Raw genomic sequence first — 121,896 nt, forward strand, 5'->3', positions numbered from 1 at the left:
GTGTGTGTGTATGTGTGTGTGTGTGTGTGTGTGGACTGTGTTTTGACCTAAATTCAATCATATCGAGTGATAATGAAGCAAAACATTCTTGCTGCGTTCAAAGTTAAGAACTATCAATAATTAATAATAATATCATTATAATAACATCTGTTATACAGTATGCACATAACACTTATCGTATTAAAAGGGAGGCTAGATGTATAATGAACATTGTACAACACACACGTGATCGCCATTTGTCCTTGATATGGATTAGGAGACAGACATGTAGTTCTATTTTTGGTAATCCGTTTCCAGCCGCAAAATATGCTCTCGAAAGCGATTGTGAAATGTGCGCTAATGATATTTTCAGCGTTGAAATCAAGTGATCAATGATTGTTTTTTCACATTCTCTACCTTAACCCTCAACCGTAAATCACATGGAATTATCCTGATTCACAAATATTATAAACATATATAATATGCAAACAGAAACTGCATTTGAACGTTCAGCCAAACATCTATATTGCACTCTAAGCAGTGAACGGGATTATCGCTTCCGAAACAGATGACACCTTTTTATCTGTCTAAATAAGAGAAACTAATAACTGAACTCAACATCTTGTGTTCTTCTATCCTTTAAACCTGAAATTCTCAAAATATGTTCTACCCATAGTCACAGAAAACATGTATACAATGCCACTATGGCCCATGTAAGAACAGGTGTACCCATTGTAAAAGAAACAGGTCGTTCTTTGAAATTTATACCCAGTTTCCTATGTCAACTTTTGACAGCTGTGTACTTGTACCAGTGTTTTTTTCAGGTGGACAACTGACTTGCCTTTGCATGTGTATATGACTAGCGCCGCCGCCGGGGCAGGATACGCTCTTCTTAAGCAAATACCTGGAATCATCATTATTTGACAGCGATTCATAAATATGTCAGGCTCATGACATGGTCGGAATCGTGCAAAAGATACAAGAAATTCGTAAAATTATGGACAGGGTTTGTCACTATTATTGTGTAACGTTCTTTACCTTGAGAATCAGACTTTGAAAGATTTATGACATTTTGTAAGGTTAAACAATTATCGTATATCCAGTTTCACTGAACTTTAACTGGCATGACACGTTATCGTCCCCAGTGACAGAACAAGGTAATCCGTATCAGTAACAATTGTAAACATGGTGCATAGCAAACGCACTTTTTCATACAGTGAGGCAGTTTTATGTGTTTTGTCTGTTGATCCTCTGGAGAGGATATGTTGTCCTAAGGCTTCAACTCCACATCACAATGGGTTTTGGCATGAGATAATGCGACTGGAGTGGGAAGATGCCAACCCCATTTATGTAAAACCAAGTAATACAGAGAAGACATTCGTCGTCAATCCCAGACTTACCTTTTAACAACCAATTTGGGAAACACGAGTATTTAGGTTACTCTATACGGGGGCGTACATGAAGGTCATGAATTGGATTATGTAAAATCATACTTACACAAACACAGTACCAACCAAAATACATTAATGTGAGAGTGATGATGGACAAAGATACATGGCTTTTTAGGCACCCTTTCGGGCTGGCCCAATTACGGCTTGTTTCCTTAATAGCAACATTAAGTAAAATCCGCTAAAGTTGCAAACTAGGTTATCAGGTTCATCTGAGTGAACACACATCACCGCATGGTATTTTCTAAAAGCAAGCTTAGCAACACAGGCGTTATACATATTACAAGCATATCCGTATGCTTTCGCAGCTTCCGGACTAACAACTTTATCACATCTCACTCTAGAAATGTCTGCATTGTTAACAATGTGTCAATTTGTAATGAAATTGTTGCAGTGTGTAATATGACCCTAATGTTGCTATATTACATCAGCCTAAAGTTAAGGGGTTGGCTAAATCTGTCGTGGTCATGAACCATCTGTTCCATAGATAGCAAATTTGAAAGTGACCTCATGTCCAAATCCTTCCAATAGCTTTGCTGGGGATAACGTTCTGTACGATAAGTCGTTATAATTTCAGGATGACCCAGTTGTCTGAGAGTTGCAGAGTTGTTTCCCTTAGACGTGTCGGAAACCCACGACCATGTGTTTGAATCGGCATGATTATGTTTGCACCAATACTCATAATCGTGGCACCATTACTCATACTCGTGGGTTGCATAAAGTGGTGATGGCGTGCCGTGTTATAACAATTGTTACCTGTTAGTTCCAAAGTTAAAACGCAAAGAATAACCCAGACATCATTACTTAAATAACTAAATAGTGAAATCAGAAAATAACCCTAGAAGATCAATAAATAATTAACAAATTCTACTGAAACACATATGATTGCGTTAACATTAATAAAAGCAATAAAATGGGACAAATATGTTGTTTGTGTGTTTGTTGTTTAACGCAGCATATCGATCTACGCAATTGTGATGCGATGACATGCATCAACCAAGTCAGCGAGCATGACCACCCGATCCCGTTGGCCTCCTCAAAAGTCCACATCAAAATGTTTCTCAGACCTTCATCTACATAAATAAATATGGATGTTACACTACACTTACTCCACATGGGAATAAAATAACCTTACAATGTTGTACCCCTAGACGTCAGTGAGCAAAGGTACCTGAAAATGAAAGAAAATCCTACCAGAAATCGATCATCTTTGATGACAGGTGCCACAGCCTTAAGGAAGTTGTTTGTTGTACCACGTTGAGTGTTCAGACATTTGGCAATGGTGATATTAGAAGATGGCATACAGGCACAGTATCCAAGCACAAACACTAAACTGAATCTATTGTGTTGGAAAGGAATGATTTAATTTCTTTTGGAGGATTCATTTTCCAGGTTCGTTTTCCATTCAAAGCAAACTCCGTTCATCTCGCCTTCGCTCATAGTATAACTTTTGCAACATGTCGTGATTAAATGTAGCGGTCGACGTTTTTGTGGAAAACTTTGATCATTAGAAGGTTTCAATGGTTTCTTCACAGGTATCGGCCATCCCGACAAGAAAATAAATGACACAAAAACATTTTCATCTTTGACAGACCCTTGATAATACATACCCTTTATGCATTATCAACTTCCTTCTCTCTCTGATGGCAGTGATCATTGAGGCCATCCAATATTTTTTTTATCAAGGTTGATTGATGGCTGCTTGTGTTCGACATGTCCCTAGGCCTTAAGGCAAGTATGTAGGGTGTTTGGGTTTGGTCGGTTACAGCACATATCTCTTTTGTATTTCCGTACTTCGGTACTGGAAGATGTGTCGTGAATGTGCTTCTACTGCATGGACGTTTCTCCTGTCGTTGAACAACTTGTCTTTTGTAGCTGATCAACTTTCAAGTCGAATTCATTTCACGAATAACGGCAATGGTATGATGCGTTTTATACTGTAAGGTTGCTAGATAGAACGCACTTTTTCATACAGTGAGGCAGTTTTATGTGTTTTGTCTGTTGATCCTCTGGAGAGGATATATGTTGTCCTTCAACTCCACATCACAATGGGTTTTGGCATGAGATAATGCGACTGGAGTGGTAAGATGCCAACCCCATTTATGTAAAACCAAGTAATACAGAGAAGACATTCGTCGTCAATCCCAGATTTACCTTTTAACAACCAATTTGGGAAACACGAGTATTTAGGTTACTCTATACGGGGGCGTACATGAAGGTCATGAATTGGATTATGTAAAATCATACTTACACAAACACAGTACCAACCAAAATACATTAATGTGAGAGTGATGATGGCCAAAGATACATGGCTTTTTAGGCACCCTTTCGGGTTGTTGTTAAACGCAGCATATCGATCTACGCAATTGTGATGCGATGACATGCATCAACCAAGTCAGCGAGCATGACCACCCGATCCCGTTGGTCTCCTCAAAAGTCCATATCACAATGTTTCTAAGACCTTCTAGACTGAACACACTTGTGAGGAAGTTTCTCGTGCCTTGTATCTTTTTTCCTTTCAGTGGATTTAGTGCTTGTTAAATCTTTGAGATAACAGCAGCCCTCTTTATAGTCTGCACATTTATGCCACAGAGCCTTGGAATGATTATAATAGCAGTGAATGACCACCTTTAACTCCTTGGCTAAATTTAAAAGATCTTAAAACACACAATTTGTTAGTGTATTTCTGCTATTGTTGGTGGTGATAATAAGGTGGTTTCAGCAGCGAGGTAAGTGAAGCCTTCGTCCAACTCCCCATGGTGGGGACAAAGCATGTCTAAGTATAAAGTCTGGTTTAAATACTGTGCTAATGGCCAGTCTTGAGCGGATTTTGTTGACCCATGACTTTTAACTTTCTGATGAAAGTATACGTAAAAGGACAAACATTTAACCCATCATTATATCAGATTAAATTTATGTCAATCACTAAAAATAAATACAATTTCCTTTATTGTTTTATTCTAAATTGTCAACTTTAAACATGTTAAATTCAATTGGTGAATTATGGATGTTTCATTTGTGCAAGTTGTGGATAGGATCATATATATAATATACACTACATGTACATTCAAACTTAACAACTGGAATGGATTTGTTCTCAGATGAAACAGAAATACAATGTACGTAAAACGTAGAACGTAGAAAATTGTCATGATGGCCACATATTTCGTTTTCTGACAAAGGACTTGCTGTCATTGCTTGTCGGATTAGTAGGTCTAGTCCATTAGTGGCAAAGACAGTTTACAAATGAAAGTGATGTTGTGACGCTTTGTCAGTTGGAACAATGACAATTTCCACATGCAATTCGTCAGGACGTGTATAAAATGAATTGTCTGTGGTCTTTTGAGCTCATAGGAATTCCGAGGGGGTCTCTGAATCCTTCCAATAACCATCATAAATCATTACGCATGAATTTAGATCAAGTCGCAAAGAAGAGGTAAAACCGGTTCTTTCTCTCGTCTTGTCCACTTTTTGGCTTACGCTTCAACAGAATCCATGATTAATTTGAAATTCTAGTCCCAGTTGAGTGTGCACTGTTCACATATGTGTTCACATATATCGAGATATCACCAGTAATGACATGTCCAGCTGAAGCACAGTAAAACCGGGAGTGTTGGCAATCACACTTGATGGATGTGCCGTCGAACAGATCATGCTGTACGCGTTGCAAGGCTTCTTTGTAGTTAAATAACTTGGACACAATAGTGTGGGTATAGGAGTTTGATAAATTGGTGTATTTTGATTTTGCAAAAAGTGGTACTTGTACTTGAAACACATTATGTTTCTGAGATGAAAATCCTACGTTTCGTCATTGCTCTTAAAATCGAACAAGATCCGATCCATAAAGTGTGATTTGGTAATGTATATGTGTTATGACATCAGCGTGTTGCTCCAACTGCTGTGCTGCGTCTATATGTGTATGGGTGGCTGAAAGCAAAGTTATTTAATCGAATGACCATGATCGAGATAACAATCATCCACATGTAACAATGTGGCTCAGTGAATTTAACATTGTGTATTGCTGACGCGCCGAAAGATCTTCGAATAGATAGATATCAGATGAAACAGTTTCGAGGAACATAGGTGCTTAACGGTGTGACATAATGAACAGACACGTTCTCGCTAAGTAACGGCCAATGTGACAAGCATGCCACGTTTTCAGACCATACTGTTAAACACTGCATAATAACCCGACATCAAAACAGCAAGCGAAGTCGTTTGTGATCAATAGATATTTAAAGCAAGTTTTAATCACTTCTTAACTTTAAATTGCTGGTAGGCGACTTCATGATAAGAACGATAGTGTTTCTCTTCGGAAGTGGGCAAAGATTAAGTTTGTATGAGAAACAAGCATAAAAAAAGTCAAACATTTGAAACATTGAAACTTAAAGAAACTTTACAGACGTGTCTGTTTTGTGTGTGTTTTATTGATAAAAGGGAAACGTTATCAACCTGTTAGAAACCTCCGTTGATGTAGATTTTCTGTCGTGTTTTGCCGGACCGTGACAGACACACATCGTGTATCTAACATTACTGATCTAAGAAGACAGTTTTGCAGATGTTTAGTACATAGCCAGCAGACAGAGATTCCTCTCTGGGGCACAGTTGGTTTAGAGAATGGTTTATCCGTCGTCTAACTCTGTTTATGGTCAGCATCAAATGTCAGTTACTTCTTGCATGTAGGTATCCGGGCAGATCAAACCCTTCAACCAATGCATTTAGCATATAACACAATTTCGTCTGCTAACATAACGGCTGCCATCACGCCTCAATGTATCAGTGTTACAGGTTTGGGAATAAAAACACTCACTTAGCGACGATGTGTTGAGAGCCCACGCCACGTTATGATTTCAAATATTTGATATAGTCTCTGCGTCTTGTAAATCTATTTTATGAGGTTATAGTTATGTATTTGCAATGTCAAATTTTATCTGCAGTTGATATTGATAACAGAACAATCAATTCATAATATATGTGAAGGGGTAATTTTGTTGTAAGATATTGTAGTAACTTTATTGTACATAAAAGCGTCGGACCCTTCCCATAATCATACTAGGAATGTATAATTACTAAAAGCAGAGTCCACTGTTCGTTTCCGACTATTTTAGATGCATGTGTTTATGGATCACTATCAATTAATGATGATGCCAGGTGTTCGCGAAAAGGGAAGCTTATGATCCTGTCACCTGTCACAAACAGATGCAACACGATAAGCCAATTGTTTAGCTGACAAAGACATACAAGGGAACATATGGTACAAGTCAAAATAGGGATACGCATCAAACACATTTGCTTCGTCTAAATTGGAATTGATCTCCACATGTCTACCATAAAATTGTTTTGAAAGCTTTACTAAGGCATTGAATGTTGTAACCCAAACAACCTTTGAGCAAGAGTCTTATGACGATCTTTGAAATCTTGGTAGGGATAGTTCTTTTCTGTCTGAATGTTTATGCACAGATCTAGATAAGAAACAGATGAGGCGGTTTTACTGGTCTCTTTTATTTCTGGCTCAGGTGGGGAAATCAGAGGAGGGGAATGCATCGTTGCTATTTAATTGTTATTGAAGTGGATGCTCCATCAAATTACATTATTTACACAGACAAGGTCCAATGTATTTCTCAGCAGAAAGGGTTGATTATTCGTTTGTTTTCAAAGCTGGTTATATTCATATCCGAATTGCAAAACTATTCAGTTCAATGCCATACACCAGAACACATTCATGTACCAATCCAAACTGTTACGTGAAAAAGGATGTTACGAGTAGAATTGCGGTATTCCACGTTTTGGTGTTACGCCTATATTAGCAAGTACTTGAGTAATACAAAGTAGATAATTGCAAGTACTTGAGTAATACAAAGTAGATATAATTTTATTGATAACAACTTCTGTATTTACTGTAAAGACGACATGTCGGTATCGATCCTTATACCGTTGTCAAGCATAATGTTATTGAATAACGAAGTTGTTATCCATGAATTATCTCTACTTTGTCATCCGTCAACTTCTTAGTAATGTCTATCAAACAATTAACGTGAGTATTGCGTTCCTCAAGTTTGTCCATTTTCCAAAGGTGACAGAATCCTGTTTGTTTTACTATGACAGCAAACAATATTGCTCAAATGACTCAGGATTGTGTGGATATACCTCTTTAACATAATGTAACGTCCACAACAATAGATTTCCTTATTACATAGTTCCTTCTACTTATATATTTCCCCCTCAGCCTAATTCCCCTTTTAACCCTGTGTCGTATCTTAAGTTTGTTTTGTGGTTTAAAAAATCCATGTACATGTTTTGTCTCAGTTCACTATTACATCATTCCATTTTAACATCACCGACAATTGTCTGTGCTTTATTTAAGCAGCCTCGCTGGATTCAATAATATTCGTGCAGTGTTCAGTAATCATAGTCACTGTTTGGACAGCCTGCGTACCAATTGGGATAACAAATTATTATTATAGATGCTGTCATGCAATAAAATCGGCGAATAGAGAAGGTGAACTTGTTGAATGTCTTTCAGGGTGAGTAAAGTCAGTGCGTGATGTTGTCATTGGTATAAGGCACAAAGTGAATAAGAGGAAGCAGAACCCATTTTGTGAGAGAGAGAGAGAGAGAGAGAGAGAGAGAGAGAGAGAGAGAGAGAGAGAGAGAGAGAGAGAGAGAGAGAATGAATTTCTGGGTCTATCAGATTTACCCCCGAATCTCTCAATGTCGCGTTCAGGATTATTGCACGCGTATGTACGTGCCGCTGCTGGTACTGGAACACACTACTACCAGGTTTATAGTAATAGCCAATTGAAAAAAACATGCAGCAGTTTTAACATAAATATGACTGACCAGTCCTTGTTTCATCCCCGAGCCTCCTGTAGTATAATAAGTACAGCATTCGCACGTGTTTGGGTATAACGCTGTAGTGGAACGAACCACCGACCTTCAGCTCCCCGGTAATCAAAACAAATTTAATATTCACAGAACGTATTTGAGACAAGTGGAAATAATGCCATGTGGACCCTCAAATACTCAAAGGATTTGCGGGAATGTTCACAATCTAAATAAAGGACCAAGTTTAATTTTGTACAAAACTATCCCACACGACAAACTTAAGGACGCACTTCATTCCTTTATCCTTGGCACATTTGTCACTAAACGTGTTGACCATAGATATAATTACATCTCAGTCTTCAAGTTCAGGACATTGAAAATTGAAAACATTAAATGAAATGCTGGACTTCCTCACATTTGACATTTATGTGTAATTTGGGGATGAGGCATTCAGGCAACAAGTAGTCATCCCCACGGGCAGGAACTGTGGTTCCCTACTTGCCGATCTATTTTTGGAGCTTGGCGACTTTAGCTTTATGCATATGGATAACCTTGTAATGTTTATAAATGGTCATATAGCCAGTTCGCTTCCACGGATGTATCCACCTGAGCTAGAAATAAACGACACCATTGAAACCTGCTGATCTGTTTCATTGTTAGATCTATTCATAAAAATTCATACTTACAAAAAGCTATCCACATGACTACAAGACAAGAGGGGTGACTTCATCTTTCCAATGGTCAACTTTCTCTCAATGTAAAGTAATATTCCAACAGCTGCAACCTACATTTCACATTTAGTTTGAGGTACCATAATGTTGTTCTTGACATTTCTGTCGAAAACGCTGCGCCTATAAAAGTGAAAAAGCAGAGAGATTCACATTGTTAAGTGAAAAGATTTGCATGAGTTATCAACAGGTTTAATGACTTATACGTGGAGAGTTATTTCACAGTGATGGGTTCATGATCATTTTAAAACGGCTGCCATACTGAAAAGTGGAAGAGACAACAGAAGTCCATGTCACTGAAATGAGTGGGGTTTGAAGGTTTTAATATGGTAACATTACCACACATGTTTTAGAAACATTACAGTTTCAAAAAATCTTAAATAACACTATCGAGAAAGGTAAAATTATGTAGAGTACATAACTGACTGTTCACGTTAAATTCCTAATATATTCAACACATAATAATAACTATTAAATTATTCGATACTCTTTAGACTTTAAAATTCCCCAAGTGAGTGCAATATGGGAAACACAACCCAGGTGCACGCAGCCGTGACCATTGTTAAATCGAGGTAACGCGCTCACTCACTCATGCATTTCAGAGACGATATGTCAACCACTTGAGGGTCATTGCAAAGAGACATTGAAGCTTCTGTCATAAGTGGGGCAATGGGGTAGCCTATGGTTAAAGCGTTCCCTTGTCACGCCAAAGACCCGGGTTTGATTCCCAACATGGGTACAATGTGTGAATTTTATTTCTGGTGTCCCCCGCCGTGATGTTTCTGGAATATTGCTAAAAGCGGCGTTAAACCATACACACTCACTCACTCACTCTATCATAAATATTACCAGAACGACAGATTCAAATGTGATATTATCATCAGAATTCAGAATGCAGCCCATCGAGGTAATTGTGAAGATATCTTATGAAAACAGTTATCGTAGCATTCATACAGTTTACTAATTATAAGGTGCCTTGAGTTCACTATAGATGTTTGCGTCAGCTCGTTCATTGATGGTAGGGGAATATATTATCCAGCAGCTGTTATATATCCCGCTACAAATTTGTACATGATTACCCAGCCTAGATCAAGGTTCGCATAGATATACGTCCGTTAGCTGAGAGGAATTTCCTTCAGGCTTAGGTAACGGTTATTGACTTTCACCCTTTTTACAGAGCATAAGAAGGGGAGACTCGCTCGATTGCGACGCCATTTATTAAGTGGACAATCTACGGAAATGTCAGGCGCCCACATACATGGCGCTTTCTTCAGGCAAGCGAAAGCGAAAGACGGCAATATTGGAGTGAAGATGCTTTGCAAAATGTCACCGTTGCTGATAAGTATGTTTTTAGAAACCATGCTTTATGATCATATACATAAAAACTGTTTGCGAGATCTTTGATACATTTCAGAGGGTCTATTTTAAAATAAAATACTCTTTTCAGGTTCGAATATTGTAAGTATATGTAGTGCACAGAGGGCACACTAATTCATTATTATTTCAATAGCTTGAATCGGCTTTGAGTGACTAATAATTGATAATTTCCGATAGGGTTATAAATAGCCGAGTTCATAATAATCGTGTGTGCCAAAGTCACTTCACGGGCACCAGTGTATTGTTTATCCATCATCTCGACGGCATTGTAGACGTCATTCGAATCATATTTGACGTAAGGTGGGATGGCATTTTTCTGAAGGGGAGCTCAAAATGATTACGAAATGTAGGCCAATAAAGAAGTTATTACACTCCCATGTGTGTCATACAGATGTTACGGTAAATACAAGAATTCGCTCCTTTCGCATGTCACACATGCTCGTATAATAATAATATTTTTATATAGTTAGTTTCCAAATAACTCCGGAATTTCAAATATGTTCTCATGTCTGTAACATACAAGACTTTTGGTGAAACCTCAACTAGAAAAAGCAAGAATTCATTTGTGATATGAAGATGAACTAATTCTACTGAAGTCATCATTTCATCTGATTAAAATAAAGAAAGGTTGCATTGTTTCATTTGTCATTGACATTGAGTGTATTATCATGTTTCTTCTTAGAATTCATCAGAATTCATTCTCAATTGACATGTTCATTAAGGTAAAGTTTAATTCAGTGACCGTTATTCACTTGCCTACCCATAAGTTAAAATGATCCTGATCATTTTACTATTAACGCTGTAGAAACTAGGAGTTTCACCGTTTTCGTATGAACATAATTTATATTGAGTAACAATCATATCTAATACCATGTGATGCAATATATGTAATGAGAGACATCTTACATTAATTTTGGACGACATTGAACAGATACAGCAGTGAGAAGAAACTTTGGTGTCGTCAAGCAATGTACCGTCAGCTCCAGCTTATGAGTGAGTGAGTGAGTGAGTGAGTGAGTGAGTGAGTGAGTTAGGTGTAACGCCGCTTTTAACTGTAATCCAGTTATATCGCGGCGTGTCAGCTTAATATGGGAGGAAAGCCCGAAGTGATGCAGGTTACAGACGTTTACAACCTCGGTGAAACCAGCGAACACGGGTATGGTGCTGACAAACCTAGAAACATAATCGTGGCGAACCGGGATTCGAACCCACAATCATAGGTTTCTGGGTGCCCAAGAGACGAAACTCTGCACAGCGAATCGCGGGGCCTTAGACGACTGGGCCACCCGTGCCCCCGCTCCAGCTTATGACGTCCACATTTCCCAGTTGATTCGGTACAAACATGGAATATTATTTAAATTTTATGGAAAGACACATTTTGCTTACAGCTAAGCTTTCACCACCAAAGGCCCGGTCAAGTCATTACTGAAATATTTTGGTTAAAACCTCAGAGGAATTTACTAAATCTGACACGTTAGTCGACATGATGCGCGATGATATCCCGTACTAATACCTTTAGTTGAGTTGGTAGTATTGCTGGCTGAGGCCTTAGGCAACAAACACTTGGCTTTTTATGATCGGTAGAGTCGGACATGTTTACCCCTTTTCAATGATCTATTCATATAATCTTCATGGCTACTATTTGCCTTTAACTTTCCATGGAAACTGTATCGGCATATATTTGAGACTGATTATTCTCTAGCGTTGACGCTTACATTTACATACAATCAGGTTTATGTATGTACTACACAATCAGGTTAATGTACTATACACAGGCCACAGCTGTTTTGTTCAGAGAGATCACCTAGATTTTCGCCATGAACATATACATAGCTGGCTGAGGTTGAACGCAGTAGACATGTGTAAATTCTGCATTGCCCATCGTGACAACTGGTCATAGAGACAGAGCTGCACCACAGACACCCGGGGCTGAATGAAAGGTTCAATATCAGTAACTCATCTGTACTGTCACAGAAATTGCAGATTTAGTCATAAACCTTGCTTTAATTCGGTGTATTCAGTTCTAAGGTTCGACGCTATCACTTAATAAGATCCAGATCTGCCCGACTCTGATATTGATTGGTTGAGACAAATGGCAAAGTAGTCATGTAGTAAAATATTTTCCTGCTATGTCTTGAATCCAGAATGACTTAAGACTTATTCTGGGCCGTTGATATTCTCCGTTCACCCAAATTGTCATCAACTAGGAGACATCGCATGGATGGTTCGTGTATACAATGTATTGAAAAATACTGATACATAATGTAGCTTAGATTATATTATCTCATTGACACTATGAAAGACACTACTGCATGTCTACCTGTATGTAATTTATGTAATGAACTTGCACTGCATCATAACGCATTTACATGTAGATTTAAATTTGAAGCATAGACTACATCTATGAGAATAAAATAAGATTTCGGATAATCCATCAACTGAAAGGTTAACCACGTCATCAATTAAACATCAACTAGATACAGAATCTATTTCAAGCAAAACAAGTGGTATCAGTGTTGCAATATCTACCCAGGATGAAAGATGTAATTGAACAATCTCTGAATCATTGACGCCCTCATCAGTTAACTATCAAATGATGCTCTTTTCTGCAAAAATCCAAACCCAACAAGAATGAAATACGGTCACCAGCGAATATGCACTCCCAGAGCTACAACCTACTATCCCAAAAGTGTCAGTGTACAAGAAGGCCGGATGCAGATGGATGATCGAAGCTACAATGTAGTATAATATGCAATCATATATTTTAAAGCATGTAGAATTACAAAAGTAATGACCACGTTATCGACTAACATGATAGTGAAATTATTGATTGACACCGCTTTTAGTGAGAGGTTTCCACGGGCAACATCAGAAATGGTTTCACACATTGTATCCATGAAGGAAGCGGACCTGGACCTTTGGCGTGATGTGCGAACGCTTTAACAACTACGCAAACTTTTATGTTGGGCTGCCCGGCTCTGTATGACAGCTGGCTGGAAAGGTATATTTCAATTAAAAATTTTGCATTTTGTTAAGGGTGTGCATTCTACCAGCGACAAATCGCGCAACGAATTAACCCACAATAAACCCATTGAACTCTATTCGGCCGTTACATTTAACACACTTCGAAAGCACTTTCAGTATTTTATAACTGTTGTCCAAAATGATAGCAGGCTGTTCACGATAGTTTGGCATCTCTTGAATAACTGAGGAAAGTAGTTATTGTCAACAATAGAGAAATCACATGTGATTATACGAACAGGTTAGTAGCAGCAGGAAGTGTGCGAGTGAGTATGGTTTTACACCGCTTTTAGCAATATTCCAGCAATATCACGGCGGGGGACACCAGAAATGGGCTCCACACATCGTACCCATGTCGGGAATCGAACCCGGGTTTTCGGCGTGACGAGCGAACGCTTTAACCTATAGGCTACCCGACCGCCCCAGCAGCATGAAAAGTCTTGGCATCCACAAGTAGCGGAATTTACATCATGAGCTCGTTTATCGCGTAGTGCAAGACGTTCCATTATATTGACTTCTTATATGTACGTAATGTACATCAGAGGAAATGAATCACACGAAAAGAGTTGTATTTTCGTGTCATGAATTTTGAATGAAACACAGTTATTACTTTCAACAATATATACACAATATATATACAAATGTAACATCTGACCAGTGCTACTTAAATATATGTCAGTTTTTATCTGACACATTTGGGTTATGTCCAATTATTAGTTTTATACCCTTACATGAGTGGGTGGTTATTGATTGACACCGCTTTTCGTGAGACTTTTCCAACGGCAACACCAGAAATGGTTTCACACATTGTATCAATGATGGAAAGCGGACCTGGGCTTTTGGTGCGATGTGCGAACGCTTTAACCACAAGGTTGTCCCACCAAATAAATGACATCCTTGATTTGTAATGAAGATGGTCTGACACAATCGCAACCATTATTTGAACAATATCACGTTTAACTGGATGTGTATTATTACGTAAAGAACCTCTACAGACATGTGGTTATTAATATACAAATCAATCCAATTCATTTAGTCATAAATAGAGAGAGATTGTTAAACGTCCCAAAATGGCAACTTAACACGCACATATATTATACATCACTGACATCAAAGTGATCACACCATGGCTTGAACATACTCCTCAGTATCTACAACCAAAGAGTAAATGACACAGAATTACCCAGATTCCCATATCTGTTATTATATTAAGGGAACCGACATATTAATGACCTCTCATTGATGGTGGAAACAAATACTCCAGACAAATATATACAGACAGAAAATGCATTTGATTATCTGGGTTATCATCTTTATTCTTCCACATGCAATGAAACGTAATTTGGCTGCCGGACCGGTCCGAGCGCAGGGGACAGATTCCTATTGGTATTCATACAAAATACCAGTAATTGAGAAGACAGATTTTATGTTTTTCTGTCCATTAATTGGACATTAAAAGAATGTTGCTGTCTGGTCAAACGATATCAAATGATGCAGCCATTATATATTAAGATAATGGGCCCCTGAAAAAACACTTGAAAATGATGATATATAGTTACAGTAACCCTTGTTACATACAAGTAAAAACGACAGAACCCTTTCCACAGGAAATATCCATTGTTTTTTGCGATTATGGTTAGCATAAAACGTTTGGGAAGCTGGGTCGATGTTTCTGCTGGTGGACTGAAGTCCGCGAGTTTCGTCGTGAGATCAATATCATTTTTCACTTATGATGAGTCAACTACAATATTAATGTTTGCGCCTAGACATTAAAACTGCTCCCCTCCCCCATGCTGCAAAACGAACATATTACTTAAACGTTTCTCTATAGCAGCAGCAGCAGTCGTTTTAAAATTAAAAAAATCAGTTTATTAAAGCGCTATCGTGTCAGTGCAGTGCCTGGTCATAACTTGATGGTGTACAGGGATACTGCTGTGCAGTGTCAGGCATTAAACGCTAACTTTTTAATTCAAATTGTGAGTGGCGGGTACTATCGGTAGGGCAAGACATGCCTACCCTTCTCGCGAACACCTGGTGTCATCAGTGATCCATTAATATAATTTTCACCGCTATTTCGCCTTTTACGCACAATGGAATCTGTTTCGGCACATATTCGACACTGGTTATTCTCAGGCGTTGACGTATTATATCTGAGACAAGGATTTATGGCCCAGCAATGCTTCCACGGATGTTCATGGGGCTTTGGAATCCATTAAAAAAAAAGGAATGGCCATAACTTCAGGTTTTGGAGTCAAGTCAAAAGTTGATACAAGTAGACTTGATGCGTTGTTTGGTCAGATTACTTCCTCGGTTAACATACATGTCTTATCAGTAGCGTTATTTCCTATGTCACTTGTACCGAGTTCTTTGATCCAACAATTATATATTATGGTTACATATAATAGTTATGTTTTTTAAGGTCTTGTCAGTGGAAACAACAACAAACTTTCAAGAAGGGCTGCCCGGCTTTGTATGACAGCTGGCCGGGACGGAAAGGGTTTATTCCAATTTGCTTTTTTTTCAGCGTGTGTATTCTACCAACGACTCGTCACGCCCTGACGTAACCCACAATAAAAACCATTCAACTATAGTCGGCTATTACATTGCTCACACTTGGAAATCCCCTATAAGTATTTTATAATTGTGGTCCCAAATGACAGCAGGCTGTTCAAGATATTTTGGGCATCATTTGAATAACTAAGGGAGGTTGAAATTGTCAACAACAGAGAAGTCACCTCTATTTCTGAACCATGACAAATGGCAAAAGTCATTGCATGGGATGACTGACCACAGGACCTGGGCGATACCAATGTCATCGGACCGAACAAACATTTGACAACACATAAAGAAGATATTGGTGAGTTGTGGTTGAAATTTACTGACAAAAACATCACGGTAACACAGGTACTGTTTGGCCTTAGACAATACCTAAGAAAGTATGGAGCTGCAGGATTTAGTAAACGAGTTACGTTTGATGTTTCATGTGAAAATGTTCCGTAAAGTCTCCACTTGACATGACACGTGAAACAGATCAGTAGCGAGTACAACCGCCACGTGTGCGGATGACGCATTCCACCCTACGTCTCATGCCCCCAGTCAGACGTTGGATCTGTTGATGGGCCAACAACAACCACTCCTGATGCAATGCTGCTTCCAATGGCGTCAATCTTGTACAGGAGCATCTCGTGCCTGTATGCGCCGCCCCAGAATATCTCAAACATAATCAAGGGGGTTCAAATCTAGGCTCATTTCTGGCCAGGGTAGAGTCGTTATTGCATTGGCCCTCATGTAATCCACGACTGAATGCGAACGATGAGGCATGGCATTGTCATCCATGTACTGAGATCGAGTAGCAAGAGGGTGGTTGTCAAAATGAGGAACGACGCCTGGCCTCAAAACGTCCCTGTTAAGTTATCCCTTATGGTGACCAAATCCAACCTGCAATCATGAGAGATAAACCCCAAACCATTACCGAGCCCCTGCTGTATGCAACAGTCGGTTTAATGTTCCTGGGGGTGTAGGTCGTGTTTCGGTGCCTCCAAACTCTCGTTCTTCCATCTGTGACGTGGAGCAGAAAGCGACTTTCGTCTGACCAATGGATCTGTCTCCAAGTTCTCAGATTCCAGTTCTGTCGCGCTCTCAACAATGAACGCTTTATGACTCGTCCAGCCCTTAGTCCCGTTGCTTTCAGTCGGTTCCTGGCGGTCCTGGTGCTGAAACGACGATTGGGCAACCACAGCTGTTTCAGACGAGTATTTGTTAAAAAGGGTTCTCGGCGTATGAGACGAAGAAGGTCCCTGTCTTCGCGATGTGTCGTCACATGAGGTCTTCCGGATCTGGGACGGTCCTGTACATTTCCGGTCTGAGCATGTTTCTCGAATAAACGGCTTACGACAATGTGATGATACCCCAAATTCATGCGTTATACATGCCGATCTTGTGGCGTTTGATAATCGCCGACGTGCCATGGTCACACAATGTCATGGAATAACTGTTCAAAACCGAGCTTAAAGCAATTCTAACGTTTGGATATACTGCTTTTAGAGATACTCGAGGGTAGCATGCTGCACAGGCATACCATGCATGGCACGTGAGCTTTCGTCACCCATGACTGATTACGTCATCTCCAGAAAACATAATTCTTCCCGTAATTATATCTTTCATGACTGTTGCAAATATTGGGAAACAATAATGAGTGAGTGAGTGAGTTGGGTTTAACGCCGCTTTTAACAGTATTACAGTTATATCACGGCGTGTCAGCTTAATGTGGTAGGAAAGCCCGAAGTGATGCAGGTCTCGGACGTTTATCACTTCGGTGAAACCCACGAGCACGGGTATGGTGCTGACAAACCTAGAAACATAATCGGGGCTTATCACAGTTAGCATAATTACATAATTAAGCCTCTCGTAATAAAAAAGATGTTTTCTATTTTATAATAAACATGTTTATTATTTTGTAATGCATGCATGTACATGGACAGTTTGTTGTTTTTGTCTCCGGTATACTCCCCAAACCCACGAATTCAGATCGCCATAGAGAAAGAAACTAATCGTCAGCTACCCTACTTTGATGTACTAGTACAGAAAGACAATAAATAAAAACTCCAGACCACTGTTGACCACAAACCAACCCATACAGATCAATATCTTCACTATGCCTCCAACCATCCACCTCAAGTCAAGAAAAGAATTATCTCAACCCTAGCGAGACGAGCTCACAGGGTCTGTTCTTCGAAGCAACATCCTACCACTGAACTAAGCCACCTCAAACAGGTATTCTCACAGTACAACGACTACCCTTAGCAGGAACTAAACAGACAACACAGAACATCGCCAAGAAATCTCAGAAATCTCCCCGTCAACAATCTGCACCCTTTGTGATAATCTCCCCTACTTTGGAACAGTTAGCCAAAAAATCCAGAGACTCTTAAAGTGAGCGAGTGAGTGAGTTGGGTTTAACGCCATTTTAACAGTATTCCAGTTAGATCACGACTTAATGTGGGAGGAAAGCCATAAGTGATGCATCTCACAGACGTTTACCACTTCGGTGAAACCCACGAGCACCGGTATGGTGCTGACAAACCTAGAAACATAATCGGGGCGAACCGGGATTCGAACCCACAATCATAGATTTCTGGAGTGCCCAAGGGACGCAACTCTGCACAGCGAATCGCGGCGCCTTAGACGACTGGGCCACCCGTGCCCCCAGAGACTCTTAGAGAAACAAGCCAACATTGATGTAGTTTTCAAGAGGAATCACACTATTTAGAACACAATTTAAGCCACAGGAAAACCACCATCCAGCCACAAACTAGAACCATCAGGAGCAATGTACCACATTCCGTGCAATTGTGGACAAGCTTATATTGGAGAAACATCTAGGCCCCTCAAAACCCGCATTAAAGCTTAGTCTTAAAATCGGACTCTAAATCCGCTCTGTCAGACCATGTCCGTTACAACCCAAGCCAAAGCATCCAGTGGGAGAAAATCAAAGCCCTAACCACCAACTTCAAAACCAGAAAACTGGAAGAAGCCATCAACATCAAAAGACTCTAACCGTCAATCAACCGTGACCAAGGCTTTACATACCCCCTGTGTACCATCAACTCATCAAGACCCCAATCAGTCACAATCATTCTGTTTATATTACTGGCTTGATTCTTTTGTTTTTATTAATGACTTCGCCGTTCAAAATGTTTACTACCCTTTTGTGTACATAACACTCTTCTCCACTCCAGTGTAACTACATCTGATATCTACTCTACTGTATAAACACTGCCTCCTACCTATATATATATATACTTGTCAACCATAATCTGTACATCATTTGCTTGATAACGGTGTTAGAACCTGCATCGAAACGTCGCTCCTAATGGAAATAAAGAGGTTGTTCATTTATAAATCTTATCCTTACTTAGAATTGTCTAGTGTTTGTTTCACAACTACATGTAAGCGATTTCAGAAATGGGAGTCTCCTGCTCGTTAGGGAGCAAGTCGTCCTTACGACTCCCCAGATAATTCCCCGAAAATCATAGTACACAATCATTATGAACGTTCATTGACTGACATTAACTGCTCGATATGTATGCATTGAAAGGTCATTCTTAAATAGAAAAAAATAGTTTTTTATGACAAAATGTGAGTGTACATTTACACGTAATAAGTAATAGAATGTGCTTTTACTGAAGACTTAAATGCATACCCGAGACCATACACACTACTGAAACAAGAATAACATGTAGGTGTTACCAGCAAAAATATGTAGCATTGAACTTCCGTCCCATAGACGAATATCATCTAACAACGTTCAGTAATGTCGCCCCTCGGCCAGATTAAAACCAAATTGGTTTCAAAAGCACTTCTTAATTTACCAAGACATTCACGTTACTTTGAGGTAGGATAGATGATGGCTAATAAAATAAGTCAATGTTGTAAAATTATATATTTTATGTAAACAATGCAAGATATGTGATTGGTATTTAATCAAACTGGACACTATATCGTTCTAAAACACCTGAAGTTGAGATGTTATATGACGGGGAATCGAAATACTTTGCGCAGATACATACAACGTGGCGTATGATCTGTCATTTATGTAAACTTGTCGCACACCGTATGAACTATCTCTGAGCAGAATGTTTTACGTTGATCAAAAACTGAAAATACATTCAAAGTTAACGTCAGCAGGAGATGATATGGTTTGGAAGGGAAGACAGCATTGCCATTAGAGTGAAGAATAAAAATAATAGTGTCTAGTTACAACATTCCTGACTTTTTGTCATCAACATAGCACTGCAATTGATTACTGGCATTTATCCTCAATTTTGTAACACGAGTAATCATTATATACCGAGACGTATCTCAACAATCGAATTACACACAGACAGTAAATTACACATCATCTAACACATGTACAGTTGTATCCACTAGACATACACTTGGAGGAACGATGGCATAAAACACGTCAATTTACAGACATACCCAATTACAGCCTGCTTCCGAAATAACATCATTGACTTATATTCGCTAATGTTCCAGACCAGGTCAACAGATCTGATAAAACACTCCTCCTGCGTGGTATCAGCTAACATACAGCTAGGGGAACACAGGGATAACACACACTACATCCATTCGCTCCTTCCTGACAAACATGATATCGCATGTCACCCTTGAGAACCATTCAATGGTTAACATGAAATGTGTCACTGGAGATAATTACACATTTCTTGTGATGTGATATCTGACAGTCAGTGGACCGGGGGTTTCGCTTATGTCGGGGACTTACATTGTCAATTGTACATAATTGAAAAAGTAAATATTTCATACATAGAAGTCAGGATCTTCCACAACCTGTCTCCTTTCGATAGTTGTTCTATGTGATGACATTTTTTTACGACCTAATGAGCAAAACGGGCTTACTCTTTCGTCGACTACTTTCCGATCAGATAAAATAATTGCATCCGACGTTTCAGACGACGGGTCTACACCTTTAATATAAATTGTGTCAAATGACATTGTGACAAATCGACTGAGATCCATTATTGAGCCCTGTTGAGTACCATTGCGCCTCATCAATCAAGTATCACTTCCACAGAGTGTAGGCTTATTTTGTAAGCCTATATGTTTCATTTGTAGAAGAGTCACTTCCAAAGAATTGAGGCTTGAAAGTGACGAATTCGACACGTCGATATATGATGTGATAATAGAAGAAATACTTCAGATCGTTCTGAAGTGGTTTAAGAACATGTGTCAGCGACGGTTTGGAAGGGTTATGCATCAAGTTTACGAATGTTGTACAAAGTGGAATCTGTGCCTTTGTTCGAAGAACCAGACATATGCTACACTTTTGGTGAAGTATGGACGAAAATGAACTACAATAAATGTTGTAAAAATAACCACGAACCACATACGGCGGCCAGACAATCCAGTGGTTAATCGCATGAGTGACACTACTACTGCTGCTGCTGCTACTACTACTACGTATACTATTAATACTGATATTTATGCTGTACGCGTGCTGTCGTATTCTTTTAGTGTTGTTGATTGGACTAAACAAGAAATTCAGGGTATTCATATTGACACCCTCACACGTAGAATCATGTCAGACAATAGTTCCCTACACCCTCACTCTTCCTCAATTGCTTATATTTACCATTTACAATGGGAGTACGTACTTGATTAACTGGAGCCTCTTTGTAATAGAATTGTATTGTGCACTTTTGCACACATTTTTTTGTCTGATGATCCTCTTGTGAAAGCATGGCGAGACTCGTGATGAAAACAAAGCATTCCACAGTGTCATTAAACGAGCCAAGGATGTAGGACATAATCTCAATGTCAAGGTTGATTTTGTTGATAGTTCTGTAGTGCTTGACGGCGTCAACCAAGCGAAATGCCATATCATTTCGGCACAGACTTAGGTTATCAAGGAGATGGTATCTGAACGACCACTGCATCGAGTTTATATGCAGCGTGGTGCAAGGGGTGAAAAGGAACCCAGAAGAGGCCTCCTCTTGGATGACGTCGACTGGCCTGAAAAGTGAAAGAGAAGGCTTTCTGTTTGCTGCTCAGGACCAGTCACTTCCCACTCGAAACCCTCAATGTGTGACTATGCATCAAAATGTGAAAATGAACTGGAGATAAATGTAATGAGACTGGTAGTGGATGCCCAGCTTTGGCACAAACACAATATCATTCTGTCCCAGCCACCTGTCATCCCAAGTTTGGGTGCCCTATATGAAAAGTTTGTAGTTGTTCCCACTGACAAGGCCTGAAATAACATAACCATAATATGCAAGCATCACTACATTAATTATTTGATCAAAGAACACAGTATAAGTTCTATGTTAACCTAGGAAGAAAACTGCCCGAACCATGCATCAGTGCTATTAATTGTTGACTCTAAAATATGAAGACATGTCCATTTGTCCATCTTTTGTACTGGATTCCATAGCTCCATAAAAAGAGATATATATATATAAAAGAGGCTAGCAAATGTACCACCAAATCCTTGTCTCAAAGATTAGCTATAATCCTTAATGCAAACAAGGAATGACTTTTTATATTCACAGACAGATTTTGAGACAAGTGGAATTAATACCATGTGGATTCTCTAAAACTCAAAGAATTTGATTGACTTTTTACAGTCACAGAAAAGAACCAGGTTCAAATCAGTTAAAACATTTGATTTTTCAACTTTGTACATTACTATTCCACGTGTCAAACTTAAGGAAAACCTTCATTCCTTGGCCCATGGGGCTTTTCTAACAAAACGTTGTGACCATAGATCTTTTAACATATCTATGTTCAGCGGTTTAGGTCAATTAGTCAAACATGAAAGCAAATGCCATCTGCCATTTACTGGGAAAACAACATGTGAAACGCTGGACTTCCTCATTGACATTTAGGCAAGAAGTAGGCATCCCCTTGGGCACCAACTGCGCTACCCTTTTTGCTGATCTGATTCTTTATGATTATATATCAGAATTTCTGTTCTAATTAGCAAAGTCAAAACAAGATAATCTGGCCAAGAATTTAAACTTATGCTTCAGGTATATCGATGATCTCATAACGTTCAATAAACATCAATTGGCCATTTCATTCCACTGATTTACCAACCCGAACTAGAAATAAAGGACACCAGTGAGGCCGCTTCATCTGTTTCATATTTAGATCTATGCATCGTGTGTGTTTGGTGACGAGTGCCAGAAGGATACGCATTCCTTTTTCGCGAACACCTGGTGTCATCACTTTTTGATAGTGATTCATGAACACATGCTTGTGGTAGTCGTAATCGTACAATCGACACTGTTTTTTACAGAGATTTCTTATGAATATGGAGAGGGTTTTGTAATTTGTTACCACGAAAGCAGGTACTACGACAATCTGTCAGGTAATTTACATTGCATTGTTGATATACAGGAAATGTTTGTATATTCCAGTTCACACTTAATGGAATCTGTGGAATCTATATAATGGTGTTCATGGATCATACGCATGAGACACTCTTATTTAATTAGTTCCATGAACAAGTATAAATTCTACAGTATTACATCATTGTGCCATTTAGTCTATATCATTAATCAAGTTACAGCTACAAATTGAACCTAAGGATTTGAACATATGGTAATTTTTAATTACTTTAAAGAAGGATATTAATATAAACCGATTTTGTCCATTCCTCAAGATATTTTATTAAATATGGAAAGGGTTTTGTCGCTTTATTTACTAATAGTTAAATTTTCATTGTGTTCATTGAAATTCATGCATTCTCGCATTTCTGAATTGGTCGCGCGTTATTGCATTCATTTCCCAATGAATGTAAAAAATTAAGCCATGCTCACCGAAGCGGACAACTTTTATAACTACGGAATGTCAGGGAATATTACAGTCGAGGGATTTCCCTTTCTGCTCATGTGTATCGTCATGCACAGGACATTTAGCGAAATTCGTGCATATTCATTGTCCAAAGAACTCTTTAAGATCGAAAGCCGAGAAGGTATGAAACAGCAAACGTCCAGGCTCGCTCGACTGTTTTTCCCCCGCTCGCCTCGGTTCCACAACTTTCATTTCTAACTAGTATTTTTCAAACTGTATCTTCCAATTCTCAGGGAATTAATGTTCGAATCTGGCGGCAACTGATCATGTCATTTGAAACAGCCGCCTTCTCCCGGACATATTTGTTCCGGTTCGTGACAGTCTGACTGTTGCAGTTCTTCTCGCCTCTGGCCTCTGACAGGTCCAATGAATTGTCTTTTGATTCTACTCTCCGTTGATTGGCTACTGACTTTGTGGGCGTGTCAATCGGTTTTTCGATTCATACCTCAATGAACCGAAACAAATACACAATCAATCCTCAATTATCAAAAGTATTAATGCGTATAATACGTTCGATATGTATTTTGCACATACAGGTGTAACAGTAAACTGTGTTAAATAGATCCTTCTTGATCATTTATGAAAGTGTTGCGTGTTTATTGTTAACACCTTTACCTTCAGAATGTCAAATCAAATAAGTGAAACTAGATTTCCTTAGACGTTCAAAGGACACTCGAGTTCTTGTCGAATATAGTTTTTGTTTAACGACGCTAAGGAAAAGATACTAAAATGCCTTAAGGGTCTGTATTGGCAGACCTGAACGTCTTAAAAATCGAAAATAGGGAAATTAAAAAATATTGTGATCAAATTAACGGAAGTATTCTTGTGGCTGGATAAATAGGGTTTTCGATAAGATCTGCAAAAAAACTAAAGGGTTTTTAAATTTTACCCATTTAATTTGAAGTTCTTGAACCATAAAAATGGCAACACCAAAAGATTGGGTAAAGTTGCTCCTAAGCAGCAGAGCTGATCATAGTGTACTAAAGTGTTTTTTTTTTCACTTTAATTATTTACACATATGTTTGCCATACTGCCATTATTAAGTTGATGTTAAAAAAGTTGCTTTTGTATTTATTTTAATTATACATAAATAACAGTTTTTATACTCAGTATGCTGGATCTTATACATCAAATATATTAAACTTTGTGACGACTTCTCCTTTCACTTTGCTAGAGGGACCCTTAAACTATTTCCTTGTCATTCAACTTGGACTTCATGTCTGTGTTAAGACTCAAAAAATATTCATAGCAGTACGGCCTTTTGTGTATGATTGGTCGCATTAGGTCCCTAGTAGCTCATGATCTGAATACACTGAGATAGGGTAATCAGGCTTTCTAACTTGACTAATTGGTTGTCATTGTAACCTGATGTCACGTTAATAATGTCTTGGTAAGTGGTTTACTTGGTCCAAACAGGATTCTGTACAGGCCACCGTGCTCTTAATATTCATGGCCTTGGTCCTCGAAACTAATAATTACATGTAATTTGTTGAGTGTACACAGAGCTCTTTAATAACTCGAACTTTGGACATTCACAAAGTCACCTTACCAAAAAGTTATTTAATCCACCGGATTTGAGTGACACAGATAAGAATGCTTCCATTTACTCATCCTTTGGATATCGTTTCACTGTGGTGGTATATAACGCTCTCATAATCCAGACATATCACCAAGATGGGGCTCCGCAGTGCTGAAATATAGTGAAACGTTTTTATTTTGTGTAACGTTTACACGGATGTCATGCGTATACAGTTTCTGCAGTGTATGGCATATTGTGGTGCGACTCAATACTAGTATGTATCATGTACAGTTAAAAAATCTATAGTATTGATTTAAAAAAAGGTTTTATCAATCCTGCTTCACTAGGTTTTTAATTTGATGGCAAGAGTAATGTACACCACGGTATGACATATACACAGGTGCCTTAAAAGCTTTATTCTTAAGTCAATCTGAAACCGTTATCCATTTATTATATCTGATGGCAGTTATGTGTCTTCACAATTATCCAGAAATCGGTTGTATCAATATTACTGATATTAGAAGAATATATATGTATTCTTTGGGATTGATGCCGAATCATTTTGATCGATGATATTAGTGTTGAAACATATTTCCAAAGTAGGCGGCATGTCATGAAAGCAACACTCATTCAATTTTGTAAACAAAATGACTGTCCCACGTGATATAGACATAAAACATCTTATCCGTCTAAGTACAATGAAATAGGTTGAAAACATGTCTTATTCCCAGTTGACTATTCCTGTCTGTCTTGATGCTCAAATACAATAATTGAAACTGCACATTGACTGTGCTGAGAATCATCAACGCTAATTTCTGTCAATGGTTTCTGTCTGGATCGACAAAAGCTCTAATGGAATCTCTACGCTCCCGACCTTTTACGAAAATTAACACTGAGAGACTTATTACGTGAAAAAGGTTTCAGAGCGCAAAGAATTCATTGTATCAACAGCGATTGATAGTAAGGTCTTCCACCTCTTGTGTTTTCACATTTAACGCTTATACGTTTGAGCTCCCAAATGCTATGTAATGATCAGGATGATCATTTTTCAGATATAGGGGGGAATGCTTTATTGGTGAAGGGAACTAGTAGTAGTAAAGGCAGTAGCAAACACGATATTACGATCTCAGATGAAGCTGTGACCCATGGTGGAGAAGTAGTTTCAAATGCTTACAAGTAGTGCAGTATATCCACTTATCCATGTTGTTATTGGACCAAGACACGCCATAAATCAGGCAACACACTACAGGACCCCAAATAACAAATTCACTTCCTACAACACTGGGGCCGACCATTCGTTTTAGTAAATACTTTCCAACGCACAGCTTTATCATATTATTCCAAACACTACGGACGGCATTGTAATTTTTTTCTTAACATCTCAAACATAATTAAATGTTTTTGCACACTTTTCAAGAAAAAGTAACCCGTTCGTGACAATGCTACAGCTTTTTGTTGGAGACAGAAGATATCTTTTCAGCATGATCAGCAATTTGTTTTATGTATGAAGCAGATTTATGTTGTGCGAGTACATGTATTTTCTTTCCTTTGGATAAATATAGGGTGCGTGGGCTATTTGATGGAAGTGTTTGTTTGCTTTTTAACTCATACTTGTATATGCGTGTATCCAAACTCTGCCGTATTGCCCATGAGAATAAACCCGTATTTAATTGCAGTGTTGAAACCTTTTCACTTGGTCTTATATGAGAAAAACATCTTGATTGTCTAAATCCTGATTAGAGGTGCGTTCATATTATAGGAAAGACTGTTTTCACAATGTTATTGCCTTACGTTCAAACGTCCAATGACAGTCATCTCAGTCATCTGGTGCTTCTGTCGTAGAATAATGATGAGTGTGTAACACCCAATCCTCTCCAATACGGGCCAGAAAGGGAAGGTCGTTTACACTTCCAGTCATCCTAATGGGCATTGTGCACTAAGCTTGTATTTATCATTGTGGCCTTGTGATGACATGAGAGACATGTCCAGGGTTTTTGAGATCAAGAAATCAGAAAAAAGACAAAAATGTTGGCATTTACAACTTGTCACAGTGTGATATATGAAATTCGACTCCTTCTCGGTGTATTTTATTTATTAAGTTTGTGTTGTGTTAAGATGGTGTCGTATAACAGTCATTAGTTCCTTTCGTATCTGAATATTCATCTGATGTTAGTTTCGTATCTTAATAGGTTACTTTTGTATCCGTAACTTCAGTTTGTTTCGTGTTATAAGTATATATCAAATCTTAAATTTGTTTCATCTTTTAGTTTGTGTTGTATCAAACTTGTGTGTGCTTTGCTTGCTTGTTTATTTGCAAATGACCCATCAACATTGGTAAAATGAAATGTAAATGCAAAAACAATCTAACTTCATAGTGTTAATTGGTAAATATTCTCTTTCATTGGTATTGAAATCACTGTTTCCATTGTATAAGTAAACAATGAATCGTTGTCAGGTCAAGAACGATTACTTTGAAATCGGAGGAGGTTTTTCATGTATCGACAGTGCGGACTTTGCGTTTCAGGATAGTCTTTTGTGGTGAATTTGAATTATTACTTAATAGAAGCGCAGAAATGTTTTTAAATGTCAGCATGACATGGACATATGTTGTACATATATATCAAATCTGCAGGTTGGGTTAAACAGCGGAAAATGGACTGGTAACCACGTTTTGCAGCAGTGAATGGAAAACTGAAAACAAACAGCCAGCTTCATGTGTATACACAATAGGGTGATGAGAATGTCATCTGTACGCTGTACCGTACACTGATCCGTTAACCGGGAAATAATGGAAAATACCATGAACATGCAATACGTGAAATTAACAGTATTATATACAGTAAAACGTAATTAATATTCAACAGTCTTCACGCCCTTTAATGAATAAAGCATGGATCAGTTTCTTCGAACATCATTTGTTAATTTTAGAATTATGTTATTAGAAGACACGGATACACACGTCAGGAACCAGGTGAAGTGACGCTGTTGCATGTAGATTTAACAATCGTACTTGATCAGGTCTATATTTGTCTTTTGGCATCAATTTTTTTATCTTTATGTGATCTTCGGGAAGTTACACTGCCCTGTATGAATATTATCATGGTAACTGTCTCTAACAAAATTCCATTCATCGTAATGACGTAATGAGACGTTTGAGAAACATTTGAAATCATCTTGCACCCAGCTCCGTCAGACTGCATCGTAGCGAAACGTTTTATATCAGTTACATTACGTAAACTACATTGTCTGGGGACAGGTGGCATCAGTGGATACCAGAGGAGCCCACCGGTGGCATCCGTCACAAACAAATGCAACGGCAAGTCAATTGTTCACCTGAATAATGCATGGGAACATAAGTATCATGATACAAGTCCAAACAGGAAATTGATATTTGTTACTGATGCCAAAATTTGGAGTGAGTGAGTTGGGTTTAACGCCGCTTTGTACAGTGTTCCAGTTATATCACGGCGTGTCAGCTTAATGTGGGAGGAAAGCCCGAGGTGATGCAGGTCTCAGACGTTTACCACAAGCACGGGTATTGTGCAGACAAACCTAGAAACATAATCGGGGTGGACCGGGATTCAAACCCACAATCAATGCAGGTTTCTGGCCTGCACAAGGGACGCAATTCTGCATAGCTGTACGAGTGAGTGAGTGAGTGAGTGAGTGAGTGAGTGAGTGAATATTTAACGTCACGACGGCAATATTTCAGCCATATCGGAAAGCTTTACTTGGGCCTTGAATGTTGAAACCCTGATCAACAACGTTTGAGCAAGAATAATATGACGCTCTATGAAAGTTTGGTGGAAAGGGCATGCTCGATTGTAAATCAAACGTTAACTCAAATGTGGACACCAAAGGTGCTGCAGGAATAAAGGGAAAGTAGCCTATTGATCATCCCTCTTGTTATACACACTCTTGTGGAAAATTCTTTTTTGTCACTTTGATTTTCATGCACAGATTTAAATATGTAACAAATGTGATCGTTGAGTGTGTATTTGATTTAGAGAAAGGTTTTCAATAAGCCAACATAATGATGACCAAGAATTTCTTCCCTGTAGGACTTTTCTTTCCTTTGTACCGAACTTCAATAGTGTAGACTCACTCGATACAGCTGGCAGTTCATCTAGTTGACCATCTTCGTAAATGTCAGACGCTCATGTACATGTACATGGGCCTCAGGCACGATGTTGGCAGCACAAGTGCATCAGATGTGAAGTAAATATCTGCGTAAAGTATTCCTGCAGGTGGCAAATCTGTTTGAGAAGCCGGACATATTGATAATATGCATCAAAACACTTTTCACATCATTAAAAACGTATGTTTCAAACCACTGTTTCACTGTTCAAACGGTATGTACTCTTAAAAGATATAAATTGAATGTTCACATTCACAAAGCCATATGCATTGAATCACGTCAGTCAGTGAAAAACATTAAGGGAGATCTTTTGCAATAGAATCCTCAAAATATTTAACAATCATTTCAATTCTTTAGGACATATTTTAGCACAAGACATTGAGATTGAATCTTAAAGAGATGAGCTAGTTTTATGTAGTTAAAGGCAGGTCATATACGAGTTCTGTCTTTGATATAATGCTCAGTGCATACAATTATGAAGTTTGAACGTAGCCGACCTTTGATCTGCTTACATCGCAAAAAAGGTCATATTACCAGAACGTTCTACTTATACGTGTACACATCTAATGTTGCTATTAGACAAATTATGGGGCGGTCGGGTAGCCTAGTGGTTAAAGCGTTCGCTCGTCACGCCGAAGACCCGGGTTCGAATCCAGGCATGGGTATAATGCGTGAAGCCCATTTCTGGTGTCCCCCGCCGTGATATTGCTTGAATATTGCTAAAAGCGTCGTAAAACCAATCTCACTCACTCACTCATTAGACTAATTATAGTGGACAAGTAAGTGAAGAAATAAGACGTATCATCAACATGGTTCTGTGGCAACATGTTACATACTCCATACATATACCTCTCATTCAATTCCTTTATCTCTAGTGTTTCTCGATCTTGCAAATGTACCACCATATATCATGATTATCAATAAGTCTTAACACAATCAGGGTAGGGACTTTCTGTATATTCAATTTGGGGGTAAGGCGATTAGGCAAGAAGTGGGTACCAATTGTGCTCCTCTCCTTGCTGGTCTGTTACGATGTGCTTACAAGTCAAAATGTCTGCTCGAATTGGCAAAATCAGAAGAAGGATATCTGGCGAACTGACACTTACGTATATCGGTGAACTGATACTGTTCAATATTTGTCAAATAGGCAGTTCCCTTGGATGATATTTCATGTTTCAATCGATGCAATGTCTTCAAAAAGATTCGAATAGTTGTGTATCGGTACTTTCTTTTCCATTTATTCCTTGCACGCAATAAAGTATACAACAGCAATTAAATTGGGAATATATTTGCTTGTGAAAATTCCTGTGTTTGATAAGGCATTATGATATTCATAGAAGGAAAATCCTGCTTGACACAAATGATTATCGAAATTAATATTAATTCATTTTGTAAGTTTCCAGATTGTACCTAAAGATAGCATCATTTAGCTATAATAGAACAGTAAGTAACACACAAAAAAGATGTTTGAAAGAAGCTTCATACTACTTAACACTTAATAACAAAATTCCCTTACTCACTATTCATCACTCAAATAAGTCCTACATGGAGCTTTAATTTTGTAAAGAGAAACATACAAAAAATGGGCATTGCGTGTTTGTTTCACAAGAAAACAAATATCGACTAAAAAGAACTCCTTTCAGAAAGACAACAAAGTGATGATGCTGATTTATGATTTGGGCACAAATGTTATCTTACTTTTTTGTGAAGATGTACATCTGCTTCGTTAAAATGTAATGCAACGCCAGCTGAAGTAGACATAGTAGCTGTAGACATGAAAATTACGCGAAAATTCATATCGGTGGTAGTGGAGTTCAACATTTATGTCCTGTTTTTGTGCATTTATGTGAAGTTTATCGTTGATAAACATGTACATTTGGACACATACTCACAACATGCCATCTGCATATTTCGCCATAAATGGAATCGTAGGGTAACATTGTGATGTATGCGACATTCAGCAGTACTCAATTTGAATCAAAGAATGGCCCATAGTTTGGTAATAAATTCTGGATTTTCAGAAAGACGAAAACAAGTTTTAACTTGTAAAAAATAAACACCCTGTTTGCTAGTCGTGAATGTAAACATGGCTGATGTTTTCTCTTTGAAATATGGAAACCTGATACACCTTAAATGTGACAACATTTGTCGTTTTACAATTTGCCTATTGGTTAATACATTGTTTTGAAAGCTACTGGATAGTTTTTCATAAACGTTTCCGATATGATGTATCAGGACAAATGCATTTCCTTAGGAATATATTTCCAAAAACATGGCCATGCCTAGCAATATCCAGTTAAGACACTCAAATCCGCAGTTGGAAATCATGTTAGACCTATTGCGTTGCAGGGACGTGGACATACTTAATCAAAATGTATCAGCCATTCCGTACAGAACAAACACCTGAATAAATTGCAGTGAAGCTCCAGATTCAATGAACAGTTGGTGGATAGTCAGTGGGCGGATAATTTCCTTTCAAGTGAAACATGCACTAGCAGTTTATAGTAGGCGATATTACGATCAAGTATTCCTACTGTAGCATTGTGAGAGAAGACTCCTTGAAGGAATACAGTCAAATGGTAGTGTCTACTGCGTAGGGTTTGGGATAAAGAGCTGAATGATTAACAAGCTTATCAGATACGTTAAGTTAAAAGGAAAAGTGTGCTGATATGGATATTTGTACACCCAATTATCACTGCAATCAGGGCCAGTGAAAGATATAAAATGTGTTTAGTATAGCAAGGTGACACCCTGTGTAATGTGTTGATAAGATTGCCTTCACGCAATAGTCCGATAAATAGCTGGGGCGTATCACTTTCGAACGATCAGACATCGGGAAGGTAGCCCTTTTAGTATTGTGTATAATTCACGATTTGATGTGAAAATTCCATCTCGGATATGATGTGATATATGACAACAGCTATAATATACATTAGAACAATCCATACAGCGCACGGCAACGTAACGATTTTCAGTTGGGGCATATTCTCTAAAATAATATACTGTATGTTCAACAGACTAGAAAGTTTCACGTCATAAGCAGATTTCCTCAGGGATGAGCCACTCCAATTGTGAATGATATATCCATAAATGTCTAACATTCATTAATCAAATAATGTACAGACATATTTATTAGGATTACATGGGATTTAGGGCTTTGGGGGGATATATCTTTCAGATTCAGCTAATCACATTAAGTAATCCCACTGACGTTGTGTAATGTCTCATAGTAAATCAAATGGCAGATAATTTGATGGAATCATCTCTTCACTGTTGCATTGTGCACCTTGGCAAAAGCAATCTACGACACCACTTGTTCATCGTTTATACACAAACATGCTGGTCATGCGTCCAGATGAAGCTAATATAGAGTTGCGGCTCAGTAATTAGATTTCTTGGTGGGGTATTAAAAGTTCTAAATTAAAAGGTCTTGTACTTGAATTCACGCGAAAGTTCTATTCCAATGTGACAGCTTTACAAGTACATGCCCGTAATGTATCGATAGGTATAAATAAATATTTAATTCCTGGACAAGCTCTTGCGAATCTATTTATCATGTTCATAACCCTGAGGCATACGATTCTAGAGAGATGTCACTTTGCATAAAACATTCTTTCAAAACATTGATTCTTTATCATTGCAGGAACATTATTATTTCTTGTTCATATAACATGTCTTGGAATGTCATATATATTACACACGAATAATCATTCATTGTCATTGTTCAAGTAATAAGGGTCGTTAGATGTCTGTAAAGGACACTCATACAAGGCAAATGGTTAAACAACTTTTCGAAATATGTGAAGTTTTCCGTTGTTCGAGTGTGGTAGTATTTTACATTACTCTTGATCATACCTGGAACCACTTGTACAAAGCGACCTTAACACTAAGACTATCTCCAATCTCAATTATACGACCGGAGCGCTATGCTGATGGTCGCTTTGTCCTAGTGGGCCTTAACGTCAATCTGTTTATCGAGTTTATACAGGAAATGAGATAATGCCTTTCCAAAGTATCTTCTTGAGTAAAATGTTGAACAAGATATAGACGAACCAAACATGACACAATGACTCTATTGTGTTGTGCAATCCCAACTGACGTGTGACATTGAAGTAATTTACGCTTAGATTAATATGCCCATTCAGGGGTTCCACTTATAGAGCAGAGACAAGGACATGATGAACCTTCATTTATACGAAACTGTATTTATTTACTACAAGCATGTTCGCTGAAGAGGGATCATCTGGTAGATCTATAGCTAGTCGATATCGGAGAACTGTACTTTGTCACGAAGACGCTGTTGTGCTACTGCCAAACAGGGCAAAATGAGAATAGCACTATCAGTAACGTACTGTAATAGAAACGGCAGTTTTAATCACTTACAGTGCTTCACTTGTGTATGGTTTGAATCTATCGATTCATTTATATCAAATTTGCTTGAAATTTGTCATTGATCCAGTGTGTCGTAATTGAATAAATACATCTTTTCCAAATATACATATATAAATAAAGAAAATAACTTAAATATATAATGGTAACGTCTCTCTTGAGTATCTGCCGAAATACATTCCACTAGGTGTAAAATGCAAAATAGGTGTGAAAATAATACAAATTATTTTTTCTCTCGTTTCCACAAAGTGTTAAAACATGTCTTATCAAAATATAACCAGAAGACCTTTGTGTAGGTGTTTGTTTGGAGACATAATACACCAGCTAACAGCCTCATGTCGCGATATCCCCAGTAATGCGAAAGGCCATATGTCAGGAAACAAAATGTTACGAATCAAAATTAGCCTGACATTTTGGTAAGTGGGACACTTTCTAATTGGAAACTGTTCCTACAGACCTATCCCAGAAGTCCCTAAGTAGACATCTATCTTCCCACCAGTATATCAATACTTTAGTTTGACAAATAGGTGACTGATTAAATACCATTATCTATCACAACTGGATGACAGGATGTCTAGTTACAATGACCCTTGAGTTTTTCGACACGAGTATGATGATATTTCTCTGTAATATAATTATTTATTTTTAATTGGGCCTTCGACTGTAGTAAAAATTCATGATGTTGAAGTTAAAAAAAGTTATTTTTTTCCACTGCTGGAAAGAAACAGTGCAATTACTGTTTCTGCTATGTATCACTCACGGAAGAATGACGTAATCAAGGTTTCCTAAGATCTTAGGTTACATTCACCTATCCCTATGATAGACATTATACTATACCGTAGAGGTATTATCTGATGAAGACAGTGACGGTTTAATAAGAAGAAGCAACACTGGTGTAAGAAATTGCATCATTCTGACTCTTTCAAAAGCTAGGAAAATTGAAAACTGACATTGTCGAAAGATGAGACACATTTGTACATAAAAGGGTAAAAAATACCACATTGTAATATTATTCGTTTTATACTCAATCTAATCTAAAATGATTTGCCTGGAATACAGTAATATAATAATGAAATATTTACCCCAGTACTTTGTAATTAGGCCCCCTCATGAAAAGTTCCTGATCCCAATACAAACTGATGGTGATGATAATCTCCTATTCAAGCGATCTCTATTATTGTATCATATATTTCAGAAGAGAACAATTCGTTGCACTCATTGCAACCTGTATGACAATTTGATGTACACTCGGCCTTTAGCCACACACACGCATACTTTCTCTCTCACTTTAATTTAAAAGTGAAGGGTATCATTCGCTATATTTTCTTTGCTAACATTTGCTGAACCAGTTTGAATATTGTTGAAGCAGATTGGCTGATTCATTATAATGTGAAATCGTACCAGTTGATTCCAGTCACCGCAGGTGATTGTCTCCGTGTACATATATACCGAGGCGCAAAAGAAACGTCGCCCCAAGTAACATTGCATGAAAAGTTGTCATTTGAATATCTGGTTAATTTTTGTCAAAGTTTCTAAAATTTAACATTACCTTGTCCGGAAAAATGAAATTTGATGATAAAAAACCCCAAAGCAGATGACAATAGAACCGATCGCCTAAACGCATCACGGCAACGGCCATGGTAACCCGATGCACGTGAGTTCCGTGCAAATTGAAATGCACATGCGTTCCTCCACTTCTTGCCCTATAAAAATCCACCCAGATCGGATAACATTCATTCGTTATTGAATTGCTTCCACATGTCAAAATTGACAAGAAATCAGCGACACCAAGTCCTTGGACGATTGCAAGCTGGACAAACCGCCCGGCAAGTAGCCAATGCATTTCAAGTCCACGTAAGGACCATATACAGGCTCCAGCAACGGTACCAGACCACCAACACTACAGATGACCGCCCAAGTAGTGGAAGACCAAGGGTCACCACCGGACGTCAGGATCGTCAGATTGTGCGACAGCATCTTCAAGATCGCTTTGTTACTGCTGCGGAAACTGCTCGACAGACCATGGGGACACAGCAGTGACACATTAGTGCGGACACCGTGCGTCGACGATTGACGAGCAGGCACCTCCACTGCCAAAGGACCACACCGAGGACCCATTCTGACACCACGTCATCGCCGTAAACGTCTTCAGTGGGCAACACAGCCCAAGCATTGGCGCGACCAGCAGTGGAGAAGAGACCTCTTCTCAGACGAGAGCCGTAAGTGTATCTCAACAGCAGATGGAAGAGGGAGAGTCTGGCGACGCCGTGAGGAACGTTATTCGAATGCTTGTGTTGTTGAGAGAGACTCGTGGGGTGGTCCGAGCATCATGGTGTGGGTGTGTAATTGGTCTTGCACAGAGGGTCGGCCATGTGGTCTTTCAGAACATCGGTCCAGGGAGATGCAATCATGTCACAGCAGCTCGGTACATTGATCAAGTCTGGGGACCACACGCCATACCTCATTTTGCACGTCGCCGCAACCACGATTTTCAGCAAGATAACGCCCGTACCCACACTGCGAGAGCAGCAAGAGACTTCCTCCAGCAGAATGGCATCAGATCCATGCAATGGCCTGTCCTCAGTCCCGATTTAGATACACCTGTAGGACAAGATTCAAAGACGGCTGAATGACGTTCGACCAAGGCCGACAACTGCAGCTGAACCGCGTCAGGCGTACCTCAGAGTGTGGGCTCAAGTGCCTATGGCCTTCATCAACCGCCTCAACATTTGACACTTTAATTTCAAACTTTATGATCACTTTTGCCAAGTTTGATCTTTTTGATATGTCTCAAAGTATGTTTACAGTGTTTGGACAAATAAGGTTTCTCATATATCTATCCGTAGTGACGTTTCTTTTGCGGTTCAGTATAGTATAGGAATAGGAAATTGACGAGTTACCTTTGCTTTAATTTAGATAAAATTACAATCAATTCATGTTTGCGTCTGTTATTGAGTATTTGATACCTACAGCGTTCATTAAATGTATGTATGTATGTATGTACACCATTTGAAGTTACTTTGCTAATCAGTTGCTTCAAAGATTCGCCCCCAAAACCTTCCTAACGTGAAGTAAAATCAGCATTTTTAGAACGGGCTCTTCAACAGGATTCTCTGATTATTAGAGTAAGCAAAACGATCTTCAGCGATCCCAGTATGGGACGAGAAATGACTTTTTGACACGTGGCTTTAATTTTAGTTTTATTTCAACCCGATGGTTTTGAATGGATGTCCAAATAATTAGTTGATGCCACTGGCATGAGAGTGGCCATTCAGAGGATAGCTATGAGAGAGTTACAACACGCTTAGGAAACATGTTAAGGGCACCGTGTCCTAAGAGATCGATGGTGAAGGCGGTGTCCACAGACTGATATTTCGTGTTAATGATGTTGCAAATACATGACGTTGTGTGCGGTCTAGTGTACACACTATTAATGCAAATACGTCGTTTAAGGTCGATTATGTGCGACATATAGATAACATTAAGTAACTCAACAGGAAGAATAGTCTTGAAAGGGAAACACCAGTAAATTATAACAAATAGGGCGGTGTCACATTTCCAATTATTGGAATTTCTAGCTATTTTAACCTTTGAAGTTCCAAATGAATGTGTCCCTTCGTAGTAAACCCTTATGAAATGGGCATATGTTGCGTGTTTCCCCACTAATCACATTCAGTTATCACAATAACTCGCATGCTTAAGTTTGTACTGTTGCATGAGACGATTCCCTGGGCAAGAAGGAAATGCGTGACAATTTCGCGAACTCCTGTTGTCATCATCTTAACTATTACCTGGTCATACGTGAGAGTGGGGTCCTGAATATGTTATTTTGTGTTTGATTATTGTCAGCTATATAACGGCGTCATGTACTACTCAAAACAAACCAGTGGTTGATATGATACGCATCGTCCCATGTCGTAAGGCCACAATGACGCACAGTCAGACAAGTCACGAATCACGAGCCTGATAACCAGATAATTTTATTGTGTTTTGTGACGAAGAGAAGCTATTCTAAGCCGCGTCCGCTTAGCGGGAGGCGGAGTTGTACCGTACAGATGGATGATATCCCTTCACACAGTACATCTTGCAATCTCATCCCCTGAACACCACTTGACGTTTTAATTCATTTTGTTATTGAGTGTCTATGTAATCCATAAGGCATTGCCATTCTACTGCAAACAATGACAGCTTATAAGAACTGCTGCCACTTAACGTTAAGACAATGAACATGTATGTGACGAAGGTTCCAATACTCCCGATAATGTAACAATGTGGCGTCTGGGGCATGTAAATGTTGAACAAATAGTGTGGATTTCAGTCAACTTTTGTTTGTGGAGAGTTCTATAACAAAGCAAATAGTGTTAACATTTACGAGGTCAAATATGAGATCACATGATAATCACGCCTAAGGAACGTGTTTCCGGACAATAACTTCGACACATGTTGCGAATTGAAGGAAAGTCATATATTTACATGTTATCACAGGTCCATTCGATAACTCAATAACACTGAGAAAAAGGTCATACATGTATGCCCATGACCGACGATGGTTTCCTGTTGATAAATGGTTACTTTTAAAATACCACACTGCAATATGACACGATGTAAGTTATCCATCCTGCACAAAAATGTAACTGATTTAACACAATGGCAAAATGATCCATAATTTAAAGGTCAACATAAAAACAGTCAGTTAATATTGTGTAATGCCGCTTTCGGATGTATTAAAGCACAACGGCGAGGAAACCAAGATTGGTTTACACATCACACTAGTGGGGAAATCAAACTCATGCAAACGATTGAACCAAGTAGCTACCATATCGACCCTCATTTTCTGCATCTTCTCGATTGGGGATATCATAAAAGTGTAACAGTTTCGGGTATCGAACCCAGGCCAAGCGAACGCTTTAACCACTTGGATACTCCAACGTCCAATATACCTAAACATGTGCCCTCGAGGAAATGTCAATGAAACAAAATTGCATAGTCAGCAAACCCCCGGTGTATCGTTACGACTTAGATTTATGCATAAGGCATGAACATGTGATCTGATTAGGAACCTAGCTATAAAGTCGCTCAGTCATGCAAAGCACTGACATCTCTCTCAAAGCCATACCATTAGTGAGGAGACATACTTTCTGTACATTCATTTGTAACATATTGCACTGGGGAGGAATGTCAACATTTGCAAAACAGATTTGATTTGATTTCATTGTAGGGGGACAGGTTACACGAATTGCGTTTGTAACACAAAAATGAATCAACGATTTAAACATTTGGTTGAGTCGTTTTCTATTGAAATGCATTACGTTACTGACAAATAATGTGTCTGACATAATGTTCTGTAAATTGAAGAAAGCACGGGGGCTGCAAACGAGTGAACGAATGTCCAATAGGGCAGTGAGTTATATGACCTCGTGTTTCAAGTTACCTCTTCCAAATATATATAAATTGTCAGTTCAAGAGAATATGTTACCTTTGACTTCTTATATATTGACGAATCAAACATGGCCGTAGTGTGAGGAATGGCGATCTCTATTGACTTTGTGGGTTGTGTTGGTGACCTCTAACCCTTAATTTGCACTGACCGATCAAAACTGACCTGTAGCTCCATATGACGAATTAATTCCCATTGGCATTTGTCGATTCACTTCTGTCCGGACCTCTATGACCAGATGCGCTATTACATACTCTGTGCATATATATCTTGTGTGTTATGCGATACCTTCACGCAATATCTATTGCGATGATATATATGTTCTTCACAAAAAGAAACGCAATACGGATATTTTTGGCCATAAAAGCAAAATTAGCGGACCAAGAGGTGCAAAATGAAAAGAGTTAATGTATTATAGTGCCAGTGACAAATTTCCCGGATCAAAATGATCACAACAAGGACATGCAAACCATTAGTCGGGAAACACGTACGATTCTGAAAAACCCCGCACCCAGTGCATTAACAAAAGGGTCATGGAGCTGCACGTACTCCACATGCAGCAGCACTATGAACCGTATAAATGAGCAGGGTTTTTGATTGCCTGACATCTGCGTTAATCGAACAGTGACAGTTCAACAACATGCCAAGATTAACAGAAGTGCAAAGAAACAACGTCATAGGCCGCTTGCAGGTAGGGGAATCCCGATCAGCTGTGGCCAGGGTTTACAATGTAGCGCCCAGCAGCACCACAAGACCATGGAATCGGTTTCAACAGCATGGGTCAATACGTGATCGGCCAAGAGTAACCACCCCCGCCCACGATCCCTACATCCGACTGCACTACTTACGTGACAGGACGGCCACAGCCACCTCAATCGCATCCCAATTACCCGGACTGCGCAGAATCTCCGACCAGTCCGTATGAAACCGTTTAAGAGCAGCAAGTCTACGTCCTGTTCGACGCGTCATATTGAGTCGGCAACATCGTCAATAACGATTGCATTAGTGTCATCAACGCAGTGTATGGCCTCAACTGCGATGGAAAGATGTCTGGTTCAGCGATGAATCATGATTTCTCCTCCGTCGAGGGGATGGAAGAGCACGGGTCTACAGACGTTGGTGAGAACGTTACGCCGGAAACTGCGTACAGGAAGTGGACAGGTTTGTGGGGGTAGCGATATCATGTGGGAGGCTATCTGTCATCATGGCAGGACAGGTTTCGTCCATATCCAGGGCAATCCTACGGCTGAATGAACGATACATCAACGAAATTCTCCTAGTACACGTCCTCCCAATTGCAGCCAATAGCAACGGTGTATTCCAGCAGGGCAACGCTCGACTGCATACAGCACGGTTCGAAATAACCGTATGTTATCGGGTGGTCCTACTGTGTCTATTTCATTGAGTGAGTAAGTGAGTGAGTGAATATGGATTTACGCCGCTTTTAGCAATATTCAAGCAATATCACGGCGGGGGACATCAGAAATGGGCTTCACACATTGTATCCATGTGGGCATCGAAACCGGGTCTTCGGTGTGACGAGCGAACTCTTTAACCACCAGCCTACCCCACCGCCCCCTGGATTTCATTGAGATCAGGTCCCCAGTACAGTTTGCTTGTAGCAAGAGCCGACTAATGGGGATCGAATGTTTACAATGTGTGACCAGGCTGATTTTGTGTCATCGTAGCCCGACGGCATGTAAGGTTGCTCGTGCTATAACCTCCGGCTGAAGTTTGTACAGGCCATAGTGCACCGTTGAATTCACTCTGTTAAGCGTAAACTCCTTTCTCTGGTAAGTACGTCTCCGTGATCTAGTGGATAGAGCGTCTGCCCGAGAGCGGAAGGTCGTGGGTTCGCTTCAGTCAGTATACTGTATCTGAGTGGGTCATTCATGATAAAACTGAGGCATATATAAGTGCAATAATCTTGAATCTTGAATTCGACGCTAAACCCCATTTTACCTCACCCTTCGAGGTGTAGAAGTTAGTAGTCGGTTATCGTATATCCTCCATTAAAACACATGTATGACGAGAAGGTACATTACGGTTTGACAGCATTAGGTGGGTTGTTCATTTTTAACATTTACGGTACATACACCATGAGCGTACTTAAATGATGAGGCGTTAAGCCCACCGGTTTATTTGCGACGGAGAGGAGCCTGCTGTACTCTACGAGGACACTACTAATGGAACTACCATCAACTAGAACCAAATTAATTTTACCGAGTGCCATTTCTTCTGTATTCTATTTTGCCTAGGAGTCCGACTGTCTGCAACGTAATCAAAACTAATGCAATTTTGATACGTCACGAATTAAAAGATCATCTGGTATCGTTATTGATCTATTTACCATGATACCGTTATATATATGTACATCGAATAAAATGGGAAGAAAAATATGAAAAGTCGAATTCTACATGTGCAACATGTTACCTTTTATTAGATTTCATAAATATGTTTTCGAAACGTCTCGTGGAAATGTATTGTTTTTTTTTTCTTATTTGCTGTGAATACCGCTACATTCTAGCCATGTGACTTCAGTATGTAAATACTTGTTGATTGCGTGACAACGTACATGTACCCGACGGCGTGGGATTTTGCAAGATTAATCAATCACTGGTGTGTCTGGTATAGCTGGACTCGATTATTTACATGCCGCCGCCATACAAAAACATCATTCAATTGTTGATACACGATGCTACGTACAAAAATGTACGTCACTGCATGTAACAGCGATTTTCTGTCATATGTGTTTGATTTAACCAATGTTATCAGCGTACATGTACCAAAGCAGCATTGTTGTGGTTAGTGTAAACTAACTTATATTCATAGACATGGTCCATGAGTTCGAACAAATGTAGATACAACATAGTGTCAAATTATCTTTTACGTGCGGTTCTCATAATTTAAGAGACACATATCATCGCTCATTGGGAACTGGGGACGGGATGGTCGAGTGGTCTGCGCGCAATGTGGCAAGCAGAGTAGCTTTCCTTAGCCAATCACGATCCGCTGTTATGGGTTCGAATCCCATCAGAACCATAACCGTGATATGCATTACATTAGACTTTCCTATCATTTAAGTTGAAACGACGTCGTATAACTGAAATACTGACAGTGTACATTGTGGCGTTGAATTCGCTTTCTGTTGACATGTGAAACTAGGGATCGACGGAAATTACATTAACATAACCTAGGGGATAGTATCCAAAATACGTTTCTCTCTGACCCAAGACAAACTTGTCAGTTCGCCATGATCTAAACATGTGTATTGAAATGTGTATTATAGACTATATAAGCGTCATGTTATATTACATTTGTACATGTAAAAGTTGATATCATGCATAATGCAACTGACATAAAATGTGAGTACAAGTAAGAAAATTAACGTTAACGACTAATCATTAATCATTAATGAACGTGCTTTGAGAAAAAAGCTGCAATGCAAGAATCACGAAACTCCAGCGAGTTTGTATTTTGTCTGCATGAATATTTGTCATGTAGAGATCATTGATTAATATTCACAAACAAGGACATATATCGCCTGAGGACACAGAGTGACATACCTGCAAGATCAAATACTGTTACAGTGCTCTGTCGTATATTTTAGGGCCTGTTGCATAATTCTGTTCAAACTTTCTTGCCCCATTGTTTTGCAAATTGTGTTGGTAAACCTGAAACTGTGTCACTTCTTTCAGTGGCATTTAGAAGTTGGTGTGATGAAGTAAGACAAAATCGATGGATGAACAACTTCTTTATTCCATTTTATTACAATATACTTGCTTGATAAAGGTGTTAGGATCTACACCGAAACGTCGCACTAATTGTAATAAAGAAGTTGTTCATCCATAGAACTTGTCTTACTGAAACTGTGTATTGAATATTTTTTGTTAATTACTCATTCGTGTTGTGTGGTCATTTACTAATTTTTACAGTTTAGTTCTGTACGAACCGATTTCTTGGTTGTTTCTTCAGTTTGGAAATCACCTTGTTACAACAACCTTGGTCGTTTTTTTTGTGGTAATGTTCCTATCCCACATCACGTAAAACGCTATTCAATGCACACGAGAGAGAGAGACGATGGAGATAATATCCCCAGACTTGCCTCGAATTAACTGTATGAGTATTCCAAGCATTATGCACATGATTGTTGCAACAGCGTGTCAAATTTAAGGGTGGGAGTGCATCGTCAGAGATAGAAAGGCTATTATATGTTGGAGGAGGGATGTTGTCGTTGGCATCTGTTGCAGTTCCTTGGCTAACAGCAACCGTTGGTGCAGTTGGTGGTAACCTCTCTGAAACAGAACCGTGTTGATCCCTTGACGACAAAGATCTCTTGTGTCCCGTATAAATGTCTTCACACCTTGCACTTATAAGGGGCGTGTGGGTGTGGCCGTCTTCTGGTTCCTCAGGTGTAGCACCCGCCATTATATAACTGGACACATTCGTTGTGGCCACTTGGGTAACGAACTCCCTGTATTTTCTATCCTGGTGAGGACCCGTGGGTCTGTAGTACATGGTGCTTCTTCTTTGTGTCACCCGTGTTTCACAAAATACTTTAGACCAACTATCAAGACTATAACGAGTGCGGAATCGGCAACACCGGAAGCGCTCGTTAAATCTACATCATCATCATCATCATCATCATCATCATCATATAACTATTACTATTCCTCCCACGACTCCACCGATAACTGCCACGCTGGACGCTGAAAAGAAGAAATTAATGATGACAACAACAACGCATTTATAGAGTGCCGACATTCATACACAACAGCATGTTATGTGGGCTCAAAACAAATATATTTAACAGGAAAGACATTAGTTCGTTAATCGGCAAAAGAAACCAACAAAAAACAAAAGCGGGATGAAGGGAAACTGCAAAGTCACCCTGAACATGAGAAGTATAGTTTTATAAGTATAGTATTGATCTATGTCCCTTATAATGTTCTAGGAAATGTTTATTACAATAGTCGTGGTGGGTGGCCTTAAAAACTATGTATTTCCCTGATTGTCTTCGTGATCATAATATTGTTATTTTTGTTCATAAGTCCAACCTTATGTAAACATATGAGCACGCATATATATCAACTCAATGCGGGTCATCTGATGATGCGACCCTGAAACGTCGATACAAAGCAGAAAGAGTTTGTCATATTTCGTTTCAAAAGTACGCGCCCTCCCAAATTCTCTCCCTAAACAGCATTGAGTTAGTTGTATGTACATGGTATATACATGTGTTAATATCTATATGACATTGTCGTACTTGTGTGCACATTATATGAACAATCTGATAGTGGTCCATATAATTGGATAATGTACTGCTGGATATTGATGGCGATATGATAATTATCGATGGCGATATGTACTCCATTCGTTATATATAAACTGTACAGGAAATTGAACTGTGGATTACTTCAATGGATGATGTATTGGCCTGCATGACATGAAGGCCAAAAGATGCCATTCATTTGGAAGATATATTGCCCCTTCCCCAGGAACCATTGCACAAAGTAAGAACAAGACTCTACTCTGTGTCACTGAAAGAAATTAAACGACTCCAGCCACTTTTACTAATGGATGAATCTACAAACAGTCAGAGACCACAGTATCAACTAGAGAGTTCTTGATATCGCTTTGAACGTTTGGCCAAACCAGAAACAGACTTCACTACATCAGACAAAGGCCGCAATTTCTCGAATTTCAAATTTGCAAACAAGGAAATTGATGCATTCAATTTAAGTAACATTCTCAGACAAAGATCAGTTTCCCAAAATGTCCCACAACATTTCAAATTTCAGGAACCACCAACAATTTCATGTTCCTACACGAACACAATTTCATCGTCTCATCAATTATATGAACGTGTTGCAGAATATGGACTTGGCAGCTCATGATGTAACTTCCACTACTTGTGGCTGCATGGATACTGCTATAAACCTGCAGGTCCTGTAATCACAGGTGACTTCTCTATTGTTGACAATAACAACCTTCGACAGTTATTCAAATATGGACCAAAATTACCGTGACAACTTCCTTCACGATTGAATGACAAGAGGGATGACTTCACTTTTCCAATAATCAGCTTTCACTTCATGTCGAGCAATATTCCAGCAGCTCCAGCTTTTGGTGTTTACATTTCACAACTTTTGAGATACAATCGAGCATGCTCTTATGGTCAGAAGTTGTTTGATCAAAATTACAACATTCAAGACCTCAGTAAAGCTTTCAAAAGGTTTTGCGTTAGACATGTGGAGGACATTTCCAGAGTTGACGCATCAGTGACAAAAATGTTGTCCGATGCAATTCTCTATTGCGACTTGGACCATATGTTCCCGTTTTTTTTGTTCAAGTGAACAATTGACTTCCCTTTTCATGTCTTTGTGGCGGATGCCAGCGGAGGGGCAGGATACGCTCACCTTTTAGCGAACTCCTGGTATCATTACTAATTGATAATGATTCATAAATACATGCTCATGATAAAGTGGGAATTGTGCAATCGACTCTGCTATATGCAGAGATTTCTACTGGATATGGAAAGGGTTTTGTCGCTTTATTTATTTGATACCAGAACCTGATATGCATGCAAGTAGGTGTCTACATGTAGTATATGCATGCAAATGTATATGACATTGTCTTACTTGTGTGCACGTGTACTGTATGAACAATTTGACTATAGTCCATATGTTTGGAAGATGTACTGCTTGATATTAATGATGCATATGACATGATTATGTAATTTTAGTTACTGACTTTGTTCACAAATATACATGATGTACAAGCAACTTAGGAAATGAAAAAACAAGATGACACATTACAATGTTAATAGCTGTATGTCATGTTATATTTGAAAATCAGTAGCTATAATCATGTGGTAAATGTATGTCTTCGGTGCAGTATGGGCGGTCGGGTAGCCTTGTGGTCAAAGCGTTCGCTCGTCACGCCAAAGACCCGGGTTCGATTCCCGACATGGGTATAATGTGTGAAGCCCATTTCTGGTGTCCCCCGCCATGATATTGCTTGAATATTGCTAAAAGCGGCGTAAAACAATACTCACTCACTCACTCACTCGGTGCAGTATGTATGTGCATACCAAGTCCATGCTGTTAACATAATACAAATTTATTTGGAATATTGGGCATTAGTCATGTTAATTTCCTCATCAAATGTTCAGATAAAAGAAAACTGGTGCCCCCAACATGCCAAGCATATTTTACCAATTTGTTCTTGCTTAAACATGTCTAACAGTGAATGTATTTAAACAAATATATGTATTGTTCTCAATTTAGATTCTATTTAGTTTCTATTCAATATTGTACATCATGAAGTCACGGAGTGCTGCCGTTGTACATTGTCGGCACGTTTTAGCCCTATGCACCTGAAATGAAGCCATTTGAATGGGCAGTTCTGGTTGTGAAATCCATCAACACTCCCGTCATCGTCATCATATGGCACCTTCTTTTGATGGCGCTTTGATGGTTGATTTTTGCTTTTGTATAGGGATATATCTGCAAGGCACCTCCTACTTATCTGTTGTCCAGTTGGTGGCATTGGCGTATATGTTACACCCAATCTATGCAACTGCCCATCAAGTTATATGATAGTTTCCCACATGTGTTGGTCCAGATTATGAACAAATTCTGTTTCAGCCCCAGATAAGAATGATACTCGTAACATATCTTTTTCGTCTTGCATTTAGAAATCAACATATTTTTGAACGTCAGGTAAGTCAATGAGAGAAGAAGAAACCGCATTTCTTTCTGATATAAGCACTTCACAAAGTAAAATAATGTGGCTGTCATAGAATAAATCCCTTATACCCCGCTTCAAAGCATGGGGTTATATGCGTCCCTCTTTAGGTTTTATACCACTCGGGGTACATGGGGTTATATGTGTCCCTCTTTAGGTTTTATACTACTCGGTGTACATGGGGTTATATGTGTCCCTCTTTAGGTTTTATACCACTCTGGGTACATGGGGTTATATGTGTCCCTCTTTAGGTTTTATACCACTCGGGGTACATGGGGTTATATGCGTCCCTCTTTAGGTTTTATACCACTCGGGGTACATGGGGTTATATGTGTCCCTCTTTAGGTTTTATACCACTCGGGGTACATGGGGTTATATGCGTCCCTCTTTAGGTTTTATACCACTCGGGGTACATGGGGTTATATGCGTCCCTCTTTAGGTTTTATACCACTCGGGGTACATGGTTTTTTTTGCGTCCCGTGTTAGGTTTTATACCACGAGTCGGAGGGCCCCCACGTGCCCCTTGTGATCCTGCTACAACTTATATTATATCAGCAGTATTATTATTATAGCTATCACAACAAAAAAAGGCATAGCATATGTACAATTCCACACAGCTTATCAAATTCAAATATCTATACGAAGACAGATATCCACTAAGAGATATATATCAAAAGATGCTTTAGTTCGTACAGATACGATGCGAATTGTTAAATGATAGTTTCCCACATGTGTTGATCCAGATTATGAACAAATTCTGTTTCAGCCCCAGATGAGAATGATACTCGTATCATATCTTTTTCGTCTTGCATTTAGAATTCAACCTATTTTTGAACGTCAGGTAAGTCAATGAGAGAAGAAGAAACCTCATTTCTTTCTAAAATATAAGCACTTCACAAAGTAAAATAATGTGGCTGTCATAGTCGAAAGCATGCCAATTACAGAGCATGTACTCTTTCGAAAGTTTACTGCATGATGAGACTTTCACACAAAGTTGTAAAGCAGGTCGATATTCCGGGTACAGAACAGCTCATTGCCAAAGTACATGTTATGTTAATTTCATATGAATTCTCTTATATCGGGACATGCTTGCGTTATTTGATACATTTGTGAGCCATAATTGTTCTACGTATTTGCATATTGTTCAACATGATTTCTCCATTTTAATTTTGGAGGGAATTCAAATTCAAATTCAAATTACGCATTTATATAGCGCTACCTATCCAGACATACTGCCTGCTATAGAGCGCTCGGTCGTACGCTCTTTTGAAGAGGATGGTCTTGAGATTTGATCTTCAGATCCCCTGACATCACTGGGCAGTGCATTTCATAGAGTTGCACCTGCTTTTCGGAAGGTTCTGTCGCCATATGTTGTTCTGCTGGCTGGTGGAACAACAAGCTGTAGTTTGTTTGTAGATCTCAGTGTTCGGCCAGGTTGGTAAAGGGCAGTGAGTTCCTGGAGGTATACTGGGGATAGCTCATGGATCGATTTGTAGACAAACATGATCAGCTTGAACACGATCCTGAGTCTCACAGGTAGCCAGTGCAGCTCTTTCATGACGGGTGTAATGTGTTCACGCATTGACTTCCGTGTGATGAGTCTCGCAGCAGTGTTTTGCACACGCTGTAGTCAATCCAGATGCTGCTGGAAGGTACCGTACTGAGTATGATGAAACTCCATCACATTAAACATATTGCGTGCCTATATATTAATATAATTACCATAATGCTAATTGTGAAAACTACACCTGGAACTAGGCTAAATGTAAATTCAACTTACTATTGCTGATATTAGACAGAGGTCATTATGTTGAATGCATCCTGTGACCTTCGCCCATCCATACGTGGACGCGTGAATTGGTTAACATCATCAAAGTCATGTGTGAGCGCTTTCCTTGATAACAAAATAGTCTATAATGTTGTTTGTTGGTACCTTCAGCCAACGTGTTGACATCGGGTGAGCAATCACTCTTAGGCGCTTCGTATGGATTAACATCACCAACTAAACAAATCGCGACGGAGCATCTATCAATAAGAACCATGTGAGATAGAGGTTTGATTGGCTGGTTGAAAGGTTATGTCTCGCTTTGATGAGCTAAATTACCGCTTCTCAAGACTATACAGGTTACTAGAAGTCATCTGCTATTTAAGCGACAGACAAATCATGTGTATGGTGTTTTGTTCACGGATGTGTGAAAAGTGTTATTATGGAGTTCTCTCCCTTACATCATACGCCTGGAGTTTCTTAAGCCTGTTCAAATATGAGGTCTGATCAGCGTCGGTCGGCTTTAACGCGGGAAATGCAGAAAACAGCATTTCATATGCACACTGCCACAGCAACAAAAGCAGGTTTTCAAACACCCGGAAATCAAATGAAAACTGGGTGTGGTAGGGTTGGACATGCTTCACCTTTTTGCGATCTCTGATGATGATTCATATAATTTTAACACTGTCAGCTATTTTGCGTTTTACGCCCAATAGAATCATCTGTTTCGGCAGATAATCGAGTATGGTTATTCTCTGGCGCTGATGTTTGTAATGTTTCTTTATTATCAACACTTTGTCATGAGTTGCAGTGAGGTGTCTCTGAAGTAGGAAATCGTGTTGAGAAACTAACAGTGTCAGCGTGACATCAACAATTATAGACTGTGATAACGGTGATCATATCTGGGGGCGTAAGATCAGTGCTATACGCGTGCTTCGCGAGGATTACCTGGCTGAGCCTGAGACATGGGGTTGATGAAGGTTGGTTGGTTGGTTTGTTGTTTAACGCCGCACTCAGCAATATTACAGCTATATGACGGCGGTCTGTAAATAATCGAGTCTGGACCAGACAATCCAGTGATTAATGTCATGAGCATCGATCCACGCAATTGGGATCGATGACATGCATCAACCAAGGCAGCGAGCCTGACCACCCGATCCCGTTAGTCGCCTTTTACGACAGGTTGATGAAGGGAGTGAAATGGCAGTCAGCATCCGAGAACCCAGAGAGGGATGCAGATGTGCACTAGGGCCTCATAACAAATCCGACAAATTGCTTCGACATGTTTGCGTTCACATAGCGCTTGTCCATTGCCTTGCTATTACAAATGTACTATCCTTCACCTTAAAGCTGTACCCACTGTGCATGGATAATAAAGCCACCTGACACACAAGATCAAATCACTCTTTCTTTCCTGATAATCCAAAAGAACCATACAAATTCGCACTGCGTGCATACATTCACTTTACCTAGCTTGATTTTACATCCTTATAATAGGACAAGACCCTTTCCATAATCATAAGAAATCTCTTTTGAACGATTCCGATTATCTCACGAGCATGTGTTTATGAATCACTATCGAATAGCGATGCTACTAGGTGTTCGCCAAAAGGTAGCCACGTAAGTGTCCATATAAATCCATCATTCTCGAATAAATGGATATTTCACTAGTCCATGTAACGGGTACTCCGTACTAGTTCAATGTCTACATTTTTTCTCAGAAAGGGGAGAACATTTCGGTTAACATCAGTCAGCAATATTCCAGCTTCTTTGATAGGCATTTAGAAGTTGGAGTACTAAGTGAGGATAAGAATGTATAGATGAACAACTGTGTTGTTACAATTAAGAGCGACGTGTCGGTGTAGGTTCTAACACCGTTATCAAGCGATCACTAATTAATTGTAATAAAGATGTTGCTTGATAACGGTGTTAGAACCTACGCCGAAACGTCGCTCTTAATTGTAATAAAGAAGTTTACTATATATTCCAGCACCTGTCAATGACCTAGCTTAGGATAAGCAAACCAGTGGTAAAAAGCATGAATAACATCCACTCTGTCGGGCTGACACACAGTCACCCTGATCACACACTGCGTTCCTCACTAGTCACCTCTCACGATCAGCAGGAACTACCGAAGACATGTTCTGTTACGGAATCCCTACAGGAACTGTATCCAATTAGGACAGAAACGTGTGCGTGGAATGACGTGTATCATATAGCCCGAACGCAACCATTCAAGTTGACCTCATCAACCTGATTGCCAACATACCGAGATTAGCCGTGAATGTTGCAATACGTGTAGGCGTACCTTGATCTGGCGGGTATCACGTTGCTAGGTGTTCCAGGTATGTGTGGACGGTCGTATACGTTTCCCACCCGACGGGCTCATATGATATAGCCTCGTCCTAGTCTCTTACAGTGATCCTACGGACATTTGAGCAACCATGCTTTCTTTGGATCCTATTATTGGGCTGCTAATACTGTTCTGCTCATCAAACATTTCCGGTAGGTTTCCCGCCATTCTCTACTGTGAAAGATGTAGAGGATATTCCGTGTGTTGAGTGATACATGTATATCATGGTTTTCTCATCGAGTGAAGACAAGGGGGTAAGGGAGACAATTTGAGGGGAGTTCACTCTTGTATAACAATAGTTCCGTCATAGTGTTATTTTCACTGCAGTGAAATATCAATTGTTATCTTTACTGCAATGAAAATGTCACTTTTCACATCTAAAACTCAGTCTCTAACACTTAAGAATATGATAAAGTTTGTTGTAACTGTAATAACTTGATCGGGCGGTGCGGTGCGGTGCGGTGCGGTGCGGTGCGGTGCGGTGCGGTGCGGTGCGGGTTACATGTATGTGTGGCATTCGGGTGTTGATCAGTAAGGGGAATTTTATTGTGTTAGGTCATTGCTTTAAAACACACAATTGTCCTCTGTGAACTTGGTTTCACAATACATGTTTTACAGTTTTTTAGTACTTTTTAAAGAAAGGTGAATCAAGTTTTTGTCAACATTGCAGATGCTGTGTCTTCATGCGGTAACTCTAATCTGACGGCAACATCCAACCATAGCTATCTTGAATCTCCCGGGCACCCAGCGATGTTATCCAGGTAAATATCGATCTGGTATCCTAACGCCTGCTACATGTGGTCGTGGCAATATTTGTAACTGTTATGTTTAGAAACCGTAATGCTACAGTTTGTTATGCATGTAGAAATATACTGTCAGTATTTGTCTTAATTTCTCACCGACTTCAAAGTAACTAGAAATGAAATACGTGTACTTGTAGTTTCTCTTATGATACATACGTGATTTGCAAGTAAATACATACCTTCCAGTGCAGTTATAGAATTGGCTAATCGTTAAAGCCATGCGGTTCATATTAATATAATCAGTGTATGTTGTCAGTTGCCAATAAATGTATATTATAATACTTAATTTGTCTTCATTGTGTGCACAGTGTTGGTATTGGCTGTCATTGGATTTCCTCATGTTGTATATTCAGTGATGAATCCTGTACATGGTTAATCTCAAAGTCGTCAAACTCTGACATGATCCATGTACGTATTGAAGTGATCGATATGAACATGACTGTTTCATTAACTGCCTGCACGGAGGATTACATTGAAGTATTTGATGGTACGAATTTCTCTATATAATAGAAGAAATACATATATGTACACATCAAAACATATCGTTACGATTTCTTTTGAAAATAACCAAAAGGAATTATAAGTGTGTATAATTTATCCTGGTAACATAATAGGAATGATACGTATATATCAAATATTCGCATATCATAAGATATACGATATTTTGTAGTTCAAATAAAATAAAAGTGACACAACCCTTTCCATGATCATAAGAAATCTCTTAAGAATTGATTTAGAAAGTAATAAATTTTGAATGCAGTTGCTAAATGTTTTACCTCAGGACCTACAACATCTTCACATAGCTTGGGGAAATGGTGCGGAAAGCAAAGGCCAAAAGTACAGAGTACTTGGAATTCCCTTACTGTGTACTATAAGAGCAGCAACACTAGCACATCCAACAGGGGATTCAAGCTCGAGTATTTCGAAACTAAAGGTAACCTTGGCGTGTACATACGGTATACATGCAGTTTAAATTAATTTTATTGCTTGCTTAATTAATGATATTCTCCTTTCAAAGGTTTTGATATATAAATGGGGAGAAGGTAAGCTGATTCAGAAATCACATAAGACAATGGCAGTTTGGTACCTTGAAACGTCAGTCAACGAAACTGACAATGACACATGCCTTCTAACTTCAACGAACATTTTGCAGAAGATGTAGTGAAGATTATCACTTAATAACACATTGTATACTAATAGCCACCGTATCGATGCAAATTTCCATGACGTGATACATATTTTCATGTACTGGTGATACGTTAAGCCTGGTTAACGTGCTGCAGCTGAGTCTAAACTCAGGAAGTATATTAGATTTGAGAAACTCATTTACCAATAGTTCAAAACATATTGTATCGTACACAATGCATGCTATTGAATACCTTTCTAGTAGATCCACGAAAACCCGAGTTAGAAATTGTCTTCAGCAACCCATGCTTGTCGTAGGAGGCGACTAACGGGATCGGTTCGCAGGGCTTGCTGACTTGGTTGATGTATGTCATCATATCCCAAATGCGTAGATCTATGTTCATGCTATCAATCACTGGATTTTCTGGTCCAGACCCGATTATCTGCAGACCACCGTCATATAACTGTGGAGTTAACAACTGGAATAATGCTGTGTGCGGCGATAAACAACAAATAAACAAACAACAACCCTTTCCAGTAAGTTAGATTTCAAATGTTGATTTTCACACCTGCTGTCACTCTTCGTCACGTATGATAATGTGATACTTCTGATCGAACATAAAAACCTACGGTTACATTTTATGATAAATATGCACATAATATGACTTACGATTTATGTTTCGAATATTGTTTGTATTTAAAGAATTGTTGTCCTGTGGAGGGTTTTACAATTTTACCGGCTCCTTCCTGCAAGCCCCAGGTTATCCTACATCATACAGAACGTAAGTTGTCATAATTATATTTGTTTTGCATCATTTAAAAGGTAAACGCTCTTATCTGTCCCACAGGAGAGTTCAACTAAAAAGCAAACTTCTATACAATCTCATATTGCCAAAAATCTGTGTAATGACAAAGGCTGTAAAGACACATGTTAAGTACATAATTATATTTGCATGTTCGTAAATAAATCTTTAGTGTTTTTGTTTGACAATGCCATAAAGTGATTAGTGAAGTTCATCATTATATTTCAGTGACACGAACTGTATCTGGCTGATAGAAGTTCCAAATGATTATAATATACGTATCATCGTTGAAGACTATGACATACTGGCGTCTAAAGATTGCAGTGTTGATGACCTTCGTTTTGTGGACGGTAAGCTTAACAAAGCTTAGCTGAAAAAGTCCATTCACCTAAAATTAGTATTCGTTGTATATTAATAATAGAAAATATCACAACAAGGCGTTGTATATATTACGGGCCTTATATTAGGTGTGCCAGAATCTGCTGATGGTTTCCTATCCCATATTCTTTCTGTGTATGATCCTTGATCTCTCAGCAGCATAAATGTATGCGTGTACTTTTCCAAAATAATAAACAATCTACGTCTACCAATCTACCAATCAGCCCCTCATATGACTTACAGAAATGACTCTATTCGTATTTGGAGTTTGCAAACAACATGTGCACTTTGATTTTTATGAATGTTCTTGTTTTTTTAATGATGGATTGTCTGCGACAGATAGTTGAGGCCTTAACTATTGATAGATTGTTTTTGTTTTTTAATTCCACACACGGAGTTCGGTTTAGCGTTGACTGATATCTTTATGTGATATTAATCATTTCACTACTCCGTTTTAGGAATGAGCCCCCATTCGCCGGAAATTGGAGTATTATGTGGCACGTTACCTCCGCGCAGCGGCGTTCTGCAGTATACGTCATCTGGTCAAGTACTGCGGGTCGAATTCTCTGCAGATCCCTATCGTGCAGTAGTGAGACCCAGAGGCTTTAAACTGGCATATTTGAAAGGAAAATTTGACCGTAAGTGTTAAATAAAGTTTAATTTCGTAAAGGTGTACTGTGTACCTTGAATATGACATTTCAAAACTAAAATTATTTTCCAGTATCGTGATCATGACGAAACTGTCGTTTGGAATATCTTATACTTCCAGCATGCACAGATACACACCTATTGGCATCTAAGGCGCAACAGTTCATTACGTCGCCGAATTATCCTGATAACTACACAAGGTAACCTCCGTCATTTCTGACAACTGCATGTTATCCGCTGAAGGTGGAAGGAGCAATTCCAACATCCACTGTTCATTTAATAATCGACTCACAATATCACGTATGTATGTGTAATTCATACCTCCGGATGCAGTTACCACCACATCTCACAAACATGACTCTCACTACATGTACAGATGCGGTTGATTGCCATATCTCACTGACATGACTATCATCACATGTTCAGATGCAGTTAACCGCCACATCTCACTGACATGACTCTCACTACATGTTCAGATGCAGTTAACCGCCATATTTCACTGACATGACTCTCACTACATGTTCAGATGCAGTTAACCGCCACATTTCACTGACATGACTCTCACTACATGTTCAGAAGCAGTTTACCGCGACATCTCACAAACATGACTCTCAATACATGTACGGATGCGCTTAATTGCCACATCTCATTGACATAACTCGCACTACATGTTCAGATGCAGTTAACCGCCACATCTCACAAACATGACTCTCACTACATGTTCAGATGCAGTTAACCACCACATTTCACTGACATGACTCTCACTACATGTTCAGATGCAGTTAACCACAACATTTCACTGACATGACTCTCACTACATGTTCAGATGCAGTTAACCACCACATTTCACTGACATGACTCTCACTACATGTTCAGATGCAGTTAACCGCCACATCTCACAAACATGACTCTCTCTACATGTTCAGATGTAGTTAACCACCACATTTCACTGACATGACTCTCACTACATGTTCAGAAGCAGTTAACCACAACATTTCACTGACATGACTCTCACTACATGTTCAGATGTAGTTAACCACCACATTTCACTGACATGACTCTCACTACATGTACGGATGCGGTTATCCACCACATTTCACTGACATGACTCTCACTACATGTACAGATGCCGTTAACCGCCACATCGCACTGACATGACTCTCACTACATGTAAGGATGCGGTTAACCGCCACATCGCACTGACATAACTCTTACTACATGTACTCTCCACAACAGTATCAGAGCAAAGTGTAAATTCCTACGTGTATGAAACACATGTACGTGCTCACGCATGACGTGAATATTTAATTCTCTAAACTATATGTTCCTTTCTTTAACAGTAACAGTAACTGTTTGTGGCGAATACAGTCCACCAGACCAGGATATCTGGTACAACTGACCCCACTTCACTTCTCGCTGCAGCAATCTCCGAACTGCAGTTCTGATTACGTATCTGTGTATGACGGTGAGCATGACATTGTTGTGTCTGAGAGGCGAATATATATATATATATATATATATATATATATATATATATATATATATATCTGTGTGTGTGTGTCATTTCTGACAACTGCATGTTATCCGCTGAAGGTGGAAGGAGCAATTCCAACATCCACTGTTCATTTAATAATCGACTCACAATATCACGTATGTATGTGTAATTCATACCTCCGGATGCAGTTACCACCACATCTCACAAACATGACTCTCACTACATGTACAGATGCGGTTGATTGCCATATCTCACTGACATGACTATCATCACATGTTCAGATGCAGTTAACCGCCACATCTCACTAACATGACTCTCACTACATGTTCAGATGCAGTTAACCGCCATATTTCACTGACATGACTCTCACTACATGTTCAGATGCAGTTAACCGCCACATTTCACTGACATGACTCTCACTACATGTTCAGATGCAGTTAACCACCACATTTCACTGACATGACTCTCACTACATGTACGGATGCGGTTATCCACCACATTTCACTGACATGACTCTCACTACATGTACAGATGCCGTTAACCGCCACATCGCACTGACATGACTCTCACTACATGTAAGGATGCGGTTAACCGCCACATCGCACTGACATAACTCTTACTACATGTACTCTCCACAACAGTATCAGAGCAAAGTGTAAATTCCTACGTGTATGAAACACATGTACGTGCTCACGCATGACGTGAATATTTAATTCTCTAAACTATATGTTCCTTTCTTTAACAGTAACAGTAACTGTTTGTGGCGAATACAGTCCACCAGACCAGGATATCTGGTACAACTGACCCCACTTCACTTCTCGCTGCAGCAATCTCCGAACTGCAGTTCTGATTACGTATCTGTGTATGACGGTGAGCATGACATTGTTGTGTCTGAGAGGCGAATATATATATAAATATATAAATATATATATATATATATATATATATATATATATATATATATATATATATATATATATATATATATATATTCGCCTCTCAGTGATATGTGGCGGTTATATCTGTGTGTGTGTGTGTGTGTGTGTGTGTGTGTGTGTGTGTGTGTGTGTGTGTGTGTGTGTGTGTGTGTGTGTGTGAAATGAAGTAAAACAATTTTTATAAGAAAAAACTTTCTAGTAGGATAAAGTGTTGATATAATTCTTTTGTGATTGTGATGAAGTAGTTTGCCTAAAGATATTTGAAATATTAAAGCCTTAGAAATTGAACAATGTACATAGATGTACATTTCAGGCTATAGAGCCCTATCAACATCCATGTGTACATGCATGTACATTGCAGCATCTACTATTCTATTAACTTGCATGTATACATGTGCAGGTCAGCCACAAGTGCTCTAACAACATGATTGTATACATGTACAGGTCAGCCACTAGTGATCTAACAACATGATTGTATACATGTACAGGTCAGCTACTAGTGATCTTACAACATGATTGTATACATGTACAGGTCAGCCACTAGTGATCTAACAACATGATTGTATACATGTACAGGTCAGCCACTAGTGATCTAACAACATGATTGTATACATGTACAGGTCAGCCACTAGTGATCTAACAACATGATTGTATACATGTACAGGTCAGCCACTAGTGATCTAACAACATGATTGTATACATGTACAGGTCAGCCACTAGTGATCTAACAACATGATTGTATACATGTACAGGTCAGCCACTAGTGATCTAACAACATGATTGTATACATGTACAGGTCAGCCACTAGTGATCTAACAACATGATTGTATACATGTACAGGTCAGCCACTAGTGATCCAACAACATGATTGTATACATGTACAGGTCAGCTACTAGTGATCCAACAACATGATTGTATACATGTACAGGTCAGCCACTATTGATCTAACAACATGATTGTATACATGTACAGGTCAGCCACTAGTGATCTAACAACATGATTGTACATGTACATTCTAGGTTCGAGTGCGGGACCCGGGGAGGCCCCTATAGGACGATGGTGTGGTTCTCACATGACAGCTATACACAGTAATCAATCAACCATGCTGTTTATTTTTCACACTGATGGCAGTCATTCACAGTCGGGTTTCAACATCAGCTACACTGAAATACCATCACCAAGACGTGAGTCTGCTCAATATAAAAATCATGAATTATGTGAATGTTGCAACGTTTTCGTTGCCACTGCGTGCTCCAATTAAATAACGTTTCATTATCAGCTACCTTGGGAGTAAAAAGTTGTCCTCTTATCTTTTCAGATATCTCTGGTGGTACAGGAATGGGTGTTTCGGTGATTTTTTATTGGCTATCTGTTGTCACGTTGGCAACTGTTTTGTACCTTTAAATGTCATATAGACACATGGACGGCGAAGTAGCATTTATAGTACATCTGGGTATATCCTTATGAAAGTGTTTTGTTGCTTTTGTTATTATATATATATCCTTTTAAAAATATATTTTGACACACACGGGTTTATTTGTCTTTTTTGGTTAATTATTTAATTCTATTCCACGTGACAGTACATATTTATGATTTAAGTCGTAGAATAAGGATCAATGATACTGAATAAAATATATTTGTTTCATTTCGATCTACGTTGTGTTGTACATGTGTGTGGTTCATACACACAACATGCAGGTATTTAATACCGATTTTGGTGCTGTGTTTAGCCATGAACGTAATGCAGTGATGACAGACCTAATTAGGAGATCATGCTATGCCTGAGTGTAGTTGGGTGTCAGTTCAAATCACGGAGAGAAGTACAACAACAACAGATCAAAATGGGGATATCAAGCAATGCATGGAGGGTCCGCGTCGGTAGATTCAAAATACCTACAGGTTACAGGCAAGTAACTGGCCATACTGGCCATCCTGGACCGACGTGGCCTATCGTTTGTTGTTATGTACAACACAGCTGGCCTCTGTGTGGTATCTAGGGTCATCTACAGCATCAACTATACCCTCTGTGTTACCTACTCTTATTCCGCCACCATCGATGTGTATATCGGGTGAATTTTGTGAGAATATCCTTACCTGCAGAGCTTTCCCGACATTTTTGATATATCGAAAACTGGACAATAGGATTGATGTTGGCCAATACTGTGATATGAATCTATTAATTTTGTCCGGGGTCATTGAGCTTAACCTTGGGCAGACCTGCAACAGATCTTGATGAGTTAATGAGGACATTAATTGAAGAATACAGAGGATCAGAGGAGAGATTAAATAAGAACATCGACTGAATTTTAACTGAGCTTAAGGTAATTAAGGACGAGGAACGTGTCCTGAGAAAAGATGCAGACAGTACTAAAGAAACGCAGGATATAATAGGATTAGATATAGATTCTCTAGCGGAAAAACGTCACGATATGAAGGTCTATTGTGACAGACTCCATCATATTGAGGAGAGAGTTGAACACCATGAACGTCACAGTCGACAAAACAATCTCATTCTCCATAGAGTCCCGTAATCGGGTTAGGAATCCTACGATGTGTGCAGTGACAAAGCGCTAGACATTATCAACAGAACAAGAGATAAAGATCGAGGTCTGCCCCGTCTATCTGCTGAAGATGTAAAACGTGCTCACAGGCTCCCCGAATGAGGGGACAGGGGACCACACCCACTTATAGCGAGAATGATCAGTAACTGGTGGACAAACTAAAGCTTGTTGGTATGGGAGTCAGACAACACTCACTTACCTTCTGATGCAAATTGAGTGGCGAGTGGCAGGGTCACTGATGCGTGGTGTCAGGCAACAAACACACAGTGATAATACCTTTTGGTGCAGATTGGGCGGGTGATATCGCTAGGGCAGGACATGCTTACCAGTTTCAGCGAACCATTCATGATTTTACACTGCTAGTTTGCATTGAACGTCCAATGGACTGGTTATTTTCTGGCGTTGACGTTTTAAGTATATTCGATACACTATTCCGTACAAATCTTTTTATGCACACAACTACATCGTCTGACGCCTGGATTACATGTTGCTCTACAGATACACAGCTGATTACTTAGTCGTGTGGTTGTGGGAATGGTCTTTTGAGCAATATTCAGGCTATACCCAACAAGTTAACCGCCACATCTCCTGACATGACTCTCACTATATGTACGGATGCGATTAACCGCAACATGCCATGCTGCTTAACAGATAAACATCTGATTTCTAAGTCGTGTGATTAAGATGAGTGAGTGTGATTGGTTTGTTGAGCAATATTCAAGCTATACCACGACAACTTAACCGCCACATTTCACTGACATGACTCGCACTACATGTACGGATGCGGTTACCTTAGGAATTGGCTGCTCGTATTGTCCCCTATATGGAAAACGAACTCAGACTTATAGACAGACAATACAGTAAACTACGGTTATAACGAACACGCTTATAACGAACTTACTTTTTTGTCCCTAAAATTTGCTGTAGTTATGCTGTATATATGCTTATAACGAACTACGGTTATAACGAACTAATATTTGTGGTCCCTTTGAGTTCGTTATAACCGTAGTTTACTGTAAATTCAATTTTTAGTAGCTTCTATTTGTCCAATGGATGAAGATAGCGTCATCATCGCGACATCAATTCCGAGATTACTAGCTTCGACAGATTCATTTTGTGAATTTTCTTCTCTGCACATTATATATTAACTAAAATATTGTCAAAGCTGTGTTAAACCCAACTGTCAGCCTCTCACTATATCTTCACAGGTAGGTGTTGTACTCGATTGTCTCTTGAATACGCGTCACGATTATTGAACCTTGAGAGCCTTAAGCAACCACAACTGTCAGGTCACTGAAGTAACCTTTCATCCCGTCAAACAAAGGAGTGACTGTGACAAGATAGCCTCTATTGACATTGTTAAATATAGATTAGGTAGACGCTACAACATATGTATACATGCTTATGAGGTCAAACCAAACAGTTAGTGAGTGATTTAGTGAGTTGGGTTTTACGCCGCTTTGAGTGAGTGAATTAGTGACGTGGGTTTAACGCCGCTTTGAGTGGGTGAGTGAGTTGGGTTTTACGCCGCTGCTAGCAATATTCAGGCAATATCACGGGGCTTCACACATGGCACCCATGTGAGGAATAGAACCCGGGTCTTCGGCCTGACGAGCGAACTTCCAGTTACATCATTAAATGGGAGGAAATGCAGTGACGCAGGTATGAGACGCTTACCAATTAGGTAACTTACGAGCACGGGTATGGTGCTGACAAACCTCGAAACATAATATGGAGTCGAACCCACATTCATAGGATTCCGGCGTTCCAAAGGGACGCAAATTTGCACATCGAATCGCGGCGACATAGACAACTGGGCCACCCGTGCCCCTAGGAAACTATTAACGATATATTAAATAACATTAAGAACAAATAAAATAGTTTAATAACACACATTTAATCTCCAAACGAAGAAACGCATGTGTGGTAACAATCCCCTATACTGTGGATAGAAAGTATTCTATGTTACATGACTTCATGAAAATAAAGTTAACATTTTCTTTTCTACCGTCAAAATGTCACAAAATAATGTTCTTGTCTTTAATAGAGTTATTATCGATGATCTTTGACATTATGCATGATTCGTTTTCTTGGGAAACTGAAAGGTAGTTTTCACCTGCAAGTCATTGACGTTGTCTCGGGTTTCTCGGACAACTTTATAACACTTCAGTCAACTAAGATAATTTTGAAAATCGTCATCACAAGAATCAATGATAACGCGACAAAAACGCTAATGGTACTTCAAGGTTTGAAGCTTGTGAATCACTAGGATCAGTTGCGAGGCATTTCAACGTTTATCGAACACACAATTCCGACACGATATTGACAAAATAACACCACAGGATATCAATGAAGATCAGGGAGACACAGCATCACCAGAGCGGACAAGGCCTGCTACATCACTGCAACGTACACTACAACACAAGTGCCAGGTTACGTCCCATATCTGCACTGACTGTCCATAACTGTACACCTGCTGCCGGTGTCACGAAATATATTCGCCCCCAGAATAAAATCTCCCCCCGGCGAATTTATACCGGTACAGTTCCGCCCCTCTCGAAATAAACTCTCCCCCACCCTACGAAATAAAGTCTCCCCCCAGAATATTTCCTCCCCCGGTCGTTTTATAAATACTTGCCATGCAGTTCAATAGTTGATGTTATTTTGGGTTAGGTAATGTTGTAATCTATTTTTAGCCATTGATTCCATTACTTTGCATAAGTTTGAAGTTAGGGATATTGGTCTATATGAGTTAGCTTGATTGGCTGGTTTATTAGGTGTAGGGATTGGTATGACTAGGGCCTGTTTCCAGGGAGTAGGAACCTGTCCGTTTAGGTAGATGAGATTGTATAGTTTGAGTAGTGCCTGGAGTAGTTTTAGCGGGAGATTTTTAATTATTTGGTAAGAAGTTTGGTAAAGGCTGTGCCCTTTTTCCTGTTTTGGATTACATAGAGGAGCTCCTCCATTGTGAAGGATTGGTTTATTTCTAGATTGTTATTGTTTGGTTCTTTTGTGGGTTTGTTTTTTGTTTTAAGTTTATCTTGGAATTTTTGGCTGAAGTTGGTGTTACTGCTAACAGCCGAAAAGTGGTTGGCGAGATTATTTGCTTTTTGGGCGGGGTTGGTTGAGTTGTTAATGTTAGGGTATTTTTATGTCGTTTTAAGCCTCTAATAGCTTGGATTTTGCGCCAGACCGTTCTGGCATCTGTACGGTTATTTATACCTTGGCTAGTTGGACTAGTTTTTTAACCTGGAGGTTTAGTTCGTGGGCTATGTTTAGATGTTTGTAGTCGCGTTTTGCTTTATTTAAGGCTGATTTACGTTTTCGTCTAGTCTGTTCTATTTCCTCATTCCACCATGGTACCGTGGGTTTGCCTAGCCTGTCTTAGATGTTTTGAAGGGGATGGAGGTTCTGGCTCTGTTTATTATATAGTCTGTTAGGTTTCTACAATAGGTTTCTGGATCATTATTTTCTATTTCGTTTAAGTTAGCTTCGTTGCAGATATCTTGGAATTGGTCCCAGTTAGCTTTATTGTAATGGAATTTTGGTTCTTGGTTTTCTGTTTGGATTGGTACGTTTGTATTTCCTATGGTTATGTTTATGGGGAAGTGGTCACTACCTAGCGGGACGTCGTGCATTTCCCATTGAGTACTTTGAGCTAGATCTGCGGTGCATATGGTTAGGTCGATAGCCGACATTTTTTGGTTTATCTTATCGTACCTCGTGGGTTGGTTGTTATTTAGGAGTACTAGGTCGTTTGTTTCTATCCATTCGGAAATTAATTTGCCATGATTATCTATTTTATCATCTATGCTCCATGTAGGATGGTGAGCGTTAAAGTCTCCTGGGAATATAGTAGATGTATCGCTTATTTTGAGTAGTTTGTTTAGATCCTCAAGTTGGACTTTTGTTCCGCCCAGTGGTATATATTTATGATGTTTATTTTTCGGTTATATAATGTGATTTTAATGCCGTTGGCTTCTAGGTTTGGCGTGTCTATTTTTATTTCTTCGTAATTTATATCTTCCCTGATAAATATGATTAGTCCTCCTGCGGCTCTTCTTGTTTTTGGTTTAGCTCTGTCAGTTCTAACTGAGTTGTAGTTAGGTAGTGTGAATTTGGATTTTTTTTGAGAATTTGGTTTCCTGGATACAAGCAATGTGAGGGCCTTTATTTAGTTTAAATTTCGTTTTTAGTTTATGGCCGTGAGAGGTGAGTCCGTTGGTGTTCCACTGAAAAATATTTAGTCCTTCCATTATTGGGTTCGGGTGATTGGTGATTGGTGATTTAGTTTTTAGTTTTTAGTTTATTCGGTGACTTCTTTTAGATGGAGGTTAAAGAGGAAGAAGGGAAGATGGGTTAATTTTAGATTGAAAGCTACTTTGTGAAAGGATTTCATGCTAGCTTTTGGTGAGTTTGGACTATGCATGTATACTAGGAGTAAGGTGGGGTTATTTAGGTTTTGGGTGTTAGCTGGTTGGGGAGAATTGCGGTTTAGTTTTTTCTTCCTTTTTGGGGCTGAGAGGGAAGTTTGGTTTGTTTTAGTTGGAGTAGTGTCTATTGTTTCCTCAGTAGTGGAGGAAATCTTCGTCATCGGTAAGATTAGGTTTAGCTGTTTGAGTTTCCATAGGGGAGGCATGTGATGTGGAGGGTTGTGTAGGTGTTTGCGGGATGGGTGTAGCTGTGGATTTCTTAGTGTTTGTGTTTTGTTGTTGTGCTTGCTTGTGGGGGAGTGTTGTTGCCATGTGGGCTGTAGGGTGCTTGGATGAGGGTCGTGTTGTGGCGGTCGTTTTGTGGCAGTATCCTCAGCCCCACCCTCTTCAATATAATGATAAACGATCTATTCGATGGCCTATCCCCTAAACTAAACACATCAAAATTCGCGGATGATCTGCACTAAAAGCATTAAAATGGCCCAAAAATCTCTAAATAAAATACAACAATGGGCTGACAAATGGGGCTTCTCCCTTAACTCAGAAAAAACAACAGGAATAGTATTCAAACTCCCCAGTTAGAGCCAGTTAGGCATCTTAGGGTGTTTAGGTCTTTACTGCATTTAGTTAGGTTTTGGATGTGAGCATCCCAGGTGAGATGTTCATCGAAAATAAGTCCTAAGAATTTGTTTTGTTTTTGAAATTTGATTGTTTGGTTGTTTAGCTGGCTTCTGATAGACTGACTGACTGATATAGAAGATTTAACGTGCGCTTTCCGACTGCAGCGTATTTCGCACACGGGCCTGGCCAGGCCATTTAGTGTATTCCGAGAAGGGTGAAAGTGGTGTGTGCAACCCAAGAGGGGGCTTTTAGGGGTTGCTTATATCGATTTTTTTGAAATTCTAAAATTTGGAATAAATGCCGAGGTGGGTGGAGGAGGGAACTAAGGGAGCCGGGTGAGGTGGGTGTTTGTATGTTTATTGGATTTTGGATTGGTAGATTAATTAGTTTTTAGATGCGCTTAATTAGGCCTGTTTTGATTAGGAATACGCCTAGGGCCTTGAAGTTTTCTAGTTTATTTTGAGGGTTTAGTATATCATCTAGAGTAGGAACCTTATTTAGATTGAGGTTGGTTTGTAGTGTGGTTCTGTGTGTTTGGTAGTGGGTGCAGTGGATGAGTGCGTGTTCTGTGGTTTCGGGTTGTTTGCAGTGGGGGCAGTTGCCCGTGGTGTGTCTTTTAAGTTGTTTTAGGTGGTTATTTAGGTTCGTGTGTCCTGTTTGGAGTTTTGTAATTAATCTGTCAATTTTTTTAGAGGGGTGTAGGATTTTAGGTTTGGCTAGTGGTTTTCTGAGCACTTTTTTGATTTGGCTATTTGAGTTTTGATATTGATTATGCCATTTTTTGGTTATTTTTTGTTTGTTTACACTTTTAATTTCTGATTTTGAGATGGGTAGGTTTAGGCTTATTTCTGGTATTTTGAGAGATAATTTAGCTGCTTTATCGGCGTTTTCGTTGCCGTAAATTCCTACGTGGGCGGGGATCCACAAGAAGGTTATTTGTTTGCCTGCTTTTGTTAGGTCGTTGGAGCTTTTAAGTATTTGGTTTATTAATTTAGGTCGTTTTTTGGTATTTTTGTTTTGGAGGGCTTGTAGCCCACTAAGCGAGTCTGATAGAGACGATGTTTAGTTTATATGCTAGTCGTTAGGTATAAAGATTGTTTAGTAACTTTAGAAGTTCTAGGACAGTTATTAACACGTGTCGTGTCAGCCCTATGGCATTCGCGATTGTCCACTTCCAGAAAACATCCTGTGTTGGTTTAACATGAATTAGTAAAGGGTAATTAGGGATGTCCAACACGTTAATTAATGTCAAAACACTGTCATTTCCTGCCCAGGATATCACACCCCTACACGCTAAGGTCGGTGAGAAACATTCTCATCAAAGAAAACACACAGTCAAGACTGTAGATTCCCGTCGTCTAGCTACAAATCCTGTGATGTATTAAAGGTTGAAGAATTTTGAACTGAACTGTCCGAAAGTTTATATCTATTTTGGGATTGGATACAGTGATAAAGTCTTATATCAATATGTAGATTCATAAATATTAGTTTTATGTTTTAACGGAGATATGATGTTTTCTTATGAAATATCGTGTATTAGTGTAATTTGCATGCTTTACCATTCATTGTACCGTTCTAAACCATGTGAATGTTGTAATATCAGTCAATCGGGTGGGAAAACAGCCCAATCCTCGCTCTATAAAGGGGTATGTCAATAATTTTGCAAGTTGAAATGACCCCTGATACTTTATGAATACTTTATGACAGTTTATGGAGTCAAAATCAATGCTGATTATTCATAAACTTAATGCTTCGTACTATAGGCCTGTGGCCTCTTCAGTGCTGAATAAAGATTGAAAATACATCAGTCAATCAAAGATGAAGGTAACTTTATACATCAGAGTTCTTGAGAATTAGTTCATGTTTTGTTCTTAGACTTACATTTCAACCATCGATTGTGTTCACACGTAGACTCAAACTGGTATATTAAAAAAATGTATACAGACAACAAAAACTGTATTAGAAACAACAAACTCTGTAAACTTTTAAGCATAGTTTTTGTATAGCATTTCAAAAGCCTGGTTTGTTTGCATTAAAATCAAAACATAGGAATCTGTAATTAAAATGTGTAAGGTGAAAAAGCTTTTACATAAAAGAGCAAAATACATGGGGGAGAGTAAATATATAATTCTATATAACTTTTCTTGAATGGAGCACATTTGAAAAAAAAGATAATCCAAGCATATTCGATATTACCGTGTTTAAAGAATTTATATCAGTCATATATTTCTAACTTAGATCACCCGTATGTAATCCAGGTAAAGCATGCATAACGGGGAACATTGTAATGTTGGTACAGTTTATCGTGTCTTCGTGCTTTAGCATTACACATTTTCATATTCCTCTAGGTTTTAATGTTTATTTGTTTATGTATTTTTTATTTATTTTTTTCTCTCCTTTATTTTTTCTGGGTTATATATTAATCTAAATATACATTTAGTTACTTGTGTGTGTGGTTGTTTGTTTTTATTTGTTTATTTTTATTTTTATTGATTTTGCGGGGGGGTTTTCTTTTCAGGTGTGGGAGGGCACTTTTCCTTTCGTTTTTCATAATCATATTTTTTTTAAGTTGTATATAACGTATGAATCCCTTCTCAGATTCACCGCCAGCCCGATTGTAACAATTACATGATCACTTTGCTTTGTCGATGCCGGTTGATGTTGTTCAATACAGGCTGATAGTGGGTGTTTTTGAATCTATTCTACATGCTAATCATTTCGGGAAGATGATACACATTTCATTATTTTTTGGGTTACTTTGCTTATATAATTTCCGATTATCATTCTTAGTTTTACTTTTTCTCTTCTGCTGCGATGATATCCATCCGAATCCAGGACCTTTGCATAGTCCAGATTTAAAGATTATATATCTAAACGTACGCAGTCTTAAAGACAAAGTAGATTTTATCAGTGCTGAATTAGATAGTTATGATGTTGTATGTTTAACAGAAACCTGCTTGCACCATGATATTCTAGCCACTGATATTACACTGATACCATTTTCATATCGTAGCCTGTATTAAGGAATATATTTTAGATCTAAAATCAGAGTATTAACGGACAGCCTGGGCTGGAGGCGCGCGTGGATATATTGACAGTTTTTACGTAGTTAGTGTTAAAACCGAATGTTTGCGAGGATTTAAAGGTTTCTGAATTCTGTTACAACAGTAAGCGTACATGTATTTGTTACATTAAGTCATTTCATTCAAATTTGTTTGGTATGATTATGTCTTATAATTATTTTAGGATGGAAGGTACATTTACCAAATAAAATATGCTGAAATATCAATTCATTATGACCATATTTCATAATCTATTTTTTAAAGTAACCCTCCTTACATTAAAGATAACTATTTAAAGAATATAGTACTTAAAGACATTGCAACAAACCGAATAATCAGGGGGGAGACTTTATACTGAGGGGGGCGCGAAACATATCCGCCCGGGGGAGATTTTATTTCAGAACAGATTCTCCGGGGGAGAATCTGTACCGGTATAAAATCTCCGGGGGGAGAATTTGTACGGGGGAGAGTTTATACCGGGACACCGGAATCCACAAAAGAACTCCCTATGTTGACGTTATTTTATGTCAACGTATTCGACTTCAGCCACTGAAGTGGTTTCGATTACATCATCAGTGACTTCCTCGACGTTTGCTTATCATTTATTTTGATGACGTTCCTTCTTCGATGAGAGATGGGCGGATCCGTGTGTATCGGAGGCAGTCGGGTAGCCTCGTGGTTAAAGCGTTCGCTCGTCACACCGAAGACCCGGGTTCGATTCCCGACATGGGTACAATGTTACACTCACTCACTCAGTGTGTATCGGCGACAGAATAAGCATTGTACTGGATGATGCGTAGAAGTCGAGAAATTCTGTGGAGGAAGTATCATGATATTGGGGGCGCCATCTCTTCAAGTTCAAATCTGGAGTTCAAATCTGTTAAAAGAAATGTCACGTGTTTGGCGCAACCATTATTTTCGATGTAATAGTCGCCATCACCCTTATAATGCACCACAGTCAATAGAAGAAAGAAAAACAGGAACTGAAACACAGACTTCCAATTGTGGGGTTTTTCCAACTTGTATTGAGTAGTATATCTGTATGGGATATGAAAATGCCATAAACATAATATAAAGAAAGTTCGAGTTGTATTGACAATGCACACACTTGTATTAAAAATAGTCCTCATCCGTATGGAACAATGAATCGCATTACACATAATAATAATAATAATAATAATAATAATAATAATAATAATTCTGGTTTTCCTTAACTTATTTATCATTATCATGACATTACAACTGAAATGTGGTTCGAAGTGGCGTTAAATCCACTCGCTTGCCACTCGAGTTCGCTAATGTGGAATTTCTCGTGCTGAGGCAGCAATACGGCAGACAACTCGTAAGTAATTGTTTGTTAGCTTTTATAGTGTCTCAGTCTTTATCTTTTATCTTGATGTACGGGTGTTGACATGACTTGATGCTTGTTTGATCGTGTGGAGCGGATTAATCAAACTGACCTGTCACATGAACAGTAAGATTAAGGTGACGATACAAAATCTTAAATTTACATTCAATGCTGTGCATTTCTACACCCGACACGGCGTTACATTCTTGAATCAAGACATGGATGGGACCAGCATCAGGTTAATTTGTATATCAACTTTGGTTTCCTTGTCCGGTAAGAACAACGTATTAATTCACCAAGATATACATCCTAATCGTAATGTCATCACGTTTAGACTTATCATTATGTACTGTTTACTTCTACTTACATATTCTTCATTTCGTGTTATCTGCATATCGACAACACTGCTAGTGTTGTTGTTAAAGATACGTCTATCTCTCTACCCTAAATGCCCAGGCTATATAATACATGTCATGATCTTTCGGGGGCTGGGATTCCTTTAAGAAACATTTTAGTTTTCCTTCACTACTTTAAGACCTTTCGTCTCAGAAAGGAAATCAATTTGGGGAAAAGGTGAAATAAATTTTCAAGGACATCTGGCATGGCAGAACCTAACGCCAAAATATGTTTCCCAGATAATCCCAGCCCCCTGCTCAATAACAATTATTATTTTCTTAATTTATCTACATATAAACTGACCTACACAGAAAATACAGTACGCTTAATTCTGAATTGCTATTTTAAGTGATCGATTACTTCTAATTGCTGGTATAGCCAAAGTTACTTATCAAACATATTTTTTATCAATCGTAGTTTCAGTAAACACGACAAGTCCCCATAATTGCGGAAACACTACACTTACAGCGACAGACATTCACCAATACCTGCAGAGCCCGGGCTACCCTGGTGGGTATAGGAAGTAAGTCACTCATGACACATTGTACTGTTGCTGTGATTATTGCCTTATACCAGTAAAGCTGAAAACTAAATCTGTAATGGTAATAGAATAGAAATGTCGACGGTTGTTTACACCCTGTATTCCTGTTGACATTCGGTAATCCTCCTGTTGCACGAGTGAATCTGTCTTTCAGCAACGATTCGTGTGTCTGGACAATAACTACAGAACTGGATTATATGAGGGTTCAGCTGATTGTTGAAGATGACGGAGTTGAATATGGCCTGACGTGTAACCACGACTTTGGAAAGGCATTTGATGGTACAATAAATATATACATTTGTATAAAGTGAAAAGTTATAATTGGAACAGCAAGTATACAAAACACATTGGTGCAGACCAACATATGAAAAACATCTTAAGTATTATGCATTAAAACTAACAAATGAAATTGCAACACACATTTAAGTTTCTTAAACTGTATATATAATATATTATGTGTTCTAAGTAGACGAAAACAGAACTTCTACATCCATTATTAGATATATCTGTTTACACCAAGGTCCCTCCATCAAGGCTCCCCTACTAGCAGCTTGGTGTAACGAAAAAACACCAGACGTCAAGAGCAGTGGACAAGTTATGACCGTACAGTTTTACGCTGATGCTTATGGAACTTTCAGAGGATTCAAAGCACAGTTCTTTCAAACTAACGGTACGTCCAGCATTACCAATATGTATGGTTATCATTTTTTAAAGCTTTTGACAAACATCTGAAATACATTGTAAAACATTTCAGACGTGCGTGTGCGAGTATAGTTTTCATGCTGCTATGAACAATATGCCAGCAAAATCCGGTCTGAAGATGCCATAAAGGGGTTTCATGTTGTACCAACATGGACATGTATGTTGGGAATCGAATCCGAGAATGCTTTATTAACTAGCCTCTCCAGCTGCCCTAAAGTGTCATTGGCTTAAGAACGAAAATAACCTAATTATAACTTATTATGAAATTACCGAAATTTATAAATATATATTACAATTAGGTATATTGCATTTTTACCAACGAAAAACATCCATAAATAATCATTGGAAGCAAAATGAGAGAATTAAGTCGTTAAGAAATGTGAGTATTTCAGAGATTGACACGTGTGGCGGGAATGTCGACGTCATGAGTTTCCTTCCCAGAATCCAAACACTGATATCTCCACGTTATCCTCATGGTTACGAAAGGTAACACTATTTTAATTATGTAAGATGTGATTTCAATTGCCTGTGCATTTAATCGTAAATAGATACACATATTACACCTGTACCCCACACGATAACCCGTCATACACCTGGTGATCATAGATTTCGTTACATCTCTATCTTCAAGGCTTCATGTCAAAAACGAAAGCAAAATCTGATATTTACTGAGAATGCGATATGTGAAATAAAGTTGAACAACATACATCATATACGCCCCAGTGTATCACGTGTAGCCAAGCAATAACATTCAAACAAAGTGATTTAAATCGATTAGAATATTCAGTTCATTATGGAATTCCATGAGTGAGAGGATGAATTGGAGTCATTCTGTCAGTTTGTAAGTATTCAATGTTCATTCTGAAATGTACGTATTTAAAGACATCGTATGTAACGTGAGTCGGGGCGTATAAGATAGCAAAATGTACTCAAAAATCTGTTAAATTAAACTATAGTGAGGCCTGGTCGATCATTGCGTATGGTCTTATTTGAGCTCTACCCCTTTGCGGTGAAAGTCAATCTTAGCAGAGCGAGATCGTGTCTGATTTTCAAGGGATTTTATTCTAATTTGAATAACAATAAGATAAGTTGTTATTTGTTTTTTATGTATCATGTTTTTGCAGATTTGTTAATTAGATGCATAGGCTTCGGTATACTTTTCATCTAAAACCGGTTGTGCAGGGCACGCTCACGGAACACACGTACGAGGTATCATCACTATTTGATAGCGATTCACAAACATGCTTCTTACAGGTACTCTGCTTATAGAAGATATTTCTTATGACTATGGAAATGTTATGGTATATCTTTATTCCTTTGTAGCTTAATACGTAATAATATTTCTTCTTTTGGCAGCGACATGGAATGTGTCTGGATTCTCCAAGCAATGGGTGGTACTAAAATTCGGATCCAAGTACTCAACACTAGTTTAGAGGCAACATCCAGATCTTCACCGAAATGCCATGACTTTGTGACGATACAGGATGGTATGAAAAACTTCATTAGTAGTCTTTTATTATATCGTCGCATTAATTGGTCTTATATGTGTTTTCGTCTTGGAATCTAGCACTCATTTAAGTTTAAGACTATGTTCAGGGCAAACAAAGTGTTCCAGTGAGCTTGGCCGGTTCTGTGGATCAGATACTCCCACCTTCATCAGCACAGGGCCCTATGTTAGGATCGTCTTCCACTCGGACAAAAGCATTGAACACCATGGCTTCAGACTCCAATTTGATTCAGGCCTATTTTATTGTAAGTGTCTGTATGGTTATTTATGTTGATATTACTTATAAGGGCCGTATGAGTTTAAAATGTCGACGTAATATTGCATACATCAAGTGACATACATATTGTGTTATATTGGCAATTGTCTATTTTTGTGTCTTCTTTTCACCTTACCACATGTATCATAGTTTCTTTTGATACTGCCTTCATTACATCCTCCTCCTTCTTTCACATGAAATTGAATAATTGTATTTTTATTTTTTCATGATCAACTTTTACAGGTACGCACGTCATTGTATATTGCATACATTTCTAATTGGTTGCATGGCTGTATATTACATTATGCTATTGCACATTACATTACATTACATAATATGCATGCATGCTTGTCGTATGGGGAGACTAATGGGTTCGGTGGTCAGGCTCACTGATTTTGTTGATGCATGACAACGCATACCATTTACGTAGATTGATGCACATGATGTCAATCACTACATTGTTTGGAACTCCCATGATATAGCTGTAATATTGCTGAGTGCGGCGTTAAACAACAAACAAATAAAACAGTTTTCTTCAGTGAATGATTTTGCAATCAGAATTGTGAAATTTGTTTCGCCATTGATTACTTTTCTGATGTTTAATCACCATGTAATCAGAAATTATTGCAGGCATTGTAAAAGTACCAAATTAAGGTGTCCTCATAATTACATCGGACAGGTAAGAATCTTGTGTCTTTCATAAATTGACAAAATATAGCTTTCAATGGAATAATTCAAGTCATGTAATATCTGAGAGCAATACGTCTTCTTACTCCACATTGTTTTTCTATTGTAAATGTTCTATCTGTAAATCATACATGTCATAAGTTAAGCGAGAATGTATATATATGTTATATATATATGTTATATTTAGCATATCATACAATTTACACTACTTGGCAACCTCATCATCCGTATGTTGTTACTTGGAATGGCCCAATGCTAGCAACACAGACAGCCTGAGTAAACTTAAAGATAACGGTGATTCAGAACATTTAGGTCACCATGTTCTGTACACTTGATTGTGACAGAAGTGTGTCACACGCGCACCTAGATACCATTTAACCTATGGATATAACGTTATGTTAGTACACACATGAACAGAAAAAGTATTAGATACACCGTAATTTCATGACGGTGTGGATGCACCATTTGGTTTTTAAGACTATCAAATGATTACAGGTACACATTCAAAGACAACATGTTTCTCAGGAAATACGCAATGATAGGACTTCTTCTCGTCACTCTGGTTTATCTATCAGGTAGGCCTCGATGTATATTACTTTAAAAAAACGGTTTGCGTCAGTTATTCCCAACTGACATAGCACATGATGTGGTCTACGGTTAGAAATGTTCGTCAATCATGTTAACGGTATGATAGTTACATTAATGCATGTGTTCCTTAATAGGCATTTAATCAAGTTTTGTTGAAATCATCATTTTTATATTTTGCGGACGTTTACATAATTGTAAATGAGGACATATTATAACAATGTTGTGGTTACCTCAAGTTGTTGAGGGAGTCAGGTTACAGAATATCTACCTTGTACGCAGCAAACGTAATTCAAAATTACAATATTGTTTTTAGTTGAAACAAAATCAGTAAATGCGCTATCGTGGGACTGGATTTCTGGTCCATCACCTGATTGTCTGGTTTGTTTACATTAGGCTGTCGTATGGCAGGATTACTGATGTGTGATGTCAGGCAACTAACACACAGTGATAACACTTTTTTGTGCAAATTGGACGGGCGATATCGGTAGGGCAGGACATGCTTACCGTACACCTGGTGTCATCACTGATTTTCAGTGTTCCATTCACATACTTTTTAGCTCTATTTTATCTATTACGCCCAAAGGAATCTGTTTTGTCGGGTAATCTATGGAGTTGACGTTTTATATTTACATGTACAAATGTCTTATCGCTTTTATATTGCAATGTAAAACTTGAATTAATAGAACAGACCTTTCAAGAAAATATAGCGATAGTGAAAAGAAGAGAAAAAGTACAATCTACACTGAAATCTACATTCACATACTTCTGTATGTTTGGTTCCTGGTCTATTCCAGATGCAGGTACATGCAATTGGGAAATCGACGCTACTGAGGCCGTACGAAACCTTACCATACCAGGTCTATTGCAGCAAAACGAAAGGTGTGTACATGTAAGAGATGCCATGCTAGGAAATATATACTATACACTTTACATATTGAGAACCAGCAATATACTGGACTTACGGATTATCTGTTCCGAATCAATTGCATGTATATGTCCCAAGCATTGGTGAGCCCGTGACGATCCGGGCCTAGAATTGGTCTTCAGCAACGCACGCTTGATGTAAGAGGCGTCTAACTGGATCGGGTGGTCAGGCTTGTGCAGATCGATGCTCATGGTGTCAATCACTGGACTGTTATGTCATTACTCGATTATGTACAGATCCACGTCATATAGCTGGAATATTGCACAAAGGAGAGTTAAGAAACAATCAACCTTGGCGAGTAACTTTCAACCTTATCCACCAGGGATATGTATTTCGAGGACACAAAGTTTCGAGTTACTCGTAGATTATTCTTTAAATTACCCATGGTCATTGTCCTGAGAAACCTGAGGTTTTAATGTCCTGGGTCCCGATCCACAAGCTATCGTAACTACAATCGTAATGACTTAAGTCCATTTTAAAAACGTCTTAGCACGCCAGTTCCACACAGCGATCTTAGGCGATTGTAACTTTACAAGTTCTTAATTTCATAAGTGGCCGATATAAAATGAGACCGGAATCTTCAGCCATGACTACGCGATAGGTTCCCTTAGAGTGGCCTTCCTTGGTCAGACGACTCATTATCGAAAAATGGCCGAATCGCAGACTTCTGTCGGCGTCAAACGCGTTCGTCGCAGCAACTTTACAGAAAGCGAAATTGCTGTCCTGGTTGAGATGGTGTTCACCAGAGGACATACTACGCTAAATTCATCGATTAACTCTACCGTAACCAAGAAGCTAAAGGCAGCATATAGAAGGATATTACTAGCAGGTAAGTGAGCCCTGAACTATCAGAATATTTTCTGATATAATATTAAGTCAACATACGTGCTCCAACATTTATTTGATAGATGTTTACAAATACTTGATCTAAGTACTATAGAAGACCGGAGAAAGAATGAATAAATTCTAACACAAATATCAAATTCAGATAAATTGGATAACGAAACATAGAATTGTCATTTATGCCAACTACAAAAACTATAACTGCAGTTTGTCCAGTCAGTAAACTGTTCAGCAAGGTGGAATTATTATTGACCATTGATGTACATGGTGTGTTTGAAAATATATATTATTTGTGATCACACAGCACACATGTTTGAGGATCTTTGTATTTATTATCTTAACTGGACTTACTGTTTTAAACATAACACATACAAATCGTGGGATCCCATAAGTCAAACTCTGATTATCCTCATTAACATTTTCAGGATCAATGCAAATACGGATTGTGCCGATCCGCAACAGATGTTTCCCAGAAGTGGAATGACCTGAAGTAAATCCAACACACATTAATCGTTGGATATCACCCCAAATATGCATATTGGTACTGTGAATTTACAAGTACTCGACAGTCATGTAACTTCGACACAGTGTACTGACTAACTTTGATGTGAAAATCTGTTCACATTTTTTACTGACTAATAATGACAACTGAGTAAAGGCCCAAAATGTACTGACAACAGACTAAGGGCATGTAAGACTGGAGGAGGTCCATGTCAAAACAAAAGGAACATGGACCATGGAACAAAAAGGCATGTATTTAATGTAAACATAATAACAATGATATCATTGATAATTTGATTATATTCAAAATGCATTTTTGACATATGTATCTAGTAACATATATTTGAAGTATTGGCTTAACATACATATTCATACTGAAAGTGTCAACATGATGATGTTTCAATGGAGGATATGCAAATCAAGTAATGGGTGTTATAACTGATTTAGTATTGAATGCCATTATACATATGTGGAAATACCACATTTTCTTATAAACAACACTGATACCTATGATTACACAAAAATACTTCCTTGGAGTGAGTGAGTGAGTGTGGTTTTACGCCGCGTTTAGCTATATTCCAGCAATATCACGGCGGGGGACACCAGAAATGGGCTTCACACATTATACCCATGTCGGGAATCGAACCCGGGACTTCGGCGTGACGAGAGAACGCTTTAACCACTAGGCTTCCCGACCGCCCTCTTCCTTGGAATCACAGTTACTTTCATTGATTTCAAACTGTCAGGTTGATGGCATCCAGGAAGGTTTGGAAACAGTTGTTAGGGATTTAATTCTTACAGTGAATAAAATAACATAATGTTGAAAGCTGCTTGTATGCTATTGTTATATCCTCTTAAACAAGACACGTATATTCACATATACTTTGCATATACATTCCCATGCATTAATTTATAAAATAGTATGAATATTTGAAATATTTCATTTGAATGTTTTATTATTAACAATAATCTTTAAGTGTCTAGTGAGACAAGTAGGGTCACCATGCCAACCGAATCCACATTGGCAGATGACCCTAGCCTTCCTAAAATAAAACAATGGAGTATCATTTAGAATTAAGTTTAAATGTTATTGATAATACGCCAAAGGAGAAAATATGAAAACCCCAAAGTAGAGCATTACAGATGTAGTTTTGAAACTTGGTTAATTGTGAATATTTTGATGAGTATTTAGCAAATGTGTAATTGTGTGATGATGTTATTTAGATTGGAATAGCCTTTACTATTGACATATTTGAGTGTAATATACCACTAGACACTGATGTCATGAGACCAACTATTTTTATGATTGAGTACTGTTTGAGCCCATGCTGTAATACAAATCAAGTGCTACAATGGCCTGATGAGAATAATTTTTGATGCATAAAGTTTATATTCATTTATAAAACAGTACATTCTATTGTCGACAACGCGACTTAACTTTCTATCGTAAAACTCTCGGCCCACAGGGGGGCAGAGTTTTTGACCATAATTTTCACGACCAGATCATTTTTAGGGTCCTTTTGGCACAAAAATGCCTCCAAACGGAGTTATGGAAACCGTCCAAGCGGGGACTCATATACAGCAATTGACCCCGTCATGAGAAAACTTCAACTTCATCACAAATGATTTTAAACTATTAGAAAAATGAAAATAGTTAAAAGTGTACGTGAAGTTATTCACAACTGGAGACATATAGAGATTGAATTGATAAATATTTTTGCAACCTGAACCTAGACTTTAGAAGTCCGAATGCTCTCTCAATGGTGTTTCTTGTTCTGCAGTGTGAATAGTCGTATCGCTCTTCATGTCTTGTTTTAGGGTCAACTACAGGTGTCAGAAGCCATGGTCTGCATCAACAACTTCAATAAATAACATGACTCAAACATATTACTCACATTGCTGATGTGGTGACCTAGCTCAAAAATACATTTTCACGATCACGATTTTGAATGAATGCCCTCAATTGTATAACATGCAGAAATATAATCGCATACACTTACCCAGAGTCTCCAAAAAGAAATCAATCCGGGTATTCCTGTTATACTGGTCTGCACCATGAAGTGATGCATCATGTGCTGAGTCTGGCCATTTTGCAACAACATTAACAAATCTTAAAAAATAATAAACAAACTGAGATGACAAGTTTTCAACAAACATAAATTATGAAAAGTTTGTACTATGGATAAGTAGTTACATCATTTTTACAGTAATGTGATGTGCCACATCAAAATTTGCTTGAATGTAAGATAATATTTTGTGTAATTATTTTTGAATATAAATATAACTTTTATTAAATGTTTTATTGAATGTTTAACGCTGAAAAATCATAAATGAACTGTTTTACACAACAATGTGTGACTTTTACACGTTTGATATCTTTAAGTAACCCAGGAAGTACTACTCTAAGACAATGCTTATAGCCTATTAGTTTACAGATATCAAGGGCGCGTCTACTGATAGGTTCAATGTCAAGGTTTTTATCTAATGTAAACAGGAAGTAAATAAGTAGAAATAAGGTAAGATTTGATCGCCACAATTGTCTTAATTCTTATACATTTGCGTGGTTTTACTTAATACTTTGTGTTCAAGGGAGCACTGCGTGATTAACCTCAAATTTGCATCGCAAATGGTTTGAACATCAATGACGTAGAAACCAATGTGTATGCAGCTTCCACATCGGCAGGTGGTCTCCTGATCGTCACAAGTATCCCATCTATAGCTCAGATGACACGGGGGATCCAGCAAGTCGATAGTGCTTGACGTCACGTAAATGGTCAAGATCAAAGCGCATATTTGTCGTCTACCGTCTGGTGAAAACCCCGGGACACAGTGGACTTCACAGTCCCTTGGAGGTCGCCCAACTCAACGAAACAAGAACCCCTTGCCTTAATATCTCTGTGTCAGGAGTAACCTCGTTTCCGGGGCAGAGAATGCGAACTCTGGGTTGCTGGTGTAACTGATGGAGAGACTGCCTCTGGCAGTTTTAAAAGGGCCTGCGATCTCTGAAAAACCTCTCCTTCTTTTATACGCGATCCATTTTCTCGCACATCATAATAAAAGTCGCCGTCTTTGTTGTTATGGTAAAATCTAAGATAAATTTTAGCTATCCTAAGTTGGTCCGCAGCAACTTAGCATTTCGTTCTTATCTTACAACTCTATTAGTTAAGATTGACTTGTGGAACGGGTGGCAGAATGTAACAAAACTTTATGATCGCGTACTTAGTGAGTTACAATTAACTTAGCCCAAAGGTCGCTTTGTGGAACGGGGCTCTGAAGTTGAGGTCGTAACATTAAATCGGTTTTGACGTCATGAACAATGGATGACGTCACGTTGCTTTTGGAAACAATGGAACAGTTGCTACAAACATGCCAAATAGCATAAAACATAAATTATGCTGCTCAGTGAGAGTAAATGAAAATATATTTATCTATATCCGTGCCCCTGCGGGTAATATCATACATGTTTCGAAAACAACTTTATGACATTGTAGGGTAAACAAACTGCACTTTATCCCAATTAATTATGTGCAAACAACATTCAAAGCGTGGCTGCAGATGTTGGTATTGTAATGCAGGATACAATCACTTAATTGCCCTTGAACGGTATTCAAATTAATCTGTAAGGTAGCTTTCCAGTTTCTACGTCGAATAAAAGTCACTACTTCATATTTCAGCTGTTGGTGGAGAGTACATGCTGCTGAAGAAGGACATCATGTCGTGATTGAGGTTATGAACCCGTTCAATGTCACCGGGTGCCTGACTGCAACATTATCAATATATGATGGTGTGTTGTTAAATGTTGATGTTTTCATAAAGGAAGTTTCACTGAGACAATACTACACGTAATTTGATGAAACCTAGGATTGAATTCTGAGAAATGGAATACGTGTAAATTGATATATTTACTAGTACAAAACACATGTTGTACAGGAGAATGGATACAGATGGTTAATTAATACACTTTTAGTAATGAAACCAAATAATGAAAAGATATACAAACGCATGGCAAGTTTCATTTTATATGATATGATATTGTGTATATGAGAATAACAAAACGTGTCATATTCTTAATTCTAGGATTCCATTGCTCGTTGTTTAAGCATGGTGGGTATTATACTTTTATGGCCAAGATTTCCCAAACGTTATAACACCGGAACGTTTTTAATATTTTCTAAGGATGGAACAGCTCCGACGCACTGCTGGCGGAAATATGTGCGAATGAAAGGACGTCTATCATCAGTAGTGGCCGGACATTGTATCTGTACTTGGACAAGGGTTATACAGTGACAAGGATCCTGATACAGGTGTATGCAGTACCACGTACGTAGTTGCAATAATTTAGTATATAATGCAGTCTTAGTTACAATTAATATTATACATGATGTTTGAAGGCAGGGTCTCTTAGGAAGGTCAAGGTATATATGTTGATAGTTTGATTTATTTGTTTTGACTGTTGTTTTTACGCCACAGTCAGCAATATTCCAGCTATATAACGACTGCCTGTAAATAACTCCATGTCAGGTTAACACCGGCTGGTTACGGTAATATGCAATACACCCAGTCATTGAGCCTGACCGTCGGATCTTATCTAACCACCTGCTACCACTGTGTTGTGGGCACGCCGGGGTTACCATTATGTAAGCCCAAAGTCACCATAGACATTTATACACTTGTGAATACTGAAAAAACAGAAAACGATGAAACGTGAATGCTTCGTTAATACGAAATTCAAACTAGGTTATGCACAGCGACAAAATATTATTCTCACTCTCACTTCTCACTTTTCACAAAGAATGCGGTGGACAACTTAAGGCGATGCATGCACCAACCAATCTGACGTCCCCAGGATACCCTCAACATTATTCCAGGTACTCGGGATATGCTCTCATGATATTGGAATTCTTTCAAGTGGCACAAACCTAAAGGCAAACACGCTATTTTGAAGAACACATTTTTACACATTTCATCGGATCACATTATTTGATTTTTCGAATGTAATCATGAAAGGCAAATGCCTTCGTGTTGGCATAGACTTATATGTATGGAAGCTGTGGTCAAATGTGTTTTGAAACATGTTTGTGACGGGTGCTACCGATAGGGCACATTACGATCACCTTTTCACGAACACCTGGTATCATCACTATGTCCTTGTGATTCGTAAACACACGTTCATGGCAGGATTAATAAACTCTGCATTTGTCCGATTTCTTATGCTTATGGAGAGGCATTTAATTTGTTGCTTTTATTTATTCCAAGGAACTTCAAATGTTCATGGACCATCACTACGGAACATGAAGATGAAACAGTGATACTACAGATGATGGACGTGGACATAGAGCAGAGTGAAGGATGTGAGAACGCATCAATTACAATGTACAACTCGAACTCGTCCGATGGTAAGTTACGTTCTCTTTGTTGGAGAGATCGTGAATGGGTGAGTTGTGTTTTACGCCGCCTTTGTTCCAGCAGTATCTTGTTTGGCAAAACCAGAAATGGAATTCAGACATTGTACCCATGTCGGAAACAAAAGCACTGCCGGTGTGACGAGCGAACGCTTTGACCTCAAGGTTACCCTCCCGCCCCTTGCCTCCCGAAGAGGTAATAAACGTATAACATATAATTGGTAAAAAAACGCACCACCAAAACAAATGAAATGGGAGTAGGATTAGCTGAACTCTACAGCATCTGGTCCATGTACGAGCATGACACGGTTTGATATGTCACACAGTAATTACACACATACATATTCTTAAAATAGGAAACATACTATGTGACCAGTTTCGAAAATATGTTACACTCTACAATGCCAATGAGCAGAATCGACAGAACAATGTGAGTGTATATTTATTACAAATGTTTTATTTCTGGATATCAATTTTGATTTGATCTGATATAACATAAAATCTTTTGATTTACTTTTTTGCGAGACAGAAAGCCTTCTTCTTGGACGCCTCTGTGGAAGAGAGCCTTATGGACGTTTTCTTCAGAGTTCTAAGAACACACTAAAAATTGAATTCATCACAAAAGTCTTTGGTTCTGGAATGTACAAAGGCTTCAAGCTACAGTATCACTCCGTGTCAGGTACCTACTGCTTCGTTACCGTAAACAATTTCATTTCCAAATATGAAATTACGGTCACTTCCCCCTTACTCTTTCTTTAACCATTGTGTGTCGTTTTCCAGAAACAAACTGCAACTTCACCAACGTAATCCAGGGGAGTATGCCTTCGTATATATACTCACCAGGATATCCGAGTACGTATTACAAGTAAGTCTACTCCCATCCTGTTTAAAATAAGGTGACTAGGAGTGGGGCGCATCATATGGACACGTCAGCTTTATAATAACTAGACAGATGGTACATGTCTGTTGCAACAGGTAACTGCGCATGCAGTTTAATACACTATAACGTACTATTATAATTTTACATCAGTTAACAATATCATTAATTTTACAATTGGTCGGTACAATAAAGGTTGAGATGACGATATTTAACGTATATTAAAATAACTCAGGTGTCAATATACGTCGCCGTTGGGTTCCAAGGCAGAATAAATTCGCAATACCCCATTCTTGTTGTGAGCCCCTGATACTGTGAATCAGGTGGTTGAAGTGAGTGTCCTGATTGATTGTATGTCACCATGTCCTGACGATATGGATTATTGTGGTATTATTTCATATGAACATTTCAGTGATCTCGACTGTGTTTGGAAAATAGTTACGATTTCAAGGGATGCTGTTCTCGAGGTTGTTGACTCTGAACTTGAAGGCTCACCTCCTTCTTGCAGTAAAGATTCAGTAACGGTGTATGAAGGTATGTATCTCAGGACAGTGAGTGACTGACTTAGTTTCGCTTTGAGAAAGTTGTTTATCTTAGCTATATATTAGCATATCAGCTTTTCAATATAGTATTGGCAGGTCTTACATGTTTACCACCGATACAAGTAGTATTCTGACAGGCCTAAGATGAGACATGTACTTAAGGTAAACCTTGGGACTAAGATCAACGGACCCTGGTACGGTAAAGGAACGCTATTCTCCATAGTAAGGCCCCTTTGACAACATAAGCAATGCAACACATGTACTGTCTGCATGTATATGAAATGATTATGTTATACTACTGTCTGTACCGCTTGGCCACCCGGAATTCTCACCCCAGTCTCGGTAGAATGCAGATACACAAATAGTCATATTTGCCTGTGTAGATTCCCCATTCATCACACGGGAATGGTATGAGGGCTATACCAGGTCCCTGTTTTTATGAACCAGTTCATTGATGTTGATATAACTAAACATATTTAATTAGATTAAAACAGCGACTGGGGAACGTTAGAATTGGTATCGCCGATAATTTCATCATGTGTTCATTGAATGGAAAGGTTTGCTGTCGTGTTTTGCACTAACGTTCACAGGAAGTACATGCTTTTGAATAATCTGCGGATACATTGCGAATAATTCGAGAATATTAGTGAGTGAGTATGGTGTTACGTCACTTTTTGCAATATTTAAGCAATATCACAGCGGGGGACACCGGAAATGGGCTTGACACATTGTACCCATGTTGGGAATCGAACCCGGATCTTCAGCGTGACGAGCGAACGCTTCAACTACTAGGCTACTCCACCCCCTCGATAATATTAAGCTGATAATGTATGTGATACTTGTCAGGTTGTAATTATATATAATCCGTTTACATATTTGTAATCGTATCCAGTGATGTTATTAGAAGGATTTCAATTTCTGAAGGTATCCTCACACAAAGACTTTGAAGTTAAAAAGATTTGAATAAAGGAATCATTAAGTGTCTTATATTCACGTGTAGAAGAACCAAACTTGATAATATTGTGTCTTCTTGTGTGTCAGGAATGGATCCGGCAATGAATCAAGTTGGAAAGTTTTGTGGCTCGTTAACACCAAACTTCACGACTTATTTGCTTACGACAGTAAAGTTTAAAACGAACACCGCTGTTGTCAAGAAAGGGTTCAGGATGAAGTATTATGCAATAAAACATTATAGTAAGTATAGAAACATAATTTAACGAATTCGGGATGCATGTGCATAATGTTAAAAACACATGTATGGACATTCTGGCGAGATGAACAATGTCAAAAAATTTCCAAATATATAGTGAATGAGTGAGTGGCAACAAAGTAACGCCGTATTTTCATGGCTGAATGGCGGAAATGGACGGCGAATTGAGGCCCCTTGGCCATAATGTACCCCTTCCAATATCTGAAAGTAAAGAAATAAATAGACCATTATTTGTCTAGTCCCAACCACACCTGCACCAGACTGTGGTCCGCAGAACCTGACAGCTGTTCGATCAGATCAACACCTTGTATCGCCAGGATACCCAGTGGCATCTCCAAGGTAAGTCTGGTCACGGATATGTTCAGTGTAAATATGCTTTGTAAACAAAATCAAAAGATCACTTCAACTTGTACTGTGCACATGATCTATTATCCGGATGCCATGTATACGTAAAACATTAATAACGAGAAGACATTCTTGGGAATATTATTAAACACGCTTTAACATGTTTAACATTGTGTTGTAGTAATCTAGATTGCCAGTGGACGATAACATCATCCTCTCTTGACATGATGGTTCGCATAGAGATCCTCGACTCTGAATTACAAAACAACTGGTCCTGCGATTATGGCGACAAGGTCTATGTGTATGATGGAAAGTATTGTATTCTATTTTTTGGGTATGTGGTTTTTGCCCTGTCTAACCTTATGTTGGACAAGGCTCAATTAACTGTCATTTTCTTAAAGCCAATTTCTGATGACAGTGCTGGATCAGGGATCTTTGTAAAAGCGGCGCAAAACCATACTCACTTTATTCTTTGTGACATTTTTAAGCAAGCATTTTAAGAAAGTGGCAATCATGTTTACAGGTCCTGACAACACAGCAACTGTTATACAGATTTGGTGTGGACATATGAAACCAGTGGTTCAGAGTTCTGATACAAGCCTCACGCTCAGGTTTGTCACAGGTGTCGGACATGGCAAGGGATTTAAGCTGAAATATACAGAAACACGAGGTGCGTACTTGTGTTGCTTTCTGGCTGTGGAACTTTCACAAATGATAAAAGCTGTCGTCGTCATATGTCCAGCTTGGTACACCTTTAAAAATCTTTCAGTTAAATGTAAGCATATTAATGTGATAGGCGACTGGAATAAAAGTTAAAGAAAACGACGTTCACCGTCTTTGAATAATTTTAATGGATCAGTGATATACCCATTTGTGGTTTCTGTATGTGTATGTTGACAAAGATAGTACATACGTCCTGTACCAACTCAATATTCCAAATTCCCTTTGTCTAGAGTCTTTGCCATGTGGCGGTCAAGTCAGCGTTACAAACTCTAGTGGCCAGTATCTGTACTCTCCTGGATACCCTGCTAATTACCGTAGGCAAGTAGATATCAATTAAAGTTAGTGAAGCGAGTGAGTGTGTGTTTTTATGGCGCATTTAGCAATATTCCAGCAATACCACGGCGGAAGATCCATCAGAAACGGGCTATCAACCACGGGATTGTTTGGTCGAGACTCGATTGTTTAGAGATCTTCGCAATATAGCTGGAATGTTGCTGTGTGCTAAACAAGAAACTGAAAAATCAAACAAATCATATATTTAGTATTCATGCATATATTATTTTATTATACAAACATAACTAATTTACACCATAATCTGGAATTACCACTACCTTTACATGCCATCTTAAATGTACTTCATATTTGCTACATTTGTACACTTGTACCCTTTTGGTAAATTCCCGATCGAGTGAATTATATATAATTAGTGAGTGGAATGAAAAACGAGTACATGATGTCATTTCATGGCCATGCGACATTCCAGGAACATGAAATGCGTATGGGTTTTGAGGAGCCAACAGGACACCAGCATCAAGATACATGTACAAGAATCTTCCGTCGGTGACGGAGATAACTGCGCTGACAGTTATGTGAGTGTCAGTGATGGTGAGTGGCCTTTGTTCAATTCACTTACTCTTCGTTTACCTTCATTTTCACAGAAACGTGAATTTCTGCTCTGCCGACTTAAATTAATAAATATACATGAACTTACTTGATAAAAAGGATATCCACAGTAGGTGAAGTGGTCTGATGTTTTCATGTGATTGTAATTAATATTACCAGGTGTCGGCCTACGTGTGTACCCTTTTCACCACTGATTTTCAGTTATCTGTTCACATAATTTTGCATTTTACGCCCAGTGGAATCTGTTCAGTCTGATAATCGAGAGTGGTTGTTCTCTGGCGTTGAAGTTTTGTATTTTATATTTAATTGGAATACTGTTCACAACGGGGTTCTATTTTTTTATATCCTTTACAAATACACGTGTCAGTTGGATTATGTCCACACGTTAGAAATATACTGTACACATTTATATTTATGTTTCGATTAAGGTGCCAACGATTCTTCCAAACGAATTGGCGTCTTTTGCGGCAAAAAACAACCAACGTTCATCAGCTCTGGACATGTTATGTCGATAACTCTCAATACTGGAGCAGGATCTGTCAAGAAGGGTTTCGTAATCAAATATACCTCAGGGTCATTTCACAGTAAGTCTATATGTTTTCAGTTTCGGTTTAGTTAAATGTTTGGCACGGCTTATAAGTATGCACCAACGTATAAAACTCCTTTCACAGATTTAATTTTAAAAGCGACAGAACAATTTCATAATCATGAGATATATCTGCTAAAAGAAATATTGATGTAGTATTGCGTAATGCTCAAAACACTAAAAATAAGAGTGTCGTGGAGGTGATTGTGTACTTAGACAATAATGTAATACGGTTAACGAGCATTGATTATAATGCATGACTGCATTTTCACATGTTAATACACCCAAGTGTTTAGTGTAAGTCTGTTATAGTTCATGTTGTAATGGTTATCTTTTCTTCAGATCCTTATGATTGTGGTGGACGCTTACTGTTAAATTCCTCCTTTTACCGTTTACGCCCGCCGGGATACTACACAAACTATTATTTGTAAGTGTATAGAAAACAGCAACAGTTTTTTTATAAAAGTGATTAATTTTTAATAACAGATGATAGTTATGCGGATATTTATATTCGTGTTTTAGTATGTATAAACTATACGAAGTAAAAGTTCTTGCAAAATATAATATTTTACAGGGTGTAGTTACCGTATGCTGTAGTTATGGATATGTAAAAAAGTTAATTGGTCAGATGTGCTACATATATTATATGTATCATGTGTAAATAATACAATTCTATGTGTAAATTCGTCCAAAAATATTCAATTAATCTTCACCCTGTATAACATCATAATAAGCATCTGAATGTGGGTCTGTCCTTCTTTTGATTTACTTATACACAATGTGCTCTGAACTATAGGTGATGGTAAGTTAACAATGCATTGACCATTTTCAGTGATATGAAGTGTGTTTGGGTGATAGAATCAAACCACCAAAACATTAGGTTTTCCATTGATTCGACGGGGCTCATGCTTTCGCCTTCGTGTAAAGAAGAGTATATCACAATCAATGACGGTGAGTAAAGCTGCAATGAAACAGGCTCTTCCACTGGGCTAGTGAGTTTTCATTCTGAAACTTACGACTCATCCAATCCTGGAGATCACCATCTTTCAATAATGTCTAATGACATACACTAGAAATGTATCGTATCAATCCCATGGAATAATTATATATTTATTTTATTTCACCCTCTACTTATTGCATATATCTAGTATGTATTTTCTGTTCAGGGACATTGTCACAGCCGAGTTTAATCGGGAGGTTTTGCGGATATGAACGGTTGCTGCAATATTACGTTACCTCCGGAAAAGTCATGGTGGTCACATTCCAAAGCCGGGAGCCAAATAATGTCCAATTGCAAAGCGGTTTCGACATATCTTTGTATGGCGGTGATTTTGAGAGTAGGCACACGCTTTTCTATACGCTAACGAGTAGTTACATTTTGACAAAAGTTGTATATATGGTTATGAGGTTTACTCTAGATCTGGTTTACGCGAAAAACAATAACAGCGAAACGTTAATGTATATTTTCAATATATAAAACATTTTAAATGGCATGAGAAAATTGATTTCATTAATGAGTGAAATGGAAATTAACCGTATCACATAATGCATTTTGCTTTACTTAATGTGTTCATTTGTTTTTTTTCTGAAGCTGAAAACACCACACAAAGATAAAAAAATGAAATGATGTCCATGCCATCGTAATGTTCTATTGTGTGTTTGCTTTTCAGTCTGTAAATTACAGGAACAGAAGGCCTGGGACTCTCTAAGTTACATAACATCTCCCAACTTTCCATTTAACTACCCAAGGTGTGTGTGTAGCCCGTATCCAAGTACTGTCTTATGAAATTGATAATTATAACAATTCCACGTGCTATTCTTTGAGTAAATTATAGACAATGTATTGCGACACTACATTTGAGAATAATCACTTCTGAAATGTTGAAGTTAAAGAACTGGTTAAAGAAATGTTACTATTGTTTTTGTAGAAATGCCCACTGCTCATGGAGAATAGACACTGTTGACGATTCAAATGACGTTGTCATGTTAACGGTGATATCGTTTAATATAACAAAGACGTCATCGTCCTGCGATTCAAATTACCTAGAAGCATTTGATGGTACTGTATAAAGATTTGTTTGTTTGTTTGTTTGTTTGGTGTTTAACGCCGCACTCAGCAATATTCCAGATATGTGACGGTGGTCTGTAAATAATCGAGTCTTGACCAGACAATCCATTGATTGACGTCATGAGCATCGATCCACGCAATTGGGATCGATGACATGCATCAACCAAGTCAGCGAGCCTGACCACCCGATCCCGTTAGTCGCCTCTTATGGCAAGCACAGTCGCCTTTTACGGCAAGCATGGGTTGCTGAAGACCTATTCTACCCCGGATCTTCACGGGTCGACTGTAGAAAGAGGCAAACCTGTGCTGAGATCATCTTTGGACTTTTGTCTGTTACATAATTATTCTTTCGATTTGGCCAGCTACATTTTCCGTTCCCATCGTCAGTACAAACAGCTTCTCAATATGAATAACAGTCGAACCCCGTTGTGACGAACATAAATGTGTCGATATCCCGGTTGTCTCGAACTTATATTGGAGCCCCAAGTATCCAAATTGAGCATAAAATTCCCCTGATGTTTCTAACCCCGGACCCGAGCGCTTTTCCACGTTCCCAAGAGTTCGACACAGCGAGGTTTGACTGTACTTCCTTAATCCCAAATATAAACTGTGAATGAGCTATATATATATTTGTGATTGAGGAAGTCCTTTTTATTAAGAAGCCCGTAAGACCTACAATGCACACTGTATATGTAGCTGGTCAAGTTGAAATAACCAAATTTTAGCACATGGGACGCTTTTAGGCAAAACATGTCAGCGGTTGAAATATCGTAATATTGTTAAGTAATTTGGAGTGAGAAATAATAATTTTTAAGTAACACTGTTTTCGCGTGTTATCTGGACTTGACAAATCATTTGAGTTGAGTTGGATTCCACTGAGTGGGCTGAGTGTAATTGTTCCTGATTGGCAGCACACACACAATTCGTGAAATAAAAATGAAAATCTGTTTTTAAGGCTATGATGCTGGCAGTCCGTCTTTAAGGCGATGGTGTGGTACGGCTCATGATAACCCAGTCATATACAGCACAGGGAGATACCTCTTCATAAAGTTTGATACCAGTAATGACACACCTAATACAGGTTTCAACATCTCCATCCATCGATCGTGGCGATCCTCTGGTATGGTTACTTCTACCTTCACGCCTGAAATAATGTTTCGCTGCTCAAACTATCGTTGGTATTTTGATACAAGAGAAGTTATTATTATCATCAGCTGACCTCGGGGTTATTCTGCTACAATCAAAACGCTTTGACCTCGGGGTTATTCTGCTACAATCAAAACTGTTTAGAAGTTAAGTCGCCATTATGGTACTAGTAGATAATTTAAATTTATAAAAACGATTCATTTCAAAATGAAGAAACAGGTAAAATAGTTATTTGAACTGTACGAACTAATACAGAATGGTGCAACAATGAATCACTTCATCGTCTAAAATGTCCTAAACATTCCGTTCATTGAAAAGATATGACACTTATAGATAATACTTACGAAACGAATTAAATTGTAAAGGAAGCATATGTGCATCGAAACATTTTAGGAATTTGGAAAAAAATCATTCTCATTCGCCACATTACAGTTCATAATCTTAAACATTGCTTGTAGTTTCAGAATCCCGGAACCACCTTATCATAGGACTCGCTGTTGGTGTTCCTGCTGGTGTGTTTTTGGTCGTTGCTGTCAGTTACTACGCTGTCAGGAAGGCTGCATGTTTTAACAGTGGCACAATATCCCACAGAACAAACCTTCGCCCTGTCTCTTACAAACACAGTTGAACAAACAAGAATAAATAACCAATGAATGGATAAGGATGAGGACATAGAGCCAACAATATACCCGGAATAAAGAACTAGAGGCAAAGAAGCTTGAACAAAGAATGTATCGTGCGGATCTAATTGAAGAGAGTTCAGTGATGTCATGTTGCTATGATCAGCTCTAAAAGATACTTCAAGTGGAATAAATAGTAAACACACTTACTGTGGTATTTTGTATAGTGTTCCTCACGACTGGGTAGCATAACAAGTCATAAATGCTTTCTGGATTGAAGAGCCCCGATATTATTTAAATATTGCTTAGACCAGCAAGTGTATCTTGGTATGTACTCCGAATCATGAGGACGTCCACGATTGTTCACGATTATGTAATAATTTGAGTGAGTGAGGTTGCTTAAACGCCACTTACCTTTACGTGTAATTCATCAAGCAATAAATACTTTACTTTTTATGCAAATTGTGTGAATGGCGAGTGCTACTGTTAGAGCAGGATATGCTGCTTACACATTTTGCGAACAGCTGGTGTCATCACTGATTTTCGGTGGTGCAGTCACATAGAATTCACGGGTATTTTGACTTCTACGCCAATCAAGGTTATCCCTTACATTGCCGTTTCATATTTATACATCTATTACGGCGTGTCCGCTTATTGTGTGTGTGTGTGTGTGGGGGGGGGGGGGGGGGGGGGGAGTAGCTCGTCATAAGAAGTAAATCTGTTCAGCGAATCCCTGTGCCTTACACGATTGGGAAAGTAGCGGTTTCAGTTACATGTTCGACTGAATACATTTACAATGCATTTGATAGAAGTGTAAACACACAATAGACAATCCAACTGTTGTACGCTAACTGTGTCAGTATATTTCACCTAACTTTCGACTTTCGAACGAAACAGTTTGGTCACTAATTCTCTAACGAAGATTCCAATGACACAGTACGACCGCCGGACTATGCCGAACGGTGTCGGAATTAAAAAGGAGGAGCGGTCACTATACCGTGACACGCGTAGTTTTCGACTTGGTTATAAGTAATTGAACACAATGAGAAGACAGAATCAATGTTTATTGTGAAACTAAACATGTAATTTCAAGAAGCAAGTGACGCTCATTAACGAGACGCAGACCCTGGGCACGAATTCAGACCAAATCGCTGGAGGCGTAATTAAGTGACCGGACATAAGATAAAAATGAATTTCAAGAAACGGCAGTTACCATATCGATAGCAGTGTACGTATTGATCACACGGTTAAATTTCAATTAACAGCAACTCAAAGCTGTGGAAAACCTAAACAGTTTCGTCTTTGTTTCTTCCAGTCTCCGAACATACCAGCTGGCCGCTCAGTCTCAGGAAGATGTTTCTCAATATCTTTACTGGTTACACCATATCGAGAAGATGTAGTATTTTCGTTGTTTCCTCCCTCTCTTCCTTCTTGAGGAGGAGACCTGTAGATCATAATACTATTTTATCCAAACTGTATTTCGCAGGTTCTACTGGTCTACGTCAAACGTTTCCACGGCCTTTAAAATTGCAAAATGTCACGTATGATCGATCATACGACTTATCACGATCTTCTTCCGATTTGAAATAACTTTCTGCCACCCATATCATTTGCCTAGTGACGATAATTAAATGACTGTACGGCATGGTGTAAATCAGTCACCATCTTCAATACTCGCTGTATCTCTAGACCACGAACAATGTCCGGGGCGCTAACATGACAGCGTCGTCGTAGCCGCTTCGTGTTATACACCTGTACCACACAACGACTTGTCCACAACTATGGTCTACACGATGTATCTAGGGATATCTCTCATATGTGAATATGGTACCTACAAATTAATTACAACTTAAATTCAACTTTATACATTGTTTGATTCCAGTTCGGACGTAACCGAAATAAAACGACGCGAAGCATAACGCTAGTACCCAAAACCCTCCCTAATTAATGTGGCTTTAATATGGTTATGTATTGCAAAGACTGCCTCTTACTGTATGCCATACAAAGCAGCACAAATGATAACTCAATCAACTGTAGTTATTGTACCGTCTTTAGCGGAGGAGAACAGATGTATTTCTATATCTCTGCCAGTAAAAGCCAACAAAACAGTTTATATCTACTCCTTAACATCGAGTGGGTGTATGAAGATAACAATATCTGGTCAACCGACCAGGTGTACCATGAACCTCTCATCACGAATATTTGACTGCAGCCAATCATCTGCTAAAGTTTTCACGTGACACAATTCCATCATCAACTATTTCATGAGAGATGACAACATAGTCAGCATAACTTGAAGAAGCAAAATCGAGGACAACTCCATTTTATGGAGCTATGAAACGAAATATAAACAAGAAATGCTTTATACATATACATACATGTACTGATTTATTTGCCCCCAAAATGGAGGAAAACAACTTTTGGAGGTACACTTGAAAAAGAAGGTTGTATGAGTATTGATAAGGCTGGTTTGAACCATAAAATCTAATTTATCGTGTGTGCCAAAAACCAGAACAAAACGTAATGTAATTTATTCACGAAAATTATGAATACTTATTGTGTTTTTTCGTGTTAAGTGTCAACTATGACATACGTGTACTTACAAGCAGTGTTATCTTAAATTTCAATGCAGTTTCAATGTTTTACATGTGTACATTCTGTAAGTTGTTTGTAACAGTAATATCACATCACGGTCACTTCTTGCAAGCGCACCATGCTACGTACACTGTGGATTTATTACTACCACAGTTTCGTCTTAAATTCATGTTTGGCTAAATAATGTAAGTATCCGGTTGATTCAGGTTAAAAGAGAATTTCTAATGTTAAACATTTTAACGATTAATTTGAATATATATTTGTTTCGAGGATGATATTTCTTCTCTTGTTAGTAGATGTTAACACATTGGAAATTAGTTTGGGAAAGGGGGTCACGGGTGGCCAGTCGTCTAAGGCGCCGCGAATCGCTGTGCAGAACGCCAGAAAACCTATGATTGTGGGTTCGAATCCCGGTTCGCCCCGATTATGTTTCTAGGTTCGTCAGCACCATACCCGTGCTCGTGGGTTTCACCGAAGTGGTAAACGTCTGCGACCTCAATCCCACATTAAGCTGACACACCGTGGTATAACTGCAATAATGTTAAAAAGCGGCGTTAAACCCAACTCACTCTATCACTGACTAGTTTGGGAAAGACTGAGTTACGCTAACATCTTATCGAGGTGACTGCGCAGTTGTTTTTACACACACTGACACCGACACTGAGCTGACCTGTTGTGAAATGTAAATACACAAACCGAACGTCAGATGCATCAGTGTATTTTTCGTGTTCGCTGTTTACCGTGGTCATTCGGTACAGGAGTGGTGGGCACATGTATAAGCTTAATGGCACAAATGTTAACTCTTCACACCAAAGACTGGATCCCATGCTCTTAATTGGCACAATGTGTGGAGCCCATGACTGGTCAAAGCGGGATACTCACTCTCTCATGATCACTCACTTATTTGGCACAACCCTCTACCCTCACGTGGGGGCACGGGTGGCCCAGTCGTCTAAGGCGCCGCGATTCGCTGTGCAGAATTGCGTCCCCTGGACACGCCAGAAACCTATGATTTTGGGTTCGAATCCCGGTTCACCCCGATTATGTTACCATACCCGTGCTCGTGGGTTTCTCCGAAGTGGTAAACGTCTAAGACCTGCACAACTTCGGGCTTTCCTCCCACATTAAGCTGACAAGCCGTGGTATAACTGGAATAATGTTAAAAGCGGCGTTAAACCCAACTCACTCACTCACTCACTCTACCCTCACGTTCTCCAAAGCTGAAAAAGGATGGAAGAAAAGTGTCGTTGCGTTATATTTTTCGCAATAATCATTCTGGAGATTTCATAAATAAATTAAAATAAATTGTGTACATAACAGGCTTCTCCACTCCAGTATAACTTCATCTGATATCTACTCTACTGTATAAACATTACCTCCTACCTGTATATATACTTGTCAACCATACTCTGTATATCACTTGCTTGATAACGGTGTTAGAACCTACACCGAAACGTCGCTCATAATTGTAATAAAGACGATGTATACATAAATCATATCCTTACTTATTACTCCAACTTCTATATGCTAATCAAAGGATTTTAAAGCACAAAACAAATTCGCTGAACATTCTGTATGCCCGAACAATAATGTTGTCGTAAATCAAGAAAAATCTTCCGCGTCTCTTTTCATAGAAAGAATGCGTATTTTGAATCAGTGACCGAAAACACCTACAGTTTCCAATTTTATCAGTTGTTGATCCTTGAACAGTTAACGGCTTTGATCCACTGGGTGTTGGTCATTTGGGTTACGCGTAGTGAAATAAATTGATGAATATATACACTTTATAAAACAATGCCCTTCGAGCTGCATGTATATGAGATTTACACATTACTCGTACACTGATTTGTTGAGATGCTATTCGTGAAACTCGTGTACATTTGTATTTGGCCATGCATTGAGGCTTTTTTATCGCACAAATTTACAATATGTCAAGTTCATTTCTTACCCCAGTCTTCATTGAACCAATATATGTTTACACAAAATTACCCAGCCACAGACAACCTTTTACAAATTGTTGAAGGGATAAGTAATGTTTAAATAGACATGATAGAATTTAGCAACTGTTTATTCAATTTTCAATTACATAAAAGCGAATTTGGGATACTTTGTTCTTTAATAAGAACACGTTATGTCTGTGACAGGCTATTGCGACACTCCGTAGTAATGCCAGGAGGACAGGGCATACTCACTTATTTTGGGGACATTAAAATGTGGATAAGAGTAACACAATACTATTTCGAAAAGTTAGTAGATTGAGGTAATGTGAAAAGTTCACTCTGAAAGTAAATTCCATTGATACTTTGTAATAAAATATTTATTTCTCTTCTACAGATAGTTGGTTTAACACCCAAAATACACAGCAGTACATACATTGTATTATTCTCTCTCCCTCTCCCTCTCTGTGTGTGTATATGTATGTATGTATGTATGTGTGTGTGTGTGTGTGTGTGTGTGTGTGTGTGTGTGTGTGTGTGTGTGTGTGTGTGTGTGTGTGTGTGTGTGTGTGTGTGTGTGTGTGTGTGTGTGTATGTATGTATATACCGGTTATATTCACGAATATAGTGAGTCACAGTTTGATCATTGATGAATGGAGCAAACTTAATATTCCACCCGAAGAGAGGTTATGTCCACCATGTATAACACACATTCAGTAATCTGATTACAATTTCATATCACAATGTCCTTCATATTCTGAGCTAAGTAAGCATATTGTACCAGCATATTATTTTACATATCCAGAACATGTACTCGTATATGCTGTTAAATACATATACACTGTTACACTGTAACTGTCTCGCGACATATTTTCGTTGGGTTGAAAAAGTGTGCAAGTGCTGTGAATTACTAATTTTAATAATATGTATTATGAGTAATATGGACTTTAGGTGTATATATCTGTAATATATGAATTGATAAAACTAGCCCATTGTACGTCACATTCATCATCATGAATGCACCCACACACCTCTTGTTAAGCCGTATTAAATTACGAAATGTAGCATGGTGTTATTGATAGTGTGTTGATCGCAATAAACAATGTTCATCTGACTGTATTGATTTAAGGCGTTGCATACTATATGATCAAGAAGTGCCTGGTTCACAGGTTGATGATAACAAATCACGTGACAACGCATCATGTGTCAGTATCATTCCGATTTCGCAATCTTAGATTATATGTATATAGACAAAGGCAGTTGAGTCAGTTGGCTGAAAGGAGAACAAAGTTTGACGAAGGGATGGGCGTTCGTTTATTCCTCTCGGCCGTTCTGGTCTCTGTGGTGTTGTTCGCCACTGCAGGTAGGCATTGTTCTGTTATTGTACATATAATAAAATAATGTGATATATAAAATATCTTTGTGAGGAATACATATATGTCATTAAGTTGGTTACGTATTATTTGAAACGTAATTTAATTAATGTTAGTAAATCAGCATTTCTGATGCATCCATTAAAGTGGAAATATGCTCTCGGACCTCGTGCCCATTTCAGTATCTGGACGTTGTACTTAGGACCCCGAGTACAAGTGAGACATTGCGCAATTGTAAACAATGTATTTCATTGCTATATTGATCTACGTTGCCTTGACAGACACCCATAGCGGTGTTTGAACGACTTGAAAAAAATATTGCTTTGACTTAAATTCCCTGTTCCTAGTCCCGCTTTGACAGGAGGATATTTCTATTTCTATATTTGATATTGATATATTTGATATTTCGTACGGAAGCACGTAGAGGTAAAGAAACGTCAAAGTGTCAAAAGAGCTCAAATTTTGAAGGGATTCAGATTGATTCACAAGCAATTTATTCATTGAATACAGGGTGTGAATACTGTTTCGTGGGGAGAACGTCAGTGAGTCGAATCTTACTGCATTAAACCACAATGGACGGGTTGTTACCGTTTAAAGGTATCTAACCTGCGCGTATAAGCAACGGTATTAGATGTGCAGAATTTACGACATCCCCTAGTAGTATAAGGATCAGCTTGTCACCGGTTCGAATCCCACATACACCGATTACGATCCCCGATCAGTAATTGTTTGTGGGTTCGCCAAAGTGTTATACTTGTACATGTAGGTGTTTTAGGTGTAATCATTAGCTGACAGACTGTAATAAAATGAAACTCTGTTCAATGTGGCTATAAAGAGCGATCCCTCACTTATTGTATATGTATACCCGTCAAACATGTCCGTTTTCTTTTAGATTCGTGCAATGTGACACTGATAGCAAGAGGATCACCATCCAACCTAACCTCTCCAGGATATCCCTACAAGAACTATCCGAGGCAAGTGGATACTGTCACTAAGGGCTCAGGGTTCTTACTGACGTCCTTGATAGGACCATTCCCGATAAAAATTTGTCAAAAGTCTGATCAAGATCCTATGATTCGTAGCGGGAAATTCACAAATTTGTAAAAAACATTTATTTAATCACGACATCAATCAGATATTGTTCAGGAAGCGTCCCGATTCAGCCGTTTCCAGCCGAATTCCTCCCGATTCTTCCGTTCTCAATCCGAATCTGATCCGATTTGTATCTTCTGGATGGTAAAAAACGATCGGATCTGTCCCGACAGCGTCCCGATTCTCCCGAATGCGATCCGACAGAGATCAGACAGTGAACGGACAGTGAACCGACAAAGACGGGTCGCATTCGGCAAGATCTGAACGCATTCTGGACTCAATCGACAAGAAACGGCAATGAACAATATCTCCAAATCATGCCCGTTCATCACGACAGCGTCCCGATCCAGGGGACAACGTCCACACAACACAGGACACTGTTACGATTTTGATCCGATACAGCAGAATCTGTCACGACATAGTCACGTTTGTAATCCGACTAGACAAAATCGGCTGAGTTTCCCGAATGTTACGTGACTCACCATACTGTGGAGAGTGCTTGGCCGACCTCTCTGGACCTTTCCCGATCCGTCGGACTTTGTTACGAACGTATACGACTGCGTTCAGCCAATGATAGATCATTGAGGATAGTAATCCGACTTTTTCACTTTTCGTGTCGTACCGCTGTCTGATCTCAAACGGGAGCCATAATCGGCACTGTGTGAACGTAGCCTAACTCGACATGTCGGTGCAGCCCGCCTCCGTGGTCTAGTGGTAGAGCGTTCGCCCGAAGAGCGGAAGGTCCTGGGTGTGATCCCCGGCCGCGTCATACCAAAAAGACGTTAAAATATGGTACTTTTTGTTACCCTGCCTGGTGCTCGGCATTAAGGTGCTAAAACAATGACTGGTCGGCTCGGAGTCAGTATTCTTTGTCTGAGTGGGGTATTCATGTTCGGCATGGTATCTCAGTGGGCTAGCACTATAAAACAGCATCACTCCGAATTAGTACAAGCACACACACACACATACACACATACACACGCACGCACGCACGCACGCACACACACACACACACACACATACACACACGCGCGAATTTTGGTGATCCAGTCATGCAGTTTATTTCTAAGAAGGCTTTAAGCGGTCGATTACTTCAAAAATGTCGAACAAATTACTTAGATGATGGTGAGATATAATATTGCAGGCTCTTCAATAATTGTGTTCCCTGTTCTTAGCGAAAAGGTGATCGAAGCTGCCATACTTTAACATTGGCTTACGATTATCGTAGTGCTAAGATCGCTTTGTGGAACTGGCCCTAGATTATCATAGAAACAGCTACCGTGCGTAGCCGTTATCAAACGATGGCCATGTGTGATAAAGCAGAGTTGTGAAATATGTCACAAAAGATAGAACATAGATTATTAACGATAGGGATGAACTTTATTATGGTATTTGTTTGCCAAATAAACATGGCACGATAGAGATATAACACTGGTATCTTACATCTATAGTAATCTGGACTGCTGGTGGAGGATCGACGCCAGTAACAAAGACAGCAGCATCTTCGTGAAGGTTCTGGATTCTGTCATAGAAACATCGAAAGCTTGCGTTTATGATAGTCTGTCCTTTTACGATGGTAAGAGCGCACGAACTACAATTATTTATTGACACTTAATAATGTATTTACTGAACTGGTATGCAAATAAATAAAATAACATTGTTGATTGTCGATTTCAGAAGTACTGACGCCTTAATCCAGATGAGGTCACACTAGTATAACCTGAGTATTGATATGCCGGTTGGACCTAGTTTCTATTTTGAATATTCTCAAACGTTTTCATTTACCTCCCAATGGAATTAAAATATTTCTCAAGCTGATATACCAGGAACCATGAAAGACGGTATAATAAGTATTTGCCACATAAACAATTGTGTATCATGATGGACAAATAATCATCCTGCATATATTGTATGATGTATTGCTGTAGAAGACAGTGATGGCTTTGGAAGGGCTATTGGAATCCTTCAACTGCCAGGAACTGCTAGTCTTTTAGTACGACGTGTCTCCAAGATTATGATCATAATTTGTCAGCACTGTACCCGTTCACGTTGGTTACACCAAAACGGCATACATCTTGTGCCGTTAAACCCCGATTATTACTCTTGCACCGGATGTCAAAATGTCATTCATGTTATGTCAAGTGTGTATATTACATCAATACCATGTACACATGTACATGTAGGTATGGTCGTCGATTATGATAACCTTGGCTAGTATTGTGCCGGCCAATAGGCAATCCAGTGTATCTGTCATATACTTTTTTTTTATCAAACGAGTGCTGATGTATCTATTTTGTAGGACCAAACTCTACAGACCGCTCTCTTGGGCGACTTTGTGGAAACGGACGTACTACGTTTATAAGCACCGGAAGTTCCATCTATATCTTGTTCAAGACTGACGGCGATCACGAGTTAAAGGGCTTCAATCTGGAGTTTTATGAATCAACAAGTACGCAGTGATATACTATATCGTCACAATAGTAGTTGAAAAGAAGCTAGAAAAACATAACTATGAGAAATCTCTGGTAAAATCTCTGCTAAACGAAAGACAACCAGTGACCTGTCTGACATTTTATATACTCAATTCGTATATTAATTGTTCAGCAGTCAAGTGTACTTTCCAGTGCACAGGCATGCGTTCCTCTCTTAGTGTCTGATTAGAAATTCTGGGATGGAAAATGTTACCGTAATCAAAGGATGATAGTGATATCTCTCTGTGCAATGTATATTCATTACAAAATATTTAATCATCGTTTACATGACTCATTTCACTAAACTTGATTTTACTTTCAAATTGTTAAAAATACAATTATAACAATGTTCGCAGAATGTGGAGGGGATTTGATTGCAACACCTGACAAAACGACGTTTCAATCACCTGGCTACCCTAATCAGTACTTTAAGTAAGTACATGGTAGTTGGGTGTATCTCATTTTCACATCAGTAAAGAGGCCTTTACATTAATAGGATATGAAGATTAAGCAAATAAATAAATAAAATGACTTAAAGCGATAATAAATGAAAACAACTGTGTTTCCTGGTAATCGATACAAGATATGTCTGCAAAAAGTGCTTTAGTATTTCAAAATACCTGCATATATACTGATTCCACAAGATGTGCATTCCTACTGGTAGGAGTGAAGGTAACGCCTATTTATGACTGTGTTACAGAAATATGAATTGCTCCTGGTTCCTTACTGCGAAGGACCCAAATGACACAATAGTTGTGCAATTCGACCACATGGACGTGCAGTCGTCAAGCGGATGTGTCGACGATTCTGTGACTGTATATAATGATCACCAAGGCGATGGTAAGTTTAACGGGGTGCAGTTCCTGACTTGCCGATGAATATTTGATTAACAGCCATTTAGAAATATCCAGATTGGAAGACGTGAAGTTACACAAGACTTAAATACATCACAATGGCATTCCCATTTAACATTTGTCTTTTCGTATTGTTTGTAAACACCTCGTGCAGGGACCTACCAGCAGAAAACCCAGTACGAAATATAAGCCTTATGTTCAAATGATGCAGCGCTTGCAGTGAGCCAGCCCCAGCTGCTACCATTAGGTCATGCATAGTTCCAACCAACGAGTGCAGCACAATAGACCGAAGCGAATATACAAGATAAAGCTCATTGAAAGGTTTTAGCAACCACTAACCTTTTATATGCTCAGGGAACCAGTTCCTCGGTACGTTCTGCGGATATTCTACACCTCGCTTCCAAAGTTCTAAAACCAAATTACGGATAGATTTCAAGACTCATGGCTCTCAAGTTGGAAGCGGCTTTACATTCCATTACAGGACGGTTGAAGGTGAGCGTCTCAAATATTTTGTTAATAGAATGCTACGAACATCCGTTAAACACAGAACAGAATAGGCTTTAACTCAGCGGAAAGGCCAGACCAGGGTATAATTTCTTGAACACAGGCATCAAACATTTCAATCGATTATAATGCATCTAAGGAACGCACATCTTGTCACCCAACAATGACTTTGTACTCGGTGAATGCATTGGCAATTGTAATTGTAAGTGATTAAAAATATGTTTCAATGACTTGATCATTATGTTCTATCTGTAGCTGGTGTCTGCAATCTGACAATGGTTTCCGACGTCAACCCATTGTACATCGTATCCCCAGGATACCCGGATGCATATGAAAAGTATGTTCGAAGTAAAACCCGAAAGAAAATCTCATAACTTGTGGAATTCACAAATTTCTACATACATTAATTATTGCATGTAATACATATGATTGAATATAATTATAATTAACATAATTATATATATGTATATATCCAGGTTGAGACTGGAATTTCATCGTGCGTTAACTCCCTTGCTTCGGGAAGATCTTTACACGAGGGCGATCGAGAAGTGTACACGTACACGCCCACGCTGATTATAACCTTTTCTTATTTTTCTAGTGACTTGCAATGTGTGTGGCAGATTTACTCAGTACACATTCGAAGAAATGTTGAAATTGACGTGATCGATTCATACATTGAGGGTGACTACCCACAGTGTGACAATGATTCCTTAACAATATACTCAGGTATGATCGTACAATGTATAATATAAACGTAAAATACATCATTCATATTACTGCCAACATAGTAATATTGATAAAGGTCAGTTTCTTAACTGTTTCTCTTTACTTGTGAATACGCTTTTGTACGCAGCAGACGTAATTAGAAAGTAACATGTCATTATTAGTTTCAACGATTCAGTAAACTCACTACCGTGTTAGTCACTCGGTTGTGTGGTCAAGATGGTTTAGAGGCCCCTGTCGTATGACAAGAGTACTGCTGTACCGTGCAAGCCAACAAACACTTACATCTATAACCAAATTGTGTGAGTGACGGGTGCTACCGGTTGAAAGGACATTTAGTGATCCATGATCCATATGGAATATGTTCAACACAGTTTGCGCCCAATAATAGTGTCATCAAAAAGTGATCATGCCAGGTGTTTGCGAAACGTCGAGCGTATCCTGCCCAACCGATGACATTCGTCACAAACATGTGAAAGGCAAGTCCCCTGAACAATACACAATACACTTCTGTTGTATAGGTTTGTCCCAGAAGGCCACGAAGCTAGGAACGGTTTGTGGCAATAAGACACAAACGTACACATCGGCAGGCATTGGCATGGCGGTTGAATTTAAGACGGATGATGCGGTTGTAAACAAGGGCTTCCGAATCAGATACAGTCAGACACTCGATGCTCCAGGTAAGGATTTACTATATCATCGGTGTTGTAGTGGCATTAATAGGTACAAAATATATATTGTTTTGATACCTTTTTATATGAATGCTTTTCTTATTGTTGAATCTGTCAAAAGTTCTTCGACGCTTTCTTATATTACAGTTCGAATATGCCATTTCGAAACCTGATTACAATTTCTGAATTTTATTATATTTGTCAATATGTGCCTGTCATGGAGTTGTGCTTACTTACTTACTTATATTGGCGATTTAACGTGCGCTTTCCGACTGCAAGCGTATGTCGCACACGGAAGAGTTGTGCTACTGAGAATAGGGCTTTATTAAAGAATAAAGTAATAATTTAAATCGTGGTAAAAGTTTTATTGTCAGCTAATTGTAACTATAAATGACGATTTATGTGATCAAGATCCTTCTCTGCACTGAGACTGATAACGGATTAATCAAACCACAAAAAATACACAAGCTGATTAGCTGATCAACTGTATAACAGTCATAGCAAAGGTTCCTATATAAATTAACATTTTGACAAGATAATATGACACGACACACAGAGATCCAATTGTGTCAACTGCGACCAATTTACATCTGAGAGATACTTAACTCAACACTCTAAAGAATGAATAACTTCAACTGGGTTAGATAGGGAGAAATAAACAATGAGGGCTTATCCCTAAAGTAAGACTCTAGGATCAAAGACGAAAACGCCTGAATAACAATAATAGTCTTATTGATAAAAGTCACCTAGACTGAGCAAGGACATTCTTACCAAACATACAAGGTACTTGGCCCTCGTAGCATCTAGATTCACAATTATAAAATATTACTCGCCCGAAAGAGTAACTTGACTCTCAATCGTAAATAGGTACTTGACCTAAACTAGGCAGTCACGGGAAAATTGGTTATCCACGGATTACTAGAAAAACGGGGTAGGACATGTTACAGAATCGCTAATAAATGTATCTAAATACCACCAGAGTCCGTACTAGAGTGAAAACCTCTCCATATCTTACTTACCCGCGAACCCTTAGTTTCGACCTGCCCAGCCAGTAACAAAACGACCCGTAAACGGTCTAACGAATCCTGGCGGTGCGTACACTTGATATCGCCAAGGGCTTTAACCTGGGTGGACGTCGGAGAGGGAAATCTTTCCTTGCTCGTCGGGAGAATACTATAGCCTCGAGAGCCGATAAAGATTTTAGGAAACACGCGATATGGCCTAAATATTGCCGATTTAACGTTAAATTTCACTCACACATTTTAGGAAATAGAGGAAAAACACGAATAGCAAACGATTCCCTAGACCAATTAGGGAGATTTAGATACCAATATATAGCTCTGAACACACGCTATCCAAGTGTACCATAAATGGTCACAGGAATTATGTACAATTAATGATGTGGTAAAAATGACTATTTTAAAATTTTTCTAAAAAGGTTTCCATACTAGAATAAGCAAGCAAACATATATGAGATAACATATAACAAATCAATGCTTGATAAAAGTATGAGATTCAACAGCTAGAGAATAACATTTACGGTAACGAACGCGAAGACACCGGACGGTGACGACCGCCGGACTTCGCCGAACTGTGCCGAACGCTGGATAACTACGAGAGGATGAAGCGCAACGGTTACTAGACCGCGCCAAACTGGGTTTTACGACTATAGAGTGTCATTTTATAAAACCGTGTAATGCTCACGTCATCCATGAATTTCTTTAAAATAGGAGGGAATAACTTTTTCTATGGCCTACTGTACATGTTTAGTAAAGTTGACGTTCACTGACGACATGTACAGGTGTTATGTATACACGTCCGGTTGTTTGGCCATCAACGTAGAAGGTATTACTATTGTTTCAGCTATTCCAACGTCCCTTCAATGCGGCACCGGTACTCTGACAGCCCACTTATCTCCCAACTTCATTCAGTCACCAAGATACCCCCTTAATTATCGAGAGTAAGTAGAAGTGTTTAAAAACTATATTTATATCATTGAATTGCATTTTCGTATTTAATGACGTCAAACTGAAATCGCGAACAAAAATATTTACTCGTAACAATCATACGTGCAGTATCACAAATAACACAATCACAAATACAGTGGGTCGGTGGGTGGTTGAGTGGTTAAAACGTTCAATTCCCTACTTGGGTACAATGCGTGAAGCCCATGCGGATGTGCCCCGCCGTGATATGGCTGAAAACGGCACAAAACCACACTCACTCACATATTACACTTCAACGTATTGTGTAGAAGAAATTGAATAGCATAATACTTCCAGCTTCTTAAAAATTCGTATCACCAAACAACGTGCATCATGTTGAATTATGGTTACTGTTAATGCTACACTTCCTGGTAAACATGTACATGTTCACGTGGTGCTGTTTTATGAAGACAACGTTGGTTTCATAATTGAAAAGAGTTTCCACATGACAGCAAGGTTTATACATGTATACTAGTACATGATTCGGTCACCATTTTCCGACGCTTGTCTTAAGCGTCGGTCCCAATGTTGACTAACTGATGCCTTTAGTCACTGTTGTATCCATCCTAGACGTGATTATTCACAGGCAGTTAATTTAGGGGCAAATTATTTACTGCGGGTATAAACGACATTCCCTTACTCACTCTTATAGACAGTAACTACAATTGTTCTCGAGAAGCGCCAGTGATAACTTACAAAAATGCGTGCTCGGTTTCAGCAATTCCCTATGCATTTGGACATTGACGACAGTCCTGGCAAACTACATGATCAGACTAGAGGCAGTAGATTCCCAAATGGAGAGTGAAGTCGGGTGTGCCTATGATTCCGTTACAGTTTACGATGGTTTGTATATGAGAAGTGCATGGTAATATACTATACTGTTCAGTTGTTATGCAACATGATAATGCTGTTTCGTAGATATTTTATTATGTGGTTTCTCACTGGATGTGGTCTGTTTTATATCTATGCCCCAAATTCAGAATCTTGTCAATTTTTCATAGAGATGTTACGTGAAATCCATTTGATAAGTGGTACGATTTCATGTACAAAGCAGCCTCATGGCATATGCAGGCTTTGGCAGTACATGTTACTTTATTGTTGCTAGGTGTTGGAAGCAGCACTTCGTGGATGTTGAAACCTCGTGGCATATGCAGGCTTTGGCAGTACATGTTGCTTTGTTGTTGCTAGGTGTTGGAAGCAGCACTTCGTGTATGTTGAAACCTCGTGGCATATGCAGGCTTTGGCAGTACATGTTGCTTTGTTGTTGCTAGGTGTTGGAAGCAGCACTTCGATGATGTTGAAAAGGTGGTGTGGTAACACGCAACCGACAGTTCAGAGTAGTGGCCAGTCAATGACAGTGGTGTTCAAAAGCGACAATTCAGTTACTGGGAAAGGCTTCCGGCTCAAGTACACTGCAACATCAGGTATGAGGACCTACATTTTATACACATGAATAAAGGCCCCACGAACTTTATGTTTCTGTATAAAAAGCCATTAAAATATTGTGTCCTGTATCATGTTTCAGATGACATACTTGTTTTTGTTTGCATGGTGGCATATTGGAATACAAAAACAAAAAACGTTATCTAGTGACATGTTTTGAAACAGATCAAGGCTTGCACGTTTATACACTTGATCTGCGTCATCATATATGATATGAAGAAGTTATTGTCTCGATCTTGCGAAACATACATTGTTCAGCAGGTATCAATGATATATCCAAAACTTTAAAAAAAATGAAATCAATATCGGATGTATCCACAACTAGCATGGAACTGTTTGGTATATGAACATTAGGAAGGGGCGGTACTTAACCTTTTTAAGGGGTGTATATTAACCACCGCATCCCACTCCATGTATTTTTAGTTTTAAATAGTCAATGTTGAAAATAGAAGCGACAAAACCCTTTCCATACTCATTAGAAACTCATGCCAAAACATAGTCGATTTATGATTTATATCATGAGCATGTGGTTATGAATCACTATCAAATAGAGATGATACCAGGTGTTCGCGAAAAGGTGAGCACAAGTCACAAGTCACCAACACATGCCATACGATCAGTAACTCTACATACCAAATTGAACAAAGCTCGCACAAATGGTGATGTTGCCCAGTGTATAGTGTGGATGCGAGTTGATTTTTATGATTGAAATCCGTGTGTAGTGTACAGTGCAAAATGTTCGTTCGTTTCGCAAACGCCCGATAACAACTGGTTAATTATAAACGATTCGAGATACATGAATATGACTAAAAGTATGGATTTGACGGTTTCAATCAATGTGTATCCTGTTTGTGTTTGCAGCTCCCCTGACCTGTGGAAGTCACCTGATCGCTTCTGGGTCGACCCAGTACTTAACATCACCTGGATATCCAGAGAATTATCCGATGTAGGTGTATGTTGCTCATTTAATAATTTAACTTTATAAACGATTTAAATATAATGGCTAATAACATTTTGATCAACTCGAATACACAAACTCTCTCAGTTGTAATGCAATGAGATATGACGTGAGTTTGAAATGTTATGACGTCATCCTTGAATGCAATGACATCATGCCTTTATGATCTGCCAAGTAAATGGCACGTGTTGTTTTCATATTTGGGGTTGAGAAATATATACTCAAGAAAAGTGAAAACGTTCGAAACTTTTCCCTGATTTACAAAACTGTTTAACAAATATGATTGTAGTACATAAGCACATTCATTTTACAGCATGTGTGTGTGTGCGAGAGTGTTTGGGTGCGTGTGTGTTTTTATATGTGTGTGTGTGTGTGTGTGTGTGTTTAATGTTTTACGCTGCACTCTGCAATATCCCATGGCCAGCTATATACATATACAAATCATGGTCCCTGCCGTCGGGATAAGATGATACGCAATCACCAAGTCACCGAACCTGATATTGTTATGTATAGAAGAAATAGATGTATATATACATTATCACTTCAGTATTATCAGGGGGGCACGGGTGGCCCAGTCGTCTCAGGGGCCGCGATTCGCTGTGCAGAGTTGCGTCCCTTGGGCACGCCAGAAACCTATGATTGTGGGTTTGAATCCCGGTTCGCCCCAATTATGTTTCTAGGTTTGTCAGCACCATACCCGTGCTTGTGGGTTTCACCGAGGTGGTAAACGTCTGAGACCTGCATCACTTCAGGCTTTCCTCCCACATTAAGCTGACACGCCGCGATATAACTGGAATACTGTTAAAAGCGGCGTTAAACCCAACTCACTCACTCACTCAGTATTATCATCCTCGTTTATCGAGTTTATTGTATCTGCATTCTTATACTATCAATACCATGTAATCATTCGCCACCAATGCACTGGATAATGGAGGATGAAATAACATATTAGTGGTTCAGATCTCACTGTTTTGTATTTATGGTGGCATTCGGTTTTGTGCGCAGCGTACCTGTCACAAATCAGGTGAAGTTAAGCAGAACCAATCGAGGAGGTTTGTGTGGTGATCGCGTTCGGCAGGTTGACCCCTGTTTCTATGGTTTCGACCATGCCACAACACTGAAGTACATGTGCACGATGTAGCACATGTGGTGTATCCTTAGCGCCTCACGGGCACCTTGGGTGCAGAGAACTGAGAATGAAAATCGTGTGTACACTGAAACATTGACCGTCGTAATAACGTAGCGCTTGAGTGAATGAGTGAGTGTGTATTGTTTTCACGCCGCTTTTAACAATGTTCCAGCAATATCACGGCGGGGAACACCAGAAATGGTCTTCGGCGTGACGAGCGAACGCTTAAATCACAAGGCTACCCGACCGCCCCGTAGCACTTTGAGCATGAAATCGGTTGTGGAAATGGCATTACATATTTGCACATTATTTTGTGTGTGAAATAACGATATCCGAAGAAAGTCTTGTATAAAGCGGGATATATTTCTATAATCAACTCTTTAAATTTTTCAACAGAAATAAGGACTGTGTGTGGACCATCACCACAAATTTGAGAAACATCAAGATTGGTGTCATCGATTTCCACCTTGAGGGTTCCACTAATTGCAAATATGACTACCTCACACTTACTGCTGGTACGAAATTAAACTTATATCAATCTTGTACTCGTCGCATTTGTTATAACTTTTGTATTCTTTTATGAATATGATACGAATTATTACACATAATCGAACGTGTAGCCGTTTGAAATTAGATATTCGTGATATGCTCATTATAATTAGAGTGTAACTCACGACTAACTTAGTTAACCATGTCTCACTTTGATCGTGTCAACCATGTATGAATAAAAAATGTTTCAGTTTATTGTTTATGTATCATCAGGTCGCAGCACGGATTCCTTTCCACTTCAGAAGTTGTGTGGATCTCACACAAGCAGCTACATCACCACAGGTCCCACTGTTACCATTAAGTTCCATTCAGACGCCTCGAACACGGGTCAAGGCTTCCGCCTCTCTTATACGGCCGGATCGTTCATTTGTGAGTAATTCACAACGAACCAACAGGTGTACCATTAACAATTACAACAAAAACACAGGTCCACCTTCTGTCATTTCATTTCAATTACATAAATCTGAGACCTTACTTCTCTGACCTCATGAGGTACATGCATGTTTTTCTAGGTTTAAGATGATCATTGTGAAACAGCAAGGCCAATACGGCTAGTAACATATTTATTTCAGTAGGGGTCTTATTAATTCATATTTTTCATATTCATGTATCCAGCTACGTCATGTGGTGGGCAACTGACTGCTCTTTACACGGATCAGGTGTTAACGTCCCCTGGGTTCCCTACGGCTTACCAAAAGTAGGTGCATGTACATGTATTCAAATCAATATTACCTCGTCATGAATCAATAGATACATAATATTATTGAACGTTCATTCTATCAGCGATTGACCGCCTCCGTGGTCTAGTGGTAGAGCGTCCGCCCGGAGAGCGGAAGGTCCGGGGTTCGATCCCTGGCCGCGTCATACCAAAAGACGTTAAAAGATGGTACTTGTTGTTACCCTGTCTGGCGCTCGGCATTAAAGGGCTAAAACAAGGACTGGTCGCCTCGGGGTCAGTATACTGTGTCTGAGTGGGATATTCATGTTAAACTGCGGCATGGTATCTCAGTGAGCTAGCACTATAAATCGGCATCAGTCCGGACTAGTACAAGCACCCACACACACACGTGCATGCACGCCGCTATATAAGTGGAATAATCTTGGACGCGACGTTAAACCCAATTTCACCTCACCTCTATCAGCGATTACTTTATTGATGTTGAAGGGTGGACGAAACTTACATACAATTCAGTTAAAAAGACAACACAATCGTATACCTTTGACACAAAACGAAGAAACACATATAGATACAATATTATGTAAGGATTATGTAGCGCAAGGAAAATATATTGTAATTGTCCACACGTTTTGTCTCACAGCAACTTAGACTGTGTATGGACCATCACCACGGATCTTTCACGGATAAAGATTAGTGTTACTTCCCTGAACATGGAGTCCAGCAGCAACTGCGGTTATGACTTCCTCAAAGTTTTCGATGGTACGTAATGTTACTGATAATAATTTAGATACTGATGGAAATGAAAAGGGAACACTCAGATCTAGACACGGTAACATGATACACAAATTATTCCTTACTTGTATCAGTGATGTAAGTGATGGCACGTAATAAAACGGATATGTATGAATCAGTTTGAAGTATGAAGACTATGTTGTGTTTGTAATGCTGGGTATGTGGAGGACGAGTATCATTTCTTGTTAGCTTGCTCCGGTTATAACAAGCTACCCGTGGATCACTTACCACAGACATTTTGTGAATATCCGACCAAACAAAAATTTAATATCATTATGTCTACAACTGATTGTAAATTAATTGAACGTCCAGCTATCTATATCTATCAAGCGATGTCACTTCGTAGTACATTATTGTCACAATAATAACAGCTGTGTACATCACGTCCATTTTAATACAAATGTAACTATGGGCCGATGGCCTACACTTACGAAAATAAACCGAATTGATAATTGATGTACATATAAGGATTTCTCCTCTTAAATCCCATTAATGTTTTAATAACCAATCAATTGAATATACAGTAAAATGTATAGAGTGTAGTTCAACACTTTGCCTCTTAAGATGCCGCGACGAATGCTTCTGAGTACTCTCTATTTACAAATGCATTATCTACGTTTCTTACGAAAAAATTGGTTTACGTTGTACATACTCCTTAACGCATATGCTCTTTAGGGTCCAGCATATATTCCTCTACACTTGGGACATTGTGCGGGTCCCAGACTTCAACCTACTACAGTTCGAGTTCAACTGCCGCCATTAAGTTCCACACTGACGGCTCTAACACGGGAAGAGGGTTCCGACTCACTTACGCGGGGGTAATGACGAGCCGTGAGTACTCTACAAGTGAACAAAATCTATACAAAGATGATTATACCAACATATTGTCATAATTTCCATAACCGTAAAAGTTGTTCGTGTACTTCAGAAAACTCTTGAAGCATACTAATATCTGTTTAGATTTGTACAGGGGTCATTTTCAATTTTAGTAAGTTCATGTGCATCAAAGTAGGAATCATACGTTCAAAGTTCGTAAATCCAGCAGGGATCGTGTCCAAAACGTTATAGCGTCATATTGCTAAATACATCGAAAGAACTCTGTGTACTCGTCTTTTTCCTAGAGTGTGGTGACAGAAGTCTCGTGGCCGATACGTCAACTGGCTACCTGACGTCACCAAATTACCCCGCAGATTACTCAAAGTAAGTTGTGTACCTTTAACCGTGTAGGTAAATTCTACAAATGAGGTGTATCTTATGAGACGAAATTCGCCCACCATTAGCTGTAACGATACGATTTAGTGGTAAATCCGAGGTTTCAAATCACAATAGTATACCTCTAATTATTTGATGGCCGCGTTCCTCATTTACCTTTTCAAAAATGATTTCAATCATTAAATGCATAAAAAAAGGTAGACGATACAGAAAAAAGGATATATTTAAAATATATATTTCTTTGTGAATGATGTGAGTGAGTGAGTTGGGTTTAACGCCGCTTTTAACAGTATTCCAGTTATGTCACGGCGTGTCGGCTGATTGTGGGAGGAAAGCCCGAAGTGATGCAGGTCTCGGACGTTTACCACTTCGGTGAAACCCACGAGCACGGGTATGGTGCTGACAAACCTAGAAACATAATCGGGGCGAACCGGGATTCGAACCCACAATCATAGGTTTCTGGTGTGCCCAAGGGACGCAACTCTGCACAGCGAATCGAGGCGCCTTAGACGACTGGGCCAACCGTGCCCCCTTGTCAATGATGGATATATGATTGACTTAATGATTTTATATACTTCACTTCAAAGTATATACCACACTGTTTTCCTTTTTATGTGAGATTGAGGAAAAATGTACTCTATTCCGATGGTAGAGCCATGCTGTTTCTTCATTAGTGTATTAATTATTAACGGATACCAACTAACATGCATGTGAAAGAGCCTTTTGACTGACATATTATTTGGGCGACACTTTTGTTCGCTTTGAGGAATCCTAAGTTAAAACACCATTGAGTAGAAACAAATGTTCTAAGGAGAAAATAAACATACTTTATTTTCAATGTAGAGCTTAGTTTATACTTTTTATGGTGAAGTTTCACAAGGGGCCATGATTTGCATAAGGTTCAATATTAGTTAAGTTTTGTTTATAACCTTGTTTTCAATGTAGACCTAAGTTGTCTAGATGTAACCACACTAACTTAATTTTAAAAACAAGCCGTAGTTTGAAGTTTCAAATGTTAAATTTAGCACGGCTACTTTAACAAAACGAAAAATAATAACTCAGGAGTTTAGTGGAGTCTTTTGCGTTGGTTGTCGTGGGTTCAAAGCCGTCATTGGTACAGGTTACACGAAAACTCAACTGTTTAAACACCTAAGTTTATTCGCTGAACAATGCGGTGAAGGAAATCGCATAATTCAATAACTATGTATGTGCCAACAGCAATATGGACTGCACGTGGACCATCACCACATCCCTAACAAACATCAAGATTCATGTCCTTAACACCCACTTGGAGTCCAACACTGGCTGTACTTATGATTACGTGAAAGTTTATGATGGTAAGTTCATTACATTTACACTACAGGGTATTGTTATGTAAATGAAACAGTATCCTTTATTTTGAAGATACAATGCATAAAAGGTCAAGAAAGATTTGGTTACATTCTCTTCAGGCAACTGATGCAAACAGCAATGATCTCCCGTCTTCCCTTGTTATTGCTTTGTGACGTCAATGTTTCTTTAACGTGACGTACGCAAGAAATCGTAATGCATGGTCTGAATAAGCTGGTTTGAGCTGAAAGCGCGCGCATAAAAATTGTTTAAGTACACTCAGACTTGTTATTGTAACTAAATATATATAGCTATATATAAGAAATGTCCATACTATCTGGATGCATGCTCATAAAATATTAAAACAACATATCAACTACTATCTTAAAATGAGTCTTCTTTATATGTGAAGTATTTAGAATTCCGCTAAGTTCATCAACACATAACTAACATCAAGTTGCCATCATACTGATGACATTTTGATATTGCAGTGATAATTCATGACCAAGGAATTATCAGCGGCAGATTATAACATCTATGAAATAAACGCGACAAAAACGTTTCCAGAATCATAAAAAATCTCTACAATATGCAGTGTTCTTTCTACGATTCCGACTGAATTATGAGGATGTGTTTATTTAATCACTGTACAATAGTGATGACACCAGATGTTCGGAAAAGGTGTGCGTAACCTGCCCGACGGCGGCACCCGCCACAGACACAAACAGTGAGTGAGTTGGGTTTAACACGCCGCTTTTAACAGTATTCCAGTTATATCGCGGCGTGTCAGCTGATTGTGGGAGGAAACCCCGAAGTGATGCAGGTCTCAGACGTTTACCACTTCGGTGAAACCCACGAGCACGGGTATGGTGCAGACAAACCTACACAGCGAATTGCGGCGCCTTAAACGACAGGGCAACACGTGCCCCCCCTAGACATAAACAAACGATGCAATTATAAATAACAATTAATACATATCTTACATCTCATGAAATATTTACATGCTTTCGCGAACACCAGGTACCATAACCGATTTCAGTGACCTTTTTCAAATAATTTTACACCACCCTTGTGCCTTTAACGTCGAAAGGAATATGTTATATTCAGTTTGTATTGGTTAAAATATGTGAAGGAATGAAGGTTCTCCGCATATAAAGCATACTCATTTTTTAGATCGTAGTTACTTTACTATTTTGTTCAGCGTTCACCGGGTGGGTTTAAACTCTGACACACATACTGTTTAGGGTCAACAACGTATGCCACCGTACTTGGGACATTCTGCGGAACCGTTACCCATAACTATGTCAGTTCGGGTACAAGCGTCAGCATCAAGTTCCACTCAGATACTTCAAACACATTTCGAGGCTTCCGACTCGCTTACACAGCGGGAACTTTCGTCCGTGAGTATCCCTCAGCTTTGGAAATGTTATGACAAGTTAGTAACTCTAATTATCAACAGGCACATGCTCGAAAGTAATGTACAATTTTCATTTTTAAATATTGATATATGTGAGATCTTTGAGTATTGCTCAATCTGATTGCTCAGATGTCAAAGAAACAGTGCCGTTTTCACAATTTCTAAGACACACACGTCGACTTTGAATGATATACTTATGCAATGACACTGCTAATTGTTTTCAGAATGTGGTGATAACAATCTTGTAGCCAACTCGGTGGGCAGCTACATACAGTCACCTAACTATCCTCTTGATTATCCAAAGTGAGTATCCTAACTGACAGCTGATGTATGTATGTATGTATGTATGTATGTATGTATGTATGTATGTATGTATGTATGTATGTATGTATGTATGTATGTATGTATGTTTGTAATAAAATAATAAAATTCACGTTATTCCAACATCTTCTTTATAATTATCAGTTTCATAGACATAGTACTTTCACTTAAGGATTGACTGTGTATTGTTTTCTGTTCATTGAGGTAAGAATCGAAAAACCGATGTGCAAACTGTATGAATCCGCGGATTCTTACAAAAGTCAATGCTTACAATTTCATTCGAAAACGAAAACATGTTTTATCTATAATAGTTTAACCAAAAAAAGCTGTATGTATCAAAGCAGACAAAAATGACGAAATTGACAAACATTTCAGGAGTAGGAATACATATTGTGGCGTGACATGAATCAGGTGATTGTTCAAATTAAACACATAACTTGACACGCCCACAAAGTCAGTAGTCAATCAACGGGGGATAGGATCAAAACAAAGTTCATAGGACCTTTCAATCAAGGCAGGAGGTGAGAACTGTAACAGTCAGACTGTAACGACCCGGAACAAAATTAGATATGTCCGGAGAAGACGGCTGTTTCAAATGACAGTTCCCGCCATATTTAAACATTAGTTCCCTGAGGACGGGAAGACACAGTTGGATAAATGCTAGTTATAAATGAAACCCAATGACATGAAAGTTGTGGAACCGAGGCGAGCTGGAAAAAACAGGCAAGCGAGCCTGCACGTTTGCTGTTTCATTCCTTCTCGGCTTCGGTCTGAAAGGGTTGTTGGGACAATGACTATGCATGGATTTCGCTAACTGTCCTGTGTATGACGATACATGTGAGCAGAAAGGGAATTCCCTCGACTGTAATATATTATTCCGTAGTAATAAAAGTAGTCCGCCTCGGTGGGCACGGCCTATTTTTTTACATTCATTCGGAATTGAATGCAATAACATGTGACCAATTCAGCTAATCTGAAAGCAGGAATCACAATGAACACAACGAAAATTTAATTATTGTCTCAAGACAGCTCTTCAGTGTAACTGACAATAACATATGAATGACGTCATACTTATGATGACGTCATAAATTACAACTGTGACGTGATAATGTATTTACACACTCCAGCGACGACACCACGTAATTTAACAATTGTAGCGAGATATTTGAATTAAAATCTACAGTATGTGTAAAATAGCAGTGTAACATTTACGATTGAAATGACAAATGTATTAATGCATTCAAGAGTTCAATTTGGGTTTCATGAATCGGATAAACATCTGTTCTTTTCCAGTCTCTGCTGCTTATTACTGCTATACAATTTATAAAACGGAAACATAATAAATGTCACGTTTCCGCAATAGTCAATGTGTTTGCTGACACTTTGACATCGAATAATTTGCTTTTTGTGTCCAGTGACTCTATCTTTCAATTCCATGCAGGTTTCATGAGACAGTGAAAGTACTATGTCTGAAACTGATATAAAGATGATGTTGGACTTATGTGGACTTTATTATTTACCGCTATTTTGTTTTTTACACCCAATGGAATCTGTTTCGGCGGAAACCGAGACTGGTAATTTTCTGGCGTTGACGTTTTATTATTCATGATTATGGAAATGGTTTTGTAGTTTTTATTTTTAAGATAAGGATATCGTGTAAACTGTGATAGAGTTTGAGTTGTGCTTTAAGGTAGTGCTTTCATTTCTTTCAGTAACGCTGACTGTTCCTGGACAATTGACACTCAAGACTCCGATTTCATCGTCTCCCTTGACGTCATCTCCTCGGATCTAGAGGATAATAGCGGTTGTACATACGACTACTATGAGATATATGATGGTAAGTGACGTCACGGTTGCTTACCCCCTGGTTGCCAGAGGCACATCACGCACACAGATACACTTCACAGTTTTGAATACTGAGGGGAATTCCCTGTTTGATGATATCCACTGGCATTTTAGGCCAAGCAAAATGACTGAAAACAGCCTCTGAAAATATGGTACATCGTAAATGTCGCCATTTTTACACACTTCTTAATCACCACTAATGGCGTTATTTGCAGCATGTTTTGAAATTTAAATTTAAATATTTACTCGGAGAAATGAATTTCAAAAGTAGCACATTAGTAATCACGGGTATCTGCCTTTTATCAAATCCCCAATGCTCATTCCAAAACTTCGTCGATAACCCTAGAATCGTTAAGAATGTTTTGGAAAATACGCAAACACGAACGCCGAAGTGAACTTTCCGCCATATTGGATAGTGTTAACAAAATCACGTTTCACTTATACAGTATGTATACTGGTTATGAGACGCCTATAACATAACGTATATTTACAACTCAGCTACGATACGTACATCCTTGAATTCCCCATACAGAGTAGAATCAAATGAGACATGGTCTTTGTCGCCCTTACAAAGTGTCTAGATGAAATCAAGCAAAATATATTAGGTGCGGAAACGAACGCTGTGCTGGAAAAACTCCACTTGTTTGAAATGTAAACAAAGAAAAATTCAGATTTTACACACAGTGTAGCATTTTCTCCTATTTTGAACTATCCATTCGTCAATTCGTTGAATACATTGGCTCAACAATTTCAGAATATGCATGGGAAGAGAATCGAAGGAAACAGGGAATTAAAAATAGGTACATTGCAATGATTTGATATTTTCAACAGAAATTGTCAAAGTTTCCGTCCTGTTTGACGTCATGATTGACGCAAAATCACGCACTACGACAACGGTATTTGTCGGAATTTTCGTTGGCTTCAATCACATATATAACAACAAATAACAGTACAATGATTGTCAAAATGTTTCTGATTAATTACATGTAACATTTATGTGTATACGATGCCTGAATCAACGTAAAATCCTACTTTTTTTATGAAGTACGATTTCATCATTTCTTATGGGTTTTTTAATACCTAAACGTATAGAGTTTCAATATCGATATTTGTGTTGGAATAGTTGGTTCCTCGTGAATAAAACACCACGAAAAATATATTGTTCTTACTCACAGCTAATTCTCACCAAGTGACCTGAGTTACAATAAACTAGTGTTGAAGATAGAGGAGTTGTGTCCCCTTTTATTTGTCCGTGTCACCTCTCTGTCGCCTTTTGACATCATAGAAGAAAATCAGTTTTCATCATTTACGGCAGGCTATTTTTTGCATTGAATTTATGTCGTTAAACATACGCATATAACTCCATTTGTTATCCATATATATATTTATGTCGTTCAGATATTGGGCAATATTTTGTTCTCTCACATTTTCCGCAAAGCTGCTATTTAAAAAAAATCGTCGCACAGTACCTTTATCGCTGTACTGTAAAAAGCGGAGAAAGTTCCTGTTTTTCAACGCAGAATATTTTCTCGGACAATACTTAGGAGTGTCGGTTAAAACTTGGGTGAACTCGTCACTTGCCTGTGAGACGGCCGCTATAATCTTCTTTTGTTGTTTGCCCACCTTAATCAATAGATGCAGGCATTTAGGGGATACCCCATTTTTATGAACGAAATACATGCACGCACATACGCATGCACAGAAATACACACATACGTACCCAAACATACATTTTCAAAAGTACAAGTATTTTTATTCAGAGGGAGAATGAGAATGAAAATCTCAAAAGGTGTTATCAATAACAGTTATATGTTCTCAAACAAAGGGCATCTAGTTACATCTACACCTATAATAATGTGTGTTGTCTATACCCCAATAGAAATATCGTGTTCTCGTGTTTTTCTCCTAGGAGTGGATGACTCATACTCCTCACTTGGACGATATTGCGGCAGCAGTGTCCCTTTAAAGTACAGCACCGGACAATTCATGTTCATCAAGTTCAAATCCGATGGTTCCAATGTTTTTACAGGGTTTCAGATGTTGTACACATCCATGTTGAAGGACACTGGTGAGTGCTGAGATGTATTTTGGGTTATATGTTGGTGTAGTTAATGTTCAGCAAATGTCTTTTAAGTACATGCGATATGCATGTTGCTAAAAATAAGCACGTGTCACATTGACTTGTATAATTGCTAATCTGTAAACTATAGGTTGAATACATTATGATGCAAGACCCATTGTTTAGTTCCAGATATTCCAGATCCAGTTTTCCCCAACTTCAACACTGACACCGACGACTATGATTATGATACTGGGCCCATTGCCGGGGGGACCGTCGGTGGAATCTTCTTCGTTATTTTCCTAATTGCAGTGGTTGTAGGTGCCAACAGGAGACGAAATCGTCCATTCGTCTCAATGGCAACTCCCACACATACATCCGCCCAAATGACAAAGTGGTAACTTCTATCCCAAGCCCAAAGAGCCATCTCCAATCCCAGAACAACATTTCCCAACTTTATATATTGATAACGTTATATATTGATAACGTTATAATCATGTACATGTTAGTACATGCTTTGCTGACACAGTTGCAAATCTTTTGAAGAATAAAGTAGAAAAATTCAGAGAAAAGTGTTTGTTTCTTAACATATGTTTATGTAGATGACTTTATCTCTCAATTGTAACAACGAGGACGCCCTGAGATGCCCTCGAACTATGGTTTTTGCGCAGGTTGGTGACTCATTAAAATCGTCAAAAATATTAAGCACATTATAATTATCTATCGCCTTCATTTTCCGTCTTGATTGTTGCAACTTTACACTCTCTAACATCCATTCCATTTCATTTGTGCAGTTACGCCAATCATATTTTCAACCAAAAAAACCAGTTTCTCCCGTGCAGCTTAATGCGCTTGATGGCATACAAAATTTAAAATATAATTCTACATTTTATTTCGTATATATCGGTATCATATGTCATTGTTTCAATAATGCAGCAAAATGTCAAATTACATCTACACGCTACATGTACTCAGGATCATCCACATTTGAGTAGGTTCAATTTACATTCCATGAACAAATACTATGTTCATCATCGCCATTTGATAATGTTTCATAAACACATCCTTGTGACATGGTACAATGGAATATTTTATGAAAGAGACACTGGAATACACATGTACACATGCCCTCTGTTTCAGTTGTATGAATAACTTACATTTGACAATTGATGGTATTGATGGCGTACTGATCACCCAATAGCTGAATGTGCTTTTGGCGGTGCATAGTATATGATCAACGGGCAGTTCATAGATTGTTGGTAACAAATCACGTTATAATGCATCACGTGTCCGTATCAGTCCCTTTCGGAATTCTTAGATTATATGTATATTGACATTGGTCAATTGTCTCCGACCGAAACATGAGACTTCGTGTATTCATCTCGGTTGTGCTAGCTATAGTCTCTGTGGTGCTGTTCGCTAAACCAACATTAGCCCACTCATAACCTCATGAATAGGTAACCATATAACAATGTACATGTTAGTTCTGGCTAACAAATTTGAATATCGGAGCAAATCCAAAGCAGAATAAAGCGGAGAAGTTCGGAGAGGATTATTTGTTTATTTACATATGTTAATTCAGTTTACTTCATCTCCAAGTTGCGACAATGAGATCGCCATATGAACGGAGGAATACCATCGAACTATGATCTTTGCGCAGGTTGATGATTTGTTTGACCGTACTATATTATATGTATCCATTTCGCGGACATGTGCAATCCATTGTAATCAAGAATAAATTACCTGTGTGCATTCAATACCTCTCTTTTCTTCTTTAGTTTCTCACCACCATGCTATAAGTCAGTTACATTGTTTCCCAAAACATCATGTCATCCAAAGAACACAGCATTTCACTTTGATTTCAACTTATTCATTCTTGAATAAAAGTGTTTGATAAAAGTATTAGTATTTGTACCGAAACGTAGTATTGAATTGGTTGGTTGGTTTGTTGTTTAACGCCGGACTCAGCAATATTCGAGCTATATGACGGCGGTCTGTAAATAATCGAGTCTGGACCAGACAATCCAGTGATTAATATCATGAGCACCGATCCACGCAATTGGGATCGATGACATGCATCAACCAAGTCAGCGAGTCTGACCACCCGATCCCGTTAGTCGCCTTTTACGACAAGCAGAGTCACCTCTTACGGCAAGCATGGGTTGCTGAAGACCTATTCTATTTTGAAAGGAATTTAATAAAGAAGTGGTAATGCATGTTAAGTTTATTTTCATTGACTACAGCTTCAAACTGCCGAAATGATAATGAAATGCATCATCGATTTGTCAATAAAGCAATCAGGATGCTGCATCGTCAGTATATTGTATAAATAAAGTGAATATATCGTTTAAAATATGTCACTCGCATATATAATCAGTGATCCTCACTAGGATAACACAGAGAAAATTATAAATACATTGTATCTCTGAATCTGTACCCATTCATATATTTGATGTTTATCTTTACATCTTGCTGACAAATATCTGGTATATAATTACAATTGGACAATTATAAACACGGCGCTTCAGTTCGTCTGTTTTTTCTGTACTGCGTACGGTAGTTGTGTGGAGGGTTTTAAACAAGATGATTGGTAATAATATTTTATTGAGTGAGTGAGTGAATGAGTATGGTCTCACGTCGCTTTTCGAAATACAGTAAAGTACGGTTATAACGAACTCAAAGGGACTACTAATTTTAGTTCGTTTTAACCGTAGTTCGTTATAAGCATATGTACAGCATAACTACAGCAAATAGTCGGGACCAAAATTTTTAGTTCGCTATATCCGTCAGTTCGTTATAAGCGTGTTCGTTATAACCGTAGTTTACTGTAGTCAATCCATATCACGACAGGATACACCAGAATCGGCTTCACCCATTGCATCCATGTGGGAATTCGGGCCTTCAGCGTGTCGAGCAAACGCTTTCACAACGAGACTCCCCCATCAGCATTTATTTAAATAGGAAAACATACAACATATTCAAAATCAATTGGACATGTTCTTACTTTATATCAAAGGGTGACTTCCTCTTTGTCCCCAATAGGCATTACATCGAGAATCTTCCCTGCACAATTGACAAGTAGATTTATGTTGACACAGTTGGAATAATTATGTATGTAAAGGAAATTCAGACACTAATGTGTTAATTAGAGGGATGAAGGGTTTACTCATTGATGCTCAGTGATTTCATATTCAGGAAAGATTTGCTTTGGAATCACCTGTAGATGAATAAAGGTGTTCATAACCAAATTGGTAAAATTGTCGAAATTAA

The 121,896-nt window shown here is 38.7% G+C and overlaps 4 protein-coding genes across 5 annotated transcripts; all 4 read left to right on the forward strand.

The window, feature by feature from the left end:
- Positions 1-51,104: 51,104 nt before the first annotated feature.
- Positions 51,105-58,905, forward strand: LOC124147950 (CUB domain-containing protein 2-like). The gene is made up of 11 exons (XM_046518812.2): positions 51,105-51,257; positions 51,776-51,866; positions 52,262-52,395; positions 52,690-52,842; positions 53,737-53,815; positions 54,065-54,186; positions 54,673-54,852; positions 54,984-55,062; positions 56,203-56,327; positions 58,315-58,479; positions 58,614-58,905. Exons 1-11 carry the CDS (start codon positions 51,197-51,199, stop codon positions 58,697-58,699), a joined length of 1,275 nt encoding a protein of 424 aa, XP_046374768.2. The 5' UTR covers positions 51,105-51,196; the 3' UTR covers positions 58,700-58,905.
- A 10,512-nt stretch (positions 58,906-69,417) lies between these two features.
- On the forward strand, positions 69,418-72,991 carry LOC125373406 (tolloid-like protein 2). Its single transcript, XM_048384468.1, has 7 exons — positions 69,418-69,593; positions 70,134-70,239; positions 70,412-70,536; positions 70,778-70,927; positions 71,352-71,445; positions 72,316-72,446; positions 72,556-72,991. Exons 1-7 carry the CDS (start codon positions 69,440-69,442, stop codon positions 72,738-72,740), a joined length of 945 nt encoding a protein of 314 aa, XP_048240425.1. The 5' UTR covers positions 69,418-69,439; the 3' UTR covers positions 72,741-72,991.
- A 627-nt stretch (positions 72,992-73,618) lies between these two features.
- On the forward strand, positions 73,619-91,101 carry LOC124147963 (cubilin-like). Of its 2 annotated transcripts, none has more exons than XM_046518845.2 (23): positions 73,619-73,984; positions 74,792-74,876; positions 79,941-80,050; positions 80,443-80,586; positions 81,059-81,134; positions 81,523-81,662; positions 82,198-82,347; positions 82,449-82,533; positions 82,958-83,079; positions 84,129-84,281; positions 84,537-84,636; positions 84,824-84,951; positions 85,166-85,312; positions 85,596-85,683; positions 86,129-86,250; positions 86,697-86,852; positions 87,197-87,281; positions 87,687-87,805; positions 88,021-88,191; positions 88,525-88,603; positions 88,783-88,913; positions 89,878-90,042; positions 90,533-91,101. In XM_046518845.2, the coding sequence occupies exons 1-23, from the start codon at positions 73,924-73,926 to the stop codon at positions 90,694-90,696; spliced, it is 2,781 nt and encodes a 926-aa protein (XP_046374801.2). In that variant the 5' UTR covers positions 73,619-73,923; the 3' UTR covers positions 90,697-91,101. The 2 variants fall into 2 exon arrangements, with proteins under 2 accessions (XP_046374801.2, XP_046374793.2); XM_046518837.2 differs by having other exon boundaries at positions 73,620-73,984; positions 90,527-91,100.
- Positions 91,102-96,450: 5,349 nt separating this feature from the next.
- On the forward strand, positions 96,451-120,383 carry LOC124147972 (cubilin-like). Its single transcript, XM_046518861.2, has 26 exons — positions 96,451-96,583; positions 97,486-97,567; positions 99,137-99,261; positions 99,985-100,134; positions 100,513-100,588; positions 100,857-100,996; positions 101,365-101,502; positions 101,770-101,851; positions 102,113-102,240; positions 102,759-102,917; positions 104,772-104,868; positions 105,612-105,736; positions 106,165-106,317; positions 107,198-107,282; positions 108,820-108,938; positions 109,186-109,341; positions 109,588-109,669; positions 110,292-110,410; positions 111,119-111,274; positions 111,565-111,643; positions 112,874-112,992; positions 114,229-114,384; positions 114,626-114,704; positions 116,435-116,559; positions 118,477-118,635; positions 118,813-120,383. Exons 1-26 carry the CDS (start codon positions 96,523-96,525, stop codon positions 119,025-119,027), a joined length of 3,165 nt encoding a protein of 1,054 aa, XP_046374817.2. The 5' UTR covers positions 96,451-96,522; the 3' UTR covers positions 119,028-120,383.
- Positions 120,384-121,896: the final 1,513 nt, after the last annotated feature.

The sequence above is a fragment of the Haliotis rufescens genome, unplaced genomic scaffold, assembly GCF_023055435.1.
Source record: "Haliotis rufescens isolate VD_foot unplaced genomic scaffold, xgHalRufe1.0.p SCAF_1, whole genome shotgun sequence".
Taxonomy (NCBI): Eukaryota; Metazoa; Mollusca; class Gastropoda; order Lepetellida; family Haliotidae; genus Haliotis; species Haliotis rufescens.

What these genes read in the sequence shown, in the direction of transcription:
- LOC125373406 (XM_048384468.1), top strand. Translation starts at nt 69,440, where the DNA reads ATGAACAGTAAGATTAAGGTGACGATACAAAATCTTAAATTTACATTC. An exon ending in AACTTTGGTTTCCTTGTCCG is followed by an intron (nt 69,594 to 70,133) that starts GTAAGAACAACG and finishes TATCAATCGTAG; the next exon opens with TTTCAGTAAACACGACAAGT. An exon ending in TATCCTCATGGTTACGAAAG is followed by an intron (nt 71,446 to 72,315) that starts GTAACACTATTT and finishes TTCTTTTGGCAG; the next exon opens with CGACATGGAATGTGTCTGGA.
- LOC124147950 (XM_046518812.2), top strand. Translation starts at nt 51,197, where the DNA reads ATGCTTTCTTTGGATCCTATTATTGGGCTGCTAATACTGTTCTGCTCA. An exon ending in CGAGTATTTCGAAACTAAAG is followed by an intron (nt 52,843 to 53,736) that starts GTAACCTTGGCG and finishes TTGTATTTAAAG; the next exon opens with AATTGTTGTCCTGTGGAGGG. An exon ending in TGAAATACCATCACCAAGAC is followed by an intron (nt 58,480 to 58,613) that starts GTGAGTCTGCTC and finishes TTATCTTTTCAG; the next exon opens with ATATCTCTGGTGGTACAGGA.
- LOC124147963 (XM_046518837.2), top strand. Translation starts at nt 73,924, where the DNA reads ATGTTTCTCAGGAAATACGCAATGATAGGACTTCTTCTCGTCACTCTG. An exon ending in CAAGGTCTATGTGTATGATG is followed by an intron (nt 84,952 to 85,165) that starts GAAAGTATTGTA and finishes TCATGTTTACAG; the next exon opens with GTCCTGACAACACAGCAACT. An exon ending in GTATGGCGGTGATTTTGAGA is followed by an intron (nt 88,192 to 88,524) that starts GTAGGCACACGC and finishes TTTGCTTTTCAG; the next exon opens with TCTGTAAATTACAGGAACAG.
- LOC124147972 (XM_046518861.2), top strand. Translation starts at nt 96,523, where the DNA reads ATGGGCGTTCGTTTATTCCTCTCGGCCGTTCTGGTCTCTGTGGTGTTG. An exon ending in GGAGTTTTATGAATCAACAA is followed by an intron (nt 100,135 to 100,512) that starts GTACGCAGTGAT and finishes CAATGTTCGCAG; the next exon opens with AATGTGGAGGGGATTTGATT. An exon ending in ATCCATGTTGAAGGACACTG is followed by an intron (nt 118,636 to 118,812) that starts GTGAGTGCTGAG and finishes CCCATTGTTTAG; the next exon opens with TTCCAGATATTCCAGATCCA.